At 37.6% G+C, this 124,805-nt stretch overlaps 2 protein-coding genes across 5 annotated transcripts; one reads left to right on the top strand and one right to left on the bottom strand.

Annotated features, from left to right (window-relative positions):
- Nucleotides 1-4,005: 4,005 nt before the first annotated feature.
- On the bottom strand, nt 4,006-47,983 carry CDC40 (cell division cycle 40). Its single transcript, XM_016217526.2, has 15 exons — nt 47,623-47,983; nt 39,223-39,309; nt 33,442-33,571; nt 27,807-27,887; nt 25,979-26,118; nt 24,752-24,848; nt 23,294-23,433; nt 22,408-22,482; nt 20,362-20,407; nt 18,119-18,220; nt 16,949-17,064; nt 16,565-16,698; nt 8,441-8,517; nt 6,842-6,986; nt 4,006-5,905 (listed from the first exon to the last, which is right to left on the bottom strand). Exons 1-15 carry the CDS (start codon nt 47,809-47,811, stop codon nt 5,728-5,730), a joined length of 1,737 nt encoding a protein of 578 aa, XP_016073012.1. The 5' UTR covers nt 47,812-47,983; the 3' UTR covers nt 4,006-5,727.
- A 578-nt stretch (nt 47,984-48,561) lies between these two features.
- WASF1 (WASP family member 1) lies at nt 48,562-85,085 on the top strand. 4 transcript variants are annotated; one of them, XM_087817549.1, is made up of 9 exons: nt 48,562-48,804; nt 67,103-67,263; nt 72,346-72,480; nt 76,708-76,861; nt 77,946-78,063; nt 79,599-79,768; nt 81,347-81,526; nt 82,742-83,370; nt 84,224-85,085. In XM_087817549.1, the coding sequence occupies exons 2-9, from the start codon at nt 67,131-67,133 to the stop codon at nt 84,379-84,381; spliced, it is 1,677 nt and encodes a 558-aa protein (XP_087673675.1). In that variant the 5' UTR covers nt 48,562-48,804; nt 67,103-67,130; the 3' UTR covers nt 84,382-85,085. The 4 variants fall into 4 exon arrangements, with proteins under 4 accessions (XP_087673675.1, XP_016073007.2, XP_087673674.1 ...); XM_016217521.2 differs by having other exon boundaries at nt 79,596-79,768; XM_087817548.1 differs by having other exon boundaries at nt 77,946-78,090.
- Nucleotides 85,086-124,805: the final 39,720 nt, after the last annotated feature.

Here is a 124,805-nt window from a genome sequence, read left to right as displayed (position 1 = left end):
GGTCGGAATATTTAATTCCTAAGGTTTCTTCTAGCTTGAAAAATCTCATTATTCGAAGATTTTCATGATTAGAGAAAACTTAGAGGTAGGATAATTTCTTGATTAGTGTGCTATAAAGGGAAGTCTTAGGATAAATTCACAAGAATCCAAATGATGCGATTATTCAGAAGAAAAAGCTCAGATAAAAGATGAATCCATTGTGATGGCTCTCTAGTCATCAAGTGAAGTGCCTTCAGGAAAAGTACCTTTTTGGATAACACACTTCAACCCTCATGGTTCTAAAGACCAGAATGCTTCAGACTGCAAGTTTGTGTGTCTGTGTTTTTAGGCTGCCGTAACAAAGTGGCAATATCTGAAGGCACTAGATCAAATATATATATCTATAGCGATCCTTCCATATGTATGTGTGTGTATGCGTATGTGTATATTTATGTACATATATACACATATACATATAGGATATATATGTTACACATATACATACACATATATACATACATATGTGGCTGAATGCCAAAGAAAAATCTTCAGACACAATAAATTTAGAGGGAGCCTGTGTGTGTGTATATACTCACTACATAGATACATGTACGTGTGTGTGTGTGTGTGTGTGTGTGTGTATATATATATATACACACATATATATATATATATGGCTAAATGCCTAATAAAGAAGAATCTTCAGACATGAAGAGCTCAGAGGGAGCCTAGAGTCAGAGAGGCAGACAGGCAAGTTGCAAGCAGTAGTCCCCGGAGTAAACCAGGGATGACCAGAGGCCTGGAGCCCTAGAGAGGAGGCCTGTATTGGGGGAAAGGATTGGGACTGAGTCACCTGCAGCAGTGAGGCCCTTGGAGGGCTACAACCTCAGTGGGAGAGGGTCCCTAGGTCTACTCCCCCAGCACAACGAAGCCTATTCTTGTTATAGTTCTGGGAGAAAAGTTTCTCTTGACAATATGGAACCTCTGGCCTGTTTAAGGACGTGAATTTAGACTAATCACATGATGAGGAAAAGCATAAGCTGAGAAATTAAGATAAACTGGTTCTGGGGGCGGTGATACCTCAGCGGTATGTGGCAGAAACCACTTTGAGACATTTCAACTCAGACTACAAAGTATTTCCTCGAAAGAACAAGTCCCACTTCAGATGAACTCCTAATAAAAATGACAACTGACAAGGAAATGGCCCACAGTGGGGTAGAGGTAACCGACAGTAAACACTGGGACTTTCAGCCCAAGAATGTGAGACAGAATAACAATCATAAAGTATAATATACATTGTTTAAAATGTTAAAGGCATAAAAGACTATATAGAAACCATAAGAAAATAAGACATGCGAAGTACAGGTAGATATTAAAAATACAAATAAACCTTCCATAAGGGGAAACGTCATTGGAATGAGAAGTTTAATGGATTAAACAGATTAGACAGCTGAAGGGACTGTAAGTGAACTAGAAGCCAAACCTGAGGAAACTACCCAAAATGTAGCATAGACAAGTATGAATAGATTACTTACAAGAGATACCTTATGAATTGTTTGAATCTTAGAATGCCTTTCAAAAAATGAAGCAGTAAAGCTGAGCCAATGTGTGTAACAAGTTCTGCTAGAACTACACGTGCAATACGGCAGCCATTAGCCACATGCTGCTACTGAGCACTTAGATTTGGCTAGTTTGACTGAGAAATTGAATTTTAAAATGTTTTTATTGATTTTTTTTTTCTTTTGAGAGAGAGAGGAAGGGAGAGGGAGAAACATCTATATGAAAGATAAACATCGATTGGCTGCTTCTTGCACACCCTGTGACGGGGATTGAGCCTGAAACCCAGGCATGCGCCCTGACCCAGAATGGAACTGGGAACTTTTGGTGCATGGCCGATGCTCAACCACTGAACCGCACCAGCCAGGGCCAGAAATTGAATTTTAAATATTTAAAATAATTTAATCCTTGATTCAATTATTAGAGAACTCTTAGGTATGTTTGTAACAACTTAGGCATATAAATATACTTTGTATGAAAGAGTGATGAAAACTTAGTGCCTGAACTGAGATGTGCTGTTATATGTAAAATATACACCAGATTTCAGACTTAGTATGAGAAAAGTAAAATATCAATTTTGAAAATTGAATGCTGAAATATTTTAATGTTGTTATATAAAATGTATTATCAAAATTAATATCCCGTTTTTCTTAAACTATGGCCAGAAAATGAAAAATTACACACATGGCTCACATATTTTAGAGAGCACTTTACTAGAACATACGCTTACATAAAAGATGTTTGAGATTTGACTTAGTCATTCAGATCTCAAATGCTGAAAGTTGGAGAGGGGAATGGGAGCTAACTAATTCATTTGAAGGCAGCTACTGCAATTATAGGCAGCTGAACATGCAAAGGCGTTCTCTTTGTCACTAAAAATAAAGCCACTCTAAGGGCACTGGCTGCAAATCCTGACTTCTTTTCCCTTAAGTTCCAGATAATGTTGCAGTGTTTAGGTTGAGAAAGTTGTTCTATAATTATTAAAGTGACCATGAACATGGAAGGCGCATATATATGCAAAATGTATATACACATAAACATGCATCTATACATACCTGTACACACACATGTACATATTTGTTAGCTAAATTTCTCTGAGTTTACATGTACTAAACAGTGTAATTTCTGAAATACTTATAAACTCAGACTCTACTTCACTGACTCTTATCCTTAGTATTCATTGTATCCTCTGGAAACCTTGCTAGAACTGCCAACTTTGACCCAGTGAATGTATATTTTTAAAATCGTAAATCCTTTGTTAGTTTATTCATTTTATTTTCCCATTAAATAAAAATTGGTAACATGAAATTTGAGCCAAGTGCTTGATAGAACCTTCTTTCCATCAATTGGATCTTCTCCTCAGGTCCCTACTACTTGCCTTAACATTGTATTTAATCAATTGTATTATGATCTACTAAGAAAGATTGCGGCAATTAAACTATGATGCAGTGTTGATTTTAAGATAGAGCTCTATTGCAGAGATGTCAAGTGAAAATACGCATCTTTGATGAAACACAGCATCAGTGTTTCATAGTTCTCACTTTTGAACCCAAATTTTTATACTACCGATGGATATCTTGACCTAGATGGCACTCCAACACTTCCCTTCCCCATACCTGAATTCATATGGCTCCCTCAACTAACCTTGACTTTCTTCTGAATCAGTAGGTGACCCACTTAAAATCTGTAGGTGTTTCAGTAGGAAGCACCATCTCCAGGTGATTCTGACGCAGCTGGTTTCAGTCCGCACTCTGAGAAACTGTCCTTCAGGAAGAGCCTCTATGATCATTGCTGGTGCTGCAATCCTTACGGCTGCCACCAAGGGTTTGCGATTTCACTGCAAATGTTTTCTTTCAGGTAATTTACAGACATGCTAGGGACATCAGTCAGCCTCACAATGCATCCTTAAGAATTACTCTACACTCTTCTATTTAGAGAAGTGCCTGTTTGATGCTAGCTACTCCCTGTTTCTTATCTTAAAACTGTCTCCTTATTTAAAGACAAAATATCCCCAGCTTGTGCTTCAATATTTAAATATTCATCCCATTAAACCTTTCACTGAAGCATCACTTTTATTCTAACTTGTAGGAAGAAAATCTGTTCTGAGTGTGGCAAAAAGGATACACAGTAAGGAAAGGAGTCAGGCGGTAACCACTTAATTCCAGTGACATGATCTTGAGACTTTTTATGCTGGAAGGAACCCCTTTCATTTGTGTACGCTAAGATGAGTGCAGCTGTGACTCAGTGTCACCACTGAGTGAATAAGTATGGAGCATGTTAAACTTAATATGTATGCTGAGGGCACTGCCCTGTATTTTTATTATTTAATCAGAATAAACCCATTAATATACCATACCTCTGAAGCAGCATTTTTCTCCATAAAATCAAAATGACCCATTAAAAATCTATAAATGGTTTAACTTGGTGTCTCAACAGAGTTAAGACTTAAAAGGAGACCAAGAATAAACATTTTGATAACACTTTTTACAAAAAAGGTTTTATTTAAAAATAGGATTTCTTTTTTTAAAAAAGGACAACTTTTATACACAGTTGCTTAGTTTAGAAACAGTCAAAAACACAATAAAATAAACCCGGGTTTAGAAATGATTTGTAACATACACAATACTGGTGCTGAACAAGATAGTTTAAATATACGATTCTTTTAGTGATTAATTCACATTTGTTAAACCCAGTGGTTGGGACTAAAGCAAAGGTCTTGTCTGAATTCTTTCCTCTTCAGGAAATGGCAGCCACCCTTCCTGGCAGACACAGGAATGGCAGCAGCTAGGCAGGACATCTTCTCTCTGAGCGCTTCTGTGTCCAAAAATACGGCTCTTACCATTGTTATTGTTCTATTTTTGCCTTTAACATTGACTTATGTGTGGCTCTAGCACCTGGTCATCTATACTAGGCTTTTTTTTTTTTTTTAATTTAGATTAAAAAAAAAAAAGGATGTTCTTGAAGACAAAAAGTATGAACTACTATTGATAACACAAGACTCAGAGCTAACGCCCTTAGGATATCAACACTCAATATGATTTTGGTCTCCTAGTCAGCACTCTGAGCAGCTAATGAATCAATCTTTTCTAGCACGGTACTGAAACATTTCAAACCACATTCAAACATCTGATACAGATCTGTAATAAAGCTGGAGAAATGGTCTGTCAAACTAAAGTGCTATTAGCTACTATATTCAAGAGGCTATCTTAATTTCACAATCTGAAGTTTTTAAACCCAACCACAGCCATTGCTTCGAAAACTGGGGAACCCTAGCCATTTTCCTGGATTGTCAATTTTACTCAAAGATTTAGAAAGATGTTCAAAACTTTTCTAATTTTAAAAAGTTCTGTCTAATATATTCCCAAACCAAATCAGAATAACTTTAAAGATAAAACATACAACTCTTCAAAGAAATTACAAGTTGATATTTTCATCGTTGCCCTGTCTCCTATGAGGAGTGTTTCAGTAGTAACATCTGTGAAGCAATGGCCCGAGAGACCCTGATTTCTGAAAGTATGGCCAAGTTCTTCCTGACAGTCAATACAAATGAAGTCCAAAGTTTTGACTCATTCTCTTGAGTTTCATCTTCAAAAATAACATAATTCTCTTATATACTGATCAGGAAGAAAGCCAAGGAAAGAACTCTGGGCTGATTTGTATTTTACATTGTTTAATAATCAGAGGAATGCTACAGTGAGAAAAGATTGCTGGCTTATAACTAAAAACACACAACATGTGTCATAAAAATAGTGGAACTCCACTATTCCTTACTTCTCTCTTTGCTTAAGAGGTATGTACATGGTACCTTTCTGAGTTATTTGTCATTACCTGTACTATCTCCTTTAGAACCCCAAATCCACTAGGGATTCTTACACGACTCTAAGGGATCTTTTCAGTTATGGCTTGGGGGTAAGCCCAAACCGCCTGCCAATAGTATCTACTTGTCAAATAGAAAACTAATGGCCATTCTCTGTATAAATAATACCTATAAAGAACAAAATAAAGTTGCCAATGAAATTATATGAGCCAAATTTACAAAGCGTTTTTTAAACAATGTGTCAACTTTATAAGGCCATGTAAGGAAATGATAATCTGTAAATCAAGTTATCATCCAACACATTTAATAATTAAATATAGTTAAATATGTTACTGGATCAAAAATAATCCTAGATAGTTTAAGGATTAATCTCATTAATCCCACAGTTTAATGAGACCATCCCAACCACAGGTGATGACTTTAGACGTTTCGTGGGGATGCCACACTGCACCTATACACACTTTATCGTGAGCTTTAAACCGACTGTAGAGTTTTGTGGTCTTCCAGTCCCAGATGTTTAACTTTCCATTTCCATCTCCTGAAATCACATAGCTACAAAGGGAAGAAAAATAAATTCAAATTATTCAAACACCTCAAACTGGTAAAGTAGACGAAGAACAGAGAAAGAGTGTATCTTTTTAACCATCTGTAGATCAATGAGAACAAAGTAGAGCATAAAGCAGTCTATAACTTAAACTTCTACCAAAAACCATCCCCATGGAGCAACAATGTAAGAGTAAAAAATAATTTTTAACTTGGGAGACTGAGATGCCCCGGGGCCACACTGAATGTGGTATCACAATCCCTCTCTATACAGTCAGAAACGGTAAGGGAACCAATTGCACGGAGCCAGCAAACACACTTAGACCCTTTCTACTGCAGTAGATTCTACCACCTTCATAATTACTTCTTGGCTCCAATACCTTTTGAGGTAGGAGTCTAAGGCCCAATTATCAGGCTAAAGGGATTTCTGAATTATTGTTATATATATTTTAGCCAAGAATGGGGGAATGCAGTTTTACTCAGAAAGACTGTTTTACTTCACAAATCTAGTGTGACCTAGAAATATTCAGAAGTTGGATTTGAGATTTCAGCACAGAAAAGCTGATTTCTGTTAACTTCAACAATGCAACATAGAATTAATTCTTCTGGTGTTCATTCCATCACAGCAATATAGCAATTACAGTCCTCCAAGCCTTGCTTAGAAAAGCAGAGAGAAAACAAGGCACTGCCTATATAGACAGGGACTTATTATGTGGTTAAAGGGCACAGGACTAAACAATATAAGGAGATATCTGGAAGAACTTAAAGAAGCAAAAGGTAATTTTCATAACTTGTTCTTGCCCTTTTATCTGGCATTTTGAAAATCTGCACAGTTCTCATACAATTACATATGTGAAAGTGATATGTAAAGTGTTATTACTTGTACAACAGAAGTTCATATCATCATATCTGAATATGAGAATACAGGAGAAGATTTAAACTTACCTCATGTCTGGTGAAAAGTCCACCTGACAAGCATAGCCAGCTACCATATGGCCCTTAAAAATTTTTTTCTTATTTAATCTAAATCTGTTCTGTGCTCCAAAAATTAAGATCTGGTTGTCCATTGATTGGCACGCTAGCCATTTTCCTGTAAATTCGATAAACGAGACATTTTAGAGAAAAACTGAAAATTTTAAAAAGAATTTTCATTCTAAATATATGCAATCATTCATATTCTTTTGTTCCCAACTTTATAATAATTCTTTATAATAATAGGAAAATAAATTTACCATAGCACCTGTAAAGTGTTACAAATTTGTCGCTGGCAAGAGGTATATAAAGTAATGGATTTTGCTCATACAATCCTATGTCATTGAGCATTCTTCATATAAAAACGTTTTTTGTTTAAAAATTTTATGAAATGAAATTAATCTGTATTAAATACAGACAACAGAACCATGGGGAGAAGATTTCTCTATGTCCATTATTAAAAAAGGAAAGATCAACTTTAGGTGAGAAAACGTAGGATTATTAAATAAAACTATACCAAAAAAAAGATATGATCAGAAAAATTTTAGGCACTGTTGTTGAAAGGCCACATTGCTTTCGTCTAGCCAGGATTTCCCAAAGTCCCTGGAGCCTAAGCTGCAGTGTCGTTTTGCGTCCTATAGACTCGTGGCCATTATTAACTGAGGGATGATCCTAACAATGCTCACAGTCTGAGCGGGCCTTGTACAAGATGGACACAATATTTATAATGGATACTTTAAAAATGCACTCCTTGAAACGTATATGCAGTGACAAATGTGACAAAGTATACAATATGGCGATTATTAAAATAGGACCCAGTTAGGTTGCTCTTCTCATAAAAATCATGGGGCATTTGACACAAATGATTACCGGTTTGCCTGGGGCAGATGCCCCGACACAGGAGCAAGCTATCGCTTACGGTCTCTTCCTTGTTCTACACTCACAGTAACTCTGAGTTAACTTAGGTGGCTTTGATGACAATGTTGCCCAAACATCAGTTCCTCCACCTGAATATCCTCATGCAGAGCTATAACTATATCAGTGTACTGTCAGGACATCTGCAGTACAAATTACCTTGCACTTAACAGGCAATGCATTACTGAACAGAAAACAGTATTAAGTAGATTTATCTTTTTTATTTTGCCTCAGAAAATATTTTATAGTGAATTGCTAAGATGTTCTCATTATGGGAAACAGACCGAAATTTTCTATTCCCTGAAAGAAAAAGAACTCACAAGAAGTCACTAAATGAGTTGTGGAACCCGATTCTGTTGGAAGGAGAATAATTTTAAAAAACCTGATCCTCAGATGGAAATACTTAGATGCTCAGTCAATGTTAGCTGCAAGTCATTGTTTTGTTTATTTTTATTCTTTTAAAAAACAAGAGACACTGTGAGGTGACTCACATATGAAAACTAATGATTATTTCTAATAATGCAAAGATTTCCTTATACAGCATGGCACTGTGACAGGGTCCCTCTCAGAGGGAATGACCAAGGCTCTTTTGAACAGAAATAACACCATGTGATTTCTTAGAAGCTCATTTAAAAACACATTCTATCTATAACTCACCATTTGGAGACAAAGTCACGGCAGGCATTGAGTGCATACTGGGTTCTGCTATATACTTGAAATCCACAGGAATATCCCTAAATATTCAAAATAGCATATCAGAATAAGTAATTTTTAAAAAGTACCTTTAGAAGAATTATCTCTGAACCAAAAGAGATACTCTTGAAATAATATATTTAATAAATCTTTCATGAAACTTCTTGGGGGAAGAAAAATCACAAAATGACTTTATGTGATAATTACAACAGTGTCAGTGATTTAGTCTTTAAACTCTATTTGATCTGAACTTTGGCCTCTATTTTATGTTGAAAAAATCTGTTACTAAAACTTCTTTAATAATAAGCTCATCTAAAAATGTATCATGGTAGGCAGATGTCTGAGGCAAACCTATAGGGAAACACTCTTATTTCACCTGCCAGTCAACCTTAACTTGACTCTGCACGCAGGTGAGAGTGCTAAAAAGCCTTCAGCAATGCAAGTGGAGGGTAAGCAAAGCTGTACAGGGATCTGCAAGCAGGTTGAGCCCCTCCAGAAATGATGTTTCATGATGAGTAAGAAAGATTAAGTGCTTATACTTGGACACCTTCAGTTTACATGTAAAATATTACAAATGTGTATGGTATAGGAGAAATAGCATTAAAAAATTCTCCTGTGAATGATACAAAGGATAAAACAAAACAAAAAACCCCAAAATCTAGTTACCTAAATTTAGAATCATCAAAAGTTCAAAGTGCCTTTTCATTTTTAATATTCTCCATGATAAAAAATTCTTTAGTAATTCTGAAGGACTTTGGTCTTGTTGCTTTTCATGACAATGCTTTTTACAGAGTAATGTGTGGGAAATGTAATTTCATGTTATCTCAGAATATAAAGCAGTAGTTTCTATTTCAAACTATATGGTCCATGTTCCAAGACTGATTAAATAGAAAATAACAACAACAACAACAACAACAGTAATTTGCCTTTAAGTAAAGATTTACTCTATCCACTTATCTATCTAACCAGAAGCAGCAGCAAATGATTAAAAAAAAATTCCACCATGGTCTTGGTTAAAGGAAAACATTTTAAGGTATAACCTGGGGAGCAGCGTCATTTATCAAATCTCCAAGGAACCAGTGAAACTGACATTCAGAATGACCCAAATGTATTGAAAACAGCCTCAATTTGAAAAAGGTCCAACTGTTTTTCCCTCCTCGTGTTTATTAGTAGTGGCTAATAATTTAATAACTTGGATTAAAACATAAGTGCATTTTCTAAATTAAATTAGCCATAGTCCAGGTTCATATCAATTGTTTTACTAAAAGTAAACAAAATTTAAACAGATCCCTTATTTCAAAGACTCCTGGTACAATGAGCTCTAGAACAAGAAATTAATCTGAACACCCAGTAAACTTCATTATTGCTGGTAAAAAATGTCTGCCAGGCATAGTTATATTTAATAAACACAACACTATTTTCTAATTGGAAACTGTAATTCATTATAATAAACTAGTAACATATATCTTACAAGCAATCTTCAGTGCGGAAATGAAATTATTGAAAAAACCCTTACAAAAATCTATAAAAATTTAAAGTTAAAAGATAAACAATAGTATCAACCTCTGCTGAATTTTCTTCTAAAAATATTTTAACATGGGTGAAAACATGCCTATGATATCTTATGAATTTAGCCGATCAGAATACCACAGGCTGCTCAATATCTAATGGTAATTTCTTACTCTCCTTTAAAACTGTACAGTATTGCTTAAGAAAACCAAGTCTCCTTTGATTTGTTTTCCTTTATCATTGTGCTACTCTAAGCAAATACAGGGTGTAAAAGTTTAACAAATATTACTTGTCTAAAGGCTCCAGTGATAACTTTCCTACTGTTGGAGTCAGTTCTCACCTGAGGGGGTTAGGGCCTCCCTTTCTCTCCCAAGCGTACCTCCAGTATTACTACTAATTGATTTTGGGTATGGCTCTATGTGGTGAAGACAGTTCGAGGGATCCTGAGGTAGTTTGTTCCCTACTTGTCTTTATAGAAAGACTGATCCTCACATTTATTGCTTTTGGACTATTCGATTTAGATAAAAGTTATCCTTTCTCCCCACCAGACCCTTCATCTAACTATACATATACATAATTAAGAACTCAAGTTCTGGATGTTTATGCAAGCCTCAGCATATCCACAAAGCAAAAATCTATAATAAATACATAAAAGATAAAGAGAAAGGAATCAAAGCATACCACTGGAGTAAAGCATCAAGTGAAAAAGGAAGAGAAGAAGAAACAAAGAAACTATAAAACAACCAGAAAACAATGAACAAAATGGCAACAGTAAGTCCCTATCTATGAATAATTAATTACTTTAAATGTAAATGGACTAAATTCTCCAAAAGACACAGAGTGGATGAATGGATTAAAAAACAAACAAACATACAAACAAACAAAAAAAAACCAAGAACCAATTATATGCTATCTATAAGAGACTCATTTCAGTTTTAAGGACACACATTGATTGAAAGTGAAGGGATAATGATATTCCATGCAAATGGAAACCAAAAGAAAACAGGGATAGCTATACTTACATTAGACAAAATAGACTTTAAGCCAAAAACTGTAATAAGAGATAAAGAAGGTCATTATATAATATAATGGGGTCAATTCATCAAAAAGATGTAACAGTTGTAAAATATTTATGCACCCCACATTAGAGCACCTAACTGTATAAAGCAAATATTAAGAGATTTGAAAGGAGAAATAAATAGTAATACAATAATAGTAGGGGACTTTAATACCCCACTTTCAACAATGGATAGATCATTCTAACAGAAAACAATAAGAAAGCATCGACCTTAAACATGTTAGACCAGATGGAACTAACTGACGTATACAAAACATTCCACCCAACAACAGCTGAAGACCCATTATTCTCAAGTGCACAAGAAACATTCTCCAGGACAGGATAGATCATATATTAGGTCACAAAACAAGTCTTAATAAAATTTAAAAGTCTGAAATGACATCGAGCATCTTTTCTGAGCACAATGATATGAAACTAGAAATGAGAAGAAAACTAGAAAATTACAAATAACATGCTACTTAACCAAAAAGGGGCCAAAGAAAAAATCAAAATGGAAATAAAAAAGTCCTGAGACAACTAAAAATAGAAACAAAACATGCCAAAAATACGGGATGCAGCAGAAACAATTCAAAGAGGCAAGTTTAAAGTGATAAACACATTAAGAAAGAAGATCTCAAACTTTTTTAAAGAAAGAACAAACTAGGCCCAAAGTTAGCAGAATGAAAGAAATAGCAAAGATTAAAGAGCAAATAAATGAAACAGACTAAAAAGATAATAAAAAAGGTCAATAAAACTAAGTTTTAAAAAAATTAAAATTGACAAAAATTTAGCTAGACTAAGAAAAAAAACAAAAGATAAAAAAATTAGAAATGAGACACTACAACTAATATAGAAACACTAAGGGTTGCAAGAATACTAAGAAGAATTGTATGTCAACAAATTAGATAACCTAGAAGAAAAAGATAAATTCCTAGAAACATACAACCTACCAAGATTGAATTGTGAAGAAACAAAATCTGAACAGATCAATAATAACTAAGGAGAGATGAAGTAATCAAAAAACTTTCAACAACAGAAAATTACAGGAACAGATGGCTTCATAAGTGAACTATACCAAACATTTAAAGAACAATTAGTATCAATCCTTCTCAAACTCTTCCAAAAAATAGAAGAGGAAATATTTCCGAATTCATTTTAAGAGGTCAATATTACAGGTCAATATCCCTGATGAACACAGATACAAAAATACTCAACAAAATATTAGCAAACCAAACTCAACAGCACATTAAAAATATTACACATCATGACCACGTGGGATTTTTCCCTGGGGTGCAATGATAGTTTTGAATATATGCAAATCAATATGTGATACACCACTATAACAAAATGAAGGATAAAAATGATACGATCATCTCAATAGATGGAGAAAGAAAAAAAAACTGACAAAATTCAACCTCCTTTCATGATAAAAAGTCTTCAACAAACTGGGTATAGAGGGAACATACCCATCCATATGTAACAAGGCTACAGCTAACATACTCAACAGTGAAAAGCTGAAAGCTTTTCCTCTAAGATCAGGAAAAAAGACAAGGTTGTCCACTCTTACCACTTTTTTATGCAACATAGTGTTGGCAGTCCAAGCCAGAGCAGTAAGGCAAGAACAAGAAATAAAAGGCATCTAAATAAAAAAGGAAGATAAAACATTGTCTCTGTTTGCAGATGACATCTTATATATAGAAAACCCTAAAGACTCCACCAATAAAACTGTTAGGACTAATAAATGAATTCAGTAAAACTGCAGGATACAAAACCAATATACAAAAATTACCTGCATTTCTATACACTACCAATGAACTACTGGAAAGAAAAACTAAAAAAATATCCCATTCCAAATAGCATAAAAAGCAATAAAATACCTAGGAATAAATTTAACCAAGGTGGTAAAAAATCTGTACACTGAAAACTATAAAACACTGATGAAATAAATTGAAGAAGACATAAATAAATAGTAAGACATTCCATGCTCATGAATCAAAAGAATATTGTTAAAATCTCCATACTACCCAAAGTGATTTACAGATTCAATGCAATACCTATCAAAATTCCAATGACACTTTTTAGAGAAATAGAACAATCCTTAAATTTGTATGAAACCACAAAAGACTCTAAAGCAATCCTGAAAAAGAACAACAAAGCTGGAGATATTATGCTTCCTGATTTCAAACTATGTAACAAAGCTACAGTAATCAAAACAATATGGTATTGGCATAAAAAGACACACATAGATCAAATGGAACAGAACAGAGATTACAGAAACAAACCCATGCGTATGTAGTCAATTAATTTTCAAAAAAGGAGCCCAGAACATACAATGGGGAAAGGACAGTCTCTTCAATGAATGGTACTGGGAAAATCTGATATCTACATGCAGAAGAATGAAACTGAACCCGTCTTACATCAGATCAAAATGGATTGAAGACCTGAACATAAGACCTGAAACTGTAAAACTCCTGGAAGACAACATAGGGGATAAGCTCCTTGACATTGGTCTTGGCAATGATTTTTTGGATTTGATACCTACAGCAGGCAACAAAAGCAAAAATAAATAAGTGGGACTACCTCAAAGTAAAAAGCTTCTGTTTAGCAAAGAAAACCACCAACAGAATAAAAAGCCAACCTAGGAAATGGGAGAAAATATTTGCAAACCAATATTTGATTATGAGGTCAATATCCAAAATATACAAGGAACTCACAGAACTAATAGCAAAAAACAACAACAACCCAACAACAAATAACCCAATTAAAAAATGGGCAAAGGACCTGAACAGACATCTTCCCCACAGAAAACATATAACTATCCAACAGGTACATGAAAAAGTGCTCAACACCACTAAACACCAGAAAAATGCATATCAAAACCACAATGAGACATGATCTTACACTTGTTAGGATGGCTAATATCTAAAAGACAAGAGTTAACAAATGTTGGTGAGGATGTGGAGAGAAAGGAACCCTTGTACATCATTGGTGGGAATGTAAACTGGCACAGCCACTATGAAAAACAGTACGGAGGCACCTCAAGAAATTAAAAATAGAACTACTATATGATCTATCAACCCTCCTTCTGGGCATATATCCAAAGGAAGTGAAATCACTACATCAAAGAGATAATTTGTAGTCCCACGTTCGATGCAGCATTATTCACAATAGCCAAGGTATGGAAACAACCTAAGTCTCTGTCAACGGATAAAGAAAATGTGGCACTTATATATACAACAGAATATTATCGAACCTTAAAAAAGAAGGAAATCCTGCCATTTGTGACAACATAGATGAACCTGGAGGGCATTACACTAATTTGAAATAAGCTGGACAGAGAAAGACAAATACTGCATGCTATCACTTATATGTGCATTCTTTAACAAAAAAAAAAGTCAAGCTCATAGAAGCAGAGAGTAGAATAGTGGCTCCCAGAGGCTGAGAGGATAGGGAAGAAAGCTGAGGATACAAACTAAAAGAGGTACAAACTTTTAGTTGTAAGATGAATTAAAGGCTGAGGATCTTATGTACAACATGGTGACTATAGTCAATACTATATTGCATAATATAAATTTTCTTAGAGTAGAACCTAGGTGTTCTCACCAAACAACAAAAGGTAAATATGGAGGTGATGGATATGTTAATTAATTAATAGGAATCCTTTCACAATGTGTATTAAATCATTAGGTTATACTTTAAATATATTATAATTTTATTTGTCAATTATACCTCAGTGAAGCTGGAAAAAAAAATTAGTAATTAGGAAACAATGATTTCCTTAGATATTCAGTACATACTACGTGCGAGGCATTGTGCTGCTGCTGGGGACAGATGGAGAGCAGACACAGGTCTTTTCTCATGGTTAAGAACTTGTGAGGGAAAGGAACAAATAAGCAAGCACTAAAAAGCTATGGGAAGCACTAAAAAGCTAGTGGGATGATAGTGAACAGGCACCAAACTCATGTGAGGATTGGTTAGGAAAGCTCCAACAGCAAGTGAGCATTCAACTGAAATCTAAAGAATATCATCATTTATAATCAAATAATATTATGGCTCTTGGGAGTATTTAAGCTCTGAGTATTTAAGAAAAAAAAAGCCTGTTAACATCACTTCTTAACTTAATCAAAATATTTTGCTGACCAATGCTCTAATTTAGAAAAGAGACACAGTATCTTTAAGGCCTTGTGACTGGTGCACTATTTAAATATTTACCAATTTCTTTTATATCACTGCACATTTTAAAAATGGAACTGAAATATTATCTGAAGATAGAAGCATCTGAAAATGTAAGTATAGCTAAACTGTTAAAGTCTACTAACAAAAACCAAGTTTATGGATGTTTATTCTCCAGAATATTGTGCAAATGGTCTTAGGTGACTCATATAAAACTTGGTGTTCACGTCCAATTCTTGGAAGGTAACCTCATTTCTGAAGTAGGGCAGATCTTAGTTATAAGATAGTCTCAAATCATGGACCCTAAGGATGATGTTAAGACTATATGTAAAGAATAGTCGACTCTTCCTTTATTGGAGGTAATTTGGAAGGGTGTACTGGTGGTGAGTGTGGGAGAAACTGCAGCTAAATTACATTAAATTTTCAATTACCCAAATTGCCCTGAAATGGTTAGGGACCTTCGCAGCTCCCTGAAGAGACTAAATTTTAGAAGGAAACTTCTGGCTGTAGTTCAAGGCTTCCTACTTCTTAAAGCAGAACAACTTCTGGGGGTGGGAAGACATACTCCTTACAAAGCTGTATATAACCATGGTTAGCTCTACTTCATAACTGGCTATAAAAACAAGCTGGGTTCCATACAAAAATTCATTTTATCAAGATTATTATGCATTTCTTTGGAAATAAATTATAAAACATGATCTATGATAGTGACATTAGTTTTTAGCATTTCTTGACTTTAGAAAAGCTCCCCCTCAAAGCAAAATTAACCCATACAGGGTGGGGCAAGTGTAGGTTTACAACAGTGAGTATGAGAAACACAGAGTTTATGCTTATATTATTATTTATTATTGCATTATTTCCCATACAAAAACCTGTAAACCTACTTTTGTTCCATCCTATATATTCTGATTACATTCTCCAGGTAAAACATTTGTTTTCTACCATATGGACTCTAAGTGGCAGGACACAAGGGAGATGACATGGGGCAATTTTCAGTATTAAATAGTCAAAATGTAGACATTAAAAAAGTTAAGAGATTTTTCAATATTTTCTTAGGCCAGGACCTTATGCTCAAACTCCAGCATAACCTACATCATCTACATATCTGTGGCCCCTAGTGCTCCTCAGCCACCGTGCGAAGGTAAGTAGGACAGCTAATAAAGGGTGTCAGGCTGCACTGCACACACTTCCCGTGGCCAGAAAAATCACTCAAAGTACGTATCCCTTAGATAGATTATCCAGACTGGGAACAGTAGCATGTTTAAATTTTCATTTCCATATTCTCGATACTTAAATAGTTATAAATTGCCTGCTTTATATAATCAGATTTTACACTGACAGAAACTCACCATTCCCAAACTCTTAGGCTCTTATCATCAGATGTACTGACAAATCTCCTGTTTTCATCAACAAAAACAATGGTGTTGACAGCTCCCAAATGCCGATCATACTCCTGCACAATCTCTCCACTTCGAATGTCCCACTGTATAGCAAACACGAGGAGGTAAAGAAAGAAGTGGAGATTTATGAAAACAATCAAATTTCGTAATTATGGAAAGTGGAGAAAGAAAAAGATTCCCAACATCATGATTTTATGAATTTACTGTTTTCTACTAAGAACAGCATCAGCAGTCCATAAAATAGCAAACATTAAATAAGTTAACAGTCCTTATTCCATTCCCTGATGTAACACAAAGCTCAGGAATCTTAATAAAAAATGTGAAAATACTTACTTGCACAATCTTTTTATCAGACATTCCAGCCACAAAGAGATTTTGCTTATCTTCATCAGGATTAAATTTGACACAATAGGGTACTTTTCGGTTTGTAAATCTTGATATACACTGTCCTAAAACCAAAGACCCAAGTTAAAATAGGTAAAATAAATTTGACCACTTAAAGATAACCCTGGGATTAAGATCTAGAGATTATTTGCTTGATAAATTCTGAGGACAGGGAGCTGATTGCTCTTTATTGTAAACCACATCGTTCTTTTTCATGGATTTTTAATGATTAAAAATATTTTTTTCAAAAGTAAATCTGCGTTGTCAACTGCAAAATAGAGAAATGTCTCCAGGTGATTATGACGTGCAGCCAGAGTTGAGGACCACTGCTGAAAAGGTTAAAAGTGCGGCTTTGGCATTAGAGAGACCTTAGTATGAATCCAATTTGGCCAACTTACTAGCTGTGTCCTGAAAAAGTTACCTCTGTAAGCTTCCGTTTTCTCCTCTATAACAGTAGTGCTTATCTCACAGGGATATTTTAAAGATTAAGTGAGATACTGAATATAAACACTTAGCATAATGCCTGGTAAACACAGTGTTCAATATCAGCTATTATCTTTTCCCCTAAACCTCAGCAAAATTGAAAGATAGTTCTTTAATTACATACATTTATACTAGCCACACTGTACTGATGTAATTCATGTCTGTGAACATAAAACCAACTGGACCATGGAAGTTTAGACCTACATTTTAATCAATTTGGGCAATTAAATTTAATTCTGTTCATCAACCATCTACTGTGCTTCTATTATGTACAAGGCCATGTGCTAGGTGATACAGGGGAACAAAAATATCAATCAAAAAGTCTATGGAAGATTTCAAATGTCCTCGTCTATCAATATGTTTGCTTTATTAATTGTGTTTGGTGGAAACAAAGTTTCATAGTGAAAGAGCTACTTATATAGCTGCGTTTCAACTCTACTAATAAGTGTGGTATAGGCTGATAGTCAATGATAGGAGAATTAGCAGTTAGAGAAGGTACCATTTTGCCACAGAAGACCACACACACACACACACACACACACACACTCTCTCTCTCTCTCTCTCTCTCTCTCACACGTTTCATTTAAAAATGCTAATTTATAAGATAAGTATCTATTAGTATAAGTGAGCTCTTACCTGTCTCAGTGTCCCAGAGCTTAAGATACCTGTCATAAGCTGCACTGAGGAACTGTGTTCCTGCAGTATTAAAGCAGATGTCCCTAACAGCTTTACTGTGACCTACAGGCAGAGACAACAGAAATGTAGGGAAGGTGAAGTATCTTTATTTAAAACATAACCACCTTAAGAAAAACAACATTAAACTGTTTTCCAAGCCATCTGTGATTGAAAAAATCACTGGAACCTCATTCCTTGATTTAAACTCAGAATAGGTTTTATGTGGGCTTGGGAATGTAGGTGGTTCCCCCCAACCCCCTTCAAAAAGCTCCACAGGTGATTTTGATGCATAACATTTAGGTAAGAACCAAGAGAAAAGATCTAACACTTTTTTAAAGCCTGTCATGGCAACCTCTTAACATGTAATATATACAACTGATGACTAAGCAGCTAAGAAAGGAAACATAATAGGCCAATTATTGACAATGAAAGAGAAATGATTGGTGACATTTTGGAGGTTCACTCTCAGATTACTCACTAAGCTGGAAAAAAAACAGTGTGACTTAAACCTCAAGTTCATGAAAATTGTAACCCTTATTTAATAATTGCATATTTGTGGGATCCCATTACCAAATTTCATAGAAATGACTTCAGAATCTGACACTAAGCCTTTTTGAAAACAAATATTAACTTCTATTTTGTTTTAAGATGGCATTTTGACAATAAATTAATTTTAAGGTACTTTGTTTGGAAATCAATCTTGCTAGACCAATCAACAGGGACAAATAAAACATGACTACATGAAAGCAGAAACTTTCCTATTTTTTACCACCCCACCATGACCAAGACTGCCAAATACATTAGTGCAAAATGTGCTTGGCACAAATTGCCAACCACACACAGTAGCCCTGAACCACCACCACCAACGCACTCTCGTGAGGCACTATGCATCACGGCAGTTAGGCAATCAGGTATCTTGTCTATAGCAGGAGTCCCAGTAAGAGCTGCTAGCATCTTCCTAAGTAGGAAATTTTCAGTTTTCCACTGAAAAACTGTCTGCCAGTGCAGGGGAGACAAATGTGGACCAAATCCACTACACCTGCAGGAGACATTCTGTTCCCCTGTATGCTGCCGACAGCCTTCCTATGAATCTTTCTTTAGGCTGCTATGCATCTTGGGCAGTATTTATTTCTGCAGTGAGGCCCTAAAATCATACAGCACTGCAGAACATACTCCCACTTCAACCTAAAAACAGCCACTAAGATCCACACATACAGTGTTTAAAGCAATAGTTAAATTTGGAGACGTAACTAGCCTTCACACAACATGACAAAGACAATAAACTATTCTCCACCAAAAGGGCTAGTCTGCCACAAAGCTGTCCTCCCTTTGGCCCTCTTCTTTGCTTCAAGGAGTTCTCCCAATCTCACCCTTTTTTATGCGTTAGATACCAATTCCCAACCTCTACTCAAAGTTTAACTTCTGGCTATCTAATTGTTTACTAGACATTTTCAAAATCTCAAAACCCCAAGGGCAGCTCAATTTCAACAAGTCTAAAGCCTCAGCATACTCTTCTGCTCCCTCTCTTGGTGACCGACACCAGCATCCATCCTGGTGTCATCTGGGAGCCACCCTAGATTCCTGCCTTACTCTAATCACTCACATCCAGTTACTAAGTCCCATAGATCTTAACTCTTGATTAATTCTTTCCTCTCTGTCTCTACTGCTTTAGTTCAGGTTCTTACCATCTCTAATCCAGACTAAAGAAATAACCTTGTGATTCATTTCCTTGCCTCCAGGCCTGCTCCATCAAAGCATCCTCCATATCGCCATTGTGATCTCTGTAAACTTCAAACTTGATCATGTTGCTTTCTTCCAAGAGCTGTTTAATGTCTGACTTCCCAAAGCCCTCAGGATAGAGTCTAAACTTCTTTTTAAGGATTCACATGGCCCTCCATACTCTGCCCCATCTTCTGCTGCCTTTCTCATTCTCATTTCTCACCATATTACCCCACACCCTGACAGCTCTAATATATGTGGTTCCCCCAAAGCAGCATGCTTTCTCACACCACTTCTGCTTCTGCTGCTTGTTCTTCCTGGTTCCCTTTCTTTGTCTATGTGAGAGGACTTATTCCTTCCTCAAGACTCAGCTCAGGTGTGTCAAGATTTTCATTCATATTAGTGCAGTAAAATTATGGTAAATAATGAGAAAAAGATTAAAAAGCCTTTCCAAACAGATTTATAGTCAGGGAGAAAAGTATTACCAATAAATGTTCGCAGGCAGCGCCTGTCTCCATAAACCTCCCATAGCTGGGGAAAAAAACAACACAAATAAGTATTAAATTTAATACTAGACTTTGATAAAATTACAACTTTCAGTCAGTAACAACAGCCATATGCTGGCTCTGTGTGTGTCCAGGGGACTTAACCAAAGGCATTATACATCATTAAATATACTGTTTGGGGCTTCTAGTCTGTGTTATACTATTTGGACTCATGGACTCCCACTCCCACACACATACATTTTAAAACTAAACTTTGAAATTAGATACTGAAAGGTATATCAAAATATCACCAGAACTTGGAGCTCGTACAGGTGATTTTTGTTTTCTTCTTGTTCTTTTCTGTATTTACTATGAAAAAAAAGTTTCTACTTATGTAATACCATGAACTACCTTTAAAAGAATTAAACGTTATTAAAACTGTCATGTCTATAACATTTTGGTATTGAAAGGTGTTTTTTCAACTTTTCTGAAGTAACAAGTATTACAGAAGCTGTATTATGAATATGATAAAATGTAACAGGCTCATAATTCTTATCACATCTGAAGTGAATTAACACAATAGCTTCAAAAGTAACTTTATTCCTGCCTGCATCAAATCCAATTCTTGAAAGTGTTGCTAATCCTCTAAAATAGAAAGCACTTCCTGGCCACTGGGAGCCAAGAGGATACAGTCTCAGTGCCCACAGCATACCAGGCAGGGACCTCCAGGACCTGGTCCTTTGCTTATGACTACAGTAGTCATTCTGTGTCAGATTTTAGGCTCCAGCAACCATGAAACTAGTTTTCAGTACACACCATGCTGATTCATTCTATTCACTCTTCTCAGACATAGTCTATGCCCTATGCCTTCCTTTACCTAGTTCCTTCCTACTGAGGTATGCTTCCTCTTTGAAACCAGGACACTTTGTGTCTGACTCCATAATGATCACTAAAATCATAATGAAATGTTCATCCTACGGGCAGAGACAATGCCTTAATAATTTTTTATTCTCAGCCTCTTGCACATAACAAGTGCATAATGAATGTTTATAGAAGTGATATAAATGGTATTCTGTGCCTTTTTAATTGGTCAAAGAGAAAACCTTAATCTCAATTAACATAGTTTTTATGAAGTAAAAGTTAAAGGAGATAAGGGTTTTTTACTCCAAACTGTTGGACTGCTATTTTAAGCTACTATGTATAGACAAGTGCCAAAATGGTTGCTTCCATTAAAAAATAACTTAAAAAATAAATCTGCCTTTATGGATATTGTTAATATCCATAAATTATTTTCAAAGAATAAAATTTTAATGATTCAACTTTCCATGCCTTGGCTCTGGCCAGATAACTCAGTTGGTAGAGTGTCATCCCAATATGCCAAAGTTATACGTTGGATCTCTGGTCAGGACACATATAAAAAGCAATGAATGCATAAATGAGTGGAACAACAAATCGATGTTTCTCTCTCTCTCCCTGCCCCTCTCTCTCTCAAATCAATTAATAAAAATAAAAAGACACAAAAACTTTCCAAGCCCCAAGAGAACTATAGGGTTGATATTTATTGATCATCATAATGCACCAGACACACAAGACACAAAAGAGATAAGAACTATTCTATTAGATTTAAGGAGTATTCCTTGGTGTCTAGCATTTATAAGAAAAGGGATGAATTGCACTATTTACTCTCTAGAAATAGGATTTCTATCTTGTGTCTTCATCTGAGAACAAATGAACTTAGTTACATATACAAAAACCTCTATAAAAATGTATTGTTAATGATTAAACATTTATGTGTCTAAAGCCAAAGTGATTGATTAAATTCTAATCAGTTATCTAAGCTTATAAAAGAGCCCAGCGAACTGGACCATAGAGCCAAATCTGAATCAACATGTTTGGTAGCAGTTAATAAATTGCTGCATTCACAAGGCCTAACAGAAAATAATTAGTCTCTAATTGCTTAACAAACCCAAATTTATCTATAATTAACCAAACAGATTTAACCAAAGCATTAGCTTTGCAGCACTTCTACTGTTACTGAAAACTCACCTTAATTTTACAGTCCATGGAACAAGACAGCAATAAATGGCCAGAGAGAGGAAACAATCTGACGGCACTGACACCCTATAAAGAGGTATTATAGTTATCAATCAGACACATTCCAAAATCAGCTAAAATTAAACATAAGGAAAGGACAGTATATTTTTAAGCAACCTAGTTTTTACTATTTTTCTTCATTCTAAAAATTATACCCCAGAATAATCTTCATTAGCATTCCAAGAGCACTTCTAAAGATTTGTTTTTTTAACCTTTAATATTGACTTCCTCACCCAAGGGAATTCTTAGTCAATCAAGTTGCTAATGCCCCCACTCCTCTCCCTTCTTTCACTCAGTCCCTTTGCTCTTTGCTAAGAGCTGTAAATTGCTACTTGGAATAGCACAGATGACAAAGATTATCAACATTAAAAGTTGTCAAGTATCTTGTCTCTTAATTAGTTTAAATATTATCACAGTTTATAAACCAGAGAACATCTAATCTTCTTTGAAGGGTGATAACCTCAAGAGCTAAAGCAAAAGTAAGGCTTTAGTGCTACTACGAGCCCATCACTCACTGATTTGGTGCCAAAGAGGAAGCAAACTGTGGCAGAAACTAGGAGGCAAAGGCCACGGCTACCATAAGGTACTAAGAATTTGTGCCGTGGCCAATCCAGATGACCTTGAAGACTGAGTCATCACTTGTGACTGAAACGTGTAGGCACCTCCACAGCCTAACTTAGGTTTTTCTTCAATTTGACTTCCCTGCTCTATCTTGACTTCCCTACATTTACAAGAAATAGTGAATTGTTCCACATCAATAGCTGAAACTTTATGTTGATATATGAAAAAGACTTCACTATTATGCATTACAACAAACAAAAACAATCAGTTTGCTTACTTTTGTGTGTCCGGACCACACGTGAATTTGTTTTTTTGGAAGATAACACTTCTCAGGTGGCACGGCTGACCGCAGATTAACACCAACATCCTGAGGTATGTGAAGATAGGATCTGCCTTGATAGTCATACATTTCTTTAACTGAAACAAGAAGGCAAAGGAAAAGCAATGAGCAAATACAAACCATAGCCATGAAATCTATATCCTTAAAATGATAACCACTTATTTATAAAGATATTATTCCACATTAAGGTTTAGGTAATAACACTCTGATGTAAGGCCAAGACTAGCTAAAATTTAGCTGCCTGAAATCTGTTTGCTATTATTTATAGTTAGAGGTAGTATTTTGGAATTCCTAAATACCCAGAGAATATTAGACCTCTAAGTAGGATCTATACTTCTTTTACTCAATTACAGATTTTAGTGATATATGAAAAAGACTTTACTACAGTATGATTATAGCGAGGAGAGGAAAAATAATACTTGGGCCTTATGAGTCACTGGCAAAGAACCAGAAGCAAAACAGGATAAGAAGGAAGATAAAACAAAAACATCTCAGCTATCCTTTCTCCCTGGTTTCCTCTCTTCTGCCCTTCCAGGTTCCTTTTCCATTCTCTTTTCTACTTTCAACACAGATTTTACAATCAAGTCACTTGTAGGAATTAAAAGACAGTCTATATAAAGCATTTGGTAGCGTGCTTGGCACAGAGTAAGTACTAAATAAATGGTGGCTGTTATTGTTATTACAGCTGTAGCACCACAGTACTAAATGGATTCCTTACAGATAAAAACTGGAGCTTGAGAAACCAAATACGGCTTCATCAAACCTAAATATTGATATGTGATGTAACATTAGAATAATCAATACTATCAGTACTGAATTATTCTTTACAGTTCAGATAACCACTACATACTTTTCAAAATATAACCAGGTACTTTCTAGAATATTTATAATTTATTCTGGTGTACATATATATTTCCTCCCACAAATCAAAATGAGCATGACAGTCTTAATCTTCAATCTGTTCACATGAAAACAGACTTAATTCTTTTAAAGTATAATTTAGTAACTGTGAGTAGACCTAGAGAATATTTGATTTGGGTTAAAAACAAAAGGTTAAAATGACTGGGGCATTACTGACACACCAAAAAGAGTCAACTTTATCTCAGGAAAGCACATGTGGAACATTTGGATTTCTTCTTGAGCATTTTAAAAATTCATCAGCACTAAAAAAATTATTTGCAGCTATTATTAATCATGCTATTTCCTTTCATCTGTTAGAACATAACGGTGTTTGTTTTAATTTTTCTGGGATGCAAACTGTCCCACATAGTTCTTAATATAATGAACTGAAGCAGCTGATTAATAAGGGCAATGGATATTATATGAACCAAGAACAGAGTAAATATCTGAAAGTTTATCATAAAAATGAAGAAGCATTAAAAAAAAAAAAATTACCATGTAAGATTGTCTTTTCCTCCCCAGGTTTCTCTTCTTCCAGTTTGCCTTTTTTCTGCCTCTTTGCTGTGATTTCATCCAATTCTTTTTGTTCTTCCTGAGGAAAGTGAGGAATGAACTTTAAAATAGATGTTCTAGAGTCCTATCATGACCAAAGAATGTTATAAATTCTTTATAATGAGGTCCACTTTTGCTGAATCAATAGCTTCAAATATGTCTCCCAGGAAAATAATCTCAACTTTTCAACAGATTACAAAATGATATTAAGTACATAATGGATGCTAGTTAATAATTTTAAGTTCATTTTATACAAAACCCATCCTGCTGGAACACCTAGAAATAAATTTAACATATTATGCTAATTATGCAAGTGAAAGGACAATGTGATTGGAAAATCTAGTACCAGGCAGGAAACTGAATTTTAGTACACAGTGTTGTTCTTCAGTAAACAGCTTTTACACAGTCATAAGAATAGAAACAATGTCAATAGATTTGTGACACAACTTTTATGGAAGAAGCAGTGAAACGAAAAATGGGGACGTAGAAAATCTTTATTTATAATAACAAAGAAGTCAACAGATGATGTCTAAAATAAATAAATAGCAGCATATGTAGATTACTGAGATATATCAATATAATATAATAATATGTTATTGGATGTGAGATATAGCTAGAATATAAACTTCATGAGAATAGGGTTTTCTTGATCTTGTCCACTGCTGTATCACTCAGACCGAGAACAGCACTGGCTCATAGAGACAGTGAAATTAGGAGGTGGGGAGAAATGGGGTAGGGATCTATAGCTTTACTTCATAGTAGAATTTAAAAAAACCCACAATATATATTTGTTAAAAATTTTAAATAAATAAATTAATAAATAAATAAAACCCACATCAATTCTAAAATCATAGAAAGGTTGATTCTTTAGTTACTACCTGAATATCTGGTATTAGAAGAGCAGCTACCATGGCAGCTTAATAGCATTATCAAGGCCCTTTTCATTAAAAATTGTTCAATACTGAATTATAATAAAAAAGTATGGAAGAAAATAAGTCAGAAAAAATGTAAGTAAAAATAGTCTAAAGAAATTTTACTGTATTTTCTCAAGGCAGAGACATTTTGATGAGTCATTTGGTTCTCTAAGGAAACCTCAAGTTTACTAATACAGGCATCCTTCATAGCGATACAGCATGCACCTAGCTGACAGTGAAAAACATCAGAGCTTACTTCTGAAGGTTTGGCTACATCTTTTTCATCCACATATTTCGCCCACGGTCCCAAGAAACCATCAATGTTTGATGCATCATTTTCTTTGAACTTTTTCCTCTTTTCTATTTTCTTCTGACCAGTTTCAAACACAGTTAAACCTACATTTAAAAAAACAGACATCACAAATATAGATTTTATTCTAAAGAAACAGCAGCATATATGTAATTTTACTTTATATTGTTCATGTAACCAAAAATCTATTAAAAAACAAAAAATAAAACCTGTATGAATATGCCAGATATACCAAGTCATGTTATACGAAAAGGGATTCAATGTTTTGGGCAAAGAAATTTTCTATCACTGTAATATTTTGCCAGTTCTAATATGTGTAAAGAAAAGACCAGCTAGCCTGGCCAGTGTGGCTCAGCAGCTGAGCATCAACCTATGGTCCAGGAGACAGAGGTTCGATTCCCAGTCAGGGCACATGCTCGAGTCGTGGGCTCGATCCCCAGTCGGGGGCGTGTAGGAGGCAGCAGATCAATGACTCTCATCATTGATGTTACTATCTCTCTCTCTCCCTCTCTCCTCTCCTTTCTTCTCTCTGAAATCAATAAAGACATATTTAAAAGAAAAAAAAAAGGCCAGCTATGTAATCCTATAATAGTACACAATCCTTTTAATGAATCATAGACCTACATCAGTGGATTTTACCACTTTTTGAAAGAAAATTAGCAATTTAATATTGTTAAATATTTAGTAATAAAGCTACCTTTGAAAGCAAGAATAACCTAAACTTATCACTTAAAAACTTAATTTGATTAAATTACATTAAGTGATTAATAACTTTGTTTACTTGCAATGCAACAATATAAATTAGACAAAGTTACACAAGAATCTGGTATTTCTTCTAAGTGATCTCAATCCAAACTTGACCTTTAATATCATAAATCTTAGCAGTAAGAGGGAAAAGAAGAAAGAGGATGTTTCTGGATTTGGATCTGATCAGTAGAAAGGGGCATACTGTGTGTAGTTGTTAAATTGGGGGAAAAATGGTACATGGGAGTCATAATCACAATTTAACTGTTAACTGAGAATCTAACTACATAAATATGTGGCTTGCAGAGGTCCAACTTAAAAAAAAAAAAGCTTACCTATATTAATTGAAATCAGTTTCCTTTAGGCTGTGTGTTATAATAGAAGCTTTTTAAAATTCTATTTTACAATAATCTATCTTATACACCAAGGATGGCTTGATCACATAGGGTCTGTAGCTACTAAGTGTCCTTGTACAAACAGCACATTCTGTTTTTAATAAGCATCTTATGAAAAAGATTCCAATGGGCTGATGAGCTTTGTTCAAATTAGCATTTAGAATATGACACTTTGCCTTATGCTAACAAACACAACATGAACATGAGCACAAACGTATTTCAAAACACATTTGAAAACTCAGCATTCGAGGCAACCCTTCAAAGACATCTCCAGAGACATGCACAATGAAGTTTTTCCTCCTGTGTTAAACGCAGCTTGACATTAGTGTTGAGAAAAAAACTGCTAAAATCAGCTATACATTAATTACAATTTACTGAATAATTTCTACGAGGTTGGCAATGTGCCAAGTACTCATAACACCTCCTCAAAATAGGTCCAACTATCTTCCCTACAAGGTTGCACATCCAGTAAGTGGCAAAAGTAAGCTCTGAAACTGTTTAATAGTTCTAAACTGCAACACTATTGCCTCAACTTAAAAAACCAAGAGCTAAATAAAATACCAGTTTTATTCCTACTGTCTAAAGTCAATCTGCCAGATGGTATTTATAGGTATATATAATATCAAATAAATTACCTTGATTTTTTTCAGCTTCCTCTACAGAACCAATATATTTAGTAGTCACTTGATTATCTAATGAAGGATCCAATGCATAACCTGAAAGGAAAAAAGTACAAATTACTGACTCCATTTTTTGCCATTTACAATTCATTTTAATTCTATACAAATATAGTCACCTGACATTTTCTCTGAATGTTGAAAATACTCTCCTTAACTTAGGACCAATCCTTTCCTGAGCTGTTTCTATTCAGAACAATTAACCCAAATCTCAGCTGGACCACAAATGACTGCAGCAGAATAAGAAGTATCTTATGGGATGAAACTAGCACACTGACATTATATTATTATTAAGATCCTTTCTGGCCAAAATATCCAACTGTAGTTCTAAATTTTGGAAGAGCTTAAAAATACACAAACATCATACATTCAGAAGCTTAGAAACTTTTTCTTTTTGGTAACAGATAATACATGGCTTAGTTTATCAAGTTATATAAACTATTAAATAATTAAAAAAGGATAAGAAGAATTACATAAAATCTAGCTATTATTTTGAAAATCCCATTCTCAGTAAAGATAGTCTGCCCTCCCAATTTTAAATATATTTCTACTTCATAAATCATTATTTATATTTCCTTGGTAAGAGAAGTAATTAAGGATATCAACTAGCATATGAATACATTCCTTCAACTAGACACAGAGTATATGGCTACATATAAATGTGGTCTTCAGCGGCTTACAGAAACTTAAGGGGAAAAAGTCTATATTAAATCAGTTTTTTTTAAGTGAGGGGTGCTGGTATAATAAATGTTTGGTAAGAGCAGTTTTAATATCTAGCAAATTCACGAAAGAGAGCTAGATAGCTAATCAGTCTATGGCTTACAAACCATGTGAATAATCATGGAATACATAATAGTACTATTTTTTTTTAAGGGCACATCTTAGTGAATACAGTTAACATTTAAAATTTTCTAACTAAAGATTAAAAGGAATGTCTTTTGGGAAACAGAAAAGGATTTGTCACCAAACATACTTTTCAAACAGGCTTAAGGATGTAAGCACCCAACTCGCCCTTATGATATGCTTACTACAGAACCAACCACCTGGCTATCAGCTCATTTGCATATAGTTTTTTTCAGTATTTAAAATATGTTCTTAGCCAGAGGAGAGCTTGATGGCAGAAAAGCAGCTTCAAAATAGAATCTGTGAAATCACAGGTTCAAATCCCATGAGTTATTTTATCTTTCACCTCTTTGAAGTATAGAATAGTGTTCTGTAAATGATGTATTTTTAAAAATGAGACTAGATAATGCTATATAAAATTTTAAACAACATACCCTAAGTTAAAAAACCCCCATCTCAACCATAAAAATGCATCTAGAATGTAATTCTGTCTTGAGGAAATTTATGTCTATATAAACAGTATTGCATTATGTGTTTGGAGGGATGAAGTAGGAGGTAGAGAGGGAAGGGTGGTCCCTGTTCCTTCCTGTGTTAGCTGTGTAAGCACCAATCCCCAACTCATCCGGTCACAGTCGTTTCGGAGAAAACTAACTTATCCTCTCCCCCTTTTCCATTCTCTGTGGTAAAATCTTTCCTGCTACTATCACCATTACCACTACTGCCTCCCAGCCCAGGCAATTAGGGGATAATAGTATTTTTCCTTTACAAATAAGAGAAGTTAAATATTTAGCTGTATGTCCTACAAGAAGTCAGCTAGTGACAGAACAAGATATTACTCTAACACTACAGAATTTCAGTCCGATTAGTTTTTCACTATCCTATGTCTCAAGTAAATGAATATATTTGCATTTTATTTCTGAAATATTCTCATCTATCTTTCTGAAACTTATTCTCCATTTTATCTTTTTAACTGAGTTAATGTCTATTTCTTCCATTTGTAGGCTTATTTAAAATGGCTATCAACTTTATTATTTATTCTTAGGATTATTAACACTAATATCCAAATAGGTAAATGAGAAGAGACTATAAACAACTCACAAAAGAATGTTCACAAATACAGGCATATCTCAAAGATACTGCAGGCTCAGTTCCAGACACCCCAATAAAGGAGCACTGCAATAAAGGAACACTGCAATAAAGCGAGTCTGTCTTTAATCAGTAAAAATGCAACTTCTGTGAAGTGCAATAAAGCAAAGCGCAATAAAATGAGGTATGCCTATATATGGAAAAACCTTCAACCTTCCCAGCAGCCCCGAAGGATAAAAATTTAACAAAGAGATATACTATTTTGTTTATCAAATAAACAACAACAAAATCATAGGATCTTGGACAGGAGCAATAGGAATTTTGTGCATGGTGGGTGGCAATGTAAGGTGGAAGTATTCTTTTGGAAAGCAACTTGACAATGTGTAACAAAAGCTTTAAAAACACTTATATTCTTAGACCTACTTCTGAGAACTCTCTTTAGAAAATAATGAGAAAACTCAAAAGTTTTATGCACAAAGATATTCACCATCACATTTAAAAATGCATTTTACTGCAAATTCAATATATACATTACCACATTTTTAACAGTGAAAACTGGAACCAACTTGAAATCTAAATGATACAAAAAATTTTTATATAAATGATATCTTCATTCAGTAGAATATTTAAAAAAATCATTTAAAAAGGTTAATAAAGAATTTCTAATATTGAAGTTAAAACTAAGTTACTAATAACGATGGTGAAACTAAAGGTGTTTAAATACTATTCTCCATTTCCATAGACTGGTGTAGAGAAAATTATTGGTGAATATAGAACAAAGGGAAGAAACCCTCATTGAGACCCCCCCAAGACCAGCAAGGGAGCAGATCAGGAACCCAAGGAAAAAAGGGAGAAAAACAGGACAAAACAACCACACAAACCATTGAGACTCCAAGGTCAGGATAAATACCATAAATGGAAGCCAGAAGCAAAATTATAAAGCAAGTAAATGGGATGATACAACAGATGAGATGATCTTCACCAATAAGGACTCTACAGATGGGTTCTGTGATAAACTAAATGTACTGTACAATATAAATTTTCCAGAAATAATGCACTTTGATTATAATATTGCTAAGACTATTTAAAAATGGGAAAAAAGTAGGATCAATGTTGTTCCATACTCCAGCAGAGTTACAGAGTGATAAATGTAAGACTTAGGTAAAACTAAATTCATGTGCCATTTCTTTTATGTCTCGTAGATAAACCAATACAAGATAGAAGGCTTGCTCCTTGAGGGAACAAAAAGTTCTCACAGCCTTAGATTCCATGTTTAAGACTAAGAGAAAATTTTCTCTACCTGAAGTTAGACAAGAGCTTTCTATGAGAGAATTATATAACTTTTAAACCAATAGAAGCTATATTTGCTTAATACTTGAAAGTAAAAACAAAAACAAAAAAGAAGACTGCTAAACCTGAGATTGATTTAGTTTATTAAGGTCAAACAAACTGCTCTCAGTTCTAAGATTATATCATAAGGGAGACAAATGACAGTTTTCTTTGTTTGGCCGCTCCCTTATATTAGGCTGCCTAATATACGATAGCTACATTCAGTTTTTGTCTTAAACTCACTAAATAGTTCTACCTGTGTCCTAGCCCACTCACTGCTAATGGGAGAGGCAAAAAACACCTGGTATTAAAAAAAGAAAGTAAGATTATTTCTGAACCCAGGTCTAAAGCCAATTGAATAATTTTAAATGGTTACTCTTTTCTATAGGATAATTTAACGAAGAAAGTATCAGTATAAGCTTAATTGGACTTTTTTCCCTGTTTTGTTTTAAAAGAGACTTAAGCTATTTAAATTATTGCTTAAGGCCCTTTTAAAGTCTAAGAAAATAAGCAAAGACTTTAACTCTTTTATTGTAGGCTAAAATGTAATAAATTCACGATGCAATAGAGTTGATTTTTGTGTGCTGCATATAAGGAATGGGTACAATGCATTTATACCCATTTTATTGGACTGGAAGTGTCACTGAAGTCTTCTAAGTGACTTAAGAGGTACTGTGACTTGGCATATGGTTAAATCAATTATAACCTCACCACGCTGCAATATGATCTAATAAACGGAAATCTTTTTTTACAACTCGTTCCTAAGAATATATTGTGATAAATAATTAAGATACTTTGTACTAAACTTCTAAACTAATTTACAGTGAATATGTCTGCATCACTAAATATTTAAAAAAGTAACTTTCTAACATTAGAATATAATGTAAATTATGATACAATCAATGGATTAAATAAATTTTTAAACTGATAAGCTTTGAGATTATGAAGTAACACTGAAAATGCGTATAATAAAATATTGAATAAAAAACTGAGATGCAAAATTTTCAGTTTAGAAAGATTATAGCTCTGTAATACAAATATGTATATGAAAAAAGACTTGGAGGGATAAAGACCACGATGCTAGGAGGAGATATTTTAGTATAGTGGGATTATAAGTATTTTTCTTCCCTCTTTCCTGTCTAAAATTTGTTTATATTACTTTTTAGGGAAAGTAACTTATTAAATAGTATCACTGGAAACATATATTGCTTCTTAACTTTTTTTGGTCCTGTCTTATAATTATGGAAGTTAATGGTAGATAGGACAGAAAAGTTTAGAACTTAAAACAAAATTCTTCCATAAGAAATAAAAGGAATTCTAACTGCAAAGAAAACTCTTTTTAAAAGAGAAAATACTGCTGATATGTAAAATGTGATTATTAACCCTAGCCAGGTAGCTCATTTGGTTGGAGTCTCGTCCTGATGCACCAAGGGTTCGATTGTGGGTCAGGGCGCATACAAGAATCAAACAATGAATGTATAAATAAGTGGAAAAACAAATCGATGTTTCTCTCTCTCTCTCTCAAAAAATCAATTAAAAAAATAAAATGTGATTATTAAATCTACTGTAAAAAAATTCAGAGTTTTCTTTTTCAATTACTCTTCTGAGAAAGAAACATCAGCACAAGTTATTAATTCATAAAGAAGATCACAACTACAAGAGACATAAACATTCTCATTTACTTTGCTCACCCACCCCTATTACAAAGCTCTTTAAAGTAAAGGTGATCAGTGTGTCTGTCAAACTGCAGGTGTGGAATAGGAAGAGAAAGGAAAGGCACCACTGAATACGGACAAATCTGATACATGTGGCCAGAACCTATGGCCTGTGGAACTCTCAACAAGGACATTATAAAAATCATCTTTTGGAGAGGATTCACAGCCCTGTGTATGCACATGCAATTATTTTACAATAAATTTGTGGTCATTCTATTTCCTGATGCATAAGAGTTGAGAAACAGAGTAAGGTAAACTAGTATATAAAATAAAAAGTGTAACCTCTTAATTTATCCTGTCCTTTACTAAATTCAAGAGTAATCTGCATATAATGAACATTCAACATCAAGTACAACAGAGAATATTCTGTTTCTAAGACCACAGAATATTTCTAGTATTCAGAAATCATAGCATATTTAGAATGACAGCTAAAAATATTAGTTTACCTTCCCATTTGTATAAATATTTAAAGATGTGCATAAGAAAACACAATACCCTTTTTGAAGGGATCCAGATTAATAAATTTAAAAAGCTAGAAGATAGATTCTCTCTCTCACACACACACCCACACACCACTTCTAATAAAGTCAAACTTGAAACTGTAAGTCTGATCACCTTACCATATGTGGCAAAAGTTCTTCTTTGCTGTTCAAACATAAAATCATTTATATGAGCTGGTTCAGCATATCCAGAAAGCATATTTCTAGGGGCAGCCATTTGCTGTGTCCTAAAGGGATTTTCTGGTCCAAACTGTAGCGTTATAAAAAAAAACACAAAACAAGAAAAAGAAAAAATCACACACTTAAATTCTGAGTGTATACAGCTAGAATAACTAGAATAATATACAATGTATAATATATTTTCAACTCTAAATCATCTGGGGTTGATTAACCTATTTGGGAACATGCTCGCCTCACTTAGTTCAGTGCTAGTGAGAGATGGCTGATTAGGCCTTTCTGTCAACTTTAGGACAGAAGGAGAAAAACCTAGCGCACCCAAGTCTACAAGTGGTTATTTAAATTAAAATTAATTAAAGTATTCAGTTCCTCAGTCACACTAGGCACATTTCAAGAGTTCAAGAGCCACGTATGGTTACTGGGTACTATAGTTCCATTACGACAGGCGTTCTATTTGACAGTGTTTCTCTAGATAATTGAGATTTACTACTGTTTTGTTTAAACTATGATGTGAGGGATTTGGGGTGACTTTTAGATCAATAATGGTACCATGAAGTAATTTTAAAAATACATATTTCTCCTCTACTAGACTGAGTTCCTCAAAGGTAGAGACTTAGAATCCTTAAAACTTAGCATGGTGCCTGAGATGGTAAAGCACTAATAAAGTACTAATAAAGGAAAGATTAATCAGAATCCAACTGGGGGCAGAAGACAGTAAAATAAACAATAAAAGTAAAGTACTAGAAAAAGTCTCTAGGGAAAGACATTACAAATGTAAATAAAATTTCTCCACTCTGAAAAGTCACACTACGAAAGTCTTACACAAAACAGTACCACTACTAACTGTTTGTAATGCTTTGAGTTTCTAGAATGGCTTTCCAAATGTTATTTAATTTGTACAAAAATCCAGGAAAGTTAGAGAAGTATTTTCATTCTCATGTTAGAAATGAAGAAAAAGGACAAAGATAATGTATTTTACCTGCCTTAGCTTCAACAGTTTTATTCATTAGTAGAACCAAGGCTAGCATAAATCCTAACCTAGCATTCTAACACATAAAATATTCCTTAAACATACAATCATAACCTCTAGCTTTAAAAAAAAAAAAAAAGCTATTATAAAAGGTATTGGGAAAAATCCAACTCTCTTTTTTTGTTTTAAAGTAAAGAATAAAATGAACTTCCCACTTTGGAAATAATGGGATTAGAGGTGATATTTTTATTTGAACTCTGGAAGGTGTACTGTCACAATGAAATATTTTGACATTAAACATCTTAGGTCACTGGCATTAGAAACCACTTTTCTACAATATACATACAACAGCCATACATATAAATTATTCATCTTCTCTTAACCAGAATGCTGCCTTCTCTAAATACCAACATTATATTATGCACAAAAATATAAATTTAAAGGATGTTAGATTTGCCTTACAATTTTTCTGCTTAATAAATGACAATATTCATTTTTTATTAACAGCTTCCATCTCTGTTTAAAATAATTCAATCTTAAAATGTTTTATATATAAAGCTTTTATTACTATTTATTCTAAATTATAATAAAGGAGAGTACAAGACTCTGTAGCCCACAAATATTAATGAAAAACTTACCAACAATCTAAGTATGATTATTAGTTCAATAACTTGTATTTTTTCTATATGTAAACTTATTTCACATACTAGTCAGTTTCTAAAAATCACCTGAATTACAAATTTACACTTAAACTTAACTACCAAAAGTTGAAAAGAAGTATTTGGAATATTTTATTAGGGCTGTTTCTATGATCTGGGGCCTTAGTTTCCTCATCTATAAAAGAGCTGGACCACATGATTTTTAAAGCTCATTTTAACATTAATATTTATAGCAGCCCATACAGCCAGATTTTTAAGAGTAACTGGCATTTTTTCCCCCCTCTTAATTTTTACACTTTTTTCCTATTCTTAAAAATACTATTATTTTAAGTCTGAGAATCCCCCTGAAGCTTATGGGTTTTATGAGTCCAGAGAAGCTAACAAATACACTTTTCTTTAAGTAGATACAATAAGAATTGGGTGAAATTAAAAAAAAAAAAAAAAAAAAAAAGAATAGACTAAAACAATGGCTACTGTCTTCAAGTTCTAACTATAAATTAAGAAAGCTTATCTGATAACTAGGTAGACCATTTAGGGAAAGTCCTTGGTTGGGAGCAGTATTTGATAAAATAAAATAGCCAATTCAGTTAATTTACTGAATTAGCAAAGTCAAAGACATAGGCATGTATCCTGCAAACCTCACCATGGCCTTCCAACTGGTCTTCCAGTTGTGGAGTGATTGTTAAGTGATCTGGACTCAGATTTGCAAATCTGTCACCTGCTGACAGTACAGTCTGAGACTTGGTTTCCTTGCTATAGAACAGGGATAAGAGTAGGCACTTCACTGGGTTGTAATGAAGACTAAAGGAGATACATATGGAAGTATATATGCCCTTCAGTACAGTACCTGGCATACAGTAATAAATGGTGGTTTTATTTCACGTTTCTATCACTGTTCTTTTCTATCACAAACCCTTACCAAATTCACCTCCCTATACATTCAGCTTTAATTATGCTACTCACTCATTGAAGAACCTTAAAAATCTACTTATTGTTAAATCAAGACCAAACTCTTCACCCTGGTCCCCAGGCCCTGTGCAATATACAAACTACCATTCTAGTCTTACCTCCTGTTCTCCCCTACTAACAATGACGAAAGTATTCCTGTTCTTCCTTTTTAAAGATTTAACCACTTTATTATTATATTATTTTTAATCTTCACCCAAGGATATGTTTTTATTGATTTTTAGAGAGTGAGGAAGACAGAGAGAGAGAGAAAAACATCAATGTGAGAGAGAAACATGGGCCGGCTGCCTTCCGTACATGCCCCAATCAGAGACAGAACCTGCGACCTGGGTATGTGCCCTGACCAGAAATAGAACCACACCTTCTGGTGTATGGGACACGCTCCAACCAACTGAGCACCTGGCAAGGGCAGCATTCTTGTTCTTTAGATCTATGATTCAGCTCACGCTGCTGCCTTCTGCCTGGAATCTTTCCTCGTAATAGCCTACCTAATCATCAATGTCAATAATAGTTATGTAAGTAACAGTAAGTGGTACCATTTATTAAATGCTTACTCTGTGCCAGAAAGTTTCCTAAACATATCATACATTATCCATTTATCCTTATAACTCAGTAAAGCAGAAATTATCTTCACTTTACTTAATGAGAAAACTAAGATAATCCAAGGTCACACAAGACCTAAAAAGCAATCTAACTCCAAATCTCATGTTCTTAACCTGGATTGTATTGCTTACTTTAAATACTGTTTCTTTCATGGAACTTCTTCTTATCTTTAAAACCAGATACAATCTCTCCTTAAACCTGAAGAGACCAGACTATTTCCTATAGGTGTCCTCTAAAGGAAATAGTCTGGTCTCTATCTTTTTAAAAAAACACACTTAGCACCCAGCTGGTGTGGCTTAGTGGTTGAACAGGCAACCCATGAACCAGGAGGTCACGGTTCAATTCCCGGTCAGGGTACATGCCTGGGTTGCAGAGTCCATCCCCAGTAAGGGGTGTGCAGGAGGTAGCTGATCAATGACTCCCTCTGATCATTGATGCTTCTCTCTCTCTCTCCCTCTCCCTTTCTCTCTCTGAAATCAACAAAAGCATATTTAAAAAAAACACACTTAGCATATCTTCTATGGTAAACAAAAGGCTTATATTTTGTTTCTAACAATGGATTCTCAAATATGAGAACTCGAATTTCATCTAGCAAAGTTCCTGGTAACACCTTTCCAGACTTTGCCAAATTACAGATCCTAGTCATAAAATTCAAAGTTAATAATCTGTTATGTCACAGATGATTCATTTGGCAACCAGGAAAAATTGTCATTTTTCTTTACTTTTCAGTCTCATTCTTTTCTTAAATTGTTGACAAGTACTGAAGTACTTCTAACGTAAACTAGTTTATATACTTGGTGGGAGGTTTCCTATTATGAGAATATTAAAAGACTGATAATCACACAAAAAGAATACGCCTACTGCCTTGTCAATATCACCACAAAAACCTTGACCTTTTAAATTTTCTTGAAATTTTTGAAAACTATAATTAAATAGCAATTTATTAGTTATGCATAGGATCTAAAAATTTAAGAAAAACAGACTTCATAGAAAATACATATACTGACATAGGAATGTCACATCCCACATTACTTCCAAATTTTCTAATTTTTTTGAATTTAGTGATCCTATTTTATTGAAGCGCTTTTCATTAAAAAAATCACGAAGCGTATATGTAATATACAACCTCTCGTCAGTGTGATGGCTTAAATGGTGTTAAGGAATATGGGACAGCCTATAGTTTGACTGACTGGAAGGATTTAAGAAATAATGGAATAAAATTTAAAATGTGCCACAGTCTCAGAATGTGAGAATGAAACTTTTGCTTCCTTGTATACCAAGAGAACTAGAGCACTCACTGTCTAAATACTAGCACTGACATCATTGGCTGTGCTACATATTTCACTTGCCATATTTTGAGTGACTACAGAAACCTAAGCAGGCAAATTATATAGAATAGTTTTATGATTCTGCTTTATAACAAACAAACAAACAAACAAAAAACCCCAATGACTATACACTAAAAAATGAAAAATATTAAAAAGTACCTCTTTCTCTACCAAGATGCAATAAGATTTAGCTTTTTAAAGTTTTTCTGCTAATAAAGCCTTTTTTTTTTTTATAATGACCTTTTTATGGCATCTCTGTTTTATCAATCAAGCATTCTTTTTCCCCTTTAAAGGCAAAATATCTAGAAATTTCATCTTTTCTACAAATGTTCCTAAATGAACAATTTTCACTCTTCCCCCCCCCTTCCTCATCTTCTTTAATGCCTTCATCATCATTTATCACTATAATCATATCGAAAAAAGAATTTGTAAGATGTCTTACTCAGAGCAGGCAATAAACACTGCAACTACTTTTGAGCAGTGGCCACATCAGAATGGTACCTCTTTTTAATGTTCTGCACAGCAACATTTGTAACTAGATGTTTCATAATATACTATGCAGTGATGATATTAATAAAGCAAATTTTCCCCCCCTAATGGTTAATATGTAATACTGCCTCATCAATACTGAGAGGAAGATGTTAACTAAGTTCACACCTAAGAATCAGATATTCTGAGATTTCCTTTTTTCAAAATACGTAGTTCCATGCTACCAGATAGTTGTATGTTGGTAGATAAACATCTCACAAAAGCATATACACTATTTAAAGTTTTGGGAAACAGAGGATGTTTTCTTTTAAAATTGAGATATAGTTGATATATTATAAGATATATTTTCTAACGAGTTTAAATAATACACTTTTTGTTTTGTTTTAATCCTCGCCTACGGATACTTTTTTTCATCGCTTTTCAGAGAGAGTAGAAGGGAGAGAGAAACATCGATGTGAGAAAGACACATCGACTGGTTGCCTCCCGGGGATGGAGCCTGCAACCCAGGTACATGCCCTTGGTCGGAATCGAACCCGGGACCCTTCAGTCCATGGGCCAGCTCTCTAACCACTGAGCAAAACCAGCCAGGGATAAACAGTATACTTTTTTGAGAAAACTTAAAAAAAAATTCACCAACTGTTTATCTACCTATGTATAATTTAAATAGTTTAGTAAAAGGCAGAACCTTAAATATAGTGTGTTTTCTTACCTCAGGAGCAAACATGGTCTCATAGGTAGGATTATACTGAACTTCCTTGACAGCAGGGTCAAGGTGAACTCCAGTCTCCAAATCTTCCTAAAAGAAAACCAAATGAACATTAAAGATCTGGCAAGTAATTGTTTTATTTTAAAACTACGTTGTCACCCTAGCCATTTTAATACCAATTTTATGATTATTACATCAGTGCCATATAATTAATAATTCTAATAACCAAAGAATAAAAGTAATGTATACAGGTATAAAGGTTAGAATGCATAACAAACATTTTTTTCCTTTCAAAATACTAACTTTATCCCAGCTGAAGAAATTAAAAATTTCTAAATAAGTTAACAGAACTCAAAGCCTTAAATTAAGTGTCTAACTCCTCTTTTTTATTAACTCAAAAAGACCTGATCTTCTGGTTCCAAATTCAGGAGAAGCAATTCTCCTTACTCAGCAGTTTATTAAATATATACTCAGGTGGACTGGTTGGGGATTGCACAGGAAACAAAAGGAAGTGAGAGGGCCCAGATCTAACTCTTAAGTCTTATCATCTAGGTCAATGTTCCACCCTTCTTAAATTCATCCCCCAGTTTAATGAACATAAAAATCTCATCGCCACTACAGAATCACTGATAGTCTATCTTTTGTGTAGCCCCACCACTTACAGACACAGCGATTCCCAAACTGGTATCTCTAGTCTGGACCTTTCCCTTGAACTCTTAGAGACTTGTGTATCTGACCTTCAATTTGGTATCTTTTCTTCATCTCCCACTTAATATGTCCAAAAGGGGATCTCTGGTCTCCTTTTCCCCAGTAACTCCCTCCAGCCTTCTCTAAGTTAAGTGCAGTCCATCCTTACACTGCTCTTGCGGGAATTCCGGGCATTATAGCAGCCCCTTTGTTCCCCTTCTGCAGCACTGTGCCCAGGCCTCAGCAGGTCGGCCCTCTACGCACACCCAGAATACAACCGCTTTTTAAGTCCTTTCCACTCTCACCTCAGTTCAATTTATCATCTTGCATCTGGATTATTTTAAAAGTCCCTGGCCCACCAACAGCCTCACTCCATAACCATGCCAGTGATTATTTTCAAATACTCATCAGATTATGTTGCTCCTGTGCTCTAAACCCTCCAGAGCACCTTCCCCACTCAGGGTAAAGGCTTAACAAAGGCCTACCAGGCTCGTTACCAGTTGTCCTCAGAAATTAAGTATAGTTCCCTAGGGCAGTTTCATAGGCATTTTTGCCCTCCTGTTTGGTCCTGCCTTAGCTTTTATATATTAAAAACATGCTTTTGTACAGGTTTAATTTTCATATTAAACATGTTATAAATACCTTTAATTTAGATTCAAGTTATAGTTAGAAAATTTTAAGGAAGTTACGTATCATTTATGAATTACATTTTGGTAAAGCTGGAATTACAAAATTGCTGTTATAAAATGAGGATGTTTGCATCTAACCGGTTGAGAATTTACCCTCCGTGATTTGCCCCGCCTCCTCCCCTGCAGCCCACCTTGTCTTCATCTCGCCCTGTACCTATGCTCACTGCACTACAGCCTCACTGGCTCATTTGCTAGTCCTGGAGTCACCCAAGGACAATCCTGCCTCAGGGTCTCTGGGCTTACTATTCCTTCTTCCTGGAATATTCTTTTCCTGGATATCCGCATGACTCTCTCTCTTCTTTCAGGTCTGGGCTCAGTTTCTTTACTTTCCTCTGACCCTGTTTTAATGACCTCCATTATATTTATCACCACCTGACATATATATTGATCGTCTACCTCCCTCCACAAGTTGGATTTTGTATGCACAAGTGTGTCCTCAACTGCTAGAACTATCCCTACCATATCACCATTTTTATTCTATGAGCCTCTTGCTGATGGTAGGATACATCTGTCAATACAAAGCAAAGACAATGCAAAGTAATATCACAAATTTTGCAAAATGGGTGGGATATCATGACATTGACAGTAATGTTGGAGAAGAAGCAATGCCACTGACAAATGAAGATCTGGTAGATTTAGACCAGCCAATGACCAGCGACTACACAACTGGCAAGAAAAATAACACCATAAACACACAGATATTGTTCCAAAATTTTACATCTTTTATTTGTTGTTTATTATTATTTTTAATATTCACCCGAGGATATGTGTTTTTTTAAATTGATTTTTAGAGAGAGAGGAAGGGGAGGAGAGAAGGGGAGAGAGAGAGAGAAAAATCGATCGGCTGCCTCCCATGCACACCCTGATGGGGGACCGAACCCTCAACCTAGGTATGTGCCCCGATGGGGAATCAAATCTGCCACCTTTTGGTGTACAGGATGATGTTCCAACAGAGCCACCCGGCCAGGGCGAAAATTTTACATCTTTTTAAACACCCTTCACCAAAGTAGGCAACTTAGTTTCTCTACTTCTCAAAGGTAGAGTCTTTCAGATATGACTCCATTAAACTCCCTTCCCCACCAGTTTCAAAACTGTTCATATCTTTACCATATCTTACCCTCCTCATGACTTCAATTTCCATCCCAAATTTACCCCTGACCACACTCCTGGCCTTTGGATCCATACATCTGACTGCCTACAGACCTTTATTATATGAATGTTCCTCTGCTATGTACAAAACAGATGCCATTCCCCCATATCTCAGCCTTCACTCACTAACAAATCAAGCACCGAGTCTTACTATTCTACCTCTGCACTATTTTTCCAGCAACTCCACTCCCACCATCCCTTCTCCACATCCCAGCCACCACTATACTAGTTCAGGGCTTCATTGTATCTTGCCTGGTCTATTATAATACCTCCTTATCAGGTTTAATATGCCCCCCACTTTTGCCATATTAGGCTAAGTGCTGATTTTTAAAAATAGCAAGCACTTTCATGCTTTCTGTGCCGTTGGCAAAGTTGCTCTTTGTTCATTATGCATTTCCCTTTAATTATCATTAGCGGCTAATCTGACGATGATGATAATATGTCATCATCTCATTTTCCCTGATAATTTCCCTCCTCCTGGCTCTAGAAAACTGTGTTTTTTGTTGTTGTTGTTTTTTGTGTCCACAGTTCTAAGGAATGCTTTACATAACTCCTTATAGCATTTGTGATATTATCTGTTGCACATGATCTCTGCTGCCTAGTTCAATGCAGGGCACTCAGAGCATGTTCAATAAATAATTAAACTGAAGAAAAGTCAAATCCATAGAGAAATTAAATAGAATGAAGGCTGACCAAAACCACTTAATTTGGCAATCATGTCACAAAAAACCTTTGCCAGAGCAATTTTGGTAGTGGGGTGGGGTATGAGAAGCCAGCTGCAAGGGGCAGAGGTATAACTCAGGATTTAGAAAAACAAGAAAGTAATAATTTTTACTCTTTCATTTCAAGACATTTGGTAATAAAGAAGAGAAGAGATGGGGTGCCAGACAGAAGGACTTTCAGGGTGAAATTAAGTTTGTTTTTCTCTCCATAAGAAAAGACTAGGTAAGAGATTTAGTCACAGGTGAGAGGGAGAAGCACATGAAAAGGAGGGGATAATCAAAGGTATGGAAGAGGTGGAAGGGAAGGGAATCCCGATTAGAAGATTAGCCTCTGAAAAGAGAAGGAGCTCTCTCTAGATGAAAGAGATGACAAAGATAACTGACAGGTGATAGATGTTTAGAGCTGGTTGGAGATGTAGGGAGTCACAGCTGGTCTTTTTATTTTCTTTGTGTAGTTAGGGGCACAGACATCTTCATAAAGCAAGCACGGTAACTAGAGATTTATTTATTCATTTAACAAATACTTACTGTGTGTCTACTATGTGCCAGGGCAGTGTTCTAGGCCCACAGAAAAAGACCAAGATCCCTGTCCTTGTGGAGCTTATATTCTAGTGAGGGATATAGACAATAACCAATATAATAAATAAGTGAGTTATATATATAGTTTGCTAGAAGAGGGCAAGTGCTATGGAAAAAACAGTATTTAACATTAGTGCCAGGACTGGGGTAAACACATTACCTCACATAATCCTTACAACACTCTGTGAGTTAAGTATTAACAAGATTAAGTCACTTACCCCAAAGTACTAACAGAATAAATGAGAAGGGGAAGAATTTGAAGTAGCCACAATGAAGGATGTCAAAGAGACCCAACTAGCAACAAACAAACAAAAATTGCTGGCAGAATATCAGTCAGGTTCTTAGTTGCAAGCAACTGAAACCATCACAGGCTGATTAACAGTATTGGATCCTTCTAAGTTTCTCTTAGCATTGCCAAGAAGGGTGGAGAATCAGCATGGGGAACCAGGCGAGATGAAGGGCTGAGTATACAGATGGAAGCACAATTCTAAATCAATCATAGCGTAGAGTTCATCATTTCTGAAACCACTGCTATGGCTACCACTGGATGCTGCTGTTGAAACTACTAGTCCAAGAAACTAGATAATGTTGCCTACCACTGCCACTTAAAAATATTTCCTTGCTCCTTTGTGGATTACCTTTAGATTAGGTGGATGCATTTGCCTGGCTGAGCCCAAGCCATAGTACTGGGCCTTCCAAGGGAGCTGGGAGAATGAGAATCTGGGTTTTCAGCTCCTGAAGGTAGGGGGCAGGGAGGGATATTCTTCACACTAAGACTCTGAGGGAAGGGGATTCAAATGCTGGGCCACCTAAAAGATGACACATAGATACTACCCTAGAATGCACACTAGAATCGTCACTGATTAGAGACAGTTTCTTACCTTGGGCTCAGTAGCACTATAAAGTTAAAAGGTTGTATACAAATTGCTTAAACTGCATAAAAACTAAATTAAATGTTTTATCTCTTAATATTCAACTTGTAGTGATAAACTGCTTAAATTAACAAGAGGCCACATTGATACCTCCCCAATGAATGTCATAGAATACAGTTGCTAGAACCACTTTATAATATGGTTTACTAGATCTTTCCAATTAAGGGTATCCTAAATTTTAATTATTTAAACAGAGTACTATGAGGTACCAAGCTTTAAATTCAAAGTACAATTTGAAAAGAATTACTCTTTATATATGCAGCAGTGCAACTAATAAAGAATATAAATAAGTCCCAGTCTCTGGGTCCTCCTAAAATTACAGAACAAATTGAATAGAACTCCAGAAAAAAAAGGGTTACTAATTTTACATTTAATTAGAAAAACTTGGACAATACCACAACTTTAAAACTCATGAGGAGTACAATAACAATTAGGCATGCAATTGAAATTACCTCAGAATTACAAAGGACTTCTATTCAGTTTTAATTATCCATATAAATTAAAGTACAGTAAATGAAGGGTAGATCCTATGGGTCAAGTAAGTTTGGAAAGTTTATCTTTCGTTGATTCAAAGAGATCTGAGAACAAAACTACATGATATTTACTTTCAAGTCTTTTTCACATTTCTTACTGTTGTACAAATAAGAAAATAGATGTGAAATCACTTTATAAACTATAAAGCAGAACTCAAATACTAATCATTACTATAAACCATTTATCAATTTATGGTATAGTGTTGTTTTTCCCCCCTGAAAGTGAAAATGAATAAACTTCCTAAAATGGGAGTCTAGGTGGATCAGATAAAAGAACAGAAATTCATATAAAGATATTGAGTTTGGCACTTAACAAATGCAGAGGAAAAGGGTGATCATTTGAAGCTCACAAATATGAGAAAGATCACTCACGAAGAAGAAATTTTAAAATATTCTCAAGAATAGAGGCAGAATTTTCATTTTACTCAAGTAGACTATATGCTAAAGCAAGGGATACACTGGGGAAAAGTAACAGTTATTAACTGAAATGAGAGAACTGCTTTAGTTCTTTAACTTCAAAGTCAACTAATAAGCAACTGTTACAATCCAATAGGGCTTATCACATGATTTCCAAAGTGCAAAATCTGACAATGTTGCATTAAAATAAAATTTTAACCAGAAAATACTCATTGTCATACATTGGAGAACACAAATATGTTAAATTAGAGTCTAGAATAAGAGAAGAGAGAATTGGACTAAAATAATATTTGAAAAGATAAGCACTGAGAACTTTCCAGAGATGTTGAAAGATTTACACTCCAAACCAGTTAATTCACAATTAAAGAAACAAATGAAAAGGACAAACCAGTTAATTCACAAATAAAGGACAAATAAAAAGAAATCCACAACTGTGTATCCAATAATGAACATAAATAATGAAACTATATCCCAAATAAAAGGGGTCCGGAGCAAGTGTCTTAGAAGCAGTCAAAAGAAAAAAGAAAAACAGCTACAGACAGCTGACTTGTTATTAGTAACGATGAAAATCAGAAGACAGTAGAAAAATTTAAATATGCTATGAGAAAATAATTCAGCTAAGCAAACTAAACTCAGTGAAAATATCCTTCAAGAAAGAGGCTTAAATAAAAATGTTTTAAAGACGAACTAAAACTGAAAGCAGCTGCCACCAGTTAATCCTCACTTAAAGACACTCTAAAATTTATTGAGACTTATTTTATAGCCTAGTGCAGGGCCTGGCAGAAATGTTAGAGGAAGCCCAATGACTAGCTTCAAGGGCTGAGGAAGAAAGAAGAGAAAAGGAAGACCCCTCCGTTCTTGGCTTGGATTAATGGGTTGGAATTATTATTCAAAATGGGGCCCAGCCGGGCGTGGCTCAGCGATTGAGCCTTGACCTAGGATCCAGGCGATTGGGGTTCAATTCTCCGTCAGGGCACATGCCCGGGTTGGGGGTTCGATCCCCAGTCAGGAGCATGCAGGAGGCAGCTGATCAATGACTCTTATCATTGATGTTTCTCTCTCTCTCTCTGAAATCAATAAAGATATATTTAAAAACAAAACAAAAAAACCAAAATGGGATTGTAGGTGCCGAGAGCCATGCTGGGAGAGAAGTTTAATAGTTCTGGAGTTAGCAAGGAGCTTACAACTGGAAATAATAAGGACAGTGTTCCTGGCAGAGTCCTAAGTGCTTCACATGCTTTATGACATCTTACAGCTCCAAGAGTTCTCCCAAGATGCTACGACTAGGCTGCGTTGTTTGGGTTGAGGAGAAAATGCAGTGAAGAAGTAGGAGAGAGCTCCAAAAACCTGGGCTGTGAAAGAAATCGAGACTCGGAAGGTTGATGAAGGAGTATAAGTTTGGGGAATCTGTTTTGTTATAAAGATAGGAGGATTCTAAGCATTCTTTCATACCAAATGCCCATTAGTAAAAAGTAAAATTCATAAATAGCTCACTAAAAACCTGTAAGTAACTTAAGTGACAACACCCTGGATTTGAGAAGACCTTAAATACAAAGGAATTTCTGTACACTGTCTCCCCTCAACACATCTTGACATTTTGATCCCCCCCATCCATTAGGCTCTTCTGGGCCTGTACTACCCATTGGTGGATGCTCTCCTTGGGCTCTAGACACGCCTACCTTTCCGCAGTTCTTATAACACATTAAACTCTCTGTCGTTACAAGGCTTGCTGTCTCCTTCGCCAGGAAGCTCCTGGCTTAGCTTGCACATGGCCGGCCGCTGCTTTTTCAGAGAGGACTTCCCTGACCAGTCTCTTGAAGTCCTACGCCTGCACTCTCTCTCGCAGGGCTCTGTTTTCCCCCTTCACAGCACCAAAGCCAACCTGCCACTTTAGTTGCTCACTTTTTACTGGCTGCCTCTTCCACTAGAAGGTGCGCACCTGATGGCCTGGTTTTTGTGTCTTCAACCCTTAGAACAGTTCCTGATAAATAACGTGCGTTCAGTGTGTGTTAAATCAACCAGATAACCCGATTTCTCCCTTTATCACCTCTCTCAACTGGGATCAGGCACAATCCTTCTTAAGCCCAAGTCCCTCTCTCCCTGTATGGACCTAGACCATCAAAAGAGGTAACATTTGTTGCACTGTATTAAATACCAGGCTCTGCGCTGTAAGCTTTATTTCCACCACTTCACTTCATCTAGACAATAACCCACTCATATAGACAGGTGCTTGTAAAATTATCTCCACCGCACAGGCAGGAAACGTGGCCAAGTTCACACAAGTGGAGCTGGGACTGGATCTAGTTCTGACTTAAAAAACAAAACAAAGCCGGTCCGCCGCTCCCTTCCAGGGAGGGCACACGCTCTGGTTTGGGAAGCCCTGCGTTAGCCTTCCTTCTGTTTTGAGATTTCGCCTGCTCTATCCAGGCCACATCCTAATCCATAAATTTCACTCCCTCTTCCCACCCGCTGTCCGGCGGGAGGCGAGAGCGGGGAGCAGCGGAGGGCTGTCCCGAACCTCCACTTCCCGGCCTCTTCCCAGGAAGACGCGTGTGGCAGGGAGAAGAGCTCCAAGCGTTAGCAACTCACTCTCAGCACCGAGGAAGAGGTAACCCGCGCGCGGCCTGACAAGCGACTGCCAGGTTTTGGAGCAGAAGCCAAATTCCCGAACCGCATCAGAGGCAGAAGCGCTTACCTTAACTGCCACCTCCGGAGCGGAGTCCACCGCCACCGCCAGAGAGGGCTTGGCAGAGGGCGATTTAGTCAAGTGCATGAGGGATTCAGCGGCTGGCAGTGGACATCGTCCGCCCTCACTGTCCGAGTCCGATTCGGACCCTGAACCCGAACCATAGGAAGCAGCCAGAGCTGCAATTGCTGCCGACATGACGGCAACAGAACTGCGGAGACCAGGCCCCAGCGGAAGAAGAGGCTCCCAGGTCCTGACAGATTGCTAATATACATATTTTTACTTCCTTTGCTAAGAAATAAATTATGACATTTTAAATAAATTAATTAGTATTAGAATAAGTACAACATAACCGAGAACTTGGAACATTTATCTAGGGAAACAGAGAGAATTATAATAGCTTATAACTTTCAGGACCTTTTTGGCTAGATTAAAGACTACGAATTCCGATATATCTTGCGGTCTCCGAGTCCTGCACTCCCGGCGTGCAGCGCGACGGGAAATGAAAGGCACGATGGGAAATGTAGTTTGGAGCGAGGGGGCGGGGCGGGCGGGCAGGCATCTCTTTGACCCCGCCCCCGAGAGGATGGTTCATTCAATTGGCTATCATCTTCCCTCATTCCACGGACTGTTCTCTCCGTCCCCTCCCCCAAATTGAGGATTGGGCAATACCATAAAACCTCTGGAAAGGGGGAAGATGGATATTCATCCCCGCTGATGGGCGAGTGGGCGGAGGCTGAGTCGGCCACCCCTGCTGCACCTAGGCACTGGGGGCTGGAGAGGAAAGCCAGAAATCTTAAGTTGGGAGACTCTGACGGACCGGGAATAGCTCCTGGTGGGAAGGATGGGAGGTTAGGTAGCAAGAGTCCAGGGGTCCCCCCTGCTTCAGGAGCGGGTCCCTGCGCCCGGTTGTGGAGCGGAGCGCGCGGGGAGGGGGCAGGTGGGGGGCGGCGGCGGCGGCTCTCGGTGTTGTTCGCTCGCGCGTCGAGCACACTGTGGGTCCGACGAGCGGCGGGCGCTGCTGGCGGCGTTCCCTGTGGCCCGGTGCGTCGGCCGCTGCTCGGAGGGGGGTTGCACCCGGGAGCCTGATTCTCCTGCAGGCTCTAGGGGGAGTCCCGGGAGCTGAAGAGGACCGGCGGCCGCCGCCGAGGCATGAAGTAGGGGTAAAGCAAGAGCCCCCAAGATTTCTCGGTGAGCGCGAGTCTCTCAGGATTGTCTTTTGGGGGGAGAGGGTGCTGGGGAGGAACTCTTCCTCACCGGCCAGAACGGAGAGGTGTGTGCGTGGAGCTCTAGTCCAGCAAAGGTGACGGGGATGGGCGCGTCTCCCCCGCAACGGCCCCCACCCCCATTCGCGGTTCCCGGTCTCCCGACGCCCACCCGCCAGCCGGGCTGGGTGCCGAGGGGGCCGGCGGCCGGCCGGCGCGTCGGGGTTTCGGTTGCAGGGACCGGCCGGAGGCTGCTCTAAGCTGGGAGACTGCGGGTCTCACCTGAGGTGCCACCGCCTGAGCGCCCCTGCCCTGCACCCCGGGGCCGCCCCCGTGCCTCCTGGCTCCGGGGAGGCTGCAGCGCCCGGCGGCGGAGAAGCCCCTGCTAGTGCTACGTGCCCGGGGCTCCGTGAGGGAAGCTTCGCGTTTGCGTGTTTGCGCCGCGGGTCTGGGTCTAAGGACCTAACGGCGGAGCGGGCGCGGGGATCCCTTTCTTCGTTTGAAGAGCGGGCGAGGAAGCGTGGCTGTCGCATCTGATGCCTGTTAATGGGGGTAGCCTTCTGGAGAGTTAGGGAGCCGCTCACTCGGCTCCGATGTCGGCAGGACTCGCCCATTGTGCCACCCAGATAATTATTCAACTATGCAGCATCCATTGCACCTTTCCCGTTTGTCTTTTCCCCTTGCTACAGCATGCCCCCTAGCTTCGGCACTCTGACGCCTTCTCTTGCACTTGCTGCTGCTGAACTGGAATCATGATGAACAGAAAGCACATCTGACCTGAACATTCACAGCCTGTCCTATAGCCGATTAGTTAACTAGTCTCCAGCTAGGCCGGGTACTTTAATACGACTCGATCTAATCCTATCCTTGGATTGTATTTTAGTTTTTTCCTTGGTGGTAGATTCACGTATTAGCCAAGTCTTACTCCTGCCCAGTAACTGATGTAATTGATTTATGGGTTATTCACCTCATCTAGTGTTCTTAAATTTAATTTGTATGGTAGGTAACTTTAATTTTTCTAATTGGTGATGGAACTATATCAGAATTACAAATGCAGTTTCAATCTTTGAACTCTCTGGAACAGCTTCTCTCGTGCTGTAATTTCAAGTTAAGGAAAGTATATGTCCAATATTTGAATAAAGTACATGATATAAAATTTCTCAAGTTTTCAATAAGAAAAGTTTTGTTTTTATTTCTAGTAACAGAATGTTGGATGCTCATAGTCTTCATTTGAACGAAAAGAAGCATTTAATATTTAAGGTGGAGTTTTAACTACCATAACGAGCATTCACTAATTTAACTAAGTTTTAGTTTTTATTCAGTTCTTTTTTTTGCAATATCACTATTTTTCAGTATCATTGAATTACTTGTTACAGATTTTTTCTCATTTTCCTAACTTCTGTCAACAAGGATGAGTAGGCTCCAATTTTTCATGACGTACCTGAAAGGTGAATTATTTTTTGAAAATGGAAGAAACAACTGTTAGTTACTTGATACTATGTTAAAAACTGTTTACATATTAAAATAAATGATTCACTACCAAAAGTGTTTTCTTTTTGTTTTTGTAATCCTCCCTTTCCAGCTTTTCTTGTTTAAGCTTGTTGCCATAACCCTCTTGGTAAAATGAAATTGCACATAGGCATTGCAGGGGTAGTAGTTTTAAGGTACAGTAATTGTTTTATGGCACTCAAAAGTGGCGCACATATAATTTGATGGTGTAGGATCGGTTGCTTGGTTAGGAAATGACCTTGCAATTTATAAAATGGACACCTTTGTGCCTTGGTTTCCTTATATGACAGTGGTGATAAGTAGAATGCATAAATTCAGTAAAGATGTTTTCATAATGCTTTTAAAGATTTTAAACATGTTTTAACTGATGAATGATGAAAAATATTTCAGTGTAAAATTCAATGAAAAAAATGTCATTAGGATTTTTCTTGACATTTTAGAATGGCTAGAAATTGAATTTTGTTTTGGAAGGGTACAGATCTAAATTGAAGAATATTTCTCATCCATCAAGAGTTTTTAATAATTTGATAGGTATTATAGTTAATATCTGTATGTAATATCTAAATATAGGTATAGTTAGTATTGATGAAAAAAGTTATAGGACTTGGTAATAAGCAAGCAGAATATTGATTTAAGTTTGTGAAAAATAAAATCTCCAGAAAACATTAAGGCCTTTTTCAATAAAAACTTGTAGCCGACAAAATCCAGAATACATAATTTTGATCATTTGTAAGATATGCTATGGAGCTACTTTATTATTCAGGTATGTAAATAACTATATTCAGAAACAATGTATGACTGCTGAATACTATATTCATTTTGCTTTATTTTCAGAATAGTCTAAGGTACCATTTCCAAGTGCTTGATTTTCATGAGCAAAGTAGATAGTAGCTTTTGATTTCCTTAATGGAGGATTAACTGAGTTAATTTTCTTAGCAGAAACTATTAAAATATATTATTAGAGCCCTAGCCAGTTTGGCTCAGTGGTTAGAATGTCGGCCAGCAGACTGAAGGGTCTCGGGTTGGATTCCAGTCAAGGGCATGTACCTCAGTTGCAGGCTGGATCCCAGGCCCTGGTTGGAGCATGTGTGGGAGGCAACCAATCGATGTCTCTCTCTCTCTCTCTCTTTTTCTCTCTTTCTTTCTCGCTCGCTCTCTCCCCCCCTTCTCTCCCCCCTTTCTCTCTCTCTCCCCCCTCCCTCCTTCCCTTCTACTCTCTGAAGAAGCAATGGAAAAAATATTCTCAGGTGAAGATTAAAATATGTGTGTGTGTGTGTGTGTGTGTGTATATATATATATATTATAATATATTATAATATATATATATATAAACTTTTACCAAAACAGTGCTTTTGGTTACTTTGTGAGGCTACTTTACATAGATGAGACTATTCAGTGTCTTTAAATTTACTATTGTATTGGGTGTTTTTTTTTTTTAGAATTAATTTGATTACATTTTTTAATGTTTTCTTAAATTACCAACTGAAATTCAGGTGTCATCATCACTTGGGTACATACAGTTAACACAAGGTTTTTTATTAAGCTTCTTGAGGACAGGAACTGATTTGATGCTTACTATCATAAATCTAAAGTTGTTAGCATAGTGTGTCGCAAGTGGGAGGAGCTCAATGTGTTTTGGGGTTTTTATTTTTTTGGACAAATTAAATGAATGAGTGAAGAATATCCACTGATTTAATGTACTGAGTAGACATTTTAAAAAATAGATTTATCAAACAAATTTTAATTAATGAAACATAAGCTTTATCTGGAGAAAAGAGAAAAATGTATTTGGAGTTTCTTTGAACTTTATCTGTTCAGATATAATTCCTTTACCTACGCTAGAACTAGCGCTAGATATTCTATAATGTATACATTGTCAACTCTTTATGAAATAATAATTTCCTTTCCTCTTATAGCTCATTTCATGAAAATATACATGAAAAGTTTTCTTTGTTTTTCCTAAATGAGTATAGAAATGTGTTTGATTTTTTTTACTTCAGTTTTCCAGTGAAATATTAATAAAAAGATGTGTGTAAATTATATCCTGTGCTAAATGTGCAAAATACCTAACTTTAAAAATAAATGGCCCCGAACTGGAGCTTTGTGTAAAATGAAGCTTTTCCTGAAATGTGTTTTTAGTTTATCACACCCAGTTTATAATTTTGAGTCTCTATGTATTGGTAGTTCCTAACTTAAAATGGGATTGATTATACTTTAAAACTTATAAAATGGTTTAGAACTTGGAACTTACTTTCTCATAAACAAGAAACTTAGTGGTTACATTCACAAACAGCCCACCAAGTTTAACCCATAATATACCTTAATTAGAGAATTATGCTAATAATACTAGAGAATTTAAAAATTATATTAATTAGTATAAATATAATATTGAAAATACCTATAATACTGGGTACAACAATATTTCTGTGGGAAAGTCAATTCAGAATCTACTTTGAAATGCTAGGAATACATTTTTCTTGTGTTAGTCATGGCAACATTATTAGGAACTTGGCCTCTGACATCCACTGGACATGGAGAAGAGGAGAATCTTCAGTCAGTGGACAGCCTTACATCATCTGGAGCAGTGGTCAGAGAATGGGAGAAATTGGAAGGAGCTAGGATCTTCTATGTAATGTTGGACAAGTCATTTTACCTTTAGCAAGGTTTCTGATTTTCTCAATTGTAAAATGAGCACGTTGAAGTAGATGACCTATGTGGTTCCTTTCAAAGGTACTTCGAAGCTCAGTATAACCCTTCCTTCCCCCACTGGGGTTCAATTTCCCTTTCTAGTATTGCTGCTTATATATTTCCTGTTAGGGAATTTCTTCTTTTTGGATTTACCTCTGAAAAGATTGCAGTTTTAATCTTTTCTCAAATGCCTATTCTTGAAAGCTAGACTTTTTAGGTTTTTAAAGGAGGGTTTTTGTTACTGTGGTCATAACTGATTTGTTGCTGTTACTAGGGAAACAGAAGTCAAAGAATAGGTAAATTTTCTTTTTGGGGAGAGTAGGGAGTCTTGGATGATGAATTTGATTTTGGATATGTTGAATTTGGGTTAATGAGACATCGTATCACTGTCTGGCAGACCGATAGCACAGGACTAAATATTTACAAGGATGTTAGGGTTTGTATAACGAATTTAGAGGTGATAGTTCAAGATTCTGGAAATAGATGGATTTATGCACAGAATAGTGTGTAGAAAGAACAGATATTACAAAACGGTTGGCTTCTGACTCAATATTTACAGAGTGGGAATTAAGGAGAGCCAGAAGAGGATACTGAACGTGTGATCGGAGAAGATAAAGTGTTTTGCATTTGGATTTGACAATTCTGTTGGGACCAGGGTTTAAGGTCTGGGGCAGTTCTCCTTTGACTAGGAATGTGGGATGCTAGTGAGGTAGGAAGGGAGGCAAAGGCAAACATATGTTGATGGTTTTGAAAGGAGAGGAGAGTGAAGGAATTACAGGAACTTGATAAGGACAAATAAATTTTATAATGAGAAATTGGCTTGGTAGGATAGAATATTAGGTCTGAAAGGGACATTTACAGATGGAGTTCTTAGAGGTAGAACCTTTTGAGTGCGCAGATACTTGATGTGTTTAGCAGTAGAGGGGAAGGTGCTACTTCTTAATCTTCAGGACTGGAAGTACTGGCAGTGGGGGCCCTCAGGAGAGATTGGGTTCACTTTAGAAAGCCTTGCTCTACTCTACATGCTTCTAACACTTGGGTTGGCAGGCAGTACAGTCTGTATCATTCAAGGTAGGAATCTTGGTGGAAAGAAAGGGGTCAGTGCTTAATTATAAATATATTCTCCTTGTAAAACTAAGTCTTTTTCATTGTGATAGAGGCAGCCAACAGCTGTGTACACCATCAGTGTTAATATAAAAATCATAATTTTCATTGTCATTTTACTCAGAATTAAATGAAATAAAGTATGTCTCTTAACGGGTGTGTATGTAAAGGACTTGGTTTCATCATTAGCATTAAAAAGAAAATGTAAATTTCTTTTTTGTAATGTTACATTAAGTACAGAAAGATGACATTAATGACCTGTCATCAGTTTAACATGAATTTTAAAATATATGTCTTATAGTAGGGATGGATTTATGAGTTCTCCAACTAATTTTAAATTCATTAAATTTGCTTATTAAAAGCCTGTTCTGTGAGAGGTCATGAAACTGCTGCTTAAAATAGTATTTTCTGTAATATCCTTATGGAGCTCTTTTTAGGGTAAAGTGAGATTATTGCTATAAAAAGACTTTTGAATCAAGTCTGTATTAATATAACATATTACTGTTATAGTCTCATGAGACCAGGACCATAGTTAAGGCCTTGATTTACATTTTAATGAAATATTTAGTATGGTACTTAAATATTTCTAATGTAATAAATGAGTGAATAAAAAGTATTTGTTTTGGAATTTATCAGTTTAGCTTTATTATTTCTAATTTTTAAGTGACTCCCTATTCCAGGAATATTGAACTTAAACTAAAGAAAGACGGTGATAGTCTGTTGAAAATTTTTGCTTATTTTTCTTCTTAAGTGTTTTGTTTCTATTTGAATCTGTTTTTTTTTATCTGTAGCTGTCTCCCCAAATAATGGTAGAATTATTTATACTTGACATTATTTGAGGATGACAGTGAACCATACAAGTTCTTTCAGTTAGATATAGATGTATAATCTCACTTTAAGAAAATTTAATGTGAGATTACTAAAGTGAATGTAAATAAAAGTAATAGAAAAGGTTGAAGCCCTAAATCTTGGAGCACTCTAAGGTTCAGAGGTACAGAAGATGAGGAGGAAGAGATGGGGGGAAAGCCATGGATTTGAGGTCTGCCGAAAGCCAGTTAAGAAAGTGATTTCAAAGAGTGAACAACTGTCAGATGCTGTTAAGAGGTTGAGAGAAGAGGCCTGACAATTAACTGCTGGATATAGCAGATAACTGACCTTGGTGAGATGGTTTGGGAATGAAAGCCCGAATGGGACGGGTTTAAGTGAGAATCAGACGAGAGAAATCAGAGAACTCATTCAAGGAATTTTGCCATAAAGAAGAGCAGAGAGAGAGTGGCTGGAGGGAGAAATAGGATGAAGAGAGATTTGTTTTGGTGGTTTTGTGTTTTTAACATGGATGAAATTATAGGATGTGTCTATGCTGATGGCAGTGATCTGAAGGGGGGGCAGGGCAGGGATGCAGGAGGAGGACAATTAGTCCTTGCTGCTTAAATAGGGTTTGGGAACTGGTTTGGAACTTTCCACTATGTGAAATGATTTCTGTGGAGAAATCTTTGACTTCAACATAGGCAATTTACAAATGCCTAGTAACCCAACCCATCTACCATTTTATAGTTGTAGATTATTTTTAGTGATGGGATGGGAATTGATAAAGTCACATTTTCCATTGTGATAACTGCACTTATTTTTAAGTCAAGAATAGGATTGTAATGTATAGACAGAAGATAGCAGAGCTCACTGATCTACCTGAGTTTGTCTAAACGTGCACTGTTTTAATCTATTAGTCTTCAAGATTTTTTGTATATGTATTTCTAGAAGTATTTTTGAAAAACCATACCCTCTTGCACATTGAAGTTGTGTCTAACATTACTATTATAAATTTAAATCATGTATTTTTGGTAATAGCTGGTAGAAAATAATAAGCATTTTTAGCACGAGGAAGAGTAATGGAATAGTTAATGCTATTTGATTAGATGGATTTTTGAGAACTTTAATGAAATATAATTGCCAAACAATAAATTGTACAATTGGATAAGTTTTGACTTACGGATTCATTCTGAAACCATCATGACAATCAAGATAATGAACACCTTTCCCCCAACCCCCAATTTCATAGTCTTTCTGTGTATTCCCTGTATCCTACCTCTTTCTAGTCCTTCCATCAACCCCAACTTCCATTCTAGGCCACCACTAATCTACCTTATGTCACTATAGGTTAGTTTGCATTTTCTAGAACTTTATATATGGAATCATATAGTATATATTCTTATTTGTTTCTTTCACTCAGCATGATGATTTTAATTTACCCATGTTCCATACATCATTAGTTTATTTTATTGCTGAATACCATTCCGTTGTCTGAATACTACTCCAGTGGATAACAATTTGTTATTCATTCATCAGTCGATGAACATTTGGGTGGTTTTTAGGTTTTGGCTATTACAGATACAGCTGCTGTGAGCATCATGTACAAATCAATGTTTGGGCATGTGCTTTCATTTTTCCTGAGTAAATACCTTTAAGTGGAATAGCTGGTTCATACAGTAGGCATATGTTTAACCTTATAAGGAAGTATTGAAGTCTTTTTCATAGTGTTCATGCCATTTTATATTTCTACAAGCAAGGTGTGAGTTCAGTTGCTCCACATCCTCGCCATTCTAATTTTAGAGCTGTTACAGGTTGGTAGTGGTATCTCATTGTGGCTTTAATTTGCATTTCCCTAAAGACGAATGATGTTGATCACCTTTTCTTTTGCCATCTGTATATTTTCTTTTGTGAAGTATCAGTTCAAATCTTTGGTCATTATGTATTGGGTTATTTCTTTTCTCATTGAATTTTAAGGGTTCTTTATTCTAGATAATAGGTGCTTTATCATATGTGTGATTTGCAAATATTTTCTCTCAACCTGTGGATTTTTATTTCATTCTCTTAACAGTCTTTCAAAAAACAGAAGTTCTTATTTTGTTGAATTCTAGTTTAACAATTTTTTCTTTTATGGATTGTGCTTTTGGTGTTATCTAAGGTATTTTTGTCTAACCCAAGGCTACAAAGATTTTCTGCTTTCTTCTAGAAGTTTTATAGTTTTACATTCTACATTTAGGTCTATGACCCATTTGTACATGGTGTGAGTTAAGGATCGAAGTTGTTTTTTTTTAAAAAAAATACAGATATCCATTTATTGTAGCACTATTAAAATTCTTTCTGTATTGAATTGCCTTTACGTCTCTGTCAACTTCTGGGCACTTCTTTCTCTCCCACTGACTATTTCTCTGTTTTCACACCAATGCCAAACTACCTTGAATTATGTAGCCTTATAATAAGTACTGAAGTAAGGTAGTATAAATTCTCTGATACTGTTTTTTCCCCCAAAGGGCTATGTATTTCTTCTCGAGTAAGCTTTAGTAGTTGTGTGTTCAATGGAATCTATCCATTTCATTCATGTTTGATTTGTTGGCATAAGTTGTTTCTAATATTCCCTAACCTTTTAATATCTGTAGAATCTACAGTGATATCACTCTTCTCATTCTAGATACTGTTAATTTGTATCCCCTCCCTACAGTCTACCCCCCCCCCCATTGGCGGGGCTAGTGTTCTTATCAGTTTTATTGATGTTCTCAAAGAACCATCCTTTGGTTTCAGTGATTCTCCCCCCCACCCCCCATTATTTTCTGTTTTCTATTCCACTGATTTCTGCTCTCTTTACTATTTCTTCTCTTGCTTACTTTGAATTAAATTTGCTCTATTTTTTTATTTTCTTGAGGTGAAAGTAGTTGAGGCCATTCATTTGAGATCTTTCTTCTTTTCAAATATTCCTAATGTAGACATTTTAGTGTTATATATTTCCCTATATGTGCTGCTTTAGCTGCTTCCCTCAAATTTTAATTTTTTTTCACTTTATTCAGTTCAAAATAACTTCTAATTTTTCTTTTTTTTCTTTTTTCTTTGACTCAGGGCTATTTACAAATATGTTTTCTAGTTTTTAGATGTGTATGAGAATTGTCCAGATATCTTTTTGTCATTTCTAATTATATTGTAGAAGACATACTTTGTAGGATTTGAAGCCTTTTAAATTTATTCTAACTTGCTTTATGGCACAGAATAAAGACTTTCTTGGTAAACTTTAAAAAAAGATGTGTATTCTAATGTTTTGGGATAAGATGTTCTATAAAATTCAGTTACGTCAAGTTGGTTGATAGTGTTATTCAAACCTCTATATCCTTATTGATTTTCTGCCTACTTGGTTCTATCAATTATTGACGGAGAGATGGTGAAATTTCTGACTATTGCTATGGACTTTTTCTGTGTTTTTTGTTTCCTTGCAGTTCTATTTTTACTTTATTTTGAAGCTCTTTATAAGGTGCATAAACATTTTAGGTTGTTACATCTTTTCGATGAATCGATTCCTTTATTATTACGAATGATTCTATTTATCTCTGCTAATATTCTTTCTCTAAAATCTATGCTGTCTGATTAGTTAATATAGTCAGTCAACTTTTTTCCTTTAGCATGGTATATCTATTTTTTAAGAAGAGTTTGAGAAAGATTGGCTTTACTTCTTATTTAAATGTTTAGTAAAAAGTTTGAGAAGAATTGGTATTAATTCTTTTTTGAAGAATTAATAGAACTCACCAGTGAAGCAACCTGGTCCTGGGATTTTCTTCATAATTAAATAGTTGCTCTAGAAAGGTATGTGTGCATGTGTGTCCTCTCCACTCAGTAACCTAAAGGGAAACAATTTTTTTTGCCTTGTTACAGTTTATTGCTTTGTTCTTTTCCCCTTTATCAGTCAACTATTGAACATCTTCTGCTTTTTAGATCTTGGAAACACAAGCTGAGTAAAACAAGATTTCTGCCCTCTAGGAGCTCTCATTTGAACATAAACATATAATACAGAAGAGTGTAATTGTTAGTATTTAGGTAGATTCATATATGGGTCAAAGTTGTGAGCACCAAAGAATAGATGGTTACATCTGCCTAGGAGATTCAGTAATGCTTCAACAAGAGGTAATGCTTGAGTCTAGTCTTGAGCAATTATGTATTCTCTGTGAGGATAAGAAAGGGAAAGGCATTCTAGACCGAGAACACCATGAGAGGAGGCATGACTGAAACAGCAGGGTATGTTCAGAGTGATTAGACTATAAGGTAGGAGTATAGTGAGAATTGAGGCCAGGAGACATGGGGAGGGGCTAAATGCTGAAGAACTTGGTATATCCTCAGAGCAAGGAATCATTGAAGGGGCTTTTTTGTTTGTTTATTTTTTAATTTAAAAAACAATGATTTTAGAGAGGGAGGAAGGGAGAGAGAGAGAAACATCGATATGAAAGAGATACATCAATATGAGGGAGATACATCAATTGAGTTGTCTCCCATCGCACCCTGCCTGGGAAGCAGACCGCAACCTAGGTATGTGCCCTGATCAGGAATTGAACCTGTGATCTTTCGGTATATGGGATGATGCTCCAGCCAGCTGAACCACACCAGCCAGGGCTGAAGGGTTTGGTTTTTTTGCAGGAGAATGGCATAACCAGATTCAGAATTTTGATAATCTTAAAGCTGTGGTGTGGGATGGATTGGTGGAGGTGGTGATATAGATGGAATGGCAGGGAGAAACTGTTGGACTAAAGACATAAAGTTTAGTCCAGATAAATGAGAGATGACCAGGGTTTGCAGAAGTTAAAATAGAAAAGGAAGGTTCGAATATGAGAGCTGTTAATGAGATAAAACTAGTAAGGCTTGATCTCCTGTTGGATTAATGGGAGCAGACTTGAAGACGATGCCTTGATTTGAAGAGGAAATATAATGAGTTTAGTTTTGGACATAGCAAATTTGGGGAATCTTAGAGAACTTCCAAGTACAGATGTTCAGGAGACATTTGCAAATATGCATCTGCAGTTTAGGAGACAAATTTGAGCTAGAGTTAAGAACTTTTAGTTATTTAGCAAATATATATTGAACATGTTTTTATGTGTCAAGCATGTACCAGGCGTCCAGAATACTATGAGGAACAAAATACACAGTCCCTGCATTATAACTAATAAAGGAGAACAGAAATCAGTCATGAAGACAGATAATTTCAACTGAGACTGAAGCTGTAAGGAAACTCATAGGGTGCTATTTTAACAGAAACTCCAGATCTAGTCTGGGGCTAGGGATCAGGGAATGCTCTCAGTTGAGGTGAAATCTGAAAAATAAGTAGGAATTGGGAAGGGAGGCAATGTAGGCAAGAAATTTATTCTGGGCAAAGGGAACATCATCATCATCATCATACTAATAAAGTACTCAAAGGTTATAAAACTGGATTTAAAAATAATAAAAAGAAACACCTAACTGTATGCAATGAAGTGACATGTAAACTATAAGGACACAACAAGGTTAGAAGGAAGAGGGTAGGAAAAGCCCTGCCGTGCAGACAAACACTAAGAGAAAGCTGGTATAACTATATTAATATCAAACAAAGTAGACTTTTAAGCAAAAAAACCGTATTACTAGGAATAAAGAGCGAACTTTATAATAATAAAATAGTCTCAAAATGTATAAAGCACATGGAGCATTTGACAAATCTGTAATCTCAGTGGGAGATCTGAACACATCTCTGGTAGAACCAGATGACCAAAAAAATAAGTAAATAAAATAAGACTGTGGAAGATTTGGGCACAATTAGTAAACCTAACTAATGGACATATATAGAACACTGCAACCAACAACACAAAATATACATTTTTTAAAATGTATAATTGACTATGCTGGTCAATAAAATAAATACAGAGTGTATTCTCTGACCACAATGCCATTAAGCTAGAAGTTAGTAACAAAAAGATAATTAGAAAATCTCCATGTTTGTTAATCAAAATAATATACTTCTAAATAATCCATGGGTCAAATAAAAATCACAGTGCAAATTAGAAAATATTTTGCAGTGAACAATAATAAAATGATTAGATATCAGAATTGAAGGGGTGCAGTTAAGTATATGGTTAGAGGGAAATCTATGGCTTTAAAACCAGATGCTTGAAATGAAACTGAATATCAATAAACTAAGCATCTATATCAATAAAGTTTTAAAAAGAGCAGCATATAAACCTACAAAAAGCAGAAGGAAATAGTAAATCGTCAGTAATGAATTAGCAAGCAACATACAGTAGTGAAATTCAATAAAGCCAAAAATTGGTTCTCTAAGAAGACTAATAAAATCTATAAACCCTTTGTGATAAAGGAAAATAGAGGATGCATAATTAATCAATGTAATAAATGAAAAAGAATATTTTATAATTTTATAATTGGGCAAAGTATAAGAATAATTTGATGTCAACAAATTTAAAATTTCAGATGAAGTAAATTCCTAGAAAGTGCAGCTTAGCAAAAGTTAATAAAAGAAGTAGAGAATCTCAAAAATTCTATGACAATTAAAGAAAATTCATAACTTTAAACCTTCCCACAAAGAAAACTTGAGGCAAGATAATGCATTTCTTTTACCAATTATTCCAAAGAATAGTGAAAGAGGAAACATATTCCAATTTGTTTTATTAGGCCAGCATAACCTTAATACAAAGCAAACAAAAGCCCTCTCCAAGAACATGACACGAAAGGAAGATAATGGACCAGTTTCTCTCATGAATATAAATGCAAAAATTACTAAACATAGTAACAAACCAAAACTAAATCTAGCTATATATAAAAAAGATATAATCTCCCTATTCTGAGGTCAGCTGATTAGCAACCTTAATTATTTATATCTGCTATTTTAATTTCTCTTTGCCCTGTAATATATTCACAGATCCTGGTGACTAGAAAATGGATAGCTTTGGAGGACCATTATTCTGCCTATCATATACATCTCAACTAAGCTGGGTTTATTCCAAGGATGCAAAGTTGTTTAACATAAAAAAAAACAAAAAACCAATGTAGTTTACCACATTAATAATAAGAGAAAGTTACATGGTCTTCATAATAGATATAGGAAAACCATTTGATAAAATCAACATCATTCATGATTTAAAAAAAATGTGAGCATGGTAGAAATATATAGGAACTTCCTTAATCAGTTAAAAGGTCTCTACACAACAAAGCAACAGTAACAGCAATACCCTATAGCAGACATCTTGTGAAATGCTGAAGGCTTTTCCTTTGGTTCAGGAAAAAGACAAGAATGCTTGTTATCATTACCTCTATTTCACATTGTTAAAGGTTCCAGCTAGTGATGAGGAAGAAAAGAAAAATATTGGAAAGGAGGAAATAATTATTGTTCAGATATGATAGATTATATACATTTAAAAAATCCAAAATAATTACAGAGAGGTTAGTAGAGATTAGAAGAGTATCTGGATATAAGGTCAGTGTTCAAAATTCAGTTTATTTTTTATATATATGGTAGAGAAAATAAAACACAAAATATGCCATTTCCAGCATTGTAAAAAAACCCCACAAAACCACATATATAACAGTAAATCTAACACAGGATGTATAAGACTTCGTAAAACTGTAAAACATTAAGAGACATTTTTAAGTACCTGAAATAATTGGGGAGATATAATATGTCCATGAATAGAAAGGTAGTGTTGTATAGATATCAGTACTCCCTAATATATATTTAGTACAGTTCCAATAAAATTTCCGATAGGTGTGTGTGTGTTTGTGTGTGTGTGTGTGTGTGTATAACTTGATAATCTGACTCTAAAATTCAAAAAAAAAATTCACATGGAAATACAAAGGGCCAAGAATAAAGGTCATTTTGAAGAACAAGGTAGGAGCGCTTGCCCCATTGGACATCAAGACTTATTATGAAGCTCCATTAAGACAGTGTGTCATTAGCCCTGGCTGGTGTGGCTCAGTTGGTTGGGTGTCATCCCATGCACTGAAAGGTTGCCGGTTTGATTTCTGATCAGGACACATGCCTGGGTTGTGGGCTCAGTTACTCCCTCTCCCTTCTTCTCTCTCAAAATCAATTTTTAAAAAGTTTAAAAGATAGTGTGTCATTATCTCAAGGTAGACAGACCAATGGAATACTATAGAGCTCCAAAATGGACATAAAAATATATAAAAACTTGATTTATGACAAAAGTGCCACTGAAGAGCCATGGAGAAAGAATAGTCTTTTCGATAAATGGTGCTGAAATAATATATTAGAAAGTTGCTGCCTCACACCATTCACAGAACTTAATTCCACATCAATTGTAGGTTAAAAGTACAAGACAAAACAAAGCTAAGAGATAATACAGAAAATCATACATATGATCTTATTGTAGAAAATGATTTCAAAACTTATGCTTTCATATTTTTAAAAAGGATTGATAAATTCCACCTTATTGAGTGTAAAAACCTGTTTATTAAAAGACATCAAGAGAGTGAAATAGCAAGTGACACAAGAGAAGATAGTTGCATCAAAGATAACCTTCAGTCTGGCAGGTGTGGTTAGTGGTCCAGCATCGACCCAGGAACCAGGAGGTCACGGTTTGTTTCCAATTCCGTCGTGCCCGGGTTGGGGGCTCCATCCCTGGTAGGGGTCGTGCAGAAGGCAGCCGATCAGTGATTCTTTCTCATCATTGATGTTTCTATCTTTCCATCTCCCTTCCTCTCTCTGAAATCAATACAAACATTTAAAAAAAAATGTTTTTAAAAAAAGATAACCTTCAAATGGCTCGTATCCAGTGTTTCGACAAATCAGCCCTAACACAAGAAATGATAAATAGAAAGTGGGCAAGAGCACTTCTCAGAGGAAAATCCAATAAGATCAATAAACATGAAAAGGCACTTACATTCATTTGTAATTGGAAAAATACAAATTAAAACTACAATTTATCACAACATACAAGAATAACTAGAGTTTTTAAATGGACAGTATCAAGTACTGTGAGGATGTGGAGCGGCAGCAGCCTCTCGACTCAGCTGAAAGGAGTGTACATTGATAGTCACTTTTGGAACAGTTGACATCATAGTAGCCTCAAACTGGAAACAACTCACTTATATCAACATTAGCCTGGGCGGGCGTGGCTCAGCGGTTGAGCATCGACCTAGGATCCAGGCGATCGGGGTTCGATTCCTGGTCAGGGCACATGCCCAGGTGTGGGCTCGATCAATGACTCTCTCATCATTGATGTTTCTGTCTCTCTCTCTCCCTCTCCTTTCCTCTCTCTGAAATCAATAAAGATGTATTAAAAAAACAAAAACAAAAAACAACATTAAAATGAGTGAGTAAATTGTGATGTAATCATACAATGGACTATTACACAACACTAAAAGTGAATGTCCTGCATCTATACAAAACAACATGAATGGTACAGATGCAATGTTGAATGAAAAGGGCAAGACATAAAATAATAATACATATCATTTGATTCCACTTACATAAACTTTAAAAAGCAATAAAAAAACCCCTATAGTGTTGAGAGTTACCTGCTTAAGTGGTAAAAGTATAAAGAATAATAAGGAAATGCTTATAAAAGTCAGAATAATGGTTATTTGGGGAGGAGGGAAGCAAGGGTGATTGGGGAGAGAACTGAAGTGGGAGGGTTCTGAGATCCAGGCTATTGTTTTATTTCTTATGTGGGGTTGCATGAGTGTTTGCTTTAATCATTGAACTGTACAATTTTGTATACTGTTTGTGTTTCATATTATAGAATTTTAAAAAGGTTTAAAATGTAGACATAATGATGAACAAAGAGGTCAGAGGAGACAAAATTCATACAAAAGTTTGTTTTTAATGAATGTTGATAAGTAACACTGCAGTACAATTAGATTTATCTAAAACTTTTTATTTGGTAGTCATTAAAGCTCAGTAAATAATAAATTACTTTCTTCAGTAACCATTGTTTACCAGAGGTACGTATTGGCAGCCCTCACTTTGCATGATAGAAATGACCATACAAACGAAAACCGTGCAAAAACTAGCTTAGTAATCAATGGGAAAATTTACAGTCGTTCCACGATCTTTAAAAAAAAACCGTCAAAACATTAAAAAACCTATGTCAGTTATAAAAATGTATAGAGAAATAATAAAAAACAGTAATACGTTAATTCAGTATAATGTAATATAAAACATTAGAAACAATGTTTTATTTCTTTGTAAAAAATTATCTAGAGTACTTTGAACAGTACTTTCTTTGCCTTTTATAACAGAACAGCTAGCAGAGTGAGCACCTTTTCTGTACCTTGGCAAATTGTCTTACTCTTTTCTACTAAATTTAGATCAGCTTTCAACATTTTATTCATTGCACTTTCAATGTGGTGAAATATCTCCCGAGTTCCTTTTAGTGTGAAGTTTCTTTCTGGCATCACTTCCTCTGGGACAGCTTTTTGTCACAACCAGTTTTCTTCCTTATGTCAATAAGTTCAACTTCATTAATTCCTTTGACTGCACATCTAGAGTCTCAAACAGTGGCAGTGGTGACATTCCTGTAATCAGTGATTTCTTCTATTACTCCACTTACATCCAATTTGAATTTATTTTTTAGCATTATCATTTTTTGTTTCTTTGCTGCACTTTTATCTTTGTTGGCCATTTCCCTTTCAGTTACCCATTTTGTAAAATTTCATGTGGATTTATCCTTGGGAGGCAAAAAGGTAACCCAACCTGTCTATAGGCTAATTGAATAGCAGCTGAGGAGTAACCAATACCCTACTTTGAAAAGAAGTGATGTGATTGGTCACTGATGATGATGTGCATCTCTTATTAGCATAGTGATGTGTGGACTGAAGTCCTAGCAAAATAGTGTGTATTTATGCAGTTATTTGTATTTATGCAATTAATGTACTGTGGTGAGTGAAATTAGAACTAGGTGGTTGAGCGACTGGTATGACTGTTGAAATTTGTGCATATAGGAAGCCTGGGAAGTGAAGAGTGACTAATTCAAAGAAGGTTAAACTCTTTGATAAATTATTTTAAATAAAGATTTGGTCGGTTTCCATGAGTTTGAGGATGTAGGGGTACTTGGATTATTTGCTCTTTGAGCTATTGAACACCTGATACATTTTACGTGTGTCAATGTAAGAAACATCCAAGCCTGTACAGAATTTTTATGAGTTTGAGCCAAACTGATGACAGTTGCCAGGAAGCAAAATATCAGTGGATTGAGAAAATGCTCCAGAGAATGGCAGTTTTGCAGCTTATTTTATACATTACAGTCTAAGAAGGAGACACAAGGCTGGGGAGTTACATGAAATCCATTGGTGGTAGATTAAGGAAGCAGGAGAAAGCAAAGCGGGGAAATCTCTGAGACTGGATAAAGTGAAACGGAGAGACACGTACTTCTTTTACATTGATGAGTATAAAATAGTTAACAGTTAACATTTATAGCACATAGAGATGGTATTTGGGCAACAAGGTAACAATGAAGAGTTGTGTGCTCTCTGCTGTGGTGGGAGGTTTTGCCCTACGGAGTCTGGAAAAGGGATTAATTACTCTGGCATTCCAAATGTATGTTATCGTACATCCAAAAAGACAGTAGAGAGGCGCAGTTAAGGTAAAGATTGACTCTTGTCGGGAAGATACTGGCCTGGGACATGACTACTCACCTTGACTCACTTTTAGTTAGGAAGTTTTCATTTCAGACCATCCTATATGATTGCTTTAGGTCTCTGAGTTTGTAGGGCCCACCATGCTTGCCTCCTCTGAGCTTGTTAGGTTTCGTGTGTGGCCCCTTTCTTCCACATGTGGAAATGTAAATTTGATACTGTTTCCAGCTTCTTTAATCCTTTTAGGCACTTATTTAGAGCGAACCTTTCATACCAATTCTCTAAAACAAAACCTCTAGTTGTAGTAAGAAAAAAGAATGGTTTTAGGAGAATAATAGTGATGGTGATTATGAAATCACCATGAAGCAACTGACTTTGAAAGTAAGGGGTTTTTCCCTCAATGTTTTATATAATGTTGACCTTCTAATAGTTGAAGATAAAAGAACGTTGACAAGTTAATTATGATTCATTTAGTCAGCTGATTCCATTTTCATTGTCTTCAACTAGCAGATATTTTATTAGATTTGAAAGATAAGGTCTCACTCTGTGTTGGTTCAAATTGAATAATGTTCATTTATTGTTTGATTTTTCTGCAGGTGAACTGGCACAGAGGTTGAGCTCAAGATGCCTTTAGTGAAAAGAAACATCGATCCTAGGCACTTGTGCCACACAGCACTGCCTAGGGGCATTAAGAACGAACTGGAATGTGTAACCAATATTTCCTTGGCAAATATAATTAGACAACTAAGTAGCCTAAGTAAGTATTTTTATATAAATTAAAAATATTACTTCTAAACCCAATTGTTATGCTTTAGATTATAAAGAATAATTGTTCTTGTGATTAATCGAAGGAAAGGGTGAGCTATTAGGTGAGAATACAATATTATCCTGAAAAATGTAGTCATTTTAAGTAAAATCAATGAGTTTTAGAATTGTTTCTTCTTCTTCTGTGTGTTTTCTCTGGGAAAGGGAAATAAAGACAGAATCTTCAGGAACATAATCCCATGATAAGAATTACTGAGATTGTTTCTAAAATATGATTTGATCTATGAAAGATAGAGCCAGACTTATATTTCTGCTTGCTTGTTATTGCTATTAACTTTTTTAGAGGCTTTAACTATGTTTTGGGACACTAGTGTCTCTCTCTTTACATATATTTTATTAACCGAGGGAAATATTTTTATATTATCAAATATATACAAGTGAAAGGTGTGGGGTAGTCACTACTCAGTGGATTGGGTTATTCCAATTTGAGTTGTCTAAAAGACATTAGGATATCAGTTAAGAGTCTGATCTGCAGCATGATGTGAAAAGAGCAAGTGAACCTGGCCCCTGACAGACAAGAGGGTTGGCCACATAATAAAAGGCAATGGAAGGGGCGTGTAGGAGAGGAGGAGATAGGCAGTGTGTTCCCATTATAAGATTAAAGAACAAAGCTACTAGGTTAAGGAATTAAATTTAGAATAGTGGAAAATTATTTAATGTTAGAAAATTAAAAAATAAATCCAGTCTGTCTTTTGAATTGAAGGATTAGCTTTTTCATAAGACATTTATATTTCATTTTAAAGATAAAACGGTGTTCTTGGCCTAGAAATATTCTCTAAATGGTCTTAGATTTATCTTCTCATTTCTACCCTCCCACATGGATTGTCCTTACAGGCAGGATTGGCTCTTGTTTTTCTTTCCTTTTAACTTTTTCCCTTTATTTTCATAACTGAGTACTTAGTACAAGATAAAGAGAGGTTATTAATCTAATCTGGTTCAAGTGAGAGCATTTGGACATACACACGTAGCTAGAGCAACATGAAAAGTTACTTTTGAATGCTAAATTTCTATATTGCCTGTGAAAGAAGTTGTAAGAATAAATGTAAAAACTGTTTATTTGAATTTAAATATATTCCTTGCCCCTTTGGTGGTTATTTTTTTCAGGTTAGTTATTGGCAGTGAATCACTAACATACATGATTGTTTTCTTGTTTCTTCCTTGGGAAGAATAAATATAGAATATAGAAAAGTCAAAAGAAGAGTTCTAGATGTTGTATTAACATATGATTAAAGATATTTGTTAACATTTTTTGTGGCCTAGGAATAATTGAATCTAACATAACATGATTTCATATAGAATTTATATGTAATGCATGTACATGAGTACATCAGCATGTTAATATTAAAATATGTTTTAAGAACATAGAAATGATGTTAATAAATTTGGTTAAAATACTTTTTAAAATTAAAATGAACTGACATTTTGCTTTAGTATATTCTCAATATAGAATTTAAAACTAATACAATGATTAAGGGTATTAATTTGCAGTACTAACTTATTTCTTACATAACCTAAGGCAAAAACTTAAAGAATTTTCAAGTCTGATATAGTTCATATAACCAGCAATACCTATTAGCATACACATGGTCATGTTGTAGCCAACCCCCTCCCCCAAAACAGAAATACATTGTAAAACTGTAGCTAAATTAGGTTTAGAGTGCTTCAGATTTGAAATTAGAGACTATATAGGCATTTTTAGAGATTCAGAAAAACAAGGAGAAAAATCCATAAAATATTGTAGCAAGGTATAACCATAGTTTACTGCCCTGGAATTAAGTTTCCTGGTAGCTTTCCCACTTGACATATTGGAAAACCTGGAATTAAGTTTAGAAGGCCTCTAGATGGCCAGAATAAACAAGCCCATGCACTAAACACTATGCACATAAAAAAAACAATTGATCCCTTTCTCATAGCCAGCTTACTTTTACTTTGGTAGCTCATGCAGGTTTGATTATCTAGTTTCCAAATATTTATGTTTCAGAGCATTAATGAGGAGGTAGGGGGCAGATAGTAGAAGTAGGCCTTACTGAGAAGAAGCCATTTAATATAAAAGCAAATATTATACATTTCAAGGCTGTTTCCTAGCCTAAGACATTAATTGGTTTTCATAATCAATTCATGACTGTGAGTCCTCAAGAAGGGGTTAAATTATGTTTAATTTTGTGTTCTACTTAAAACAGGGAAGCTTAGAATACATTTTATATAGTTTCCATCCAAAATAGTAAAAATAATTAATGTACTAAATAATCTCAGAATTACTTTGAAAACTTGGCTATTCAAAAATGGTTCTAGGTAATTGAGATTTTCACTTTGGTACTATTATTAGCACCAAAAGTGCTAGAAAACACAATGAAGGTAAATTGCAGGGCTCAGCATGGCTTGGAGCTAAACATACTCCTGACCTCTTCCTCACAAAAATGTACATCCCAGGTGTGTTTTTTTATAGAACACATTTCGGCTTTATAATACATAATTACTAAAACTGAGAATTCACTTTATATAAATTTCTTCTGTTATACCAAAGTTCTTTCCCATTTTACTGCCATCTTACTTAACAACTATTGAGACTCTTAATTACCTGAAGGATCTTCTACCATTCTTTCTTCCCAAGGCCTTTTTCTTGTTGAATATTGCCAGTTCATGCTGCCAAGATGAGCCCATAGAGCCTACTTCTTGTTCTCAAACATAGAAAATTTAGAAAATTTGACAGATCGATAGATATCAATAGGTAGCAAGGTAGATGGGTAGGAGGAAGGATAGATTGGCTCCATAAGACTAATTGGATACATAGACAGTGGAGAGCTAACAATACCTTGCTGAGTAGTAAACTACGTGGTTCTTGTCCAAAAAGATCATACTACAGTTTAGTTGAAGAGTCAATACAGTGAATGCTGAAACCGCTCGGAACGGTGCGCAGGTGTGTGTAACTAAAATTATGAGTTTTAGGTTACGGGAACCGAGAAGAGAGAGAAGGTGAAGTCATGAGAGGAGGCTTGCTGAATGAAATGTGAATAAATACATGAGAGGGACTGAAGGGACGTATGATTGGATAAACACGGTAGAGCCTGATTATGGAAGACACAGAATATTAGATGAGAGGACTTAGATTTTTAATCTCACAGATAATGAGAGCTTGTAGGTTCTTGAGTAGAGAAGTGGTATAATAGTTGAAATTCAGATACGTACACCATCAATTTTATATTGCAGACTTTCTTCCTTTCACCTCTCTCTGGGAGGGAAGGAGGAGGTAAATTTGGGAAGTAAGAAGGGATATGAAAAGGGAAAGGTGGGTGTTTATCTTATCCACTGAGGTACTTGGCACATAACACTTGTGGTGGTAGGGGCATAGAATCTTTAAAAAAATCTGTTGACGAACTATGGGCCCTCTTTCCAGAAAAATGCAGATGCATTTAAAAATCTCCATATCATTTCAGGTAATATACAGACTCAGACTGTATGTTTAGGATCCCTGTGTTAAACTAAGCTCTTTTGGGATACAGTTGTGTCTTCCATCTCTGTATCCCTCACATTTGTTGAATAAAGGGATAACTTTATACCAGCTTCTTTCTCTGTGCTCTGTGGCTCTTCATATTATAGTAAGAACCATGTATTGTTGAGCTCCTACCCTGTATCAGGTACTCCACCAGGTCCTTTGTTCACTATGTCTCCTGCCTCTTATGAGAGAAAGTTTATTTAGAAATTCACAGAGGTAGAAGTGAGCCGTAGAGGTATCTTAGAACTTCTTTTTAAAGCAGATATTTTTATCCCTGTTTTATAGGTGAATACATTGATGCCAAGGTCTCAAAGCAGATGGAACAAAGATTTGGACTTACTTATTAAATTGCTTTTTATGTGTTTAAATATCTGCTCAAAACTCATCAGTGGTAGAGACCTTCTTTCAATCAGTTTCTATTTCCAGGGTCTGGAACAGTGTCTGGCACATAAGACATTTTCAGTCAGTTTGGTTTAAAGGATGTATATGAGTGAATGAATATATACAAAACTATCCTTTTTTTCTTAATTTATTATAGAGAGATAAAAGTTCTGATTTTTTTTCTTAAAGATTATAAAAATCTTCTAGGGCAGGAGTTTTATGTTTTACTTTTTTGGTGTATTCAGTAAGTCATAGGTTTGGCACAGGGTGAGCCCTCAGTAAATGTTTGTTCATTTAACTGATAATATATTGAAATGCTTTGGAAAAATGCAGCATTATTCAAATATAAACTGATGAGATTAATGAGTACTTCTCTGTCATAGGAACGGTCCTGATAGAGCTTACTATTTAGACAGTATGTTTGGGTCTAAAATGTCTTGATTTAGGAAGACTATCGGTATTTTTTTATTCAAAAGTATAGATAGTAATTGATTCATCTTTATGTTGTAATTATGCATTAGTTTATATGTTCTAAATACACTTAAATATTTTTTTATTGTAGGTCGTCTAAAACTCCTTTTAGAATAGATTATTTTGGCTTTTTCTTTTCAGTAATAGAAATTTACCTAACTAGAGAAATGCAGTGATTTTAGATTTATGGTGATTTTTTAAGAAACTGAAATAAGAGGGAGTGTAAAATACCTCATACATTTTCAGAAACTATATTTGGGGCATAACTGAAACAAGTCATCTACTAGGTTTATGAAGAATCTTAGATTCTGCTACTTGGCCTGACTTTCAGTTCTAGTGTAGATTCTCTTTATGAAGGCTGATTTGGGATTATAAGACATACTATTTGTATGTACTTTCATACCATAATCTTCTCTGACCCTCATCAAGTAGGTAGATATGGATAAAGCAGGTAGAGTATTTCCATTTTAGACCTAAGTTGCCTAAAACTAGATTTCCCAGGAATTGCTTTGTTTTCTAACTCTGTCACAATTGGGTTACTTTAGGGCTTAAAGTTTAAACTAGTGTCAAAAAATGCCAAATTCATCAGGACAACGCCTGAATGTTAAATTGTTGGACATTATCTCTGATCACATTAAATTATATGGTACATGTTTCATTTTTGTTTAGGTAAATATGCTGAAGATATATTTGGAGAATTATTCAATGAAGCACATAGTTTTTCCTTCAGAGTTAACTCATTACAAGAACGTGTGGACCGTTTATCTGTTAGTGTCACACAGCTTGACCCTAAAGAAGAAGAATGTAAGTTTATTCATATTATATTTTCTTTCACATGTATTTTAGGTTAGGTGAGATGTGTGAAATATTTAAGAACAGTATTAAACATGAATTTATTACAAGTCTTTTCTACCCATGACCTTTGATATACATGTTGTAGTGAATTATCTATAAATGCTGTTAGCATGACTTTTCTGGCTTTTCTTTTCTACTTATTTTTTCTTTTTGACCTCTTCTTTTTGTATATTAAATAACTCTTACATTTTTGACATAAAGATAATGTTAGCCAGATTTTTCCTCCATTCTCTATCTTTTCTCCTTACAATTTATTTGTATACTCTTGTCTTAGAAATAAAAATTATTTTAAAATTACTTGAAATTCTCTGTAAATTGAAATTGATTCTAGAAGAATGTAATTCCTTTTAATATGCTTTTTGTATGTGCATATGTTAAATTGCTAAAATCTGATCTAGTTATTTGAATGTTTCTTCCCACTTTAAGTGATTTTTAAAAAACCAAAAACAAATTGCCTATATGTAGGACAAAAATGTTCTACACTAAGTATTAAACCAGGGATATCAGGTAAAAAAACAAAATAAATGAACAACAAAAATCCACATTACAGGCTAAACTAATATTAGAAACAGTAGTAAAACAGAATTTCATGCCTTCATAGAATACATTGAATGCTCATGTTTCTCAAACTCCTTTCTGTTTTTTGTGTGTTTTTTTTAAAGAAAAATGAAACTATTACGGATGTAATTTTCATTTACCCTAGAGTTATTTAGTGTGAATTTCTTATAACCCTTCAAAATATATTTTTTTGTTGAATAACATTTTTAGTATAAATGCAAGTTACATAAGGGATATAAACTTGAACAATAAGTATATTAAAGAATATCACTGGAAAAAAGCAAAAAGTAGACTGTAATGATAGATGTCTTAGTGATTGAACCAACATCTTTTGATGTAACCTAATTTAATGGCTAAATAAGGAGAGGCAAATACTATGTTAAGTTTCTATTGCTCACAAAGAAATAAACTCATAGGTCTGGCTGTGGGAAAAAACCAAATAGCACCTTTTTCTAAAAACAGTTTTATTGAGATATATTTCATACACTCTACAATTAGCCCATCTAAAATTAAATTGTACAGTTCAGTGGATTTTAGCATATTCAGAGTTATGCAACTATCACCACAAATCAATTTTAGAACATTGTATCATTCCATAAAGAAGCCCTAGACCCATTAGTAGTCACTCTTCATCTCTCCTGCCCCCCAGCCTCTAGCAATCACTAATCTGCTTTTTGTCTGTATGGATTTGCCTGTTCTGGACATTTCATATGAGTGGAATCATACAATATGAGGTCTTTTGTGACTGGCTTCTTTCACTTAGCATAATATTCTCAATATTGGTTCAGATTATAGAATGTATTTGCATTTCCCTGATGACTAACAATGTTAAGCATCTTTTCATAGCTTATAAGCTATTTAGAGATAAGTCACTCAGCAGGACGTGGTAGAGCTTGTATTTAAAACTAGGGTTAATTGATTTATCAGCAATTTGTGTATCATTTTTGGAGAAATGTCTACTCAGATCCTTTTACCATTTTTAAATTGGCTTATTTTTCTTTTTATTGTTGTTGTAAGAATTCTATATATATTGTGGATCCAAGTACCTTGTCAGATAATATGATATGCAAATATTTCTCCTGTTCTGTGCGTTGTTTTTCTTGGTATCCTCTGAAGCATATACATGTATATTAGTCATACTTCTTGAAATTCTTGAAATAAAATTATTGATAGTAGTGAAAAAACATTTTATGGCCGTTCTTTAAGTATATCATTTACATCCAAAATTTCTTTTTTAAATAACTTAAACGTTTATTATGCTATCTAATAATACAGAGATACACAGGTAGTTCTTATATTAATGGTCATTAAAATTAACATTTAGTTTTAAAATACTGTTAAATCTTAACAGATACAGTATCTCAGTGCTCCTATTAAAATTGAAAACGAAAATACAGGTACCAATAAATAACTTAAGATGTGTTTAAGTGTTTTAAAAAAAATTCTAGTGTGCCCTGGCTGGGTTTCTCAGTTGGTTGGAGCATCTTTCAGTACACCAAAAAAAAAGGTGGTGGTTCAATTTCCAGTTGGGGCGCATATGGGAGACAGTTGAACAATGTTTCTCCCCCTCCCTCTCCCCCCCTCCCCGCCCTTCCTCTCTCTCTAAAATCAGTGGATATATATCCTATGGTGAGGATTAAGAAAATCCCTAGCGTGCTAACAGCTATCAGGATTTTTTGTAGTTCCTTTAAGTTTTGTGGAGCTGTGGGTTTGAATCGAGAATGTAAAAGCTGAACTACTTAATTTGAAATTATTTTGGGGATGTTGGATGAATTTTCAAAGTTATTTAACCTAGATTTTTTAAGTCAGAGTTGAAACAAGATAACATTATGAATACAATACTAAATTATAGAGTGTAATATCAATATACTTTTTTAAATTGCCATTTAATAATGGTGAGAACTACCAATATAATTTAGAAAATATGTAAAAAAATGAGTTTTAAACAAAGACCTGTGCAATTATATTTAATTCAGTTATGTTTATAAGCATATTGTGCTAATTTACTGTATTCTGTAGTACTATTTAAATAATATTAAATGTCATTATTGGCAACTGGAAGTGGCTTTGTCACAGTGGTCTGTTAACAAATAAGACATAAATGAGAGGAGTTGAAGATAAAAAAAGTACTTATTACTTACATGGTCTTTACATCCTTTTAAACAACGTTTTGGGAAAAGGAACACTAGGTTCTATCTGCTTACTTAAAGTTAGTAAGTGGGGTGAGAGAGTGGCAAGAATTGATCCATTTTGATTATAGGAAGCAGAGGCTACTTCTGACAGGAACCGAAGGAGCAGCACGTGGTATTGTGGAAAAGGATCAACCTCCAGGGCAGACAGATTTGAGTTTTCTGTTCTGACTTTACTGATTATTAACCATTTTGCCTTAGGCCAGTTATATAATATGTTCTAGCCTTGGTTTTCTTATGTTTAAAAATATAATAATAATTTCTATCTCATTGAATTGTAAAGATTAAAAATTAATGAAAGCATCTAGCATATACATTATGTACTCATTAAATATCTCATACTACTTTTTTAGTGATAGCGAGAAAAAAAACTATTTCTTTGATTTTTATTTTGGTGTTTCTAAGTGTGTTTCAAGTGTGCAGCAGTGGAATTGCTGGGAATGCAGTGATGGCGTGGCCATTGCATAGGCGGTCACATGCTTCACCTATTTCATAGATCCAAACGGTCATGTTGAGTGAATTTTACTTGTGAGGATGATAGAGATACTATTTTAGGGAGAAAAATAATTTAAGAATTGTTATGATTGTTTAGTACTGACCTTGCTATGGTATAAAGCATTTATCTGTATATTTAAAGCCATACTAAATATGTAAAATAATCACCTAATTTTTTAATATCAAGAAGTCAGTCTAAGAGTTGAGAATGTAGTATTTTGGTACATTTCTTAATATGCTGCATAGTCCAAAAGAAAATGAGATAGAGCGTCCTAGTTACTTGATATACTAATGTGCAAAACAATCTGTTTTTAAGAGCTTATAGCTAAGTAGAGAGCCTTATGGTACAAGATTAAAGTGGAATAGACAGTAATATAGGTTTCCCAGTACTTGAAAATATTTTCTTTACTGTAAAGTTTATTTTAACTTTATAGTATATGTATAATATATATAGTCAATATAGCATAGAGGTCAAAGTGTATTTAGCCCAGACTGCTACTGATAATTAAGTAATTCCTTCAGTGTTATTGGTATAAGCTAAGTAAAACTAATAAAGGGTGATGGCAAAACAGGCTCTAGAAAAAAAGGAAGAAGAGAATGTATGTTGAGGGGCTAAATAAGGAGAGGGGATGGCAAATGGAGAAGAAAAAAAGGTGTATTTGTTGGGAAATTCAGAAATGCTTCAGGTGTCATTAGAGCCTTCTGATCCTTAGAAATCAAAAGTTATATTAAAACCCATCCGACGGGGAAAATTAGGCACAAAATGATATGGGATATAATGATAGAGCATTTAAAATGTGGTTCCTGATTCATAAGTCACTGCAGTCACAACCTCTTGAGCCATGCTGACTTTTAAACAAATATAGTGTGTGAATTTATTATGTTAAATCATCTTAGTAAAATAAGCAAAATACATTGTTGGTTTTTGTTTTAGTGTCTTTGCAAGATATAACAATGAGAAAAGCTTTCCGAAGTTCTACAATTCAAGATCAGCAGCTTTTCGACCGCAAGACTTTGCCTATTCCGTTACAGGAGACATACGATGTTTGTGAACAGCCTCCACCTCTCAATATACTCACTCCTTATAGGTCAGTAGGCTAAGAAATAAGAAGGCTGGTTATTTATCGCAGGCTTCAGGTTCACATAGGTAGCCAGTCTACCTTTAACTGCTAAATCCCCACATTCTTTATTTTACTGGGCTCCTGCCCGATACAGAGAACCCTTATAATCTATCACTTTTAGAAAACATTTGCTTTACTCACTGATTTCCCCTAGTTCTGGCATACAAAAGACAAGACTAATTCATGGGAGTTGTTTTTACAAGTATTAATAAGAAAAGCCAGTGGCAAACTTAGTACTATGAAGGGCCAAGGAATTATTGCCTTTTTAATTTAATTTCTAATTAGATGGAAAATAAAAAATAAAGAGCTCAAAATTCTACCACACTAAAAAATAAATATTATTTTTGCTTGTCCCATCTACTCTTGATCTATATGCATTAAATTTACATAATGAGTATGTAGTATTTGTTTTTAAAATGTATTTTACCATTTAGAATAAAATCTGGAATTATTCAGCCTCTTTTTGGAGTCTTTTCACATGATTTGCTGAAGAGGTAATTTAAGATGCATAACACATCCTGAATAAAATGTTATTCAGGTGCTTATTTGAAACTATTTGTCAGTATGTGAGGCATTTGGATGTAAATAACTGTGTTACTACAAGAATGACTGTTAGGTGATGTTTTTTAGGTTTGGTAAGATAATATAAGTAAATGAGAGTATTGGCAAAAACCCTGTTTAATTTCTCTATTCTAACTGATATTATTGTCCTTTCGGGCTTTTATCTTTGGCAGACACATTTCTGATTATTGGAATTTCTCTAAGGACTTTTAGAAAACTTGGTATTCACCAGAAATTACGGATGAAAATTGTCCAGCTGTACTTAATTATTAACACCAACTCTGAAAAATATCCAGTTTTCCATTTTTCTTAGTTTCCTCTCTGACTTGTGAGAAGTGTTCTATTGGTGCAGTAGTCTAATTTTTTTTGCGCTATTTTTACACATGCTATATTTTATTAATGTAAGAGAAAAAACTTTTCAGTAAAACTATTTATATTCTGATACCTAAGTCTTACTAATACATATTTTAATTGATATTTTATATTTCAGAGATGATGGTAAAGAAGGTTTGAAGTTTTATACCAATCCTTCATATTTCTTTGATCTATGGAAAGAAAAAATGTTGCAAGATACAGAGGATAAGAGGAAGGAAAAGAGGAAGCAGAAGGTATTACAAGAGATTCAAAATATTGAAGTTAGTTTTCTCGTATTTGTGTTTTATTGCATATATGGAACTTTATTAGTCCTGTACAGTTTTATTTTATTGGGTCCAAATAATTAACTGAAGTCTTTATAATCATGCAGAAAGATCATGGTCTAATCTGAGCAGATTAGATTTTTATCATTGGATTATTATACATAGATGTGATTATATTATTGTAATATGATGATGTGATAAGTGCCATAACAGAGGTATGCACAAAAAAAGCACTTGATTTAAACAGGGGACAGGGTTGGTAAACGCTTCCAACAAAGTTTGTAATGTATCTTGAACAACAAATAGGAATTAAGTGGGCCAGGGAAGAGAAGGGCATTGTAGTAAGAAGGAACAAAGGAATATTGTGCAAATATTGGTAAAGGAGATTAAGCTAATATTTTTAATCATAGAGCATATCCTAAATGTTTTGAAAAGGTAATCATATTCTCAGTAAATTCTTGTCATCTGCCTGCTATGTTGTCATTTTCCATTTTCTGATAAAATTAACTTGGATTTACTTTATTCCTTGTTAATGATAACTAGAAATACAGAAAGGAGGAAGCAGTGTTGAATTTAGGTAGAATTACGAAGCAAGCAAAGTCTGTCTTCATCACCCCTCTGTTTCTCCTATAGCTCTCTCTACTTTCCCCTCCACCCCTGGTTCTCTGTAATGCATTCCTGTTACTCTCTTCTTCAATAGGCAACACCCCAGTGTTCTGGCTAGAGTTTGCAAACTGGTGACCGGCAGCCCAGATTACACCTGCAAGCAATGTTTTGTTTGACAACCACAGTGGTTTTAAAATTTTTGACCTGAAATGTCTTAAATAGACATGCCTGTGTAGTTTACTGCCTTCCCCATCTTATACCTTACTTTCTTCATTTCTGTATGTTATTTTCTTGGCCCCTTTGGACATTTGACTTTGTTGTACCTACTCTAGAGGTTTCTATGCTTTCTCTCACAATTTAAATCACTTCCTGTTTTATTTTTCAAAAACTCTGTTTTCTGTTGAGTGACACAGTTATAATAGGTTAATTGGATAACTGGATTTTTTCTAATGTATTAGCTGGCCAGTTGGTGAATTCCCAGATAACATAACCTTAGTAAATTTTCAGGTTTTGGTTAGAGGTAGACAGTGCCATTAATGGTAGAAATTTCACTCATTATAGCAAAAACGAATAGATGTTATAGCAGAATTGGTGAATCATTTTTCATCTGAAAGGGCTTTCTGACCTCAAATTTTATTACTTAGGCATACTGTTTTTATCTGGTACATCAATTCCAATTAGAGGTTAAAGAAACATGAGGAGAAACTGGATTACAAGCAAACTAGCTAAGGTTTAACTCTGAATGTACAAATGAACTGTCTCTGTATTACTTTTACTATATTATGATGACATTGTCTTTTTTAATATTGATGTTAGAATTTTATTTTGATTGTTATAACCTCTTTTTAAAAACTTAGCACTTAGCATTTGGCTTTGTTTCAATACATCTGTTATAGCAGAAAAATCTAGATCGTCCTCATGAACCAGAAAAAGTGCCAAGAGCACCTCATGACAGGCGGAGAGAATGGCAGAAGCTGGCCCAAGGTCCAGAGCTGGCTGAAGATGATGCTAATCTCTTACATAAGCATATTGAAGTTGCTAATGGCCCAGCCTCTCATTTTGAAACAAGGTTTCTTTTCTTTTGTTTGTTTTTTAACAAAATTAATGACAAAATACTGGCTTTCTTTCTAATATCTATACTTATAAGTATTAGGTCCTGAACTGTTGAACTGGCAGACCCTACTATAAGCATAGAGATGGTTTTGAAACCCTGACCACTGTGAGCCTACTGAAGTCTGATCTTGGGCAGATTGTTTTCATACTGTGGTTTTAGTTTTGCCATTTTTAGAAAAAGGTGGTTGAGGAGATGATCTTCAGGGTTGTTTTAGCCTTTGAATGAAGTCTCAACTTCCTCTCAATATTTCAGGCAGACTCTGCTAGAATATTTTTTGAACTATTATTGACTCACTATATATATAAAATAGGAGTTGAAAAAGGGTTATATTTTGTTCCTTTTTCTTTCTGACTTCCTTTCTGTGCCATATCTCTCACTCAGACTTATCAAGACTTTACGACAAAATTACTCATCCCCTTTTGCAAAAATATAGACTAGGTCCTTCTCCTTTCTCCATGGTTAGGGGCCCTATATAAGTAACACTCGACACTAAGAAACATACTAGCAGCTTTCTGTGAAGAAATTTCTTTTTGTATAGTTGATTGATTATATAGATATTATTATATATATATTATACTTATTGATTTTTTAATGGAAAAGAGCTTAAGGTTTTCTTTTGAATAATACATGTAAATTATTGGGCCATAAGTATGAAATATTTTGGCCTATTTTAGGAGTAATATACATGTAAGACACTGTTTATGTGCATTACTGAAAGAATTGAGATTTAAAAAAAATTAATCTTTAGGCAAACATTTATTTCTACTATTGTTAAATAATTGAGGTATTTAGCTGACCCAGCAGTATACATACAATATTCCTAGCTTGCTTTGTGTACATTTTTAAAATCCAACTTTGTCCCCAGCATATTTACAATTAGTAAATATTTTTGTCTTCATATGCTCAGGGTATCTAAAATTTTTCTTAAATCTGATCTTAAGTCACATGTTGCTTTGTTACTCAACATCCTATCTGCTGAGTACCCTAATGCCTTTGAAAACACCAAAAAGACAAAAATGATGTAGTTAATCATGTCTGGTGCTAGTATCAGGGAGGCCCTTTTTCCTTGGGTATAAGGCATTTGGAAGTCATTTGGGTTTAAGAGAGCAACAAGATATCCTGGTGATAGAAAATTCTAGGTTTTATATTCTAACTTTTCGTCATTGGCATCTTATTGTAAAGAAAAAAGTGAAATAGAGGCAGATAGCTTTGAATACAATTTACTAAAAGTTATTTTCTTGTTTATAAGATTATATGTGTAATACTTTTTATCCTTGTAAAGTGAGTTAGTATTATATTATAGAATTATAAAATAACGAGGTCATCATAATGAACCTGAATCAGCAAGGAAAATTTGCATTGTGAATAGCATTTTTTGTTTTAAAAGCAGGATGAATGTAATGAATTTCTAGAAGAAGTTTCTTAAAGGTGGTTAAAATATTGGCATTCAAAGGATAAACTTTATCTCATGTAAAACACTTTTCTTCAGCAATAATTCAAGTAAAATATACTGAGATTGTGTCTTTTTTTTAGACCTCAGACATATGTGGACCATATGGATGGATCTTACTCACTTTCTGCCTTGCCATTTAGTCAGATGAGTGAGCTTCTGACTAGAGCTGAGGAAAGGGTCTTAGTCAGACCACATGAACCGCCTCCACCTCCACCAATGCATGGAGCAGGAGATACCAAACCCATACCCACCTGTATCAGGTATGCTGGGCATATGTTTGTGTCACAACTACTCAACTCTGCCATTGTTGCGTGAAAGCAGCGGTGGACTGTATACATAAATATATGAATATGTTTGTGTTTCAACAAAACTTTATTTGCAAAAACAGGGAGTAGGGCAGATTTGGCCTGTAGGAAGTGACTTTCCAGCCTCTGATAAGAGCTGATGCATTCTCTTGGGAAAATACAACTAATGAGAATGTACTTTAGAGATTAAAGTGCATTTTATTTCATTATAGCTTTGTTATTAAGCACAAGATGTGCAGTATAGTGGGTCCTTGAATACCGCCATCTTATTCAACGTTGTTTGATGTTGATTAAATGCTATAGGAACTTAACTTTTGTTTACATTAGCCTGTGGTAAAATTGGTTTCGTTACACGTCCTTTCACTTAAAGTCATTGCACCTATTGACAGTGATAAGAGAGGACTTACTGTATATTAATACAAATTAAAAATTATGTAATGTGTTAAGGGAGTAAAAAATGGGAACCAAAGATGTGATTATTAATGTTAATTTGATATTAGGGGCAATAGTCTAAGAATTTGAGAAAGAATAGGCAATTGCTCAGAGTATTTTCAGTAAAGCTATTTTGAAGTTTAATTTTGTCCATTGTTATCCAAATTATAAATTTTTAAAGAGAAAGAGAGATCAGCTTTATAATTTTCAGTTAAAAAAAAATCAGCCTTCTGTCACTGGCTCATTTGATGTTTCATCCTCAGGAAGGAAGAGGCCATAAATTTCCTTTTGTGGTTTATAATTAGTTGTCACTGATTTAACTGAAATGACATATGATGAGTCTTAATAGTTTTAATATAAATACAGCATTTTACTGGCCACAGGTATTGCTACAAATATTGTAGCATAGTAAATATTGAGTCATTACAAAGACTCATATCACAGTGTAAAACTGAACATTTTACTTACCAAAGTAAGTGTAAAATACTTGAGTGGATATGAAAGTTGCAAGAGAGGATGGGACCATTTAGAATTGTACAAACCAAAGTCCCACCTATTAATTTTTTTGTTGGTGTACTTTTAATTCTCCTTTCATTCTAAATACTGCTGAAAAATTTTTCATTTCTGTAGGAACATATTAATACATCTACCTTGATATAATTATTGAGCATCGTGTATATTTTATGTGGTTAACTTTTTCTCTTTTAATAACTTGCTAGGATCTCTTTATCATTTCAGTTCTGCTACAGGTTTGATAGAAAATCGCCCTCAGTCGCCAGCTACAGGCAGGACACCTGTGTTTGTGAGCCCCACCCCCCCACCTCCTCCGCCACCTCTTCCATCTGCCTTGTCAACTTCTTCATTAAGAGCTTCAATGACTTCAACTCCTCCCCCGCCAGTACCTCCCCCACCTCCACCTCCAGCCACTGCTTTGCAAGCCCCGGCAGTACCACCTCCTCCAGCTCCTCTTCAGATCGCCCCCGGAGTTCTTCACCCAGCTCCTCCTCCAATTGCACCTCCTCTCGTACAGCCCTCGCCACCGGTAGCTAGAGCTGCCCCAGTATGTGAGACTGTACCCGTTCACCCACTCCCACAAGGGGAAGTCCAGGGGCTGCCTCCGCCCCCCCCACCGCCTCCCTTGCCTCCCCCCGGCATTCGGCCATCGTCACCTGTCACAGTTGCAGCTCTTGCTCATCCCCCCTCTGGGCTCCATCCAGCTCCAGCTGCCGCCCCAGGTCCCCATGTTCCATTAATGCCTCCATCTCCTCCATCACAAGTTGTATCTGCTTCTGAGCCAAAGCGTCATCCATCAACCCTACCTGTAATCAGTGACGCCAGGAGTGTACTTCTGGAAGCAATACGAAAAGGTAATCTTCTCAGGGTCATTAAAAGCATTGTTATTGTACCATTAGAAACTTTCTAAGTATTTGAACAATAATGCTTTACTCGTTTATAAAATTTTAAATTATGTTTTTGCACAAATGATCTTTAGAAAGTAAAGCTGTGTTCAACTTATATTTTAAGTCATTTTCAAGAAAATATATCACATTTAATCATTTTCATATTCAGTAGGGATTCTTAAAATGTATATTGAATGAATGAGAAATTAGAAGTATCAGACTTGAACATTAAAGAAAATTAGTTAAAACCCTTTATATTATGTTTAATATGTATATTAACTCCTTAAAAAACTGTATTTCCTTCAGCGTTAAAGCTATGTGACACTTTAAAGGATTAAGTTTTCTCCCTCCATAATACAAAAAAGACCTGACATATTCATACACTTATTCTGCCAACATCCAAAGCACCTACTATATACCAGGGGCCAGTGCCTTTTCCTCAAGTGCCAGGGAGAATAAAGCCTTAGAAAATATAGTCAACAATGTTTATTTTATGTGACCCCAGAGTTAAGGAAGTAAAGTATCATCTGATTAACTTTTTAGGATTTGATGAGCAGGGAGGCTCAGTAAATTATGATGGTTTAATACATTGTAGATATCCACTGGGATGTCTGGTAAGTTCCACCAACTAATATCACAGGTAACATAATGAAGAAATGTTTCTCTAAATATGATTCTTTTAAGATCTTTTTAATAGATACTGCTTTTTATTTTTCTATTAGTGTTTCTCATGTGTATTTGATTTTATTTCAGAAAGATTAATAATATCTGGTATTTAGTATTTTGGTTTACAATGAATGGTTTTGATTTACTATATTAGGTATTCAGCTACGGAAAGTAGAAGAGCAGCGTGAACAGGAAGCTAAACATGAACGCATTGAAAATGATGTCGCCACCATCCTGTCCCGCCGTATTGCTGTGGAATATAGTGATTCAGAAGATGATTCAGAATTTGATGAAGTAGATTGGTTGGAGTAAGAAAAACGCTTTGATAAATATTACAAAACTGAATGCAAATGTCCTTTGTGGTGCTTGTTCTTTGAAAATGTTTGGTCATTCCAGTGTTTTGCTTTCTTTTCCTTAAGATAAATAACCCTTTTTCCTCCATAATTTTTGATTTCTAAGAAAAATATTAGCATACATTTCAACTAAATGTTTTACAGTGGCTTATCTTTTTTATTTTTCCCTGAAAAGACATAATTTGGTCAAATAAACCACTAAGTATTAAGCATGGACAGCTGTTAGAGTAGCAGATTCAGTTTTTTGATATATCTTAATTGTGCACTTTGTGAATTTTAATTTAAGGAAAGCAACTGAGATTGAAATCTTGAGGGCAGCTGTATCTATTAATGAGCCTTATTCCATTTCTTGATGTTTTAAAAGAAGAAACACTGACTTGATTATATGAATACACTCAGAAAGTACATTTAGCTTGTAGTATTGAATTCTCTTAAAGGAATGCTTGAATTTTTTAAAAATATTGTTTTATTGTTTTTAAATACTTGCCTTATTTGAATGTTTAGCAGTACCCCTTCCCACTTATATATTGTGTGGTACAATTTTGCCTGCCTGTAAGAGTTTAAAAGATTTCCATGTGAAATACTCTGACATAAACATACATGTAACTTACATAACTGTTAAGAATAACAGTCTGATTTAATAAATGGTTCATTTTAAAGGTTCATGGGTGTTGCTCTTTGAATAAAACTATTTCTGAAAGTTTATAAAATAATATAAAGTAGTCCTTTAATACTTAGAGAGTCAATGGGGATTTAAAAATCCACTTCTGGCCCTGGCTGGGTGGCCGAGTTGGTTGGAGCCTCATCCTACACACCAAAAGGTTCCGGGTTCGATTCCTGGTCGGGCGCACGCCTAGGTTGTGGGTTTGATCTTGATCAGGATGCAACGGTAGGCCACTAATCGATGTTTCTCTCTTTCCCCCCTTCCTCTCTCTTTAAAAGTCAATAAAAAACATCTTTGGATGACAACTTTTAAAAATCCACGTATGATATGTAATTTCCTAATTGTACAGGTTCATATTGTCTAGTGTTTAGGTAACTTTTATATCATTTTTTCCCTAGGTCACAAAAATCAGTATTTTTCAACTCCTTATGCTCTTAAATTAAAATTTAACTTACTGATTTCATCACACCTTTACTTCAGTTTAATATCATTTTTGAAATTATATTTTGCAATAATAAAATGAGTTGTTAATGTTTATACAGTCTAGATTCAGAGGTAGAGGGAAGCAGCATTAATATTAGATTATTTACTGTGAAGAAAAGACTAAATGAGGTTTTGGTAGTTTGGTTGGAGTGCTGTCCTGATGCACCAGGGTTGTGGGTTCGATCTCCGATCATGGCACGTGCAGGGGTCAACCAATGAATGCAGAAATGGGTGGAATAGCAAATCAAACTCTCTCCCTCCCCCCTTCCTTTCTCTCTCTAAAATCAATAAATAAAAAAATTTTTTAAAAAGTGACTGCGATCTTTATCCTTGCTTGTACCTCCCCTTTTTGCAATGTAATTTCCAACTCTTCCCATCAAGAGATGGGTTCTAATCCACACTCTCTTTTTAAATGTTTTATTTTTATTGATTCTAGATGTGGGGGGAGAGAGGGACATCAATTTTTGTTGTTCCACTTACTCATGCATTCATTGGTTGATTCTTGTATGTGCCCTGTCGGGGAATTGAACCCACAACCTTGGTGTATCGGGTTGATGCTCTAACCAAATGAGCTACCCGCCCAGGGCTCTAATCCACACTCTTGAGTGAGACTTGTTTTGGCCAAAAACATGTGGCAGAAGTAGGCTCAGGAGCCTGCTAGAAGATCAGAAACCTCATGCAGAGACCTGTCCCAAGTGAGGCCATATTAGACCAGCCAAGCACCAGCTCACCTGCTCCTGACTACAGACAGATGAGCAAGTCTAGCTAAGATTAGCCCAGCCCAAGAGAACTGTTCAGCTGACCTATAAACTCATAAGCAAAAGTAAGTGCTTGTGGTCTTACACCTAAGTTTTGGGGTGGGTTATTTTATATAGCATTATTGTGGCAATACAAAAGATAGCTGATACATGCAGTCATTGGTAACTTGTTAATTTGGGGGTTATTTAGGCAGATAACTAATGACTTGTAATCCTTGTATAATAGGAATGGTAAACTAAGTTCTATTGTAGCAATACAGTTTGGACATTAAAAAAAACACCCATTTCCTAATAGCTCTAATAAAGAAAAAGATTTGCTTCATTCTTTTGGTAGCTTTCCCTAGAACAACAGATCGCATAGCCATTTGAGGTTTCTTTCCAACCTTACAAAATTGTATAGTGTTGAATTTAACTCAAGAAAATATGGCATAGTTTAAAGTTTGTCTTCTTTTAAGTGTACTTATGGTTAAAAGGCGTAGCTAATAGTTTTTATAAAGCTCAGTTATAGCCACGTAACTAAAACATAATGGTACTGGTGTTGGAGCAGTTGAGGGTGATAAAAAGGGAATGGTTGGAGATTTCTTAATGATAGAAGTGGATCTGTTGTAAAGCCTGGAAGTATGTATCCTAAATAGTTGATGATAGATTCCTTTTTGTTTTTTTAAAGCATTCCTGGAAGATAAGAAAGTGTCCACAGACTGAAGAGGCCATATATGTAGTACTGATTTTAAAATCAAAATAACCTGTCAGTCTAGATATTCAAATTAACTTGCTGAGGTAGTTTCAGAACAGATCATTCAGTGGTCAGTTTTAATATCCTAGGAGAAATGAAAGTTACTGGGTAATGACTACCTGGGGATATAATTGGCCTTGCTTGTTTTGGTCAAAGTCACTCATTTGCCTTCATATTATCAAATCCAGTGAACACTCTTTAGTCCTTTATTTCATCTTTATTCTGTGAATACTCTGCCTCCTTGAAGCTGTCAATCTCTCTGCTTTTTCTGTGTTACACTGTTCCTTCCTCTTCCCAATAATGGTGGGACAGAAGAAGGGAGGGGAAATACCCAGTGGAGTTTGGGGTGAAATTCAGTCATTGTGGGGGGAGAGGGAGCGTATCTATAACTTTTTGTAAGTAAGAAATATTCGTAAGCTGCAGATTTATAAGGCATTTTAAGCTATAACCACTGCTTTTCATAATTTATAATATATTTGGGTAGATGAGATGACTTCTGAAGCGTTTTCACATTATAAAATTCATTAAAAGATAAATAACATTTTCATTGGGTTGTGTTCTGTAAGTTATAAAACACCTGCCTTTATTTCCACTTTTAGAGAACCCTACCCTTTCTTCAACAATCATCTCACATCCATATTTTCATGAAGTCTTCTCAGATCACCACAGCAGTTCTTATTCCTTTTCGAGTTCTCTCATTCTTTTATTATAAGCTTTCTTCAAGTGATACATCATGCCATTTTACGTCACAGTTACTGCCTACTTGAGCTTCCAAATAGAGGGCCTTGTCTAAAACAGGCAACTCATAATCTCTCTGTGTAAACAGGGTCAGAAATCCCCTGTTTAATCTGTCTATGAGGGCTCTTAAAATTGTATTTTCCTAGATACTGCTCCTGTTTTAAAAAAAGTTTCACCACTAATCTCAGTAGCAAGATGACCTAAAATTAGTCCTGACTTCATCAAAACTCGGTGTGTATGTGTGTGCGCACGTGTGTGTGTGTAATTTCAGAATTGGAAAGCATAGGATTGACTTCTGGCCAAAAGGTGGAAGTTGTTAATATTTCTGAAGTCATTTTTTAGGACAGTGAGCAAAATGAATGAAGTATTTTCATTTCGTGGGAATTCTCATGAATTACTTTCAAAACATAGCTTTATTTTTGCCCTTAGTAAACATACTACCACTGTTTGTTTATTTTCACTCTACTACATTTATCTTGACCCCAGCTTTTTTTAAAACTACTTCCTTAAACTGAAGGAAGCATAAAATAAATTATTTAAAACTCCTAAATAGTTCAAGAAATTTCTTTTGGATTTCACGATCTCTATATTGTCCACGTAATAAAAATGCAAAGCAATACAAGATTAATAATGCAGTATCAGGATTTAAAGCTTACTTTGCTGTGTTGAACTAATGAAAATGAAATATCAAAGGAGGGCATTTCTAAATTGTGTCATATAACTGTAATCAATAGAAATCATCCTACTGAAGCCAAACAGAAGGCATAGGACCCTTGTAATACAAAGAATAAGTCTTTTCCTCCCTTTATTCATTGCTCTACTAAGAACACATTTATGTTCTCCAGGACTTGGCTGTAGAATGCATCAGTAATCTCTTGCTTTTCAAGCCTGACAACCAGGCTCTGAATAAAGAATGAATACCAGCCTTGAATGAACATTTCAGGCACTTTTTTTTTTTTTACAGACTAGTTATCAATACCTTTTTCTTACTATTGTAAGGCCAGCTGCTCTGACTTTTTTTCTTTAGAAAAAAATATTTAAACACAACTGAGCCTGTATTGAAGTCATCTTTCTTGGGATATTTATAGTTTCTCTTTCCTATATTGGATAAAGTTTTTAGTGATAATGTTTTGTCATATCTATATAAATGTATAAATGTGTATTATACCCAAGGACTTCTTGATAAATTTCTTATTTATCCATCCTGCCTTTAGGTAACCAGCTTTTCCAATACTACTACTATTTTGATACAGGACACTGATGTCTCCAGGAGTAATCAAATTTTTCATCCACTTTTCTGGCCTGGAAACATCTAAAAGACAAGAGCCCTCAAATCACAATCTGTCTTCTGTTGTAACAGCTTTAAATATTATTTAAAAATGTCTGTTTCATTCTTATGAAAGCTTTGAAATGTTGCACTTCTAACTTTAAAGAAAATCTATAGGAACTATTTACCTAGAGCATTCCAGGTAAAGCAATACATCTATTATGGTTTATTTTTATATTTCTTTTTATATTTATTATATTTCCTTTTATTTATTCAACAAAAATTTTGACGCCTGCAGAGTTACTCTGCTAACTATTGGGGCCACAACCGTGAACAGACAGAGCCCTGCTGTCTGAGCATACAAATAAATTAACAAAGAACAATGAATGTTATGTTAGGGAAGCTCATAGCACAGACCAAACCTAGTTTAGGAAGTCAGAAAAGGCCTCTAAGAGGAAATGGCATTTAAAGTTTGAGGAGGACCTAGGCAGGCAAATGTTGAAGTGAGGGTAGACAATCTCCCAGGCAAAGTAAATGTCCCAGGTATGTGAACGTCTGGAAATGCTTGATGCAAAGCACGCAAGGAGCAGAGTGACTAGAAATAAATTAGAGAGGCGAGCCAGCAGCAAATCATGAAAGGGTCTTAGGAACCATATTAAGGAGTTTGTATTTTATTCCATGGGCAATAAAATTGAGGAAGTAACATAACAGAACAGCATTTTGGTAAGATAATTGGCAGCTACCAAAGTGGTAAATGAATTAGAGGTAAACTTGGAGCTCAAGAGACCAGTCAGGCTGTTACAGTAGGTGACAGATAATAATTAGGGATGGTGGTGACAGAGGAGATAGATAACACGATAGAGTCAAGAGAGATTGAGGATGCGGAGTACTCCGGCCTTGGTAGCTGGAGAGGAAGGAGTCAAGGAGAACTCCCAGAGGCCGGGCTCACTGGTGAGGACCGTTAGAGGAAGAGCAGGTTTGGGAGGGTGAGTGAGACAGCTTGGGGCACAGGCAGGGAAAGGGTCACTGACATGGTTGGAGGGAGGGATTAATCTTGTATTTGTGAAGGGCAACCTCTTCTGCAGGAGGGAGGAAAGGATGGCTATGTAACCGTTAGATTTGAAGGTCTGGTGCTAAAAAGCTGAGAATGTTTCCTTCCAATGGCATCTCTTTTCTCTTTGAAGTAGATGACAACGCTGCTCAGGGTGATTTGGGAGCAGAAGGATTGTCAACATTCTTTTTTTTTTTAAGAAAAGTAAATTCGGTTTGAAGTAGTCATTGTGGAAAATGGGAGAGTTTTCCAGGGAAATAGGAAATTGTCAGACAATCTTGAAAATGTTGCAATTAGTGACCATGATTTTATAGTGGCTCCAGTCTGTAATGTGTGATTCCTCCCCCCCCCCCCCCGCCCCGAAGTCTGAAGACAATTGCCAGAAACAGAGGGATTCATCTAGAGCTGGGTTTTGTCTGTATTGTGGGATGGAAGGACTATCTCTAGGGAAGAGTGCCCAATCTCTTTAGCATCTTAATCCTATGATTAAACTCCCACGTTGACGTGTTCTCTGATTTGCCATAATGCTAGTCTGATCGCCCTTTCTCATTAAGTCCACTCCTGTGGGCTCTCCTGGCTTTTCAGATCATGCAGATGAATCTTCTTTCTTTTTAAGACTTTACATTTCATTGAGCCCTTGGGAGCAAGGGCTCAACATCGTCTTGGTTTTCTTGCTACCTCAGTTTATTCTGCAGTTCCTCCCTTTTATCCTGTTACAGCTGCAGAATTTCTGCCCTATTCTCATTTTAACATGCCCAGTTATCCTTTCTTCTGTCATCTTTCAGATCTAGAAATCTTCTGAGGATTCTGTCAAAGATGATTCTGCCATGAAGGTTATGTAATTCAAAATAAAGAGGCAGTGAGGGGAGGCTCTTTGGGATTTGACTTTTTACCTCTCTCCCTTTCATGTCTCAGTCACCTCAGCTGCCTCATTTACTTTGTCTGCAGGAATCCATTTTAAAGACACTTCCCTTGGCTTAAAAAGTAAGTACTATGCTTGATTCTGTTAATTTTTTTTCTTTAGAGCTATTAAAACAAGTCCAAATTTTAAAATTTGATTCTTGGATTGGTTAATTTTCCACAGCTCTTTGGCAATAAACTGGGTTTTTGTTTTTACCTTTAGCCAACCGTCTCAGAAATGGCTGGCACATAGAGTCTCAGTAAAAGCATCTGGATAATTCAGTGTGAACTGCTCACCATTATCAATAATAAAATAACTCTAAGAGAAGCGCCTACTAACCAAATACCAAGCCTTTCATCTTGATACCAAAGGCCAGCCATTCCTTTTGTTTGGTTGTTTGGTTGTTTAATCTTTTTTTATTATAAAACAGGCATACAGAAAAATGCATAAAATTTTCAGCTCAGCAACCTGCTGCAGTGTGCCTACTATCATCCAAGCCAAGAAATAGAATATTGTCATCACTCCAGAGAGTCTCTCTCATTCTTCTTTCTAATTACCACTCTTCTTTCACCTCCAACCCCAAGGGTAACACTATCTTAATTTATGATTAACCATTTCTTGCTTCTATCTAGATGTCTTACCACCTAAGCATGTGTTTCTGACCATAACTTTCATTTTGCCTATATTTTAAACTTTATATAAGTAGAATCTTGTAGCATGTGCTTTTTTGTCTGACGTCTCCTAAAACTCATCCATGCTGCCTTATGTAAACTGTGTTTTGTTCATTTTCATTGCTTTATAGTAGTCCGTGGTATAAATACACCACAATCTACCCACTCTATTGTTGATGGATATTTTAGTTTGCAGTTTGGGGCTTTTACAAATAATACTGGTGTGAACATTTTCTCGTATGTTTCTTACTCATGTGTAGGAATTTCTGTTAAGTGTATTCCTAGAAGTGGAATTGCTCAATCATGGGCTCTGCGTGTCTTCACCTTTAGTAGATAATGTCAAATGGTTTTCCAAAGAAGCTTTACCAATGTGTACTCCCACCAGCAGTCTGAGAATTCCTGTTGCTCCACATCTTTGCCAGCCTCTGATATCATTCTGTTTAATTTTAGCTCTTCTAGTGGGTTTGTGGCAGTGTCTCATTATGGTTTAAATTTTCTTTCCCTTGATTACTAATGAGTTGGGCATCTTCTCATGTGTTTATTAGCCATATCTTCTCCCTCTCTGTGGCTTGTCTTCTTACTTTAATGGTGCTCTTTGAAAATAAGTTACTAATTTTAACATAAAAAGATTTTATCTTTTATGGTAGTGCTTTTTGTGCCCTGTTTAAGAAGTATTTCCCTATGCCAAGCTTGTAAATGATTTTCCTAAATTGTTTTCTAGAGGCTTTGTTGTTTTGCCTTTCATAGTCAGATTCATAATCCATCTGGAATTGATTTTTGTGTGCCATGTGAGGTCAGGGTTACGTTTCATTTTATTTTCATATGGATATCCAATCAAGTTAGCACCTTTTATTGAAGACTGTCCTTTCCCTAGTGCCCTGCAGAGTCAACTTATCAAAAATACATAAACAGACAAAAAATAACTATACACGTGTATTTATGCTGATATATGATTGATATAACTGTATAACGATGACAGTACAGATACACACAAACACATGAGTCTATTTATAGACTTTGTTCGCTTCCACTGGTCTATTTTTATACCAATATCACAGCTTTTAAAAATGGTTACAGCTGTATAGAAAGTATTGATATCCAAGAAAGCATGCCCGTCCACCTTGTTGATTTTCTTCACTGTTCTTGGTCCTTTGCATTTCTGTATAAATTTTAGAATCATATTGGCTGCTAAGAGATTGGGCATTTAGAGGCAGCAGTAGCTAGATTGACCTTGGTAAGTGGAGCTCATTACGTCTTCATTCCTGCCCATGGCCACGCTGTTCATATGCGCTCATGCAAGTTCTTCTAGCCTTAGCGTAGCGACCTGCATCAGCTGAGCCTTTAAATGCCTCTAGAACTCTGACCGTAATGAACAGGTCTGCAGTTAGCTGCTCAGTTGTATCTGCAATTCCACAGCCAGAATAAGGGCCTTTTTGTAAACGACCAAACTAAGCTCTCACCCATAGTCTGTAACTGCTTGTTAACAGCGCTCATGTTTTCATGATCCCACTGCAAAGCATCATTGCAGCTTGGCAATAACCAGCCAACACCACTGTCATTTAGGCATTGTTCAGTTCATTCCTGAATCATACAAGCAAGGACCGTCACCTCCCCAGGGTGTTTTCTCAGGCAGTGTGGCCACTACCCTGTGCCGGGGACTACCCATGTCCCACATACCAATCAGGGTCACATTCCTCCTTGTCTACCAGGTAATGAAAAAGCCAGTCCCAAACTCCATCCTACCACTACCACCTATGTGGGGTTGGGTCCTCTGAGGTGCCTATGCCAAGACAGGGTTAGATGTGCAAGATATTTAGTGGTGGGAATGTCTATGAAGAAAAAGGGGGCCCAGAGAAGGCATGTGGAGAGCCTTTGAAAGTAGAGGAGGGGAAAGGAGTATTGGGTGACAAGTGTCTTAGACTGCAGTGTTACTCTAAGAGAGTTTGGCCAGGGCTATGAGGAGTCCTCATGCCAAAGTTGCCTGTTAGAGGAATGGGCCAGTTTTAATAATCCTGCTGTGCTTACACTGACTAGGAGCAGCATAAGGAAAGCTGGCCTTGGCATGGACCTAATAGTAGATCCAGAAGGGCAACAGCTGGGGCCTCAGTCAACTATGCTTTCCCCAGCAGGAGATATGAATGGTGCATTTTTATAGCCAACAAGAGAAAGTAACTGGGCCATCAAATGCCCCCAGATCTTGTATATATATATTTATCCTCACCCGAGGATATTTTTTTCCATTGCTTTTCAGAGTGTGGGAGGGAGGGAAAGAGAGAGAGAGAAACATCAATGTGAGAGAGACACATCAATTGGTTGCCTCCCGCACGTGCCCGACCAGGGCCAGGGATCAAGCCTGCAACCAGGGTACATGCCCTTGGTCAGAATCGAACCCGGGACCCTTCAGCCTGAAGGCCGACACTCTCACCGCTGAGCCAAACCAGCTAGGTAGGGCTCAAGCATGTATTTTTACTATTTTGTCCAGCTTTCTGATTGTCCTTAGCAAGAAGGTAGATCCAAATTACCTAGTACCCCATTACCAGAAGACATTGGCCAGCCTAATCTCTTTTTTTTAAATTCCTTTATCAAAAAAAGGGAAATCAATGTGAAGGCCATTTTTGGTGCTTATGAAAAGTACAAATTAATGACCAAACATTTTTACATCTTGAGCACGAGTTACATAAAATGCAGTGTCCAGATTTTAGCTGAGTTCTTTAAGCTCACAATTAGACTGTGAAATTGCTGTGAAACTGCAGCTGCATTTAAAGACACATCAGAACAGAAAGAGAGAACTGTGAACAATCCACGTTATTTTTAACTAACAAAGGGAAGTGTTCAAAAGTAATAGATACAGAGGCTTACATAAGTGGAGACAGTGCATCCCTGGAGTTTTCTGAGGAATGAGAAAAAGCAAGTGACAGACCTGTCAAGTGACTTCCAATTTACTGCTTGGGGACTTACAGGATGCTATTTAAAGTCATACAACTCATAAAAACATCATCATAAATCAAAATTTCCTAGTGGCACCTCACTTTGAAGCATTCTTGCTTAAGGGAAGAGTGTGTGTGTTTGAAGCATTTATTTATACTTCCAATTCTATTTTAACTCTTTTGGTGATTGTAGACTCTCGGCTGAATATAAATGGTGCCCTTATTGGTATTGCCGATAAAACCTGCTCCAGAGGATAGAGACTGTTTTACTTACCCTTCTACTCCTGGGTCTTGTATAATACATGTTTGTTAAAATAACAGTACCTACCTAGAATCCTTGAGAAATAAATCATTCTAAATGCGTCTCCTTTTCATATAATTAAGGGTTAAATTTTTACATATTTAAAGGAAGTATTATTATTACTACCATTACCACCTTCACCCCACCACCCTATTAACCATCTGTTATTTTTGTGCCAGACACTGTGCTAAGTAGTTTACATTCTTTATCTCATTTAATCATCCGAAAACCAGGATGAGATAGGAACTGGTATTATATCCATTTTGCAGGAAGGAGCTGACCCATGTCTCAACTTATAAGGAGTAAAGCCTGGATTTGAGTTTCAGTGTGTCTGACTTTAAGCCCATGTCCTTCAATCACTATTATTACTGGAAGCTACTAAAGTTTTTCTACCTTTTTTAAAAAAATAGTTTTTATTGATTTTAGAGAGAGAGAAAAAGAGAGGGGGAAAGCGAAAGAGAGAAGGAAACATCAATGTGAGAGAATGTAACATCCTTGGCTGCCCCCTGAACTGGGGATTGAGCCTGCACCCCTGGCAGATGCCCTGACCAGGAATTGAACCCACGACCTGCATGAGACGATGCTTAACCAACTAAGCCACAGAAGCCACGGCTTTTCTACCCTTTTTACATCATTTCCATTTAAAAAGTTATATTAACCTAGCACTTATCGGAATGTATTATAATTATTTGTTCATATTACTGTATTTTTATATTAGACTGTGAGCATCTTGAGGATTATATCTTGTTTATTTTTGTGTCCCCAGCCCTCTGTATAGGCCCTCGCCTCATCAGATGCCTTCAGTAAATGTTGTTGTTGTTGTTGTTTTTTGAGTAATGAAAGAATGAGTGAGTTAGTATCATTATTATAAGTGCTGGTTACTATGAAGTGTTAAAAAGCAGATATAGAAGCAAATACAGATGTAGGTTGTGGTGCGTGAAGCTAAAAGGGTAGTGTTTCTGTCCTTGTGCTTGTACCTTGCTTCCTTTGAGAAAAGCTCCAGGTGCCATTTTTCTTTTTCTTTTTTCTAATTTCTTTTATTCATTCAACACATATTTACTGATAGTTATGTGCCAGGCACATATGGTGTTCTGTACTTGCAAAGAAAAGGAGCTTTAGCTCCCTTAGTGGCTTACAGTCCCTTTCTCACAGTGACACCAGGACAGCTGTGCCCCTTTCACCACAGAGAATTTTCTGGCTCTAAACAAAAATCCTCTTTTTTACTGTTCTGTTATGTTGACCGGTCGGCATGGTTGATGCCTCATTAGCACGTAAATAAGCAGATACCTCTTAAAAGCTTCCATCCACTCTAGTTCACTTGCACCATTAATTCCGGGAGTGCGGAGGAATTTGCCTGCCATTTACACAGTGGTTGTTAAATGTGGCTGACCATCAGGTTCATCTGGGGAACTTTTAGGAACTTCTTACCCATTATCTCATCAAATATTTCTTCTACCTTGTTCTCTCTCTCATCTACTTCTTGGACTCCAATTACGTATATGCTTGATAATTGGACGTTGCCTCAGCTCTTGGGTGCTCTGTTCTGTTTCCCACCCTCACACACCTTCTTTCCTTTGTGTTTCAGTTTGGGAGATTTCTATTGCCTTAGCTTTGAAGTTCACTGATTCTTTCTTTGGCTTTGTTGAGTCTACTACTCTCATAGAATTCTACAGCTCTATTAGTAGGCTTTTTATTTCTAGCATTTTCATTTAATTCTTATTTCCATCTCTCTGCTAAAACACATGTTGTCACCCTTTTCCATTAGGGCCTTTAACATAGTAATTATTGTTGTTTTAAAATTCTTTGTCCAATAAGAACAAGTATTGTAGGTGGTGTACTTGATGTCTCTTGTCCTCTCTTTTTGTCATAACAGTTCTGGGATAACAGAAACATGCAACTCAGCGTCCTGTTTATAGTTACATTATTACTAGATAACCTTGTAATCGTTTTACAGTTAAAGGTATCTTTTTTATTATATTTTCTAAATGCTGGTACATATTATTTTTCAAAATATTGGTACATATTCAGCAACCTTGCTGATCTTGCCTGACAATTCTAATAGTTTGTGAATTCTCTTGGATTTTCCAGGCAGAGATTGTGCAATCTTTGGGAGCAGGCACACTGTCTTGTTAAACCTGGTATCCCGAGCATTAACACAGTACCGGGACAAAGGAAGTGGTCAGTGAATGTTATGTGGAATGGACAGAGCCCTCTGTGATTCAAAAGTAAAATATTCTGGTTTAAAAAAACAGTAAAAACATTGAGCATCATAGTGACTCTGTACTTTGAGATCTTGAGACTAAGAGAGAGAGGTTTTGGGATATTTGCTAATTTAAATCCTATTCGTTTTATTGTGAAACTGGAACCTTCAGTGAGATGCAAAGGAGGAACGAGACGCAAATGGCTGCAGTTACTGCCTGGGGCAGGGACACACCCTGGGGAACGCGGGCGAACGCAGGGCCGGCCACCAAAGTGCCATCCCACAGAGGGCAGAAGGCAGGCTCAGGGAGGAGGAGGCGGCTGCCCCGGGAAAGGAACAGGCAATACAAGTAAGAGTGACCTTTCCCAGGCTCCTTATCTGGTGGGGCCGTCTCTCTTCCTCTGCCCCTTCCACTCCATCGAAGATAAGAGCTCGGCTGGCCTATGCCCGTCCCTCTGCTCCTGCCTGCTGTTTTCCTGTGCAGTCACTTGCCACTAGCTCCATCCTGGAAGTGTCGTGCTCATGACTGATAAACCGCACTGTGCTGCTCCCTAGCTGTGCAGCTGTCACTGAGAAGGGGCTGCAGAGAGACAGGGCCCCGGGAGTCTTGTACTCCAGCAAGTCCCCGAGCATACTTTATCTGGGCCATTTCTCAGGGTTGTTTTCGCAGTGAACAACCTTGAGGAAGGAGGTAGTCTTCCTCCCGACCGAGATAAACTTGCTTGCTTCCTGCTTTAGAACAGCAGGCGGCCCAAGCTCAGTGTTGCTCTCCTCTAGGACAAACGACTGCACACGCAAGGCTGTCCCCATCTAGGCCCATCACATCGCCCCTGTGGGAACCGGAGCTCAGGGGACCTTGGGAACACCGGGCACTTTGGCTACTGCTTTTGCTATGAGTAATAAAGTCTTCATTTCTGTCTTCTGACAGCATCCAGAAAGGTAGCTTGCAAGTAGGATGAAATCTCAGACCCTTGAGAGTCTTGACAGACTAACCGTGCGGCCAGTCAGATTGTTTGTGACTTGCCTGCAACTGGAACTATCAGAAACGACTGATCAGCCTCTCTGCATCATTACAGGAATATTCGGGAAATTGGGCATATTTTAGAGCAAGACCTTACTCTCAGAACCAAGGTTTGGGCTCCGAACCAAGGCCGGAAAGGAACACTTGCTTCCCTGGAAGCATGGCCATGTAGCCTTTTTCTCCCTGTGATTAATGAAAGACGACAGCCCTATCAGCACGGGAACTTCTTGTAGGGCCTGTGCTTCAGGGGACTCCTGCGATTTGGCTGGAAACGTAACATCTGCCCCATTTCTTTCTCCCTCCTCCGCTCTCTGTCCCCTAAACCCCAAACAGGGCAATTAAGTTTTTCCAAAATGTTTTATTTGAAAATCACTTTAAACTGACAAAACTAGCAAGAATAGTACAAAGAAAACCCAGCCCAGACATCTCTCACCCAGACGTACTTGTTATTAACATTTTACCTAGTTTTCTTTATTATTTATTGTGTGTGTGTGCATAGCTCTTAGTGAACCATTTGAGAGTAAGTTATATAAATTCAGGCTATGAATTTTTGTAGATAAGCTTGCTCTTGAGATCCACCTTTTCCCAAATTCCATTAAATTGTCAATAATGTTAGCCTGAAGTTGCTATGTACTTGGAGCACTTTTATTATCTTGAGAACTTAATAAGGAACTTCGTGATTGAGAGCTTGGATACCTAGTAGTTCTCCAATAAAATGACTGTTTTCACCTCACCAGGAATATTATATTGTAGATCATAGTTTTCCACTTGTATGTCTAATATGTTATTGTCTTCAAAGCCTGATTTTTAGAGGTACAATTAAACTTTCAAAATTTAAATCCTTCCTTAGGATAGGATATAATTTAAAGTTTCATGGTTTCTATTATTACTTGGAATGTATGATTTTAAAATATTTACTTAATTTTCTCAAGGATTTCCTACATGTTGGTGACATGGTTTGTATTAGAAAACTACAACAAAGGAATTCTGACTGATTATTCCAGATTGAAAACACTTTGCAAATGCTAACACTACACAAATATTATTAATTATGACTTGTTGTGACTGCACATGGTACCAGTTTTGTGTATGGATAAAAGAAAAATAGCTTAAAGAAAAGGCACAAGTGAACCACTTCATAACATTAATTTTTTAATTATCTGGGATTCTATGCACATGATCTTGGCTCCACTCTGATCACAGGTAAATTAGGCAGAAGATAGTCTCTGAATATTTTAATGAAAAATTAAAAAAATGCACAAATAATATTAATGGTGGTTATACTTCATTAAAATATGATTTTTTATTGGTTAATGGTGATTTAGAGCTTGGAAACCTGACTAAAGATTAGCAAAATCATAGCCAGTTTCCTGATACCAATTTAGAAATTTAGTGCCAAATCCATATTAATTCCACAATTAGTTTTAGGAAAGAGAGGAGCTGCTTTTAATTAGGATTGAAGTCTCCTACTGTGACTTGTGCTTGGAGAAAGAGAGTGTCACATTAACTTAAAATGACAGAGTCTGTCTTCCTAAGAAAATAGAGCCAGCAACTTCTTACTAGAATTTTACATTGTGCGAAGGCAGATAATAAATGAGTCTATCAAAATTTCAGCTAACTTCAGTAAAATATCTGAACTACCTTGTTATAACAAAAGCTGGAAGGCTTTTTGGTTTTGGTTGTTATGTAAGACATAAAATTTATAAAATACATAATGGACACCCACGTATCCTCTACCCATCTTAAGAAATACACACTGACCAATACAGCTGAAGCTACTTGTGCTCTTCCTCCAGTTGTAACTACTACCACGAATCTGGTGTGTTTATTATTTCCATGCATTTATTTATATTTTCATTTCATATGTGTATATATGAACATATATGTACATGTATTCATATGAATATATATATACACATGTACTCATACTCACTTGGGGGGATATATATGTATATGTAAGGATGTGTGTGTATGTGTGTGTGTGGAATATATGTATATCTCCCCAAGAAATATAAGTATGAATATATGTGCGTGTGTAAGTTCCTAAGAAATTTAGCGTTTTTGTGCATAGCTTTCAGACTTTTAATTCATGATCTACTATATATATTCTTCTACAGCTTTCTTTTTTCTTCAACAGTGTGTTTGTGAGTTTCCTCTCACCACCAGAGTATTCCTAGATGAGAATAGATTATAACTGATTTATTTATTTGCCCATTGATGACATTTATTAGGTTGAACCAAGTGAAATTCTGTTTTCCCAGGAAAAGGTGGTTAACTTTCTAACATGCTAATGTGTACATGGATCATGTGACTCATAAAGCATGACCTTCCCTGATATGAGAGATATTCCAAGGACAGGGAGGTGAGGGGGAGAAGGACTTCTGAATAGCAGCTAAAAGTAAACCAAAGCAAATGGTTAGACCTTGACAAGTTTGGGGAAAGGGGAGCATATGCCGTGGGACTTAGGTGTTCTCACAAGGGAAAAAATAACATTCAAGATTATCATCATTTCCTTCCCTGGGAAGAGAACATTGAATACTTTGGGGTTTTTTTAGTTGAAGAAACATTCAGATTCTTAAACATCTTATAGGCATAATTCCAATTATGCAAATACCATGAACACATAGAACACATAGATGAAATATGCCCAAACTTCTCTAGATCCTAGGATTGCCATTTTTTTCCTACAGATGATATGCATTTCCTATATAAAAACATTTATTTTAAAAGTAAGATTTATTTTTAAAAACCATATTTTAGAGATTAAAAAACTCTATAGAAGACCACACTGATGCTGGGTTAGAATCACTAGCCAGAGCCGGCCTGGGGTAGGAGGAAAAGAAAGATACACAGACACACCACTTGTGTGTACGTATGTGCAGAGAGAGAGCGTGTACTTGTGGTACCTCTCATTCTCTCCTTCCCGATTTTTCCACCTCCCTCCCAAGGCCCCCTCTGTCTCCTCCCCACACAGCCCTCCCTGACGACCTCGGTGTTGCCACCTCTGTGCACCGTGCTGGCAGCTCTTCAGTAAGCTAACAAGCTAATCTCCAAAAAGGTTTATCACTAATAATTTATTACCTATAGGACCTTTATTTTAACAGGAGATAGTAAAGACTGGAAAGGCTTAAATCAAAAAAATGATAACAGGTGGTTCTGGGCACTTTAAGGAGGTTTGGGCCAATGTTTCCTGATGCAACTTAACTATACCCAAGAGCTGAGGTTGTGAATTAATTTTATGGCTTTAGGTGTCTTGGTTATCTTGTGATTTTAATACTGAGAGAGAGCCTATAAGTGACATCTCAACAAACTCCGCTGTAGAGGAAGGACTATCATGCTTAATCCAGCTGTGGCCAGCTGTGCTCTTCCAGCCCTACCGTTCGTTGCATGTTATGTGACCCTGAACAACCCTATTTTTCTTTGGTAAAACTCACATTATCCTGGATGTGGCCTTTTGAGATCTTGGGATGAATTAAATTGTGCCAGGTACTCCATTATCCAGTATGAGATCTAGTCCACCTAGAAATGGGGTAAAAGAATGAAAGACTAGGTGATATAGAATAGGATATGAAACAGCCATCGCTGGGCTGGCTTAAAGTGAAAATACTTCATTCAGTTTCTCGGAAAGTTGCCTGAAGGAAGAAAATACATATTATCATGTAAATTTAGTATGTTCTCCTAGCTTGAGCTACCTCTCAGGCATTTCCCGTGCTTCTGTGATTCATCAACAAGATTTATTAGACCTCTAACACCAGTATGTGATTCAGCCTTATATTTTCAGCAGGAAATGATTTTTGCCTTCTCAACCAAAATGTGCAACCTCTGGAGTTCTTTCAAATATGCTCCATTTCCATACCTAAAAATAATGCTATCAAAGTGAAATTTTTATCACTAGCAGTGCAAACTGTGTGGAAGTTATATGTAACTTTAATTCGATGTTTGTTAACTAAGCTAACAGGTAAAAGTACTAAAGTACTGTTTCTTTATTGGGATCCTGCTGAAATCCACAAAAATAGAAATTATTCGAACAATATGGAATGGAAGTTTTTCCTCCTGTAGTATTTTAGAAAAATCTACCCTAGTTAAAAGCCCAAACACAGAAGATGTAGTATCTAAATGATAATACTTCTAAAGAAAATATTTTCACCCAATTTAAATGCTTAAGATTACTGTTACTTTTTAATAGATCAACAAACATTAACATTTATGTGACAGGCATTTTATATACAGAGAAAGCACTCAGCAATAATATTCAACAAATATTTGTATAGCTCCACAGTGCAATAATAATAAAACATCATGATAAAAAAGACCCCATTCATTCTGTGTCTTTTCAGATGTTCTTAAGTCCTCAATGGTATCAGTTTTCTCCAAACCCAGACGTTTCACAGATCTGCCTTTCATTGAGATGATATATTCAGATGGACCTTGTTTCTCCTATAGCTGAAGAAACTAATATTTGCATATTAGCTCTTTTAAAATCTTACTTTGGCATATATCTTATATATTTTTAAAGACATGCATTATCTCCATTGTCAGGGGTGCTTGCTGGAAGCAGAAGTGAGAAGTTGGCTGAGTTCAGTTGAAATTGGATCTCCTGCATGTGACAATGAAGGGATATAAAAAGGGTTTATGTTGCCCCGATGGGCAATGACAATTTAAAGACAACTCTGAAGGGTCCCCTGATATCTCTGCCACTTAGTGTGTGGCTTAACGGCTATAGTCCCTCGCCACATATGGATGTCATTACTAGATCCACCAGGGGGAATCTCAAATGATTAAAAAAAAAAGCTACCTACTGCTCCCCCCACACCCATTTGGTCGCGTTTTAACAAACTGAAATTAATTGCAAAATTGAATGCCTGCAAAATCTGAAGTAATAAGAAATGTTTCAATTAGTAAAAACACTAACAGCTAACACTTGTGCCTTTAACTATAGGCCATGCACTGTTCTAAGTGCTTTGCATGTATTATGCCATTTCATCGTCACAACCACCCTGTAGGGTGGGTATTAATGTGGTCCCAGAATCCAAGGCATAGCAGGTTAAACAAATGTCACAAGATCACTTGAGGCAGAGCTAATGTTAAACCCAAATGCCCCTGCTCCAGCGCCCGTGCTCTTCACCAGTATCCCATTCTATCCAGTGGGGACATGTTCAGTGTCAGATGCCTGGAGGAGGCGAAGCGATGTGTCTGCTTTAGCCCGACCTCTGGTAAACCCGGCTGGATTAGTTGGTGACTGCTTTGTGCATGCATTATTGAGTCCCTGGCTCTGGCCTGAGTGTGCTTGCTTGTGATAACAGATCAGCTGTTTCGGTTGCATTCAGCCTAACTGGGGATGTGGGGAATCCTTGCTTTAGAAGAGCCATGTGCCTCCATTGAAGCTTTGGATGTGGTGATGGACTTTTCCTTCTTCAACAAGTTATTAAATGTTACACAATCTTAATTAAGGAAGACCTACTATGGACCCCAGGAAATCCCATCAAAACAGACTGTCAGGAAATAGGAAAAAATTTACTTAAGAGAATTTGTTATCTTTTAAAATAAATAAATGGATAGCTAGAAAGTAACTTTTTACCTCATACAATAAAGTCCCACATTAGTCTGTTTAGTCGAGAAGAGCTTTGAGATTAAGTGGTCCCAATAAAACAGAATTAACCTTGTGATTAACCAAGGGTGTGATTTGGAGACTAGCATCTCATCTGAAAAACTAACCCTAGGACTCATTAATTCCACTCTTATAGGTACATTCTTTTTTGTCTTAAGGCTTTATTTCTTCATGAGTCTCCTTTTAAAATGTAGCTACCCCTGGGAGAGGGCACAGCTTTTGCGTTTATCAGCCCACACCTGATCCTATTTGTTCATCACTGTGACAGGGGTTGGATGACAGGCACCGAGTGGAAGAATAGCCCGTGGAAGCAGGCAGAGGAGTGAGGGAGAAAAGATGCCGAGAAGGGCTGGAGACAAACTCCATTACCTCACAGATTTTCCCATGCCTGGTCCTGCTCCGAAATTTGATGAGTACAGTATTCAACCTCGAAAGAAATAAGGCTTTTGAAAGCCTTTCACAAAGAATGTCTTGTTTAATAGTGGTCCCCCTATTCTTCTAGCTGCTTGAGCTTAAAATCTTAGATTCTAAGACGCAGAGGTGATTCACGCCTTTCTCTCCATTCCCTGAACCTAGTCAGGTATCAGTCGCATCCCCTTTCTCCGCATTGTGTCTTCTATTTATCTCTTCCTTTGAATTCCGGCTTTTATCATCATAGCTCAGACCCTTGTCGTTTGCCCAGGTTTCTAAGTCAGGCTGCTCAGGGTGAATGTGGGTCATAAATTCCTCTGAGATGTGTAATTCCCACATGAGGTCAGGAGTCTCAATGGCCTACTGTTCATAAGCACTGTGTCACCTTAACTGCAAATTCAGGACCACTTCTTGGTGAGAGGCACTTTCACGAAGAAAGGACAGAAAAAATAATCCTGGGTGGGGTCAGGGACTCAAGAGGCTGAATGAGGCCAGGATTCCAGAGGCTTTATGGGGTCAGGGACTCAGGAGGAGAGGATGTGAACATTTGAAGAGCTCTGCCCTCAGGTACAGAAGAGAAAGGAAGGGAGCAGGACACTGTAGGTATGACTGAGCATTGAACTCACAAAATACGATTATAGCAGCTTTTAAGGTTCTGGATCCTCTGTGTGAGCCCTTTTCAATCCCCTTAAAAAATACCTGGCAGAAGAAGAGCCCGCATGCTTAATTTTGGAGAGGAAAGAGAAAGGGTAAAAAAGCAAGTTACTGATCGTTCATATACAAAATGTATACTCGTATATGCATAAACCATCCCTGCAGAGACACCCCAAGAACTGGAAACGGGTGGCTTGGGAAACCTTAGTCTAACCATATTTGAGGAGCTCCTTCTGCTGCAGGTTTTTTAATGACAACTATAAAGAATTTGATGAGCAGAGGAAATGAGCTCACCCTGTGGCTTCAACTATCTTCAGTCTAATAGCAAACACTTTTTAAGAATTACTGCAACTACAAAAATCCATCTAATACGCGGGGTGGGGGTGTCTGGTGTTCAGTCCTGCCCTCCTCCCTGTGGGATGGGTGAAGCCTCATGCAGGAGCCTGAAGGAAACACCCTGAGCCTGTCTGAGCCCTGTTGGTGTCCTGGTTCTTGAGAGTGTGCTCGCCTTTTTCTGTGTCCCATGCCAGCTTATCTCAGGATGGACACAACTGGACTGATGCACCCATTACAAAGAACTCTCATTCTGTTGGCAAGCGCTCCACATCTCTTCTCAATTGCACTGCCCATTCCTGTTCCTAACCTGCTCCCTAGTCCCCTGTGGGACTTACGGAGGTTGACTTTCCTTCGTGTGCCCTTTGCGTGCGTGGCTGGCCTGCTGACTCTCCTGAATGGCTTCTCTCCCCCTGCGGGGTGGCAGCGGGAGGGCTGACAGGGCCTACCTGATTTGGGGCACAGAAAGAACAACTTCCAAAGCAAGTTGCTATAGTTACCAAGTCTTCCCCACTGCATGGCAGTCACTGACTCTCTGCTGTTTTCTGTGTTGCTCTGTCAGACGTTCTCCTTGGGTACAGCAGCTTGGGGTTTTGTTATTAATCATTTCATGCCCACGCAGAAGCGGGCTGCACGGAGTGAGGAGCGCGGGGACTCTATTATCAGGAGCACTGGCACACCCACGTGCTATGCATGCATCGTTCCAGTGCGACATGCCTTAAATCACAGATGTTTCTCAACTAGGGTTTCTTGAGCTGAATCCATTTTAGAAAGTTTTCTACAATAACAGATTGTATATGGAATTATTTGGTACATGCCAGAGGAATGCTCGCTTCTATGTTTCTGAACACACAATATGCGCGTGGAAAGTTCCCCTATTTTTTTCCTCAGTAATTATCAATTTCATATCTCTAGGAGAAAAAAAGAAGTTGATTGTAGATGAAATGATTCATTTGTGAGCATTTTTAAAAGTTAATGTTTCAAATCAGACCCATTGTTGAGCATTTTGTATTGTTTGTGCATGATGGTAATTACTAGAAATTGTGACATTTGGAGCCTAATTGAGCTCCTCTCCACTGACAGGCACAATGTTCTAAGTAAAAATTAAGAAAACTAATGTAGTGGCTGATGACTGTTATACAGCCTTTCTCTTCACCCAGCGCTCAAGGCAAACACACTCAGAGACCACAAGCCAGAGCTGTAGTTAGTTCACGGTCACAATGTGGTGACAGAGCTCCTGGCGATCCTGGATCTCCCTTCCCACCTGCTCCCCCTTCCCACGGGCTCCTCGCCCCCGCCCCTCTCCTTGTCCTCCCCAAGCTTTCTCACCTGGCCACCGGCTGCAGAGGCTGCTGGGAGTGAACAGGCCGCTGGCTCTGCTCTGAGCTGACTTTCTGGCTGGAGATGCTTTGCTTTGCATTTCTCCCTGGGCTGCATTGCTGCCTGGGGGCTATTGGTGGGAGCCCTGGCTCTTGGACCCCTATTACTCATGCCCTCCTGCAGAATCATTGGGGGATCACTTTCCCTGTCAGATGTTAGTCCCAAAAGCTGACTGAAGCCAAAGAAGGGAAGCTTTCTCTGCCTCTGAGGTAGCCAGACTGGCCGCCCACAGGGAGGGTCAGCCCGGAGTCTGCGTAACTACAACATGCAAGAGTGACTTGGAGAAAAAAATTTAAAATAGCAGCTGTGTCTCTCTCTTCTACAGGGGTGGGCTTCAGGCCTGGGGGAGGGCTTCTGTGGCCTGTTTCTTACTTGGAAATTCACAAACAAGTTTCTCCAAGGACAAGCCCAAGTAAGAGGACCCCAGCAGGGGTGGGAGGAGGGGATGTTCGGGGGTGGGGGAGAGGTGCCTGCACAGGCTAGCGCCCTGAAAGTCCCTAGGGGCTGTGTACATCCACGCAGCCTATGTTACCCCCTCTCACCCAGTCCCTCACTGCCAGGGAAGGCTCGCCCCTCTCTCTGGACGTACATGCTCCCAGCAGAATGGGTCCCCTCCTCACTCTCTCATCCAGGCTGCATGCTCTATTTGTATCTGCTCACTAGACTACTTGCAACTAGTTCCAAATTGTCTGCCATGTGTCCTTGCCCCCCAAGAAGGTGCCGTGTGAGACCTGGATTTCAAAGCACTCCAGGCTCTCTGGAAGAAGAGAAGGAAAAGACTGACTCAGTCTCCCCAAACTCCCACTTCTGTCTCCTGGGACCAGGAAGGCCATCAGGCTCTGCTTGGCCCTCCCTCTCAGGCCTGCAGCCTGGACGCTCCCCAGGCAGTAGACCGTGTCATGCGTGGGACTCACCTCATTCATCTCCCTCAGGGGTAACCATCCTGTGCTGTCTGTTTTTTAATGTCTGAAAAATCATTGTTTCATATACCCTGTTTTAGTAGGTGTTTAAAGCCGGAGGTCAGTCTGGTCCCCCTGTGGCCAGATGCCAAGTCCTCCTCTTGGTGAAACATGTCCTTCTCTATTGGATTCCATGACCCACCCCTCCCCTGCTGTGCCTCTTGCTCTAGAGGCTCCTCTGAGTCCCCTTCATCCAGCCAGTCCCTGTTGGAGCCCCGCCACCACCACAGCCCTTCTCTCGCCCACCCCTGAACTGCTCCCTGGGTGAACTTGTCCATGCCCAGGGCTTTGGTCACCACCTACATCACAAATGAGATTCCTGATCCAGAACTCCTGTCACAGGTAGCCAACTGCCCCTTTGCCTGCTCTCCTGAATGCCTCTCAGCACCTCAGACTAAACAGGTATATTCATTATCTGCCCTCAGATATGATCCTCTTACTGTATAACCAGTTATGAAGCCAAAACCCATGCGTCTTCCTTGACACCTCCCTCTCCCTCACTCCCACATCAAATACACTGCCAAGTCGTGCTGATTCTTCAAAAAGACTCTAACGCCTGTTCCCTCCTCTCCATCTGTACAGCTGCCACTCTGGTCCAAGTGCTGACTCCTTGCTGGTCTCCATCATCGCTTCCTATTTTGTTCTCTGCTGCAGCAAATAGTGATTTTTTAGAAGTGCACGTCTGATTATTTCATGTAACCATGTCAAATACTTTAAAAACTTTCCATTGTTCTGCTCAGTTTGGCCCCTCTCTGGCCTCAGCTCATAACAGCACCCTTCAGTCTCCCCACCCTCACCAGCCTCCTTTCAGTCCTCAGGCCCACACTCCTCTGGCCACTGCTGTCCCCTCTGCCTAGAACGGCCATCGCCTGCTCTGCCAGCTCCTCCTTCAGTGTCAGCCCCGTCACTTCCTAGGGAAGCCTGACTAGGTCAGGTCCCTGTGACGCACTCTTGCGGCACCGTGTGCCTCCTTTCCTTGGCACCTTGGTACAATGACAGCTTTACTTTTATTGGTCCGAGTCTGTGATTAGTGTTAGTTTTTCTCCCTAGACTTGGCAAGCTTTCTGATGTTTTCAATGAAAGTCTTTCAAAATTTGTTCACCTTCTTTATCTTCTTTTTTAAAATTTATCTTTATTGTTGAAAGTTTTACAGATACCCCTTCCCCCCCCTTGACCCCCTCCATCCTCCTCTTGCCTCCTCCCCAGGCCTTCACCACACTATTGTCTGTGTCTGTGGGTTATGCATTTATGCTTATAAGTTCTTTGGTTAATCTCTTCCCACCTACCCCCCTTTTCCTCTGCTATACGTCAGTCTGTTCCATGCTTCAATATTGCTGGGTCTAGTTTGTTCGTCAGTTTATTTTGTTCATTAGATTCCACAAAAAAGTGAGATCATGTGATATTTGTCTCTCTGACTGGCTTATTTCACTTAACATAATACTCTCCAGGTCCTTCCATGCTGTCTCAAAGGGTGAGAGATTCTTCTTTTTGACAGCTACATAGTATTCTGATGGTTTTTAAATCTATCTTTCCCCTCACCACACTGTTCCCAGCCCTGATGCAGGTTTGGCTCCCGGTTGGGACTCTGGGAAGATCCTGCGGGGCACCAGAGTGCAATGTGGGAGTCCAAGAAGCAGGAGGAGTGGCCCAGCCCCTCAGCCCTGAGAAGGGCCCTGTGCAGTGAGTGCGCATATGAGGGGTGCAGGGACCACAGCTGTTGGAGTACCCACAAACTGCTGTGCTTCTGACATTGATAGTCAGAATGGCAGGACACTTCTAAGCTTTTAAAGTGATCCACTCAACTTTCTTGTTCTTCCAATATATATATATTTTTAATATATCTTTATTGATTTCAGAGAGAGGAAAGGAGAGGGAGAGAGAGAGATAGAAACATCAATGATGAGAGAGTCATTGATTGAGCCCGCAACCCGGGCATGTGCCCTGACCAGGAATCAAACCCCGATAGCCTGGATCCTAGGTCGATGCTCAACCGCTGAGGCACGCCCGGCCGGGCTGTTCTTCCAATATTTTAATACAACTTTTAGGAAGAAAAAAAATAGCCAAGCAGGACAGCTTGGAGGGATCACCTCAATGAGCAACAGTGGAGGCTGCTCTTCTGAGCCATGGGCACTTGACTGGCATGTGAGGCAAGACCTGGGGTTGTGAGTGCTGAGAGCCTGACCCTCTGTGCAGGGTCCCCAACAGCCCCAGAGCACCTCTGTCTAGGATTGGATAGGACAGCCACCCTAGGTCCCTGTCCTCTCCTTGTCTACTCAGACACATTTCCTGGAGGAGAGAGGAGCACCAGGAAAGCAGGGAGGCTGAGCCAGGGCCAGGTCTCAAGGGACTGAACCATAATTTTGGATGAAATGAGCCACTTGGTGTGTGCACATGAGGACCATGGTTATAAATCTAGCAGGGTTTTGATTTTTTTTTAAAAAAAATATCTGTATTGATTTCAGAGAGAGGAAAGGAGAGGGAGAGAGATGGAAACATCAATGATGAGAGTCATTGATCGGCTGCCTCCTGCACACCCCTGACTGGGGATCGTGCCCGCAACCCAGGCATGTGCCCTGACCAGGAATCCAACTGCGATCTCCTGGATCCCAGGTCAATGCTCAACCACTGAGCCACCCCCAGCTGGGTGGGGGTTCTTTGTACTTTTTCCTTCATGCGGCAGCCCAGCAGGGTCTTGCTGTGGGAGAGCAGCAGCCCCTCTGGGCGAGGTGGGGTGGAGCTTGCAGCTCGGGGTGCCTTTCTGGGGTCAGGCAGCCTCGGGGTGTTTCTGCTGCAACACAAACAGGATCACCTCTTTAACAGGCAAGGACCAAACAGGTTCACACTTAGGAAATATCTCAGCATGCAGCGTCAATGTGAGCATGAGGGGAGAGAGTGAGTGGCTGTATGGAAGGCCCCCGGGGGTTCTCAGCCATGCTCTCACAGCAGAGGGGACTGGTTCTTAGAGAATGATCCACTCCTGAATCTGCCATGGAAACGGGACCAGTGCTCCCTCAGCGCCGAGCTTTCCAGGGTGGAGGTGGAGGGCAAGAGGTGGGAGGTAGGGAGAGTGGAGGAGCCCTCTTGGGGGCAGCTATTCCTGGAGCCAGGTTGGTGGCCTCTCCTCCTCGGAAGTCTGTAGGGGAAGCACAACCTCAGCCCGAGGGGCATGCCCAGCCCACCAGAGCCCCACTCCCAGCTTGTGGTTCCCCACTCCTCTTGGGAATGTTGGACATGAGAGAGATGGTAACTCTGGTGCAAAGGGGTGTGTGGGTGCGTGTGCGTGTGCGTGTGTGTGTGTGTGTGTGTGTGATGTAACTATAGATTTGGGGCATGGTGCTTTGCAGGGAGGACCTGGGAGCAAATGGGTAAGTGAATTACTCTGCATTCCTGCCCAGTAAGGGCCAGAATCCCTCAGACCAAGAAGGCATCCAAAGGTTTGGGAGTCAGGCAGGTTTTGTAATTGAGTATCATTCCCCATTAAACTAAGTGACTTCAGCTCCCAGAGCCCCTGTTTCCACATTTATAAAGTGTGACTATATGATATCTATCTCTTGGGCTTCTCTTAGGAAAGGGGCTGATTCTGTGTGCAGGAGGTTCCTTGGAGAATGTCCTGGGGCCCAACACATGTAGGGAAGGGAAGGAAGCAGGACGGGGCAGGGGACTGAATCAGGAACAATCAGTCACAAGGCCAGTTTCACAGGGAGCTCAATGGGTGGCCTTTGAGAATTGTAGCACCTTGAGTGAAGGTGGGCCTCACCTACAATCCTGAATGAACCAGCTGTTGGACACTGGCTGCCCCTGGGAGAGGGTGTGACCTTGAGTAAGGAAAGTGGCTCGGACACTTTCCCTCCTCCCCACCAGCTGAGGAGACCTGAGCATCAAACGGCAGCAGCCACTACAAGGTGTTGAACAGGGATTAAATGACAAAACATCTATGTAATATGGTAAGAATTAAAAATAAATGAATAAAACATATTGGCTCATCTTTTCCCAGCCCCATTCTTGGAAAAAGTGGGATTGTACTATTAAAGTTCTGAGCTGTCATCCTTTAACTCAGCACTTCACAGGGGCGCAGACTGGATGGTCGCAGCCCAGAGGGGGTGAAGACACATCTGGAGATTAGGAGATGGAAATGGTCCCGAATTAAAGAGAAGGGGAGATAAAGTCCCTACAACAGAGAGAAGATCAGTGGACATGGATTCTAATTTGTGAGGGTTGGTCTCACACCACTTCTATTTTGCCCCCACCCCCCAAGAAGATGAATGTGCATTGAAGGGGAGGGAGATTGTACACTTTCATTGTTGCTTTGAAAATCTCAGAGAAAACCCCCTGGGCTGGTGCCTGGTAGAAAAGCAGCAGAACTGCCTCTGTCTAAAAACTGCAGAGTCCCCTGAGATGCTAGTAGGAATTGAAGAGTAGATGCCCTTTCCAGAACATTCTAGGCTACATAGGCTCATTTTTCTGGGACTTCGGCATGATTCTAGGGAGGGAAAGCTCCCTCCATCACCAGATGGATTTTTTCCACCAGCCAGGTGGTTTGGGGCCTAGAGTGGTTATCTGATTTAAAGAAATGAAACATTTTGTGGAGCAAATTTCATACCCACCTCAAAATTTAGCACCAAGTGAGTGCTCAGCACCTAGTGGGCACACAATGAAAAATCCATTCCTTTCTCTTTCCTGTCCCCTTCTGTCAGGGGTATACCTAAACCTTGCAACCAGTTGAAAACCTTTTCCTGTTTTAAAAAAACAAACTGGAAAGAAAGACATGCTTCTTAGATTCTCTAATCAATCACAAACATTTATTAAAAATTTAGTATGTTAGGTTCCTCCTAAGATGGCAAGCTAAATCAAGCTGCTTGCTAATCAATACTGAAGAAACATAGAAGCAAGCTGGAAATGTGCATTTGAGGAAACAAAAACAAAAACAACAAAAGAAAGACCCCCCCCCCCCATAGGTGCTGGGAAGTTTGCCTTAAACTCTTGTATGTGGATGGGGTGACTGCAGCTTGGGGTGGAGGGACCCAGAGGCAGCAGTGAAGAGACAAGTTGGGAAAAATCTTTTAAAGGCTGTCGTTGCATCTCCCTGGAGTAGCCTCTGACAATCATTGCCTGCAAGAGCTCTGTGGCAGAAGCCTGGACTGTTGGTGCAGGTGTCTGCAGGGACATTCACGGCAGCACAAAAGTCCTGCTCGGAGGAAGTGATGAAAACAGATGCGGACTAAACAGCTAACCTCTGAGAGTCATTCCTCACCCCTTCCGTCTCCATGCCCCCAGGCTGGGGGATTGCATGCCCGGGGACTACCTCCTCCCGATTCTGCCTAGAGAGTTAAGAGCTCATATACATATATGCATAACCAATGGACACAGATAGTAGTGTGGTGAAGGCCTGGGGTGGGGCGGGGCTGGGAGACATCTGTAATACTGTCAACAATAAAATAAAATAAAACTTTTAAAAAAAGATTTAAAGATGAAATCTTGACCAGAGGAGTTGCCTGTTGGGAAAGCCAATGGCCCAGAGGAATCAGTAATGATTCCATGGCGCCTGGGACTCTTCATCCCAGGGCTCCAACCCCTCCCTTCTCCTTGTACTCACTGGAATTGTCCCAGTCTAGTGTCTTTCACACTTTCTTAGTACATATTACAAAATAGAGCAGAGGGAAAATGAACAGAAGCTCACAAGCCAAAATGACTGGAGAAATACAACTACTAAACACATAGACAGCACAACATATGCCACTGGGCAGAAGTATTTGAACAGAGGGGCCAAGGATTTAAAATAAGCACTATAAATACATCTAAAGAAATAAGGAAGATATTAACAAGAATTAAGAAAAAATCACCAAAAAGAACCAAATGGAAATGTTAGGTGTGGAAAAGGGAAGTGATAAAATAAAGAGCACCATAGCAGGGGAAACTAGTAGGAGTGAAACAGCTGAAGGACAGTTAGTGAGTTGGGCGATCAGACTGAGAAATTCTCCCAGAATGCACAGAAAAGGGTGAGATGAGAAAGAAAATAGATATTAAAAAAACAAACAAACTGAGAGAAATGGAAGATAGAGAAAAGCCCACATCAATAGAATCAGAGTCCTAGAAAGAGAGAAAAGTAAAAACAAGAAATGGCAATATTTGAAGAAAAAGTAAAGAGAAAGTTCCTGGCGTTAACTATTACGTTTAGCCCATCTGTTAATCAAATGTAAGGACATGATAATATATTCTCAGACATATAAAGCTTCAATACGACAGACCTCATATGTGCGTAAAAAGGAATGACAAGAAAAAAAGGAATCGTAGGAAAAGATATACCCATTATGAGCAATACACCTAATAAGAAAACTTCAAAATATTCCAAACAAATGAAAGAACTGCAGAGAGAAATATACAATCATACAGTTGGGCTGGAGAAACAGTTGATCAAGTAGACAAAAAAAAAAAAAAAAGGCAGAGATATCAAAGACCTAACAATACAACTTAACAAAGATTTCTTTTCAAGCACACAGGGAACATTTACAAAACTAGATTATGTTTTAGCCAACCAAGTAATGATGAATACATTCAAGAACTAAGAAGAGAGCCAGGATTAAACATGCTCCTGTGCTAGGAAAGAAAATAACATACTCCTAAATAACTTTTGAGTAAAAGAAAAAATCCTAAAGGAGTCTAAGGAATACCATGACTACAGTGAACACCACACATCAAAACTGTGGGACATGGACAATGGTGGGGAGAGAGACTGGGGTACTACGAGGATGCCCATCAGTCCTCAAATTAAGCTATAAATCAAGATAGGGATCAGAACAATAATACCCCTTCCATAACTACTATTGCTAATACTCCTTAACACTGTCTTACAGAGCACTGGAGGCCTGGACAATATTGAAAAGAAAAACAAACAAACATAAAGATCGAAAGGGAAGAGTTGAAACTTTCATTATTTCCAGTAGGTATAATCATCCTTTTAGAAAAATAAGCAGGAAAAATAAATTACTAGTAGTAATAAAATAAAAATTCAGCAAAATACACAGTATTGCTAAATAAATACCAACCTAACATACTATATAATCAAAATTAAGGTATCATTCATAATAGAAACAATAAACTATAAAGTGTTCAGGAATTCACTTTAATAATATAATGCCTCTGTGGAGGAAACTTAACAACTGTTATAAACACCATAGACTGTGTCAGTAAAGGAGAGATAATCCACACTTTTAAATCGTGTGATGTGATATTATAAGGATGCCCATCAGTCCTCAAATTAAGCTATAAATCAAATGCAATTTCAGTCAACATTCCAGCTCAATTTTTCTGAGGAACTTGCTTAACTTACGAAGAATTAAAGATTTGTGATTAATCAACCTTAAAAAAGAAGATTAAAGATAAGGGAGGGATCTAATCATACTAGATATTGACATACTACAAAACCATTATTAATATTTTAAAGTGTGATTTTGGAGTAACAACTGACAAATAGAATAATGGACAGAATGGAGAGCTCAGAGCCAAATCCAAGGGTACCTGGAAACACAGCACAGAGGTGACACCACAAATCAGTAGGGAAAGGACACATTATTCAGTAAAAATGTGTTGGGAAATTTGGTTCACTATATAGAGCAAAATAAAACTGGATCCTACCCAATGCCACATCACCAGTGGACAGGAAATGAATTAAAAACCAAAGAAAGGAAACACATGAAGTCAGACAATGACAGGGCAGCTCAATCCAGTGTTGTAAAGCATTTAAAATAAATCGTCATCTGTAGGTTTTCACTTATTATCTAGTAAATATTTTATGCTGAAATATAAACTCATTGACTTTTACTTTGTCCTCTGAAGAAAGTGCTCACCCCATATGAACACAAATGTGTTGGTTACCCCAGTCTTTCTTTCTGAAGACTGGTGTTTGGGGCCAAGCACCCCCACTGCCTGCACTGGCTGCTGATTTCTCGAAGGCTTTTCTGTCTCTCTGGATCCATTAATAAGATGCAAATTGCTTTTTGAAGGGAATTCTTAGCTGAAGCAGACTGGCCCTCCTCTGGATGCGAGGGTTAGTTGGAAGGCAGCCAGCAGCTGGGCAAATGGGGAGAGGAAGAGGGAGCATTAGATGGAAGAAGGAGGCCAACTGGCCGGACCAGTGAAAACACACTTCTGCCTCCTCACAATTTCTCCTGAGGCCGGTTGTCTCCCACTAAGCTTCATTGGCATGTGAAATACTGGAGCAAGTACCCAGTGGGCTGCGGTTGCCCCTTCGTGGGGTCTGAATGAAGGTGCCGTTAATCTTTTCACAGATTCCCTGGGACTCTCCTTCAGCTCCTTTATATCTATTTCCTGGAGGTTTTATGGGTGCTGAGAGCCTCCCCGGCCACGATTGTGCTGTTACGCACGCATTGCAAGGGCTGGGCCCTAATGTGAGATTTGCTTGAGATCTGATTTCAGTTTGCAGGTCCAGGTCTTTTTCCAGCCTTATCTGCACTATCATATTGACTTGTGTCTGGTACTCCTTCCCACACTTTTATCTCACTTTCCTGACGTGGCAATAATAAAACATGTGGCTCCCTTTCTCCTATGCTGTTGTTAACTGCATCAGAAGAACAGTGGAGAGTCTTCCAAGGCTTCCTCTGCGGTGTACATGTGAAAACAACAACCTTGTATCATTTGCTTTGCAGATGATTAAAATAAATTCTATATTATGAATAGCATTTTATGCTCTGTATAAATGGCAGGAAAAGTCTGTGTGTCTTTTAGAATTCACCAATTTTGAATGTGAGTTCACTTTACAGAAGTGTGCTGGGGCTGGCTCTTGCCAATTAGGCACCTCCAATTCCATGCTCAGTCACATAAAGGTAACTTAAAATTGGCCTTGGTAGAAGTATTTACACCATGGAAATGGGCAAACACTACACATCAGGACTTCCTGTCCCCCAGAAGGAGCTGTCAAATATTTTCCAGCATGCCACTGCTTTGGGGGCTGCAGGAGGAGCTTAACAGGGACTTGGAGAGATAAGATAGAAACTATGAAAAAGAGACTCTCCTTCAGGGAGAATATGCCTTAAATTCTCAAGTCACCAAGTCAGCCTTAACTGAGAAAAGAGATTTGCTATTGGTGAGTGTGGCAGACAAATTATTCTAACCAAATATGAATTCTGGAGCCTGAGGCATAGAATAATTAAGTCCCATTCTGAGATTGTACACCTGAGAATGTATTACATGAAGTAACTAAGCACATTTAAAAAATAACTGAAGTGTTTAAAAAGAGTAGTAGTGTAGCAGGCAGATACACAGACATGAGCAGAGCAGGGACTATGGGCCAGGTACAGAAGGTCACCAGTGTGGAAAGCCCTAGGTGCCTAGCAACAGATAATTGCAGGGTGGGACCTCATTCCTGGGGTGACCTTTCCTCCTCTAGCATATCACTGGTTATACTGTTTGGACCCCCTGACCATTCCTTCCTAGAGATAACATCTAGGTCTCAGTTATATTTCAGCTCCAGGACCAGAAAAGCAGCAAAACCAGACAACTGAGGCCAAGGCTAATCTCAGGACCAGCTGCGTTGGATAATGACCCTCTGCCCTGGCATGAACCAATTGATCAGTGGAGACGCAGACCCTGAAAGGACACACCTGGAAAGCTGCTGAATATTCTATTGAGATCTTCCCCTGGGGCCTCCCTTAAAATCTCCACCCTTAAAACCCTCGGATGGAGGATCCAGTGTGCTCTCCCTCCCAGGGGCACGAGCCTCTCCCTTTTCCTTCCCCCTTCTCCTCAGGGGCCTCACCTTTACCTTTCTCACTTCTAAGTTCCAAGGGCCCTTCCTTTGCCTCTATAACTTGTTTCCTAAACCCAATTCTTCTACCATTCACTTCTTCCACCTCTGTGATATTCTGAATAAATGTTCTCTTACAGTTTGAGTCTTGGCTCTGAATTGTTTTCTAGCCAGGATTCAAGTTCCTAAGTGCTGAACCCAGGTGCCGTTCCCACCGTTGCCAGCAGTAGTATTTTGAAAATTTTACAATATAAGTTTCTTTTTTATTACTGTAATTTACAATTTACTTTCTTATTTTAGCAAATGTGTAACTATGTTTTTATTTTAAAATGTAACAAGTCAGGACTGTACCTGTACCTCCAATTTCCTTGAGTTCTTCCATTTCTGTGGCTGACTGTCCAACTTGCAAGGTCCTGTTTTACCAGTTGTGAGAAAAAGTCCTAACTGGTACCATGAACCCGCAAAGCTCCAGGGCCAGGTACACAGGTGTCTTGGGCTATAAGGAGGGATCCTGCTTGCTGCCAGTCAGAGGTTGCAGGCTCCCTTGGGTCTCTGGCTGATGCTCCAGGGTTCCTTATGTGGGGAGGCCCCATTTTCTTTGCTCTGGGGGCAGGGACTGGGATCTTAGAGGCGGCAGCAGCTAAGGGTGATAAACATACCCCACTCTCTGTTTGAAAGGATGAGAGGTGAATCATTCTGAAAAACGTGGGAGAACAGACCTGAAGCTGTTTTCCCAGTCACTCTTGCTCTGAGGAACCTCTTTTCCGAAGGCCCAGTGAAGCATAGCCATGTGCTTATGACACTGGGGAAGGCCTCAAAGAGAGTTCTTTCTATTCATTTTCTCTAAGTAGGAATTTTGCAATATAATTTTTGATATTATGCTTAGTTCAGAAAATTCACTTGTAATGTTTTGGCATTACATGTTATTAGGTACCCAGAACCACATGGCATATTGGAGCTGGAAGTCTCCACTTTCCGAACTATGCAGGGGGCCTGTGTTGTGAAGGGACTTGACCAGTCCCACAGCGAATTAGTGGCTGTTCAAGGACAGAGCCCAGACCTCCAGACTTGATCCCATATAACTTTCATCTAAGCACATGAAATGTTTATTCAGAACCTGGTTTTTCAGAGATGACTTTGAGAATATGGAACTGGGATTGAAAGATGATTTTTAAATCTATGTACTAGTTATTTGTGTAAAAATGACACATTGGGTGTAAATATAAGATATTGAATGTTCTGCGTATTCAGCACTATGTAAAAGGCTGGATTAATTTGTACAAAGACATGGAAACTTGTGCTCAGAGAAGCATTCTGAATGATCGACAGGTGGCAGTATTTGCCTGCCGTATAGCATCCTGCTAGCCTGCTAAGGAGAGGAATAGTGTTCCTGGGCCTCTGAGTTCAACACTGATCCAAGAACTTCTTTAGAAATGCTGTCAGGCTGAGTGAGTGGGCTACTGTTCCCTGGAGCCCCCTGCACCTACCTGCTAGCACCCTAACAGAATGGTCACCTGGCAAAGTACCCTCCTTCTGAATGATCTGCCCTCATCTCTGAGGGGAAAGAATTGAGATTATAGAGAAACAATGCTGACCTGCCTGGGGTTAGCTGGATCGTTCCTTCAAGTTTAACTTATAAAATGCTTTGAAATATTTCTTTCCCACTTGCTTTTAATTTAAAAGCATAATGGGGCATACATGAGGTAGGAGGTGAGTTATGGGGATTCGTCCCAGAGGCACCTGGTCCAGCGTGGGCCACTGTCTGGGGATCAGGATGAAACCAGCAGAGTCAGTGGGCTAGAGAGAAGGGACAATAGGTCAGGCACAAGTGCAGCTTATGAAACCCTGCCAAAAAATAAAAATAGCAATAACAACAGTAAACTGTTTGTTTGGCCTTACAATGTGCCAGGCATTGTTGTAAGCCTCTCACATGAACAATTTCACTTACTTCTTCAGCCGCTTGTGAGGTAGATACTATTATTATATCCATTTGACAGATGAAGAAACTGAGTTTCAGAGAGAGAAACCAGACCATATGGTTAGTAACGAAGTCAGAATGCGAACTGGAAACCAGGGAGTCTGATTCCACGCTCTGGTCGGCTCCAGCTCTCCTGAGCAGAGGGAGTTGGGGTTGAACCTCAGAGCTTCTGGGTAAGACAGGCACCTGGGCACCTTGTTCAAAATGCAGTTTCAGGGCCCCAAACTCTCTCGGAAACCCTGATTCAGATGTTCTGGGGCGAACCCTAAAAGTGCATTTTAAGAAGCCTCCAGAGGATTTGGGGGAAGGTTGCCTGGTGGCCTCAGTTTTTGCCCTGTCACCATCTCCTGGGCCCTGCTACAGGGGAGTTTTCAAAAACATAAACATTAATTTCTTTTTCATTTATAATGATTTTAAAAATTAGTTACTAAGAAAACTAACAAACATTTAAAATACTGACAGAGGACAGGGCAAGCCATTTGCCACGCTGAGCCTTTCTCCGGGCCGTGTTAAAATTCCAGTCCCCATGCAGCACCAGTGTGGGCTCTGTCCGCCCTCCCACCCTGCATGGAGGGCTTCAGAACCAGCCACCCTGAGGTGTGCCTCCGTGGTATGCAGATTCTTTTGAGCTAAAAGCAAGTGAGACCCTGCAAGCTCAAGAGAAACGTCTGCCCCCTAACCTTTTAACTATATAGAAGAATTTTAAGGAGGCTGGCCCACAGTAAGAGTTATCATCAGAAATGACTTTTTATGTATCTATATGGCAGGACAAACCAATAGGTACCGAATGTGTGTTCTTCCTGAGTGACCTTCGGAAGCCCCCAGGTGCATTACCCATCCCTAGCTCAGGATGCCTGATGTCTTAAATATCCATGTTCCCTTTCTGTCTCGGAACCTCTAATGTATTTGAGGTCTCTGACTTTCTCCTGCATGTTCCCATACATATATATGCAATTGAATTTCGTCATTTTCTCTTGTTAATCTGCCTCATGTCTATTTGATTATTAGACCAGCCCCAAAACACTTTGAGGGTAGAGGAAGGTTTCTTCCTCCCCCCCATACAAAAACATGTGGCTGTTGATTTGCATTTTTTGTTGATGTTTCATTTCCCCATACATAAAATAACTTTAAAACAAAGGAAGAAAATGAAAGACAAGGACAAATGAGCTGTCAAAGTAGACACAGGAGATTAAAAACATTCATACCCCTTATAAGGCTAGGACTAGTGGGTGGGGCCATTTGTTCCAAAGATGTGACATGTGCGCGTATTGTTAGGGCCCTACCCAGAATCTTGAAGTGAGGCAGCTTGGCACTAGCGGTTCATTAACCTCAGTGTTAACCCACCTCTGCTGCTGCCAATTCGCAGAAACAAAACAGACTTCTTCTTGTCGTGACTCTTTGGTTAGCAACAGTGCTTGGGACATGTGCGGCAGGGACAGGTCTACATGTGGCTCCCTCTGCACTGGGACAGCTCTCCGTTCAGCCTCAGGGCCTGGAAAGGAGAAGCCCACCTGCCTTTAACTTCCCACCTCCATTGCTAAGATATAGGAAATGCACTACCTCAATTGTCTAATTATAAAAACAGCCTTGGAAGTGGTTATTTGTCCATTCTGGTGAATTTTGCCTCAAGGAGAGGAAGGCCAAATTTTGTTTCTTTTATGGTCCAAAGTGAGAGTGTGTGGGAGGAGGAGACTTGCGGTCTCATGTCCTGTGTGGGCTGGTGTTCCCATACTCCAGTTGAGTGGCTTCTTGGGAGAGCTCCATGTGTTGAGAAATTACTTCTTGTCAAACTGGAGGTGATAATAGGACAATACCTGGCAATGTTTGAGGGTACTGAGAAAGCAGAGAGGCAGAAGAATTTCTTCCCTTGTCTCTGCCAAGCCAAAAATGTAGGTCAGTACAGACAGCCTGGTTTATAGGGAGACTGGGGTTCAGGTAGTCACAGGAAACATTCTGCTTAGGGCTTCAGTTTTAGTTTTTATGTTTTTCGTGGGGCTGCAGATTTGCCACTGGAGGTGAAGGGTCAAGGCTGGCAGGTGTAGTGCTAATTTTCTATAATTATTGTCTTTGGCTTAGAGCACAAGTCCTGCAATGGGGCAGATACCCCTGGGGGAGGCAGCACACCACACTGCTGAGTTTATTCACCACAGTGAGAATTTGTTCATAATTCCACAGACTGGATGTCTGGGATTTTCCAGGAGATCGGCCTTGTAAAATGTTGGGGGATATGTGGAGAGTTCAGAGCTCTGTCCCTCCCCTCTCCCCATTTTCTTCAATGTGAGTGGCACTGGCATGAGGAATGAGAAGTAACCTGAAGGGGGGGTAGGAGTTGGTGAAGGTGGAAGAACGTCCAAGAGAAAGTTCGGTCGCTGCATGGACTGGTGCAGAGCTGGCCTGGAATCGCCAGAGTCCCACACAGTCTTCTGCTCCCAGAGTGCCCCCGAGGAAGAAAGGAAGCGATGTGGTTCCAAGATCTGGTGCTAATGTGACTATGCTCTCAGACTCCCCGGATTTGGGCTATCCCAGGCGGCAGCAGCAACGCAGTGGCCACTCAGTGTGCCATGCTGGCATCTTTTCCTTTCCTCCCTCTGCTCTCCCACCTCCCATCTTTCTTTCCTTCCTCAAATGTCCCCAAGTACCGGTCACTCTCTGGGTGCTGGGAGACAAGTGAATCAACACAGGACAAGTTCCTGTTCTCAAGAGCTAACATTCTAGTGAGGTGAGATTCACAAATCAATCACTATCTAATAGGTTACACACTATACTAGGTGTTTATCTTGAATTTGCCTAACAACTCTGCAAACTGGGTTATTATTCCCATTTTACCAGCAAGGAAATAATACCTAGGACAGTGTCTGAAAGCCTGTACTGTTTTGTAGAATGAATGAATGGATAAACTAGCAAACAAGTAAACGGACAGAGGCCCCAAGGATTTAAGCAGCTGAGCTCAGAGAGCATAGCTTATGAGCGATACAGCCTTGGTTTGGCTCCAAACCTGCACTCCGCTTGGCCTTCCAGTTGGGTGGGGTTGGGGGGTTACTTCTCTGATTCTGGAAACAAAGGAGGTAGGTTTTCCCTCATCAGTGTTTTTACCCTTTGTTTGTCCCTCTCTTTTTAAAAAATTTCTCTTTCCCGCGTCTTCTCTCCTATTCGCCTTCCACTTCCTCTCCCTGTCCACTGAGGCACGGCTGCCCTTCCAGGGGCCTTCAGGCCTGTGGAATCCGCTGCCCTGGAGAGTGAGGAGGGAGCTAAGGAGAAGGGAGGAGAGTCGGCCATCCTCACCTTGGTCTCACCCACCCAGGAAAAGGGTTTCAGACTGGTGAATATTGGTAAAACAGTCCATTTTGAGAAAACTCTTGTTATAGGCTGAAATATGTCTCCCAAAATTCATATGATGAAGTCCTAAGCTCCAGCACCTCAGAATGTGGCTGTATTTGAAAATAAAACCTTAAAAACATGTTTTAAAGGTTTTCAATTACAGTTAACATACAATATTATATTAGTTTCAGGTGTACAACGCAGTGATTAGACATGTGTAACTTACATAGTGATCACCCTAATAAGTCAGGTCTTCATCTCACACCATACATAGTTATTACAATAGAAAATAAGACCTTTAAAGAGGTGATTGGGTTAAAATGAGGCTGTTAGGTTAGGTCTAATTCAATATGACTGGAGTCCTTATAAGAAGAGGAGATTAGGACACAGAGGGGAACAATAGGGGCATTCAGGTGTGGGGGAGAAACAAACTTTCCTCTACCCTCAAGGTTCTGCTGGCTGGTCTAATAGTCAAATAGACCTCAGACAGATTAGCAAGAGAAAATAACCAAATTTAATAATATGTATGTGTGGGAACCCCACACACAAGAGAGAGTCAGAGACCCCACGTGCACAAGAGGTTCAGAGACAAAAAGGAGGATTGCGGTACATAAGACATCCTGAGCTAGGGATGAGGTAACGCACCTGGGGCTTTCAAAGTGCAGGGTGGTAAGAAGAGCAGATATTCAGTGATAGTTTTCCCTGCCATGTAGGTGGGTCAAAAAGTTTATTGCTGCCCAGCCAGTGTGGCTCGGTGGTTGAGCATCGACCTATGATCCAGAAGATCACAGTTCGATCCCTGGTCCGGTCAGGACTCATGCCCGGGTTGCGGGCTGTATCCCTGGTAGGGTGCGTGCAGGAGGCAGCCAATCAATGACTCTCATCATTGAAGTTTCTGTCTCTCTCTCCCTCTCCCTTCCTCCCTCTGACATCAACAAAAACATATTAAAAAAAAAAAAAAGTTTATTGCTGATAATCTCTTATTATGGGCAAGGCCCCTAATTCAGATTCTTCTAGGTAGTTAAAAGGAGGAACAGGAGTTTCTCTTGAGCCTGAAGCTAAAGTTGTATACCACTCAGGCACACCTTGGAGTGGCTCGTTCTGAGCCCCACACATGTACCGAAAGACGACCATTCTGCAGAGGCAGCAAGAGGCCAGCCACCTGCAAGCCAAGGAGAGAGGCCTCGGGAGAAACGAAACCTGCCTGCCTGGTGGTTTTGGACTTCCAGCCTCGTGAACTGAGAGAAAAGAAATCTCTGTTGTTTAAGCCACTCCGCCTGTGGTATCTTGTGCCTGCAACCCTAACAAATGAAAATGACTCTTCCTCTCATATCCTCAAAATTCTTAGCTTATCCATAGAGTTCCATGCCTGAGGAAATGACCGCTCACGCCCTTTTGAGGCAGGCCATTGGGCCAAGCAGTTTCTGCAAGTTTCATGCACCAGGGACCAGTCAGCTCTCATGCCAGCTTCAAATGACTACATTGGCCCTGCTGGAGCTGGAGTCTCAGCAGAATCCTCTGCAGGGCTTGATAAATCTGAGATAGTTGAGCCAGGGCCCCGGAGTTCTGATTCAGTAGGTTTGGGGCGGGGCCTGAGAATTTGCATTTCTAACAAGTTCCCTGGTGATGCTGATGCTACTTGTCTTGGGACTATATTTTGAGAACCAGTGAATTATACTTTAATTCTATCATTTGTTTTTTAAGTGGCTTCTACTTGTTTAAAACTTCTAGGAGGACGCTTAGGAAGGATTCTTCCCTGTGTCCTCTAAAGGGGAGTGGGCACTTTGAGTCAGGATGAGTGACTGGGTGGTCTCAGCCCCGCTTTGGGGACCTTTCCCAGCCCTCCTGGCCCTGCCCACCAGACAAGGTTGACAGGAGTTGCCATCATCCGACCGGTCTGGACAGCAGAGACTGGGGGCCGAGGGGCAGGGTAGATGGCTGTCAGCTTGCACGGCTCTTCTGCGGCCTAGAATTTATGTAACTGGAACAGTGTCTTAAGCCCTGGGGCCAGCTAGGGATTTGGGTCAATGGGAAATAGAAAATGGAAGTAAAATGAGCCAGGAGGAGCTTCTCTCACGTGAGGCAGAACTCACTTGGCCTCCGGGCGGACAGTGTGAAAGAGGAAATAATTAAATGTTGTTTGGTGCCTGTTCAACCTGCAGGGTTGGGACTTTCACTCAGGAGCCAGCCGGGAAAAGCTGCTGGAAGTGGCCATGTCCATTTCATAAAATCCCTGACTAATTTAAAGATCAGCTTATTCCAAAAAA

This window comes from Miniopterus natalensis, chromosome 5 (genome assembly GCF_054644295.1).
Source record: "Miniopterus natalensis isolate mMinNat1 chromosome 5, mMinNat1.hap1, whole genome shotgun sequence".
Taxonomy (NCBI): Eukaryota; Metazoa; Chordata; class Mammalia; order Chiroptera; family Miniopteridae; genus Miniopterus; species Miniopterus natalensis.
This window is presented reverse-complemented; position numbering and strand designations above follow the sequence as displayed.

What these genes read in the sequence shown, in the direction of transcription:
- WASF1 (XM_016217520.2), top strand. Translation starts at nt 67,131, where the DNA reads ATGCCTTTAGTGAAAAGAAACATCGATCCTAGGCACTTGTGCCACACA. An exon ending in CCCATACCCACCTGTATCAG is followed by an intron (nt 81,527 to 82,741) that starts GTATGCTGGGCA and finishes TTATCATTTCAG; the next exon opens with TTCTGCTACAGGTTTGATAG. An exon ending in TCTGGAAGCAATACGAAAAG is followed by an intron (nt 83,371 to 84,223) that starts GTAATCTTCTCA and finishes TTACTATATTAG; the next exon opens with GTATTCAGCTACGGAAAGTA.
- CDC40 (XM_016217526.2), bottom strand. Translation starts at nt 47,811, where the DNA reads ATGTCGGCAGCAATTGCAGCTCTGGCTGCTTCCTATGGTTCGGGTTCA. An exon ending in AGACCATGTTTGCTCCTGAG is followed by an intron (nt 33,572 to 39,222) that starts GTAAGAAAACAC and finishes ATAACGCTACAG; the next exon opens with TTTGGACCAGAAAATCCCTT. An exon ending in AAGAACTTTTGCCACATATG is followed by an intron (nt 27,888 to 33,441) that starts GTAAGGTGATCA and finishes TTTTCCTTTCAG; the next exon opens with GTTATGCATTGGATCCTTCA.